At 41.7% G+C, this 144,179-nt stretch overlaps 1 protein-coding gene across 1 annotated transcript; it reads left to right on the top strand.

Annotated features, from left to right (window-relative positions):
- The first annotated feature begins 79,527 nt into the window (after positions 1 to 79,527).
- AXR4 (alpha/beta-Hydrolases superfamily protein) lies at positions 79,528 to 140,041 on the top strand. The gene is made up of 2 exons (XM_087667162.1): positions 79,528 to 80,818; positions 139,524 to 140,041. The coding sequence occupies exons 1-2, from the start codon at positions 79,616 to 79,618 to the stop codon at positions 139,827 to 139,829; spliced, it is 1,509 nt and encodes a 502-aa protein (XP_087523288.1). The 5' UTR covers positions 79,528 to 79,615; the 3' UTR covers positions 139,830 to 140,041.
- The last annotated feature ends 4,138 nt before the right edge of the window (positions 140,042 to 144,179 follow it).

The raw sequence follows: 144,179 nt of genomic DNA, 5'->3' as shown, positions 1-144,179 counted from the left end.
AATCAAGGCAGAAAAAATGGAAGAGCACTATCTACAACATGAAGTAGGGCCGACCTGAAGATCTTGTGTTAGAGACCACTGCTGATGAATGGAGTTCCAGCGAGGATTGGCAATCTATGAGAGAGGGAGAGTCTTCTAATGAGGAGGAAGAAAGCTCTCTAGAAGTGATGGGGATTACATCGAAAGGGCCTTCTAGTAGTGAAATTCCGCATCAACTTCCAAAGGTCGAGAGGGAGGGGTTAGAAAAAATGTTGGCTAAGGATCTATCAGCTGAGGAGAAGGCAACCTACATGGAAATGGTGATAAAATACTCTGCACTTTTTATTTCTGATTATGAACACATCATAGGTGTGACGGCACAACAACATCACACTAATCTAAAAGATAAAGCAAAGCCACTAGTGTAGCGACTACGACGGTTGGGAGTAGTTCAAAAAAATGCTCTACTCACTGAGGTGCAATGACATTTGAAGGCAGGCTTCATCTGTCCAGTATGGGACTGAGAGTGGGTTTCACTTGTAGTGGTGACACCCAAGAAGAATGGAAAATGGGGGATTTGTGTGGACTACAAGTCGTTAAATGCTATAATAAAGAGAGATCACTTCCCTCTTCCCTTTCAGGATGAAATACTCAACGAGGTGGTCCGGCATGAGAGATACACTGTTTGTGATGGGTATTCAAGTTATTTCCAGATCCGAATAGCTGAGGAGGATCAACAGAAGACCACCTTCATTACGCCTTCAAGGTGTTTTGCTTACAAGGTAATGCCATTTGGATTAACAAATGCCCAAGCTACCTTCAAGCGATTCATGAATTATGTCTTCCAGCCATATTTTGGTAAGTCCATCAGGGCCTTTATTGATGATTTTTGTATTTTTAGTTTTAAGGTTCTACATCTAGAAAAGGTGGATGAACGTTTCAACTGGCTTGCACAAATTTGGGGGCAGCTAAACCATTAAAAGTGTCGCATTGGCGAAATCAGTGTAACTTTGTTAGGGCATGTCGTAAGTGAGAGGCGCATTGAAATGGATATTTTTTAAATCATGTGGATGATTGGGCATGGAGTTCATTTTAGAGAGCATATTTCTGCTAGGTCACTTTGCATGAAATTGATAGTGGGAGGAAAATTATCAAAAGAGTATTGGTAGGTGTTATGAAGGACATTAAGATGATTATTAAGTTTCTTCTAAAGCTTCAAAGGTAGAATTCCAAGACAAATTCTTGATGTGTTCTCACTTATTTATCAAAGGTAGACAAGGTTGGTACATGTTGAGACTATCAATGTTGAAGGTTTGACACTTAACAAGTTTTAGAGTGGCAAAGTGCTCATAATGTTTGTAAAAAAGGATGTACTGGTGGACAAGTATGAGTCAAGCATACAGCATGGATGCAAATCTATAGGAGTATCGATCTTCTCAAATGAAGCTAGTTGTGTACTTTTCAAACATAGATTTTGGAAGAAATTGAAGATTTGTGGCCTGGACTACACCAAATTATATGGGAATGAAGATTTATTTATTGGTAAGGTTCGTTAGAGGAACTATTTGAAATAAAAAATTGATCACTCATTAGATTTACTCAGCATCCAGGGTGGCAACAATCACTTTCAAGGGGAGATGACATGTTGCAGCATGGAAGTTCATCATGGTGGTTAGGAGTTTCCTGCATGAGTATTTCAATTTTAGGGGCGGATCCCTCGAGATAAGCTAATAAGTTGTACTAGCATTGAGGTTCATGTCGATGCTGTCTTGAAGGATGCAATGTTGCTTGAAAAGATGGTAGAGGCTTGGAAGAAGATCACAACCAAGGAGATCAAGGAGGGGAAAGTTATGGTTATTTGAAAATCTATTGAGCTATTTGGGGTAGACCTGAGATCGCGAAAGCGCCTAGGTGCTCAATGATGGATAGTGGGATTTTAATCTCTATAGTATGAGGTTCATGAAGGTGCTATTTATGAGACACAGTTGATGGGACATTGTCAGAATGGTAAGAAGATTGTCATGAATATGATGAGTCGAAGGGAATTTTTGCTATTATCATGGTTTTCAGAAAGCTGGGTATTTGTACGAACTACTTAGGAGGCAGCTATGGTCGAGGAAGCTACATTGATGATGTGTTTGAAGGAGGCCATGTCTTATTAGCTATTTTTTCGAGATTCGATTCATATGAAAAAATGAAGCACACTGATATATTCAACGATTTTGGGATGGTTAGTTGGAGTATAGAGCTGGTGAAGTTCATCGAGTGCAAATTAGACCATTGCAGCAGCATCATACTTGATAGGAGTTGGTAGCATTCACTAAAGTAAGATAACTTGAAAGCAGCTTAGATGGAGTGAGGATGATGACTAAGGAGAATCAAAAGTCCAAAAATATTTTCAAGGCCTTAAGGTTTTTAAGTTTTGATAAAAGGAGTGATTAGTTTTTTAAAGGCCATTAAGAAAAGATAAAGGCTTAAAAAGCCTAAGGCTTTTAGAAAAGCGAAAAGCCAAATGTCAAAAGAATAAGAGCCATATGGATGTCAAGAAAACTATATAAGAAGAGGAGAATGGAGAGTTAGGGACCTTCCCCTTGAATGAGAATTTGATGTGTTGTAAGAGGAGGGTCACATGCGAGAGGATACTCTTGACATGCTAATTTGGAAGATGAAGAATTTGGACTTTGTGGTGCAGAGTGTCGCCTCAAGACTGTCAAGGTACGAGAATATAATTCACTTGATTTTGTCATCGAATTGTTTGTGTTTCTGAAATTTGTGTTGGAGTGATGCTCTACCTGTATTTGGGTTTTAAATTGTTTTCAGCTACGAGAGGCATTGTATATTGTTTTGTTTTTGTGTGTGGTGATTGTCAGAATATTTAAATTTTTTGTGTTGTGTTGTACATTCGACAAAGTCAATTTCCCCAATGGTGTCACGGCATGTAGGGCTGAAGGTCACCACAAGGGTTTGGCAAGAGAAGAATGTATGGGGGTTCAAGAGCTTTTACTCCGGAGATGGTAGAGATAAGAGAAGGGTTGAAGGTTTCAACCCAAGTTCTTGAAGATAAGAGACAACAGGATGTAGATTCAGGGAGAGGAGTAGATGGAAGAGAAGGGGTTCGAAGAAATTGAAGACATAGAAGAATACTCCCAAAAATAAATAGAAAATGAAGAAGAATACTAACAGAGATGAAGCCTGTTAGTTTCTTTCAGCATTATGAGAAAGTATAACTTCAATAGACAAAAATGTGTACAAAATAATACCTTCCTCTATGCTGCTCAGAAGAAGCCTCATGATGCGGACCTTGTTGTCACTTGGAAAAATAATGATGATAAGGATCAGGCCATTATCAAAGTGGAGCTAGACAATAGTTATATCCAGCATGTGGATAACTGTGAGACTTCACAGGATGCTTGGAAGATACTTGACACCTTGTTCGGTGCACAATCTAAATCATCAAAGTATGGTCTCTTGAATATGAATATGCTTATGCAGGTACAACAACAACAACAGGTGATGCAAGCTTCTGCTCAAACGGAATGTGTTGTGATGAATTCTTTGCAAGTAGTTGAGTGTGAGGTAAAGTTATTCAATGGTAGAAATGTATTTGTATATGTACATATCTATGCTCAGAAGATGGAATTCTTTGGGGTGGCTCAATCTACATGGAGCTAGTATTTTGTATATGTTACTGTTCATGAACTGAAAGCATGGATTACTGAATTATACTTGTAGGATGGTGATTGGGTAGCCTTCAAGAAGACACTTAGAGAAGAATTTTACATTGAGGACACTAGTTTGATTACGCCTAAGAATTTTTAGGATTGGGTTTTACAACCCAAGAAGGGTCTTGTGGCTACAGAATTGCTAAGAGAATTTGAAAGTCAATTTGAGCAGTTGGATCTTGCAGAACAACAAGCTCTTGCAAGTTAGAAAACTAAATTGTTTCTACAGGCAACTGATCCCAAGCTTCAAGAGAAGCTTGATGATTTGCTGGAGGATTAGACTATTGAGATAGGTCTGAAAACAGAGTGGAGACATGTCAAGGAAGTTGTTACTGCACTTGTGAAGAAACATAGAAGAAGAGAAAGACTGCATGTCTCTAGCTTGCCCACTATCCAATAAGCCACCTACTTCTATGGCTAACCCTATGGATGTACCTGCTATTGTTCCATGTGTTAGGAAAGATGTCTTAGATGAATTGGTCAAAGGCATGCGAGATCTTCAATTGAAGGTTGCAAAATTTGATGAAAAAGGGCAAGAGGATAGGGGACGTGCAGTAGTCCCTAAGCTAGGAAAAAGATGTATGTGGTGTGATAGTTTACAGCATGAGAGAAAGGATTATGCTGCCTATCAAGAGGCCTTGGCACGACAGCTCATCTTTTGGAAAGATGGCAAGATCCATGCACAAGAAATGGGATTTCCTCTTGCTTTGAATTTTGGAAAGGGAGGTATGCAGAAGTTGTTGGAAGATTTGGTTGTCTGAAATGCTTATGCGGTGGTACATGCTTCTACTTTTGGTCTACAGTTGGATAGAATGCATGGCCAAGTGATGGTTGGTCTAAAGGCTGAAATATGGACACATACTTTAGAAGCAGCTAAAATTAGAAACATCATTAATAGTGAAATGTCTCATGCAAGGCAAGACTTTCATGGCATAACAGGTTGGGAATCATGGGTAGATACATATTCAGTGTATGCATATTTAGCAAAGGTATAAAACACGGATGTACTTGTGGAAGAAAAATAAAAAAGAGATGAAGATATTGTAGGGACATCTAAAAGAAGAACAAGAACCCCTAAAGCTACAAATCAGCCACCTCCCAATCATATTATGGAAGAGGTCAGTCAAGAGAAAAAATAGGATAACAAACTCCAAGGGTTCACTATATATATATATTCTCTATATAATGTGCGTTCATGGTCTATTTATAAATATCCTAATCTGTGGATTTTTCTTGAATAAAACACAACCCTTTTCTATTCAATCTGTAAGTAACTCCTTTATATGACACCCTTCTATATGTAAAATTTTTATAAAAATTGTATTTTAAAAATCCCTTATTTTGAACTCACATTATATATACATATATTCATGAGTGACCCCCTCGAGATAACAAACAAGAGGGCAAACATCCATGATATAAGTTGCAGTTTGACATTGAGACAGCCACTGATCTTAAGAAGGTTCTTGAAGAACGGATCCTAAACAGTCGGGTGGAATTCATCTTGGAGAGGTGCTTGGCATTGCCAAGTGAGAATTTCATGATGGAATCATTAACATAATTAAGAGGAAGGATGAGTTTCTTGGTGATACCACTAGTGCATTGCTACAATTTCAAGAGAAAACTTGTTTATTGGGTATTATGGCTGAATATGAGCATGAAGTAAGTACAGGATTGTCTATGCAAGATGCTACTAATCAGTGGATAGCATGTGGAAAAGAGAAAAAACTGACTAAAAATGCAATCTTATAGCAATATGCATGGTGGAGTAAGACAGATGCAACAATATGGAGAAGAGACTCTGGGATTTATTCCTCAAAGTCACTACACAAGAAATCATTAGGCTAGAGGTACCACTGAAACAGTAGTGAAAATAGGGGAGCGTGAAACTCCTTGTGTTGCTTTACTTGACCATGTGTCTAAGATAAATGTCATTGAGAGTGGATTGTATGAAAATGGTGCATGGCCTATAGATACTGATCATGGTTGGTATATGAGGGGGCTGCAAATAATTATTGGAGAGACCTTTATGCTGCATGTCCTAATGTAAAAGTGACAATTGGTGATGTACAAGAAGGGCAACACTTCTTTGTGCAAGATAATTCCTCATATGCAGTGACTTTGGGGCAGCCCTATATTACAGGAGTGCGGGAAAGTAAACAAAGGTGCTTGATGATGGTTCTACTTATGCATGAGTTAGAAGCAAGGATGGGAGGAAAGCAGTCCAATTTCTTACTATTTGTGTTAATCATCCTAGAAATCGAGATACGCTTCGAGAGTCTCCTTTGGCTTCTAATGCAAGGGAATTCAAAGACCTAGATTTTCATTAAGCATTGCTGTAATGCGGGACTACAATAGTGTTGTTCAGAGGGTGTACTCGCCTCTTGATGAAATGAAGAATTTATTTCCTATTGGTTATTCTCAATTTACAACAAATAGTTCATGTTGGTTTAAGCCTATGGAATCTATGTGCAAGGCTAAACGCATATCTATGAAACAGGCTACTAAGGAACTGAGAGCATTGGGGTTGCTAGCTAAAAATGATGGCATTTCAAGCATCTTTTATGGGATGAATATTAAGGACACTATGGCTCAAATTTCAGCAACTATACATACAAAAAATGAGGCTGAAAATAGAATGTTGTCAGTATGTTCTTTCGATATGTATGATGTTATAGCATTGTTTGCTCAACAGGAAGGATTGCAATGGGCTGAAGCACTTGTGGAGACATAAGATAGTTGAAAAAAAGGTGAAACCAATTGCTTTGCCACTTTCACCAAAGAGTGAAGGTATGTATGAAAAAATGTTAAGGCAGCCAAGGTTACGGGATCCTAAAGATATAGGTCATCAGTTTACATCTGAAACATTACAGGAATTGAAAGTTGATGCAGAAGAGTTTGTTTTTCCTGCTGAGAGAGACTCTTTTATGCGGATGCTGGCTAGGCATGAAAAGGCATTTACATTTCAATCAAGCGAAATAGGTTGTGTGGATCCAAATGTTGTCTCTCCTATGGTCATATTTATTTTGCCACATGTACCATGGAACTTGAGGCCTATTCCAGTGCCTAAAGCTTACTTGCCAAAGCTTATGGATTTGCTAAATGAAAAGATTCATATGAAGATCTTGGACTCTTCTTTAGCCCTGTACTCAAATTGTTGGTTTACTATGCCCAAAAGAAATGGGACTTTGAGATTTATTCAAGACATGGAACCGGTCAATAAAGTGACCATAAGAAATGTGGGTGTAGGTCATGTGGTTGATGAATTTGTAGAGGCTTTTGCAAGCAAAGCGATCTATTCTTTGGGTGATCTTTACTCGGGTTATGATAAGTTTCAACTTGCAATTGAAAGCCGGGATATCACAACCATGAAGACTCCCTTGGGGTTAGTACAGAGGTGTACTCTCCCACAGGGTGCAACAAAGTCAGTGGTACACATGAAAAATTTTGGTTCCGTTTGCTGAGACAACCGCATTCAAGCCTTGAGTGCTTGCACGCTTCAAATCGAGCATTAACAGTAAGGATTTTCCCCCGAATCGGTGCTTGAGATAGGTAGGAAGTGAGGGGGTTGAAGATGGTATTCGATCTCCTTGGGAAGTATGTTTTTTTCTTTTTGAGATTTATGTTGTGAGATGGAGTAGTGTAGATATTTACTTTGTGATTTGGATGCATTAGAGTAGGAGAAAACAAAGAAAAACAAAGAAAATAAGCACTAGGGTTTACTATTGCAAAACAGGGCAAAAATAGGGCAAGAATAGTGCAAAAGTGATAAAAAACTTGCTGGTGATGCCTAAGATCGGCGAGCCATTGGGGGCATCAATACCATACCCAGGAAGGGGTATAAGGGCCAAAAGTGGCAAGAAAGGCCACATTGTGCATTGCAGGGTTTCAGGAGAGCAAGAGAGAAGAGGAAAGCTTGGTGAGGGGATCCGCTCCAATCTTGGCATCAGAGAGATATTTGGCTAGCCCAGGTAATTCTACACCTTCTCCTACAATAGTAGGATAGTTCTAGAGCTGCTCGACAAGGGGGAAGGCCTCCAGCACCCTGCACGACGAATTTCGTGAGAGTCAGTGAAAAGACGTGCGGCGCTCGCGCGTCCGAGTAATGACGAATCTGGTCTGAGGCCCAGAATCGGCCCTCGGACTGCTCGACTCGACCCACTTGGCCCACTACCACTCGGACACCCACATTTGGGCCATCCGAATCGAGCACTCAGACTACCTTAGAGTTCAGCCTCGGCCCACTCGGCCACCTGACCCAGCTTGGCCCACTTGGCCCTCGGACACCCGGGTTCAGACCGGCTGAATTGTGCATTCGGACAGCTACGTACGGCCCTTCCCACTTGGCCCTTGGACGTGCCAAATTGGGCACTCGGACGCTGCAATTCGGATCAGTTAGGCCAAGTGTGCAGTTTCACCAACTTTTCAAAAAACTTTACTTGACCCAGCCAACACTCAGTAGCACGAACTGTCGGAAGCCCTTAGAACACTTAGAACTTAATTCTGGCACACTGGATTGACTCCTTAGCAATTGGCCAAATAAACGACCACTGGATTGATTGCGTTTGTAACAGTTTAGGAGCACTATTTGCATTGTTTGCTCAAGGAACTAAAGATGGAAAGATAATTAATGCTTCAGGTTGAAGGCCTGAAGGGAGAGGTAGCATCAATTACCCTCGACTATCTGCCTGACCCTAACCAAGGGGGTTGTTCGCACCACCGGGAACGTGGACCGAACCTGCTGCAAGAGGTCTCTTCGTTGGGCACTACTTGGAGCAGGAGGACGCCTGGGTGCCAGGGGGGCTCTGGCTGTAAATCCCTTGCCTTTCGAGCCCTGCACAAGAGGCCAACGTAATTCTGGATTGGATCTCAAGGCCCGCATACTAGTCTACGGGCGAAATCTTGGATTAGTAATCCTTGTGGATTGCTGGATAGCCTTCGAGCAGATTATGGATTAGCCTACGGACTGGATTATATGGATGTATTCCAAAGATAAATAAGATAACCTGTTGAAAAGGAACTTGTTTGATATTGTTTTTCTATGTCACGTGCGAAGATTATGTGAAGGAACCGGTGTCTAACTAGCTAATTAAGGAAGCTGCTTGATGCATGTCCAACTAAATGTGGTAGGTAATTAGACAACTAAAGCAACCTTGAGGAAAGTGCGGTGGATGTGGTCATGGGCTTGTCCTACGGATGGGTGGTCCCAGTTGGCCGGAACCTTTTCTCAAACGAAATGGACAGCAGGGATCTTCTTCTCGAAGGAAATGAACAACAATGCGCTGACCTAGAGTTTAGGTTACTAGAATCCCGATTTATGCTGTTTTAGGGGAACGGAATGGGGCTATGCCTTATGGGCAGAGAGGTCGAGCTTTGCATCCCTCTCGTTTCCCATTCTCCTTGAACCAAGTGCAGCATGAATCGGCTTTGACCCTAACGTTTCTGCATAAAGTAGTTTGCCTTGGGTTCGACGCTAGTTGCTCTCTAGGAAGTTGACCACAAGAGGAAACCCTGATTCAGGTCGGTCCTAAGTGGGAAAGGCCCGAATACTTCCGCTATGTGGTAGACTCGGGAAGACCTAGATCGCAAACCTCGTATCATTCCATGGGAGTGCCAGGCGGAGCTTTCTAGACCCTCTTTCCGATGGGCTGCTAAGACGTGTCCTGCAAGTGAATAGGCGGACACGTTACACATCAGTTACCCCCCACTGTCTGCTTGACCCTAACCAAGGGGGTTCTTAGCGGCGCCGAGTAGGTACCATTGTATATATAATAGAGAGTCTACTTTACCTTACTTGACTATCTTGAAGGTACCTCAACTATATTGATATTTCAAGGGTGTGGAATCTTGTCTCTACAAATCCCCTAGGCTTTGTCACTAGGATCCATATCACCCTAGTAACTTGAGAGAAACCTACTAGTGGAAGGAGTTGTTCATCCTCAATGAAACCCCTTCAACTCAACCAAGGGTTCGTTGGTCACTATCTTGGGCTCACAACAGTTTAAGAGCCTCTACTCTTATGATTAGCTCACAACCAAGGGTTCATTTGTCCCTTCCTTGGGCTAACATTGCTTTAGGAGCCTCTATTCTTATGACTAGCTCCTCATGGGCAAGAATCCGGGGAGTGAGATGATCACAAGGCTTGGAGAGGAAATGGCGTCACCCACTTTTGGGTAAGACTCATCAAGGTATCGCCGAAGTGAAATCAAAGTCTTTGACATCATGGCCTTATGGACCTATAAAGCCTATCTATCCCTCGTTGTGGACATTAAAGAGCCCCCAATGCTACTAAAAAAAAGAGTGCACCTAACCAAGCTAAAGATCTCATATGTAGATCTTGCCTTTAACCTTTAAAGGTACCCAACACATAGAAAGTCAAGGAGTATGACCTTCATCATGCTTTGATTTTCACTTGAGCTTCAATAGCCACATATTCTTGTCAACAAGCAAAAACAAGACCGAGACAAGATAACCATACTTGAGAAGGTGACATCCTCAAGACATAAGCAATAAGAAACATTATGAGCTTAGAGCTATAGGGGACTTGAACCATAATAACTATGCCTAAAACATGACAAGAGAGCGAGAGGATCTTATCAAGAATATTGAAACTAGACCACCTGAAACTATTGCCATGCACCCATAAGAGATCTTTTTCACACATGAACATCCTTGGGTCCTGATCAAAGAGAGCACTTATGGATGGGGAGTCTACTAATGAGAGTTGCAAACAAGTCCCACACCCTTGTGGCTTAGGCTTATGCAAATATTGGAGGCCTAATAGTGAGCAATGATCCTTGCAAAACACTTAATAGGAACATTAATAACCTAGAATAGAGACTCTCTTAAGGTGTAGAACCATTATTCTCAAAGTTGCATCCCTCATGCTTGGTTAGTGTGCAAATTCTTTTGACCATACACCCATCAAACCCTATATCTTTCAAACATCACCAACACCTACATCCTGCCACTTCTAGGTCATTCACCTAGAAGTGAATGACCTAGATTCTACCACTTCTAGATCATTCACCTAGGAACTTAGGGTTGGTCCTTTGGTTCCCAACATGTGGAAGTAAGTGACAACACTTTCTCTCTTAACCAAACCTTGAGGTGCCAACCTTAGAGGCATCAATTTGAAGTTCATGGGGACTGAAAGATCCAAGCATTCAAAAATAGTGCTAGGGTGAACCCTTGAGCCTAGCACAAGGTTGAGATTTGTGAGCATCAATTACTATTTCCCACTTGTGCACTCCATGGCTGCATTGAAACACCATCTCTTAGGGCCCATGGAATTCATACTACTGACATTGAAGGATCTCTAGTAGGAAATAGATCCCTCTTGAGTTTGGCATAAGGGAACTCATGTGCACCCTCAAATGTGATGCCTTGCTAAGGATTTCAATTGGGAGTCATAGTGCATTGAATAGCTTTTCTAGGGGCCGTACAAGTAGTTGCATACCAACATGCAATCTTAAGACCTTAGCATGGAGACAACTTGAGTGGAGATGCTAGTTAAATTGTAACAATCAAACCTTGGCACCTTGCACAATAAGACCATCGAGTAGTTATACCTAGAAAAACAATCAACTATAAAAGGACCGTGATCTTGCCCTAATTAGCCTATGAAAATATTCACAAGTCATTGACTGATTGAAAAGGGAATTAATAGATTGTGTAGTGTGTGAATGCACCAATTGTGGTTTAATGCTTGTTTGCACACATCACATTTGGATTGGAAAGTAAACAACTTGCTTGAGCATCATCACCATGGAAGTGATTGCATTGTACTGGTTCACATGAATTGTGGAAAAATAAAAAGCCTAATTGAGGATAGTGCCCTTGCACTCACTTGCATGAGTTGGTAAAAAGATTGATTCCTTTAAAAAAAAATCAAACACATTGAGAGCTGAAAAGATGAGTGGGTTATCTTTTACCCACCCAACCTCCAATCCTCACTAAGAGAGCTAAAGAAGGGCACCACCTAGCTAAAGGGAGGATGGGCTAGGACATCCCTTTCCTCAAAGAGAATGGAAAGAACCAAAACACAAATTCACAAGAGAGAATTTTTAGCCCATCTTAAGGGAAATGAAGATGATAGAAGGTTAAGAGAGGTGATGGCTCCAAATTTTCTCCCATGAACATATATATAACATGAGGAAATAAGGATTCCCCACAAATAGAGCATATGAAAAGTCTTAATAAGTTTAAGTATGAATGTAGAGGGAGAATTAGAAGAGAGTACATATGATCTGGACACCATATGATCTAGACGTTATCGTGAGGCTATGCGGGCACAGTGTGAAAAACTATGGAGTGGATCATCATTCGACTTCTTTATTGATGTAGAGAGTCAATGTGATCTGAGTCATTAGTGCTAGTGTTTCTGGCATAGATGGTTCAAAATTATTATATTTTTGGATAAATATTATTTATTGTAAATATCCAAAAAAGCTAAGAAAGCTTCTAGATTAGGATGACATGCAAAAAGCAAGTTGCTTTTTCAGCCAATTATGAGATTTTTCATAAAAAAGACAAAGAGGCGAAATCGTGTGTGTCGCGATCGTTGTTGATAGACTGAAAACTGCACTTTGAACTGGAAGAGGAAGGAGTGATTTGGGAGATCCCTAGCTAGGCGTCTTGGTGTTTTATCCCCCTTTCGAAGCCAATGGAGCCATCAGATTTGGGTTCCGAGCAGCAGAGAAGGAGCTATTATTTTGATGCACGTTTTGTTCTACAAAGAAGCTCCGAGAGAACTAATGCCTAGAGATTGCTTCTGAGTAGTGCAAGGATTCCAGGTTCTTTAAATACATATTGATTTGATTCATTGTGCTTTGTCTTTGTCGTGTTTACCTCTTGTGAATTCTTCGTCTTCTCTTCTATCTCCTATCTCTACTTCCTTCTATTTTAGATCCCCAGTGGATTGACCTTTCGACAAAAACCCCTATGACATTGGTGAACCTGACATGAAAGGTCGTCAGAACAAGGCAAGACAAGATGGGAGAACCTTCAAACACAATCTCCAGTGATGTTCTGCAATAGTTGGTGCAAAATATGAATACGGTTATGCAGGTGCAACAAATAAATCATGAATGGCAGTCGTCGGACTGAAATCAGCCGATTGAGCGCGTTTGCTAGCACGTCTACATTTCAGTACAGACGCAGGGATAGATGCGAAGCTATGTTTGCTATCATTGCGTCTGCGGCCACGTCTCAGAGTGCGTGTATTCTGCATTTGAGACGCGAGAATACATGCGCTCTGCATAGAAGAAGCTTTGATTTCAGAGTCACGTCTCCAAGCGCGTGTATCCTGCATGTACTGAGACGCGGGAATACACACGCCCTGCCCAGAAGCTTTCACTTCAGAGTCACGTCTCCAGATGCGTGTATTCTGCATTCCACATGCGAGAATACATGCGCACTAGAAGCATTGACTCAAGAATCGCATCTGATAGCGCGTCTATACTGCATCTTAGATGCGGATATACAAGCGCTCTGACCAGAGGATTGACTTTAGGGATGCGTCTAAGAGTGCATCTATCCTGCATTTTAGACGCAGTTATACACGTGCCAGCCAGCTATGACAAAAAATAATTTTTTATTTCTAGAATTGTACGAATTTGTCTTTTTCCTGTGTTTTTTTTGTAGATGTTGCATCCTGGTTTATCTGGCAATGAGCCGGATTTGGATCGCATGAATGATACATTGGGCTTGTTCTGCAGAGCGGTCAATGCATTTCTTGGAGGTTTTCCTAGTAAGGAAGACTTAATGGGAGAGATGACCAGACACCTTGACCGATCTCCCACAACAGACGAGGTGTTCAACGTCATGTCTGGAATACCTCTGACGTCTTTGCTTGGCACTACTTCCCAAACACCAAGTGTCCAAACTCTAATTGCAGGTACTCCATGTGCAGCACCTATACATGCATCGGCTGAAGCACAAGCGTCAGCCGACGCACATGCATTTGCAGAAGCACGTGCATCCAGCGAGGCAGAGGGTAGTCGACAGAGAGGGAGGAGGGAGAGTCGAGGGGGAGGACGAGGCTTGTGTGGGGGTTGCCTAGGAGATGGCGAGCAAACACCCTCACCAAAAGATCACGTAGAGGAGCCAGTATGCCAGTACTATAGAGTTACAGATACTAGTGGCGTCTTCCATGATGATGAAGGAAGGGATGTAATGGCGTACATGAGGAGCGTCGTGCATGCGACGTATAAAGATTGTTTTGTTTACTTCAAGAATCAAAAAAGCAGCTTGTGGCAGGAGGTGTTGAGGAAAATCCATAGGAGGTACCCAAATCCTGAGGGTCGGCGATTCTTGGATGATTGGGGACGCACAAAAGTGAGGGATTTGCTTCACAGCAAAAGATCCCACCTCATGACATGCGCCATGGAGTCCCTATAGAGACAGGAGGAGGGGCGTGGAGCCTATAGCCAACCACCTATGTGCCACCGCATAGAGTGGAAGAAAGCCAAGAAGAAAGCAGCAAAGAAAATGAAGAGTCGCCAGCATATAGAGACGCGACGCATCCAAATGGAAACCATGGGATCGTCACATTACGGATTCGGCGGCAGAGAGTTGTGGGAGGCAGAGTTTGTAAGTATATTTTGATTTCTAGTTTTTTAAAATTTATATTTCTTTCAATTCTTTATATAATTTTTTCTAATACATTGTGTCTCATAATTGTTTGTATATATGATAATTGTTTTGCAGACTACTATCGTTGGTAGGATACCTACTCCTAAAGAGGTAGGTTACCATCGAGGCCATAACCGCGCAGCCACATGGCTTCACTTCTATGAGGAGGGTCTCATCACTGAGGACCAATACAACCGGGCTATGAGGATTCGACAGCCAGAGGAGGTATGTTTTTCTTTCTTTCCTATTAAAAGTATAGCTAATTATAATTTTTTCTCCACCATGTATACGTAAGCAACCTTGATCTTTTGTGTGTGTAGGCGAACCCCGATGTGGAGTATAGTGAGGAGGGGGATAGCGATGCTAGTAGCCATGGTGGTGCTAGCGAAAATGTTTCTTCTTTAGATTCGTAGAGGAGCACCATACCTCCTCTATGGCCTTGTTTTCTTGTATATCTATTATCCATCTTTGAGCCTACTGCTTGCGGCCATGCTTTAGATCCTAAGCACTTAAACTCCCTATCTAAATGCTTTTTATCTATAATGAATACATGGACTTTTGTTTTCAATTCTCATGCTTTCAGATCCATTGTGTTTTCCCCAAATGCTCTCTGGTTTTTTTTTCCAGTTCTGTTTTGCATGTCTATCTGCTCGTCTAAATTGCAGAAAACGCGTGTTTATAAGCACGTCTAAAATGTAGAGTACACGCGCTCATATACGCGCTACATAATTCAAATTTTTAAAAAAAAAATTAAAAATTGAGATTTTTTGTTTTGCGTTCGCGTTTATGGGCGCTTGTAAAAGCGCGTCTATGGGCGTGTCTATATGCCCGTCTAATTTGCCATGTAGACGCGTTGGTAGACGCACAAAATAAATTAAATAAATAACAATTTTGGTTTTTTCATGCGCGTGTATTCACGCGTGTATATGCGCGTCTATTATGTGTCTATTTTTGCGTGTAAATTTCTTCATACATGAGACTATAGACGCGAGTTTGTAGACGCGCAAATAGACGGGCGGATAGACGCGCCCGTAATATTTTCTCTCGATTCAAAAATCGCGTCTAAAAGTGCATCTAAGAGGCCTTTTTGTTGTAGTGTAAGCCAAACTGAATTGATATCTACTTCAATAACGCATTCAAACTGACATTACTCCATCCATAAATTGTTTGCAAGTTATCTCGAGGGACACACGAAGAACGGAGTATGTACAATCTTCATACAACGGAGTAGATGATGCTATGTATAGTTGGTCATCTGGCTTAGTCGAGTGATCTTCTCCCCAAACCGGTTGCGAAAATAGATCGTGCACCATGTTGTCCAAAATCTCATCCTCTACAACTTGATGGGGCAGTTCATGAGGGCTACTATCATGGTCGTCAGTCTTCACTCTTCTTGAAGACTCTGCCTCCTTGCGTCGACGTTTTGTAGTCTCTCGACACCCGGGAGGGAGCATTTGAGGATGTGGCACCGCATCCTGCTCAACCACAAAAGGGAGTTACATGTACGTTGATATATATTTGAAACATAGACTAGCAATCTTAGTGTTAAAAACAATGAATATCGGTGATTTTTCTCGGTCCCATTCTCCATACATGCTGAGGTGTGACATTGCTACTCAACCTGCTCAAAAAATACACCCTTAACAACGATCACACATACATTTAATTTTTCGTTGTAGCCATGCATCTCGATTATGAAGACGTAATGTTTCATTCTCACTTGAGGATGTGCTCATTGACTCATCAGTATGCACCATACTAGGTGATGACGATGATATGATTAAACCTAATTCATGACAACATCAAATTTGTTATTAATATGTTTACATAAAAACTTCAAGGCGTGTTAATTATTCTAAGATATTCAATTTTAAATACACAAAACTTATCATAAATACATAAAAATTTATGATAAAAACTTACTATCAAAACTTATCTTAAATACAAAAACTAAATATGATAAAAATGCAAGTACGCTAAATACATGTCTATGCCTGCGTCTACTTGCGCGTCTAAATACACGTCTACTAGTGCATTTACGTAAAATTAGACACGCATATACACGCAAAAATAGACGCAAACATCAAAATTCAAAAGATACAAGTGATTTCTTTTCAAACTGCACCTTTCCTGCATTTTTTACGTGTTCTAGAGCTCGAGTTCAGCCGATATACAGTCTACCTCCACTAGTCTCTTCATGACTCACCTCCTCATGACTGACCTCTTCTTTCACTTCAAAGAGATAAGAAGGGAAAGAAGACAGCTAAAGAGAAGAAAGCCAAGGAGAGGAAGAAAGAGAGAACAAAAGAGAGGAGAACAAGAGGAACAAGAGACAAAGAGAGGAGACAACAAGCAGCAAGCATCAAGGGAGAACAACTCACCAAGGAGAGGAAGAAGGGGAAGGAAATAGCGCCACCACCTGTCCACACCAAAGACCCAAGGTGAGTCCTCTCTCTCTCTCTCTCTTTGTCTCTCTCTCTCTCTCTCCCTCCCTCCTTCTCTCTCTCTTTCTGTATCAGGATCTTTCTTTCTATGAATTTGAAGTTTTTTATCACAAAAAAATCATGGTGATCGTCAGCCTGAGAGCGGTCGACTTAGCGCATCTGACAGCGCGTGTAGATTCCAGAGCAGATGCAGATATAGACGTGCAGCTCTGTTTGCTATTATCACGTCTGCAGTCGCGTCTCTAAGCATGTCTATTATGAATGATAGACGCGAGTATACACGCGCCCTGCTCAGTTTTTTCCATGGTGGTACCGTATCTCTGAGCGTGTCTATTTTGCATACTAGACGTCTGAATACACGTGCTCTGCTCAGAAAACAAAGGCTTTGACTTCGGGGAAGCATCTGAGAGCGTGACTATTCTGCATCTCAGACGTGAATATACACGCGCCAGCTCTGATAAAAAAACAAGTTTTTATTTTTGGAATTGTATAAACATGTTACACAATAGTACAGTTTACACAATATTGCAGTTTAGTAAATTTGTCTTATTCTTGTGTTTTGTTTGCAGATCTCGCATCCTGGTTCATCTAGCAATGACCCAGATTTGGAGTGTATGAATGATACATTGGTCTTGTTCAACAGAGGGGTCAATGCTTTTTTTGGAGGTATTCCTAGTAAGGAAGACTTCATGGGAGACATGACTAGACACCTTGGCCACTCTCCCACAGCAGACGAGGTGTTCAACGTCATGTCTGGAACGACTCTGACATCTTTACCTGGCACTGCTTCCCAAACACCAAATGTCCAAACCCCAATTGCACGTACTCCACGTGCAGCGGCTGTACATGCATCGGCTGAAGCACAAGCGTCAGGCGATGCACGTGCATTTGCGGAATCACGTGCATCCAGCGAGACAGAGGAGGATAGTCGACAGAGAGGGAGGAGGGAGAGTCGAGGAGGAGGATGAGGCTTGTGTGGGGTTTGCCTAGGAGGTGGCGAGCGATCACCCTCACCAGAAGATCACGTAGAGGAGTCTATACGCCAGTACTATAGAGTTATAAATAATGGTGACATCTTCCATGATGATGAAGGGATGTAATGGCATACATGAGGAGCATCGTGCATGCGACGTATAAAGATTTTTTGTTTTACTTCAAGAATCAGAAAAGCGGCTTGTGGCAGGAGGTGCTGAGAGTTGAGAGAGAGAGAGAGTACGAGAGAGATACACAAGACATGCTCCCAAAGAATGATTCATATTGATGTAGAGTTAGTATATATAGGTGAGACCCAAGTCAAGTGAGAGATGATATATATAGATGTAACATCCCCACTCAAACAAAGGTCTTTGGCTGCGAGTGAAAAAAAACCCTTGGGTAGAACAAGGGAAAAACCCGAGCCCCTACACATACCTACGATATAAAAATGATTTACTATAAAGTTTTCTTGAATACAATGATACATGCCTCAATCAGTGAGACAAGAACTTGGAACAATATCAAGTGCATGTCTTAATGAACTAAAGGGAGCTTCACTAAGAGCTTTTGTGAAGATGTCTGCAACCATCTGATCACTGGGACAATGCTCCACCATAATGGAACATTTCTTGACTTCATGTCGAATATAATGATCATGAATAGCAATATGCTTTGATTTACTATGTTGTATATAGTCTTTGGTAAGACTTATAGCACTTTGGTTATCACATCGAAGAGGTGTACTAGATGATGAAGGATGTCCCAAATCTGCAAGTAGTTGTCGAAGCCAAACTAGCTCGCGAGCTGCTAATGATGCAGCAACATATTCGGCCTCAGTTGTAGAAACCGCAACACATCGTTGTTTCTTACTGGACCAAGAAACCAAACATCCATTTACAAAGAAACAATTCCCACTTGTAGATCGCATGGATAAGTGTGAACTTGCCCAATCAACATTTGTATATCCAATAAGGTGAAGAGAAGTTGAAGAAGATAAAGAAGAATCCTCTCGACGACGATAAATAAGACCAAATTCCTTAGTACCCTTGAGGTACTTAAGAATACGTTTTGCAGCACTCCAATGAATAGTGGAAGGGGAAGAAAGATACTGTCCCAAAAAGTTAGCTACAAATAAAATATCTGGTCTTGTGTTTAAACCAATAAATTGAAGACAACCAACAAGATTAGCAAAAGGTTGATGAATGGCTGATTCTTCATTGCGTGTTGTAGATGTACCCTTGGTAGAGCTCGAAAGAATGGGAGTGTTGGCAGAGTGTGCATTTGTCAACCCAAACTTCTTAACAATATCATTAATAAACTTTGTCTGGCGAAGAAGAAGAATGCCTTTTTGTCGGTGTCGTTGAACTTGAATACCCAAACAAGAATGTATCTCACCAAAATCCACCATTTCAAATGCAGTCGATAAAAGCTTCTTCATAGCATCCAAGAAAGCAATATTATTTGACACAAGAATAGTATCATCAACATATAGAGCAAGAATAATAAAACATTTGTCCTCCCTTTTGATGTAAAGATTTGGGTCAGCAAAACATGCAACAAAACCTTTATATGTGAGAAACTAATCAATCTTAACATACCAAGCACGAGAGGCTTGCTTCAATCCATATAATGCACGATGAAGCTGGCATACAAGATGCTCCTTTCCTGCAATCATAAAACCTTCAGGTTGCTCCATATAGATTTCTTCTTCAAGATCTCCATTGAGAAAAGCCGTTTTAACATCCATTTGGTAAATTTCTAGATCAAATAGTTTTGCAAAAGCCAAAATCATACGAACAGTTGTGGAGTGCACAACGGGAGAAAATGTTTCTTGATAATCTACTCCTGCAATCTGCGAGTAACCTTTTGCAACAAGTTGTGCTTTGAACTTATCAAACGAGCCATCAGCTTTGGTCTTGGTTTTATAAACCCATTTATATTTGATAGGAACACGATTTGGGGGGAGTTCAGTAAGAATCCATGTACCTTTGGATATTAAAGAATCGTACTCAGCTTGCATAGCTTCTTGCCATTGATCCCTTTGAGACGAATTGATAGCTTCCATATACGATATTGGATTCTCTTGGACAGACATAGCATCATCAAAGACATCATATTCAATAGAATAGAATCCATGCTCTATCTCAATACGAAGATCGACATAGATCTTCAAATTTTCATTAATCTTCTTTGGAGGTGAAGGAGGTTTATGATCATCAAAATTAGTAGACTCACAAAGCAAGTAAGGAAATGCACTAAGCAAAGACTGTGTATAATCTAAAACATCTGACGACCATGTGCCACTCATAATCTTCTCATCAAATATAGCATCACGACTAATGATAACCTTTTGAGTAGAAGGATCATAAAATTTTTAACCTTTGGAATGATCTGAATAACCAACAAAAATAACCTTCAAACCTAGAGGATCCAACTTATGTCGAGTGTCCTTGGGCACATGAATATAAGCAATGCAACCAAATGCGTGAAAGTGAGAGACTGAAGGTGTCTTCCCTGTCCAGATTGTTATAGGAATTTTACTAGCAGGTGTAGTAGTTGGAAGATGATTTTGAATAAAAACGGCTGTTAGAAGTGCTTCAGTCCAAAACTTTCGAGACAAACCAGAGTGTATAAGCATGCAACGTATAGCATTAAGAATAGTGCGATTTTTGCGCTCAGCAACACCATTTTGTTGAGGAGAATAAGGAACTGTAAACTCATGATGAATACCTTGATCCTTACAGAAGTCATCAAATAGATTGGATACATATTCACCGCCATTGTCACTGCGAAGCGTCTTTATAGAGAATCCAGTTTGAAGCTCCATACTTATCTTGTATTGTTTAAATATAGATTATGTCGAAGAAGATAGACATGTGTGTACCGTGAGAAATCATCAATGAAAGTTATAAAATATCGATATTGAGACTTTGAAAAGGACCGCAAATATCGGTATGAACCAAATACAAGAGAGCACAGGAATGTGATGAAGTAGAAGTGCAAAGAATTCAATCAAGTATAAACAATGAAACAACTTATCTTCCTTGTTGTTGCTACGCATCCATAGCTCTGATACCAAGTTGAGAGAGAGAGAGAGTACGAGAGAGATACACAAGACATGCTCCCAAAGAATGATTCATATTGATATAGAGTTAGTATATATAGGTGAGACCCAAGTCAAGTGAGAGATGATATATATAGATGCAACACTGAGGGCAGTCCATAGGAGGTACCCAAATCTTGAGGGTCAGCGATTCTCTCGGATGATTGGGGACGCACAAAAGTGAGGGATTTGCTTCACAACAAAAGATCCCACCTCATGACACGCGCTAGGGAGTCACTGCGGAGAGAAGAGGAGGGGCGTGGAGCCTATAGCCAACCACCTATGTGCCACCGCATAGAGTGGAAGAAAGCCAAGAAGAAAGCAACAGAGAAAGTGAAGAGTCGCCAGCACGCAGAGGCGCGACGCATCCAAATGGAAACTATGGGATCGTCGCATTACGGATCCGGCGGCAGAGAGTCGTGGGAGGTAGAGTTTATAAGTATATTTTGATTTCTAGTTTTTTAAAATTTATATTTTTAAAAATTATTTATATAATTTATTCTAATACATTGTGTCTCATAATTATTTGTATATCATAATTGTTTTGCAGACTACTATCGTTGGTAGGATACCTACTCCTAGAGAGGTAGGTTACCATCGAGACCATAGCCGCGCAGCCACATGGCTTCACTTCTATGAGGACGGTCTCATCACTGAGGAGCAATACAACCGCGCTATGAGGATTCGACAGCTAGAGGAGGTATGTTTTTCTTACTTTCCTATAAATTATAACTTTTTCTTTGCAATTGTACGTAAGCAACCTTCATCTTTTGTGTGTGTAGGTGAACCCCGATGTGGAGCATAGCAAGGAGGGGGATAGCAACGCTAGTAGCCATGGTGGTGCTTAGCAAAAATGTTTCTTCTTTAGATTCGTAGAGGAGCACCATACCTCCTCTATGGCCTACTGCTTGCGGCCACGCTTTAGGTCGCAAGCACTTAAACTCCCCATATAAATGCATTTTATATATAATGAATACATGGATTTTTGTTTTCAATTCTCGTGTCTTCAGATCCATTGTGTTTTTCCCAAATACACAATTTAATGTATGGGAGGGGGAAAAAAACTAGAGAGCATGTGGTTGCATGCTCTCTGGTTTTTTTTCCAATTTTGTGCTTCGCGTCTATTTGAGCGTCTATATTGCAGAAAATGCGCGTCTATAATCACGTCTAAAATGCAGAGTACACGCACCCATAGACGCGCTATATAATTCAAATTAATAAAAATAAATTAAATATCTTTTTAAAAAAAATGAGATTTTTGGTTTTGTGGTGTAACGTGTCCCATAGTATCATCCAGGACACGTCTTAGCAGTCCATCGAAAAGGATGTCTAGAAAGCTCCACCCGGCACTCCCATGGAATGTTACGGGTTTTGCGATCTAGTTCTTCCCACGTTTGAACTCTTCTCTACTAATGCCCTTCTCCCAAGGTCGAAGACTCCATGTGAGAATAGATTCTTCAATTGGCATAATTGGTTGTTGTCCATACATAAGTTCATCTGGCATATATGTGGGAGCTTTCGCTCAACCGCCAAGACTATTGGACCGCTTATTGTTTCAAGCGTTCCAAGTGGAGCACTAATGGCTACCTCTCACATAGCCGATGCGCCATCCATACTTACGACTGTAGTGAGCTTACCTCCATGCCAATCGAGTTACCTCCTCGTTTCCCATTCTCCTTGAACCAAGTGCAGCGTGAATCCGCTTCGGACCTGGCGTTTCTGCGTAAAGTAGTTCGCTCGGGTCTGACGCTAGTTGCTGTTAGCTAATGACCCATTAGGAAAACCCTAATTCTGGTCGATCCTAAGTGGGAACGGCCAGGATACTTCCGCTATGTGGCAAACGCGGGAAGAACTAGATCGCAAAACCCGTAACATTCCATGGGAGTGGCGGGTGGAGCTTTCTAGACATCCTTTCCGATGGACTGCTAAGACGTGTCCTGGATGATACTATGGGACACGTTACACCACAAAACCAAAAATCTCTTTTTTTTTAAAAGATATTTAATTTATTTTTATTAATTTAAATTATATAGCGCGTCTATGGGTGCGTGTACTCTGCATTTTAGACGCGAGTATAGACGCGCATTTTCTGCAATATAGACGCTCAAATAGACGCGAAGCACAAAATTGGAAAAAAAACCAGAGAGCATGCAACCACATGCTCTCTGGTTTTTTTCCCCCTCCCATACATTAAATTGTGTATTTGGGAAAAACACAATGGATCTGAAGACACGAGAATTGAAAACAAAAATCCATGTATTCATTATATATAAAATGCATTTACATGGGAAGTTTAAGTGCTTGCGACCTAAAGCGTGGCCGCAAGCAGTAGGCCATAGAGGAGGTATGGTGCTCCTCTACGAATCTGAAGAAGAAACATTTTTGCTAAGCACCACCATCGCTACTAGCGTTGCTATCCCCCTCCTTGCTATGCTCCACATCGGGGTTCACCTACACACACAAAAGATGAAGGTTGCTTACGTACAATTGCAAAGAAAAAGTTATAATTTATAGGAAAGTAAGAAAAACATACCTCCTCTAGCTGTCGAATCCTCATAGCGCGGTTGTATTGCTCCTCAGTGATGAGACCGTCCTCATAGAAGTGAAGCCATGTGGCTGCGCGGCTATGGTCTCGATGGTAACCTACCTCTCTAGGAGTAGGTATCCTACCAACGATAGTAGTCTGCAAAACAATTATGATATACAAATAATTATGAGACACAATGTATTAGAACAAATTATATAAATAATTTTTAAAAATATAAATTTTAAAAAACTAGAAATCAAAATATACTTACAAACTCTACCTCCCACGACTCTCTGCCGCCGGATCCGTAATGCGACGATCCCATAGTTTCCATTTGGATGCGTCGCGCCTCTGCGTGCTGGCGACTCTTCACTTTCTCTGCTGCTTTCTTCTTGGCTTTTTTCCACTCTATGCGGTGGCACATAGGTGGTTGGCTATAGGCTCCACGCCCCTCCTCTTCTCTCCGCAGTGACTCCCTAGCGCGTGTCATGAGGTGGGATCTTTTGTTGTGAAGCAAATCCCTCACTTTTGTGCGTCCCCAATCATCTGAGAGAATCGCTGACCCTCAAGATTTGGGTACCTCCTATGGACTGCCCTCAGTGTTGCATCTATATATATCATCTCTCACTTGACTTGGGTCTCACCTATATATACTAACTCTACATCAATATGAATCATTCTTTGGGAGCATGTCTTGTGTATCTCTCTCGTACTCTCTCTCTCTCTCAACTTGGTATCGAGCTATGGATGCGTAGCAACAACAAGGAAGATAAGTTGTTTCATTGTTTATACTTGATTGAATTCTTTGCACTTCTACTTCATCACATTCCTGTGCTCTCTTGTATTTGGTTCATACCGATATTTGCAGTCCTTTTCAAAGTCTCAATATCGATATTTTATAACTTTCATTGATGATTTCTCACGGTACACACATGTCTACCTTCTTCGACATAATCTATATTTAAACAATACAAGATAAGTATGGAGCTTCAAACTGGATTCTCTATAAAGACGCTTCGCAGTGACAATGGCGGTGAATATGTATCCAATCTATTTGATGACTTCTGTAAGGATCAAGGTATTCATCATGAGTTTACAGTTCCTTATTCTCCTCAACAAAATGGTGTTGCTGAGCGCAAAAATCGCACTATTCTTAATGCTATACGTTGCATGCTTATACACTCTGGTTTGTCTCGAAAGTTTTGGACTGAAGCACTTCTAACAGCCATTTTTATTCAAAATCATCTTCCAACTACTACACCTGCTAGTAAAATTCCTATAACAATATGGACAGGGAAGACACCTTCAGTCTCTCACTTTCACGCATTTGGCTGCATTGCTTATATTCATGTGCCCAAGAACACTCGACATAAGTTGGATCCTCTAGGTTTGAAGGTTATTTTTGTTGGTTATTCAGATCATTCCAAAGGTTAAAAATTTTATGATCCTTCTACTCAAAAGGTTATCATTAGTCGTGATGCTATATTTGATGAGAAGATTATGAGTGGCACATGGTCGTCAGATGTTTTAGATTATACACAGTCTTTGCTTAGTGCATTTCCTTACTTGCTTTGTGAGTCTACTAATTTTGATGATCATAAACCTCCTTCACCTCCAAAGAAGATTAATGAAAATTTGAAGATCTATGTCGATCTTCGTATTGAGATAGAGCATGGATTCTATTCTATTGAATATGATGTCTTTGATGATGCTATGTCTGTCCAAGAGAATCCAATATCGTATATGGAAGCTATCAATTCGTCTCAAAGGGATCAATGGTAAGAAGCTATGCAAGCTGAGTACGATTCTTTAATATCCAAAGGTACATGGATTCTTACTGAACTCCCCCCAAATCGTGTTCCTATCAAATATAAATGGGTTTATAAAACCAAGACCAAAGCTGATGGCTCGTTTGATAAGTTCAAAGCACAACTTGTTGCAAAAGGTTACTCGCAGATTGTAGGAGTAGATTATCAAGAAACATTTTCTCCCGTTGTGCACTCCACAACTGTTCGTATGATTTTGGCTTTTGCAAAACTATTTGATCTAGAAATTCACCAAATGGATGTTAAAACGGCTTTTCTCAATGGAGATCTTGAAGAAGAAATCTATATGGAGCAACCTGAAGGTTTTATGATTGCAGGAAAGGAGCATCTTGTATGCCAGCTTCATCGTGCATTATATGGATTGAAGCAAGCCTCTCGTGCTTGGTATATTAAGATTGATTAGTTTCTCACATATAAAGGTTTTGTTGCATGTTTTGCTGACCCAAATCTTTACATCAAAAGGGAGGACAAATGTTTTATTATTCTTGCTCTATATGTTGATGATACTATTCTTGTGTCAAATAATATTGCTTTCTTGGATGCTATGAAGAAGCTTTTATCGACTGCATTTGAAATGGTGGATTTTGGTGAGATACATTCTTGTTTGGGTATTCAAGTTCAACGACACCGACAAAAAGGCATTCTTCTTCTTCGCCAGACAAAGTTTATTAATGATATTGTTAAGAAGTTTGGGTTGACAAATGCGCACTCTGCCAACACTCCCATTCTTTCGAGCTCTACCAAGGGTACATCTACAACACGCAATGAAGAATCAGCCATTCATCAACCTTTTGCTAATCTTGTTGGTTGTCTTCAATTTATTGGTTTAAACACAAGACCAAATATTTTATTTGTAGCTAACTTTTTGGGACAGTATCTTTCTTCCCCTTCCACTATTCATTGGAGTGCTGCCAAAAGGTATTCTTAAGTACCTCAAGGGTACTAAGGAATTTGGTCTTATTTATCGTCGTCGAGAGGATTCTTCTTTATCTTCTTCAACTTCTCTTCACCTTATTGGATATACAAATGTTGATTGGGCAAGTTCACACTTATCCATGCGATCTACAAGTGGGAATTGTTTCTTTGTAAATGGATGTTTGGTTTCTTGGTCCAGCAAGAAACAACGATGTGTTGCGGTTTCTACAACTGAGGCCGAATATGTTGCTGCATCATTAGCAGCTCGCGAGCTAGTTTGGCTTCGACAACTACTTGCAGATTTGGGACATCCTTCATCATCTAGTACACCTCTTCGATGTGATAACCAAAGTGCTATAAGTCTTACCAAAGACTATATACAACATAGTAAATCAAAGCATATTGCTATTCATTATCATTATATTCGACATGAAGTCAAGAAAGGTTCCATTATGGTGGAGCATTGTCCCAGTGATCAGATGGTTGTAGACATCTTCAAAAAAGCTCTTAGTGAAGCTCGCTTTAGTTCATTAAGACATGCACTTGATATTGTTCCAAGTTCTTGTCTCACTGATTGAGGCATGTATCATTGTATTCAAGAAAACTTTATAGTAAATCATTTTTGTATCGTAGGTATGTGTAGGGGCTCGGGTTTTTCCCTTGTTCTACCCAAGGGTTTTTTTTCACTCGCAGCCAAAGACCTTTGTTTGAGTGGGGATGTTACATCTATATATATCATCTCTCACTTGACTTGGGTCTCACCTATATATACTAACTCTACATCAATATGAATCATTCTTTGGGAGCATGTCTTGTGTACATCAATATAGCTCTAGAACGCGTAAAAAATGCAGGAAAGGCGCAGTTTGAAAAGAAATCACTTGTATCTTTTGAATTTTGATGTTTGCGTCTATTTTTGCGTGTATATGCGTGTCTAATTTTACGTAAATGCACTAGTAGACGTGTATTTAGACGCGCAAGTAGACGCAGGCATAGACATGTATTTAGCGCACTTGTATTTTTATCATATTTAGTTTTTGTATTTAAGATAAGTTTTGATAGTAAGTTTTTATCATAAATTTTTATGTATTTATGATAAGTTTTGTGTATTTAAAATTGAATATCTTAGAATAATTAACACGCCTTGAAGTTTTTATGTAAACATATTAATAACAAATTTGATGTTGTCATGAATTAGGTTTAATCATATCGTCGTCATCACCTAGTATGGTGCATACTGATGAGTCAATGAGCACATCCTCAAGTGAGAATGAAACATTACGTCTTCATAATCGAGATGCATGGCTACAACGAAAAATTAAATATATGTGTGATCGTTGTTAAGGGTGTATTTTTTGAGCAGATTGAGTAGCAATGTCACACCTCAGCATGTATGGAGAATGGGACCGAGAAAAATCACCGATATTCATTGTTTTTAACACTAAGATTGCTAGTCTATGTTTCAAATATATATCAACGTACATGTAACTCCCTTTTGTGGTTGAGCAGGATGCGGTGCCACATCCTCAAATGCTCCCTCCCAGGTGTCGAGAGACTACAAAACGTCGACGCAAGGAGGCAAAGTCTTCAAGAAGAGTGAAGACTGACGACCATGATAGTAGCCCTCATGAAATGCCCCATCAAGTTGTAGAGGATGAGATTTTGGACAACATGGTGCACGATCTATTTTCGCAACCGGTTTGGGGAGAAGGTCACTCGACTAAGCCAGATGACCAACTATACATAGTGTCATCTACTCCGTTGTATGAAGATTGTACATACTCCGTTCTTCGTGTGTCCCTCGAGATAACTTGCAAACAATTTATGGATGGAGTAATGTCAGTTTGAATGCGTTATTGAAGTAGATATCAATTCAGTTTGGCTTACACTACAACAAAAAGGCCTCTTAGATGCACTTTTAGACGCGATTTTTGAATCGAGAGAAAATCTTACGGGCGCGTCTATCCGCCCGTCTATTTGCGCGTCTACAAACTCGCGTCTATAGTCTCATGTATAAAGAAATTTACACGCAAAAATAGACACATAATAGATGCGCATATACACGCGTGAATACACGCGCATGAAAAAACCAAAATTGTTATTTATTTAATTTATTTTGTGCGTCTACCAATGCGTCTACATGGCAAATTAGACGGGCATATAGACACGCCCATAGACGCGCTTTTACAAGCGCCCATAAACGCGAACGCAAAACAAAAAATCTCATTTTTTTAAAATATATATATATTTTTTTAAATTTGAATTATGTAGCGCGTATATGAGCGCGTGTACTCTACATTTTAGACGTGCTTATAAACGCATGTTTTCTGCAATTTAGACACGCAGATAGACATGCAAAACAGAACTGGAAAAAAAAAACCAGAGAGCATTTGGGAAAAACACAATGGATCTGAAAGCATGAGAATTGAAAACAAAAGTCCATGTATTCATTATAGATAAAAAGCATTTAGATAGGGAGTTTAAGTGCTTAGGATCTAAAGCATGGCCGCAAGCAGTAGGCTCAAAGATGGATAATAGATATACAAGAAAACAAGGCCATAGAGGAGGTATGGTGCTCCTCTACGAATCTAAAGAAGAAACATTTTTGCTAGCACCACCATGGCTACTAGCGTCGCTATCCCCCTCCTCGCTATACTCCACATCGGGGTTCGCCTACACACACAAAAGATCAAGGTTGCTTACGTACACATGGTGGAGAAAAAATTATAATTAGCTATACTTTTAATAGGAAAGAAAGAAAAACATACCTCCTCTGGCTGTCGAATCCTCATAGCCGGGTTGTATTGGTCCTCAGTGATGAGACCCTCCTCATAGAAGTGAAGCCATGTGGCTGCGCGGTTATGGCCTCGATGGTAACCTACCTCTTTAGGAGTAGGTATCCTACCAACGATAGTAGTCTGCAAAACAATTATCATATATACAAACAATTTTGAGACACAATGTATTAGAAAAAATTATATAAAGAATTGAAAGAAATATAAATTTTAAAAAACTAGAAATCAAAATATACTTACAAACTCTGCCTCCCACAACTCTCTGCCGCCGAATGCGTAATGTGACGATCCCATGGTTTCCATTTGGATGCGTCGCGCCTCTATATGCTGGCGACTCTTCACTTTCTCTGTTGCTTTCTTCTTGGCTTTCTTCCACTCTATGCGGTGGCACATAGGTGGTTGGCTATAGGCTCCATGCCCCTCCTCCTGTCTCTACAGGGACTCCATGGCGCATGTCATGAGGTGGGATCTTTTGCTATGAAGCAAATCCCTCACTTTTGTGCGTCCCCAATCATCCAAGAATCGCTGACCCTCAGGATTTGGGTACCTCCTATGGATTTCCCTCAACACCTCCTACCACAAGCTGCTTTTTTGATTCTTGAAGTAAACAAAACAATCTTTATACGTCGCATACACGACACTCCTCATGTACGCCATTACATCCCTTCCTTCATCATCATGGAAGATGCCACTAGTATCTGTAACTCTATAGTACTGGCATACTGGCTCCTCTACGTGATCTTTTGGTGAGGGTGTTTGCTCGCCATCTCCTAGGCAACCCCCACACAAGCCTCGTCCTCCCCCTCGACTCTCCCTCCTCCCTCTCTGTCGACTACCCTCTGCCTCGCTGGATGCACGTGCTTCTGCAAATGCACGTGCGTCGGCTGACGCTTGTGCTTCAGCCGATGCATGTATAGGTGCTGCACGTGGAGTATCTGCAATTAGAGTTTGGACATTTGGTGTTTGGGAAGTAGTGCCAAGCAAAGACGTCAAAGGCATTCCAGACATGACGTTGAACACCTCGTCTGCTGTGGGAGAGCGGTCAAGGTGTCTGGTCATCTCTCCCATTAAGTCTTCCTTACTAGGAAAACCTCCAAGAAATGCATTGACCCCTCTACAGAACAAGCCCAATGTATCATTCATGCAATCCAAATCCGGCTCATTGCCAGATAAACCAGGATGCAACATCTACAAAAAAAACACAGGAAAAAGACAAATTCGTACAATTCTAGAAATAAAAATTTATTTTTTGTCATAGCTGGCTAGCGCGTGTATAACTGCGTCTAAAATGCAGGATAGATGCGCTCTCAGACGCATCCCTAAAGTCAATCCTCTGGTCAGAGCGCGTGTATATCCGCATCTGAGATGCAGTATAGACGCGCTATCAGATGCGATTCTTGAGTCAATGCTTCTAGTGCGCATGTATTCTCGCATGTGGAATGCAGAATACACGCATCTGGAGACGCAACTCTGAAGTGAAAGCTTCTGGGCAGGGCGCGTGTATTCCCGCGTCTCAGTACATGCAGGATACACGCGCTTGGAGACGCGACTCTGAAGTCAAAGCTTCTACTATGCAGAGCGCGTGTATTCTCGCGTCTCAGATGCAGAATACACGCACTCTGAGACGTGGCTGCAGACGCAATGATAGCAAACATAGCTTCGCATCTATCCCTGCGTCTGTACTGAAATGTAGACGCGCTAGCAAACGCGCTCAATCGGCTGATTTCAGTCCGACGACTACCATTCATGATTTATTTGTTGCACCTGCATAACCGTATTCATATTTTGCACCAACTATTGCAGAACATCACTGGAGATTGTGTTTGAAGGTTCTCCCATCTTGTCTTGCCTTGTTCGGACGACCTTTCATGTCAGGTTCACCAATGTCATAGGGGTTTTTGTCGAAAGGTCAATCCACTGGGGATCTAAGATAGAAGGAAGTAGAGATAGGAGATAGAAGAGAAGACGAAGAATTCACAAGAGGTAAACACGACAAAGACAAAGCACAATGAATCAAATCAATATGTATTTAAAGAACCTAGAATCCTTGCATTACTCAGAAGCAATCTCTAGGCATTAGTTCTCTCGGAGCTTCTTTGTAGAACAAAACGTGCATCAAAATAATAGCTCCTTCTCTGCTACTTGGAACCCAAATCTGATGGCTCCATTGGCTTCGAAAGGGGGATAAAACGCCAAGACACCTAGCCAGGGATCTCCCAGATCACTCCTTCCTCTTCCAGTTCAAAGTGCAGTTTTCAGTCTATCAACAGCGATCGCGACACACACGATTTCGCCTCTTTGTCTTTTTTATGAAAAATCTTATAATTGGCTGAAAAAGCAACTTGCTTTTTGCATGTCATCCTAATCTAGAAGCTTTCTTAGCTTTTTTGGATATTTACAATAAATAATATTTATCCAAAAATATAATAATTTTGAACCATCTATGCCAGAAACACTAGCACTAATGACTCAGATCACATTGACTCTCTACATCAATAAAGAAGTCGAATGATGATCCACTCCATAGTTTTTCACACTGTGCCCGCATAGCCACACGACAACGTCTAGATCATATGGTGTCCAGATCATATGTACTCTCTTCTAATTCTCCCTCTACATTCATACTTAAACTTATTAAGACTTGTCATATGCTCTATTTGTGGGGAATCCTTATTTCCTCATGTTATATATATGTTCATGGGAGAAAATTTGGAGCCATCACCTCTCTTAACCTTCTATCATCTTCATTCCCTTAAGATGGGCTAAAAATTCTCTCTTGTGAATTTGTGTTTTGGTTCTTTCCATTCTCTTTGAGGAAAGGGATGTCCTAGCCCATCCTCCCTTCAGCTAGGTGGTGCCCTTCTTTAGCTCTCTTAGTGAGGATTGGAGGTTGGGTGGGTAAAAGATAACCCACTCATCTTTTCAGCTCTCAATGTGTTTGATTTTTTTTTAAAGCAATCAATCTTTTTACCAACTCATGCAAGTGAGTGCAAGGGCACTATCCTCAATTAGGCTTTTTATTTTTCCACAATTCATGTGAACCAGTACAATGCAATCACTTCCGTGGTGATGATGCTCAAGCAAGTTGTTTACTTTCCAATCCAAATGTGATGTGTGAAAACAAGCATTAAACCACAATTGGTGCATTCACACACTACACAATCTATTAATTCCCTTTTCAATCAGTCAATGACTTGTGAATACTTTCATAGGCTAATTAGGGCAAGATCACGGTCCTTTTATAGTTGATTGTTTTTCTAGGTATAACTACTCGATGGTCTTATTGTGCAAGGTGCCAAGGTTTGATTGTTACAATTTAACTAGCATCTCCACTCAAGTTGTCTCCATGCTAAGGTCTTAAGATTGCATGTTGGTATGCAACTACTTGTACGGCCCCTAGAAAAGCTATTCAATGCACTATGACTCCCAATTGAAATCCTTAGCAAGGCATCACATTTGAGGGTGCACATGAGTTCCCTTATGCCAAACTCAAGAGGGATCTATTTCCTACTAGAGATCCTTCAATGTCAATAGTATGAATTCCATGGGCCCTATGAGATGGTGTTTCAATGCAGCCATGGAGTGCACAAGTGGGAAATAGTAATTGATGCTCACAAATCTCAACCTTGTGCTAGGCTCAAGGGTTCCCCCTAGCACTATTTTTGAATGCTTGGATCTTGCAGTCCCCATGAACTTCAAGTTGATGCCTCTAAGGTTGGCACCTCAAGGTTTGGTTAAGAGAGAAAGTGTTGTCACTTACTTCCACATGTTGGGAACCAAAGGACCAACCCTAAGTTCCTAGGTGAATGATCTAGAAGTGGTAGAATCTAGGTCATTCACTTCTAGGTGAATGACCTAGAAGTGGCAGGATGTAGGTGTTGGTGATGTTTGAAAGATATAGGGTTTGATGGGTGTATGGTCAAAAGAATTTGCACACTAACCAAGCATAAGGGATGCAACTTTGAGAATAATGGTTCTACACCTTAAGAGAGTCTCTATTCTAGGTTATTAATGTTCCTCTTAAGTGTTTTGCAAGGATCATTGCTCACTATTAGGCCTCCAATATATGCATAAGCCTAAGCCACAAGGGTGTGGGACTTGTTTGCAACTCTCATTAGTAGACTCCCCATCCATAAGTGCTCTCTTTGATCAGGACCCAAGGATGTTCATGTGTGAAAAAGATCTCTTATGGGTGCATGGCAATAGTTTCAGGTGGTCTAGTTTCAATATTCTTGATAAGATCCTCTCGCTCTCTTGTCATGTTTTAGGCATAGTTATTATGGTTCAAGTCCCCTATAGCTCTAAGCTCATAATGTTTCTTATTGCTTATGTCTTGAGGATGTCACCTTCTCAAGTATGGTTATCTTGTCTCGGTCTTGTTTTTGCTTGTTGACAAGAATATGTGGCTATTGAAGCTCAAGTGAAAATCAAAGCATGATGAAGGTCATACTTCTTGACTTTCTATGTGTTGGGTACCTTTAAAGGTTAAAGGCAAGATCTACATATGAGATCTTTAGCTTGGTTAGGTGCACTCTTTTTTTTAGTAGCATTGGGGGCTCTTTAATGTCCACAACGAGGGATAGATAGGCTTTATAGGTCCATAAGGCCATGATGTCAAAGACTTTGATTTCACTTGGGCGATACCTTGATGAGTCTTACCCAAAAGTGGGTAACGCCATTTCCTCTCCAAGCCTTGTGATCATCTCACTCCCCGGATTCTTGCCCATGAGGAGCTAGTCATAAGAATAGAGGCTCCTAAAGCAATGTTAGCCCAAGGAAGGGACAAATGAACCCTTGGTTGTGAGCTAATCATAAGAGTAGAGGCTCTTAAAGTGTTGTGAGCCCAAGATAGTGACCAACGAACCCTTGGTTGAGTTGAAGGGGTTTTATTGAGGATGAACAACTCCTTCCACTAGTAGGTTTCTCTCAAGTTACTAGGGTGATATGGATCCTAGTGACAAAGCCTAGGGGATTTGTAGAGACAAGATTCCACACCCTTGAAATATCAATATAGTTGAGGTACCTTCAAGATAGTCAAGTAAGGTAAAGTAGACTCTCTATTATATATACAATGGTACCTACTCGGCGCCGCTAACAACCCCCTTGGTTAGGGTCAAGCAGACAGTGGGGGGTAACTGATGTGTAACGTGTCCGCCTATTCACTTGCAGGACACGTCTTAGCAGCCCATCGAAAAGAGGGTCTAGAAAGCTCCGCCTGGCACTCCCATGGAATGATAGGAGGTTTGCGATCTAGGTCTTCCCGAGTCTACCACATACCGGAAGTATTCGGGCCGTTCCCATTTAGGACCGACCTGAATCAGGGTTTCCTCTTGTGGTCAACTTCCTAGAGAGCAACTAGCGTCGAACCCAAGGAAAACTACTTTATGCAGAAACGTTAGGGTCAAAGCCGATTCATGCTGCACTTGGTTCAAGGAGAATGGGAAACGAGAGGGATGCAAAGCTCGACCTCTCTGCCCATAAGGCATAGCCCCATTCCGTTCCCCTAAAACAGCATAAATCGGGATTCTAGTAACCTAAACTCTAGGTCAGCGCATTGTTGTTCATTTCCTTCGAGAAGAAGATCCCTGCTGTCCATTTCGTTTGAGAAAAGGTTCCGGCCAACTGGGACCACCCATCCGTAGGACAAACCCATGACCACATCCACCGCACTTTCCTCAAGGTTGCTTTAGTTGTCTAATTACCTACCACATTTAGTTGGACATGCATCAAGCAGCTTCCTTAATTAGCTAGTTAGACACCGGTTCCTTCACATAATCTTCGCACTTGACATAGAAAAACAATATCAAACAAGTTCCTTTTCAACAGGTTATCTTATTTATCTTTGGAATACATCCATATAATCCAGTCTGTAGGGTAATCCATAATCTACTCAAAGGCTATCCAGCAATCCACAAGGATTACTAATCCAAGATTTCGCCCGTAGACTAGTATGCGGGCCTCGAGATCCAATCCCGAATTATGTTGGCCTCTTGTGCAGGGCTCGAAAGGCAAGGGATTTACAGCCAGAGCCCCCCTGGCACCCAGGCGTCCTCCTGCTCCAAGTAGTGCCCAACGGAGAGACCTCTTGCGGCAGGTTCGGTCCACGTTCCCGGTGTGGCGAACAACCCCCTTGGTTAGGGTCAGGCAGATAGTCGGGGGTAACTGATGCTACCTCTCCCTTCAGGCCTTCAACCTGAAGCATTAATTATCTTTCCATCTTTAGTTCCTTGAGTAAACAATGCAAATAGTGCTCCTAAACTGTTACAAACACAATCAATCCAGTGGTCGTTTATTTGGCCAATTGCTAAGGAGTGAATCCATATCTCTGAATGCATCCAGCATTCGATTCGAGATCAATTGCAACTTGGCAAGATCCCCAAGGGTTTGTTTGTTACCCTTATATCCTTGGGTTAGGGTCATACCCTATCAACCCAAATTAACCAACACCTTAGGTTTCATAAGTTAACAGTAAATCCTCGTGACCATGTGGCCCTAACTTGATTGATCCTTTGCTTACCAAGCAATACATAACTTCCCTTAACTTGGCAAATCAGCCCAAGAAAGGTGATGTAGCAGGATGACTACTCACCCTCTTGCAAGTTAGACTTGCGCTAAAACCTGCCAACCTCGTTCCAAGGAGTGGCAAATCTCTCTTATGATTAAACCACAAGGCCGCGCGATGTTGCAACTTGTTGCACAAGTATCGCACCTAATTCATGGGATCATTTCACCCATTGAACGGCATTTCCTGGTCAAGGAATTTTGTTTAGACAAGACACAGGGTTTGGGGTGTCTTCTTACCAACCCAACCTTAATTGTACTAGGCGTTCGATCCTAGGGTTTCCAAACTCAATCCAAGTTTTAGCATTAGGTCGAACGATCCTTAGGGTAGAAACCCTAGATCGTGGTTTGCATGAACGCCCAATTGACCGAACATTCCGTGAATGTGGGTAGGACCTTAGGGTTTGAGGGTTTTGACTTGGCATTCCAAGTGCGATATTAGGCACTTCCAACATGCCAAGCCCTAGCTAGTACTTGAGGTATTTATCGTATCGACCAGCTATGCCTATACGAATCCTTAACGGTTATAATATCACAAATGATTTGGGTAAAATTGATCTACTTGACTTGCGACAAGGACGTTCCTTTCCTAGAGGTGCTAAGCTTGATCTAAAGGTGTGAATAATTTCAAGACGTCACAATACAAGTAACTTGCGATTCATTACTTCCACGCACCATAAGGTTTGCAATAACCCTATCTTTTCTTGCTAAATTCAAAACGCACGATAATTTGAAGAATAACTTTCATAGGACCTACTAGGACTTACATCAAAGAATCATGCCTACAGCCTTTTGTCTAGGCAATTGAGTTTCATGCTTTGATAAGCCATGCAATCCTTTCTAAATGCAACTCGATGAAATGAAATTTACGCATGACGAATATGCAACATGCAACCCTTTCCTAACTACAACGTAGTTAATGAAGTTCATGCAGAGTGAATATTATAGGACTAGTGTTGATTTATTCCATTTTACAAGCATATGCCACATGCAAATCCATAGATTCATTTTCATGCTCTGCAATTCCTTTTCGGATAACATCCTACAGGCGTTAATGGCTTTTCCTCATGCAAATCATAACAAGGAAGATATTGCCTAAAATGCGACATACGCTTATTCTTTCCATGTCCAGTCAAAAATGCACTTGACAATTTCAACCCTTTGCCCTAAGCAATAGGCATTTAGACTCATTACTAAGGAAATGCACCAAAATAGCAACATGCAGCTAATCTCCTAAGACTGACAACTCTGGAAATGCAAACAATCCAATTGCATGATACGCACCAATCCCTATCTATCGTTTAAAGAGGTAATTTATCAAATGTACTTTTATTACTACCACATGAATTAATGATAAGCATAAATTGCATTCTCCCTATGAAATTAAGCATGTTCAAAGCATTTCTTATATGTAGGATTAAATTCAAAAAACCTGGGCTTGTGGATCCGTGGTGATGTCCAAGTGTAAGTTCGGGGAGGAACCTCCCGCGGGTGTGCCTTGTGTCTTCTGGGAACCATCGTTATGCAACATACTTTTGTTGTAGTGGCTTCCCTCGAGTTATATGCACGTACCAAAGACTTACATTCTATGAATTTTCTCTCCTACATGGGATCAGGCCCTTGGAAGCTTGGATCTTGAACCCCCGGAATGAGATGTATGCACAGGGCCTAAGGAGGCTGGGATTTTTTCCCTCGAGGTCAATCCGTGTGCACAAGGCCTTAAGCATTGCCTTTAGAAGCTTCCAAGAAGCTTTTAGGAAGCTTCTACTTCCCAGGAACCACGTGAGGAAAAAGGTAATGATTGAGGGGGGCGGAAAATTAATGATGATAGGGGGGTTTATGGTGACAAGGCAGAGTATTGGTGGTGGTGGTATGGTAGCGCAGCGGTAGCAATGGCAGTTGGCGACTTCCACAATGGGCGTTCTTCAGGCAGGCAGTAGCAACAACTTCTTCCTCCCCCTCTGATCGTGCAGCGTGGCAGCAGTTCGTCTGATCCTCCCTCTTCATATCCCCCACTAAGGGGTGTTTTTATAGCCTTGGGAGGGGGGGGAAGGAAAGCTCCACCACGTGGGTTATGCATGGCTCCCCCCCCCTCATGCAACCCACACCACTCTACCTAGGCCATTCCTCCCCACACTCCCTCTCCTCTAGCCATGCATCGGCTGGGGGAAGGGATAATTTAAAAAAAAATTCCTAATTTTTAAATGCTCTCCATTTTTCCACTTCAAAAAGGGTGTTTCCCTGCGGCTATGCGGTCTTGAACCCCTGGCCTCAATTGCTCAATGCGGAGGCCTCATTTTTGCGTGTGTGGGGTACGGATTTAAGTTGCCGATAATTATGCTATGAAAGATAACCTTGCACGGCATGCGGGGAGTCAAGTTCAACAATATTTTTGAGCAGAAATATTAAATTCTCTCCCCCTCGGATGAATCGAGATGTCCTCATCTCGAGAAGAACTGGGGGTATTGTTGGTTGAGAGTACTTTCATCTATCCAAGTGGCATCCTCATCGGGATAATCTTTCCACTGGACGAGACATTCTCTCAAGGTTCTGGATCTCAATTGTCTCTCCCTAACATCTAAGATCTTGTCATATGGTAGCTCAAGGACTCCTTGGCTAGGCATTACAACTTGTTGATCATCAAGTACATGGCTAGGATTAGGTACATACTTCTTCAGTAGGCTGATGTGGAATACATTATGAACATTTAGGTTCTCAAGGAGTTGCAGTCTATAAGCATTGGGTCCTAGGCACTTGAGGATCTTGTAGGGTCCACAATACCTTGGACTTAGCTTCTTGCAATCTCCTAACGATAGGGAACTCTTCTTTGGGCGTACGCGAATGAAGACCATGTCTCCTTCCTCGAAGGTTCTATCTTGACATTTCAAATCCGCGTATGCCTTCTGTCTGTCCTTGGCGGCTTGGATTTCCTGTCTTATTGACTTCATTTGGTCATCCATATCTTCCAGCATCTGCCTTGAAGCTTCAACCCTCAAGGTTGGATCCGAGAAGTTTAAAGGACTTTGACAGGCGTGCCCATACAATGCTTGAAAAGGGGTCATCTGAATGCTTTGTTGGTAAGAAGCATTGTAGGCAAACTCACCCAGGGGCAAGTATTGAATCCACCTTTTTGGTTCACGGTAGCAGTGTGCCCTTAGTATATTCTCGATGACTTGGTTGACTTGTTCCGTTTGACCATCGGTTTGGGGATGGTAAGCTGTACTAAAACAAAGTTGAGTCCCAATGGCTTCAAAGATAGCTCTGCAGAAGTGTGATGTGAAGAGAGAATCACGATCACTAATGATTCTTCTGGGCAACCTGTGTAGCTTGAATATCTCCTTGATGAACAACCTTGCAATATCTGAGGCTTTATAGTTTGTCTTAACAGGAATTTGGTGTGCAACCTTAGTAAGCATATCAACCACAACCATAATGGAGTTGTATCCTCCCTGAACTTGGGGTAGGCCAACAACAAAGTCCATACTGATGAATTCCCATTTCATTTGGGGAATGTCAAGTGATTGCAACTTTCCTGGCATTTTGACATGTTCGGCTTTAATATGTTGACAAGACAAACACTCAGTGACATATTTGAGAACGTCACCCTTAAGACTCTCCCAATAGTAGCTCTTCCTGACTGCATTGAGGGTCTTGGCATAGCCAGGATGTCCTGAGAAAGGGGAATCATGAGCTTCCCAAAGTATATTTTGCTTGACTGATTGGCTTGTCGGTATACATAATCTTGTTCTATAGTAGACAAGTCCACTATTGATAGAGAATTCTTGATACTTAGCCAGTAGCTTCGGGTCTTGATCCTTGATAGGGATCTCCCTTAGCATCTTTTGATAGGTTGGATCATGGCATGCTTCTTCTCTAGCTAGCTCAAGTGTTGGATTGTTTGGCATGGATGCCTTTGTGGCTAGAGATCTAGCTATTGATGGATTTTGCAAGATTAAGGAATGCCTTGCGACTAAGTGCATCGGCAACTACATTCTCCTTTCCAGGCCGGTATTTGATTTCAAAATCATACTCCTCCAGCACTTCAATCCACTGACGTTGCCTCATGTTGAGTTCATTCTGGGTAAAGATCCACTTGATACTTTTATGATCCGTCACTAGGGTAAACTTGTTACCCAGTAGGTAGTGTCTCCAAACCTTGAGAACATGGATGACAGCTAACAGCTCTAGATCGTGTGTGGCATAATTCTTCTCATGACTCTTAAACTTCCTTGAAGAGTATGCATAGAATGACCTTCTTGCATAAGCACACATCCTAAGGCAAGTGTGCTAGCATCAGTTACTACTTCTAACTCCTTACTGAGGTCCGAAAGTTTTAGGATAGGTGCGGATACCAAACTTTTCTTTAATCTATCAAAGCTAGATTGTTTGGTAGTTGACCATACAATCGATGTTTGCTTCTTCAGTAGATCCGTTAGAGGTGCTGCAATCAAAGCATAGTTTTTGATAAAGGCCCTATACCATCCTGTCAATCCAAGAAACTTGTGTATTTCTTTGACAGTTGTTGGTATTGGCCATTCTAGAACATCTCTGACTTTGGTCGGATCCACTGAGATTCCTTCCGCTGACACGATGAATCTTAGATATTCAATCTGACGTTTGAAGAATGCACACTTCTTCATCTTGGCATAAAGTTTATGTGCCCTCATTGTCTCAAGGACAATCCAAAGCTCGGGTTCATGATCTTCTTCCTGTTTGGAGTAGACTAAGGTATCGTCAAAGAAGACGAGTACAAAGTCATCAGCATATGGCCTAGAGATATCCTGCATTAACCTATTGAGGGTGGAAGGTGCATTTCTCAGCCTGAAGGACATGACCCTGAATTTGACCGAAGTCAAATTCCACATTACATTACATGTCCACTTCAACTTTTAGCCAAGTGACCAAATCACTTTACTTCTTTATCAATATACAAGGTCAGGACAGACATTGATATAAAGAAGTCTTATTTCATTCATATGGGCATAGCCCTTTCGAATACAATATTTCTGGGGAAGATGAAACAAGCTTATACATTAATTTGAGGAGAATAAGATGTTGCATCCAGCTACTGGAACTGAGTAATAGTATGAATTGGGGTCATCGATTTTTAGGAATCGATAGGTCATTGGAAGATTAGGGTATCTTTTCCTTTGATATCCGTTCTTCTCATGCCGTCCCAATACCTTAATCCTGTCGGCAGGGATTACTCGAGTCACTTGTACATATATGCATTCTGCTTGACCCTTTGACCTCTGACATGTATAGTTGCGTTTGTGTGAGCCTCAACAAAGACGAACAACTTCACGATCTTTAAGTCCTCCATCCACTTGATTCTCTTTAGGTTGGTTCGAAGGTACGCAAACCGGTGGGCATCTATGTAATAGATTCTTGAATCACACGTCCATCTCAGTTCCACATACAGAGCGATGGATTGTAGATGTTGTCTAGGATGTTCATCATATCAATCCTTCATCAATAATCCAAGGCATGCATCGCCGTCATAAACATGACCTGGAACACCATGAACCTGTTCCATGCTTCATGTCTCTGCAAGACAGAATCGATAAGTAAGGAAATGTTCTTAACAACAACATTTGCTTTACTTCTTCTTATTAAGTTTTCTTATAAAGACAGATCCTTCGTTGGTTCGCTCTGATACCAACTGCAATGTGTCCGCCTGTTTGCTTGCAGGACACGTCTTAGCAGCCCATCGGAAAAAGGGTCTAGAAGGCTCCACCCGGTAATCCCATGAAATGATACGGGGTTTGCAATCTAGGTCTTTCTGAGTCTGCCACATAGTAGAAGTATTCGGGCCATTCCCACTTAGGACCAACCTAAATCAGGGTTTCCTCTTGTGGTAAAATTCTTAGAGAGCAACTAGCGTCGGAACCCCAGGCGAACTACTTTACGCAGAACCGTTAGGGTCGGATTCATGCTACACTTAGTTCAAGGAGAATGGTAAATGAGAGGGATGCAAAGCTTGACCTCTCTGCCCATAAGGCATAGTCCCATTCCGATCCCCTAAAACAGCATAAATCGGGATTCTAGTAACCTAAACTCTAGGTCAATGCCCTTGCTATTCATTTCCTTCGAGAAGAAGATCCATGTTGTCCATTTCATTTGAGAAAAGTTCCCGGCCAAACGGGACCACCCATCCGTAGGACGGACCCATGACCACATCCACCGCACTTTCCTCAGGGTTGCTTTAGTTGTCTAATTACCTACCACATTTAGTTGGACATGCATCAAGCAGCTTTCTTACTTATCCAATTAGACACCGGTTCCTTCACGTAATCATAGTACTTGATATAGAAAAACAATGTCAAACAAGTTTCTTTTCAATAGGTTATCTTATTTATCTTTGGAATATATCCATATAATCTAGCCGTAGGCTAATCCGTAATCCGCCCGAAGGCTATCCAGCAATCCACAAGGATTACTAATCCAAGATTCCGCCCGTAGACTAGTACGCGGGCCTCAAGATCCAATCCCGAATTACGTTGGCCTCTTGTGCAGGGCCCGGAAGGCAAGGGATTTATGGCTAGAGCCCCCCTAGCACCCAAGTGTCCTCCTGCTCCAAGTAGTGCCCAACAGAGACATCTCGTGGCAGGTTCAGTCCACGTTCCCGGCACGGTGAACAACCCCCTTGGTTAGGGTTAGGCAGACAGTCGGGGGTAATTGATGCTACCTCTTCCTTCAGGCCTTCAACCTGAACCATTAATTATCTTTCCATCTTTAGTTCCTTGAGCAAACAATGCAAACAGTGCTCCTAAACTGTTACAAACACAATCAATCTAGTGGTCGTTTATTTGGCCAACTGCTAAGGAGTGAATCCTTATCTCTGAATGCATCCAGCATTCGATCCGAGATCAATTGCAACTTGGCAAGATCCCCAAGGGTTTGTTTGTTACCCTTATATCCTTGGGTTGGGGTCATACCCTATCAACCCAAATTAACCAACACCTTAGGTTTCATAAATTAATAGTAAATTCTGGCGACCATGTCGCCCTAACTGGATTGATCCTTTGCTTACCAAGCAATACATAACTTCCCTTAACTTGGAAAATCAGCCCAAGAAAGGTGATGTAGCAGGATGACTACTCATCCTCTTGCAAGTTAGACTTGCGCTAGAACTTGCCAACCTCGTTCCAAGGAGTGGAAAATCTCTCTTGTGATTAAACCACAAGGCCGTGCAACGTTGCAACTTCTTGCACAAGTGTCACACCTAACTCATGGGATCATTTCACCCATTGAACGGCATTTCCTGGTCAAGGAATTTTGTTTAGACAAGACACAGGGTTTGGGGTGTCTTCTTACCAACCCAACCTTAATTGTACTAGGCGTTCGATCCTAGGGTTTCCAAACTCAATCCGAGTTTTAGCATTAGGTCGAACGATCCTTAGGGTAGAAACCCTAGATCGTGGTTTGCATGAACGCCCAATTGACCGAACATTCCGTGAATGTGGGTAGGACCTTAGGGTTTGAGGGTTTTGACTTGGCATTCCAAGTGCGATATTAGGCACTTCCAACATGCCAAGCCCTAGCTAGTACTTGAGGTATTTATCGTATCGACCAGCTATGCCTATACGAATCCTTAACGGTTATAATATCACAAACGATTTGGGTAAAATTGATCTACTTGACTTGCGACAAGGATGAGCCTTTCCTAGAGATGCTAAGCTTGATCTAAAGGTGTGAATAATTTCAAGACGTCACAATACATGTAAACCTGCGATTCATTATTTCCACGCACCATAAGGTTTGCAATAACCCTATCTTTTCTTGCTAAAGTCAAAACGCATGATAATTTGAAGAATAACTTTCATAGGACCTACTAGGACTTACATCAAAGAATCATGCCTATAGCCTTTTGTCTAGGCAATTGAGTTTCATGCTTTGATAAGCCATGCAATCTTTTCTAAATAGAACTCGATGAAATGAAATTTACGCAGGATGAATATGCAATATGCAACCCTTTCCTAACTACAACGTAGTTAATGAAGTTCATGCAAAGTGAATATTGTAGGACTAGTGTTGACTTATTCCATTTTACAAGCATATGCCACATGCAAATCCATAGATTCATTTTCGTGCTCTGCAATTCCTTTTCAGATAACATCCTATGGGCGTTAACGACTTTTCCTCATGTGAATCATTACAAGGAAGATATTGCCTAAAATGTGATATACGCTTATTCTTTCCATGTCCAGTCAAAAATGCACTTAACTTGCTCCTACATATAAGAAATGAGGCATACGGTGGGTAGCGACGCTCCACAAGGAAAAAAAACAGGCCGAAACCGAGAGCGGCTTTATTTCGCATTTTTTCATTTTGTGTTTTGAGAGCGAGAGCGAGAGAGAAAGCGACCGTCGTGAGAGAAGGAGAGCAAGAAGACTTGCCGCCGCCGCCGCCACTGTTGTTCGCAAAGGAGAGGAGGAGCCTTCATCGGGAAGAGGAGCCACCCCACAGTCGCCATATATCATCAGTGAGTCTCCCTCTCTCCTTCTTTTGCTTGTTTAAGGTTTAAATCACTTTCTCTTTTGCTTGTTTAGGAGAGTAAATGAGAGAGAAAGACGGAGATAGAGGGAGAGAAAGAGAAAGAGAAAGAGAAAGAGAGGGAGAGGGAGAGGGAGAGGGAGAGGGAGAGGGAGAGGGAGAGGGAGAGGGAGGGGGAGGAAATGAGAGAGGGAGAGAAAGAGAAAGAGAGGGAGAGGGAGAGGGAGAGGGAGAGGGAGGGGGAGGAAATGAGAGAGGGAGAGAAAGAGAAAGAGAGGGAGAGGGAGAGGGAGAGGGAGAGGGAGAGGGAGAGGGAGAGAAAGAGAAAGAGAAAGAGAAAGAGAGGGAGAGGGAGAGGAAGGGGGAAGAAATGAGAGAGGGAGAGAAAGAGAAAGAGAGGGAGAGGGAGAGGGAGAGGGAGAGGGAGGGAGAGTGCATTCTCTCTCTCCCTCTTGCTTTTGCTTTTGGAGAGTGTTAGGATATATTGTGAGAGGGAGAGGAAATGAGAGAGAGGGAGAGGGAGAGGGAGAGGGAGAGGGAGGAAATGAGAGAGGGAGAGAAAGAGAAAGAGAGGGAGAGGGAGAGGGAGGGAGAGTGCATTCTCTCTTTCCCTCTCGCTTTTGCTTTTGGAGAGTGTTAGGATATATTGTGAGAGGGAGAGGAAATGAGAGAGAAAGAGAGGGAGAGAGAGAGAAAGAGAGGGAGAGGGAGGGAGAGAGAGAGAGAGAGAGAGAGAGAGAGAAAGAGAAAGAGAAAGAGAAAGCGAAAGAGAGGGAGAGGGAGAGGGAGAGGGAGAGGGAGGGGGAGGATGTGCTTTACCGGTATGCAATGTGCTTTACCATGGGCCACGTACATTGGTGACTCTTTAAGATGGCTTAAAATTGGTCATATCCTTCATAATGTCCAAGTAGGGGATCTAATTGTGATATGCATAATTCCTTGTTTTTGTATTAACTTTATAGGCATAACAAATTAGTAATCATGCCAACTAGTCAACGGAAGGACTAAAAGAAAATGATCCCCTAGCTAATGGTCATTATGGTATAACTTCATCAAAATGAACCCAAAAGTATTGCCATGGAAGAAGAATCCCTTAAGTTGAGCATAGAATATTTTCTTCAAAGGTTATCACTATGAGTATAATTGATTGGAACAAATTTTATAACTATGGTACACACACACACACCCCCACACAGGCTAGGCACAAATATTTTTACTATTTGATATTGTCTTTGACATGGTAACCTTGTATTACATTGTTGCATTTGATGTCTTCCAATCATTACAATAAAAGTTGATAAATTTCATAGATGGCATTAATTTTTATACATGGACCTAGGACAAAAAAGCCACATTACTAAGATGCTTTTTGTTGAGATTGATTTATTATTAGACTAAGAGATCCTCAATGATACTCATAAATTTTGTTGACTAGGATTACTTATACTCAAAGCCCTCTAGTGCAGTTGTATAAGTAATCCTTCTAGTAGAGCCCCTCTAAGATACTCAAAGTACATAACCTAGAGAACGTAGCTAGGTATATAAGGTATAATGGCCATACAAGAAGACACCTCAATAATTGACTGATCACCACTAAATCCCAAAGAAGAATCGTGTTCCATCCCCTTCAACTTTATATTCACCTCGCGAAGAACTTGCAACTTGACATACATCTCCATAAAGCTATCCATTTGAACCTCGTTTTCCGACTACATAATTGGTGCATTCACACACTACACAATCTATTAATTCCCTTTTCAATCAGTCAATGACTTGTGAATACTTTCATAGGCTAATTAGGGCAAGATCACGGTCCTTTTATAGTTGATTGTTTTTCTAGGTATAACTACTCGATGGTCTTATTGTGCAAGGTGCCAAGGTTTGATTGTTACAATTTAACTAGCATCTCCACTCAAGTTGTCTCCATGCTAAGGTCTTAAGATTGCATGTTGGTATGCAACTACTTGTACGGCCCCTAGAAAAGCTATTCAATGCACTATGACTCCCAATTGAAATCCTTAGCAAGGCATCACATTTGAGGGTGCACATGAGTTCCCTTATGCCAAACTCAAGAGGGATCTATTTCCTACTAGAGATCCTTCAATGTCAATAGTATGAATTCCATGGGCCCTATGAGATGGTGTTTCAATGCAGCCATGGAGTGCACAAGTGGGAAATAGTAATTGATGCTCACAAATCTCAACCTTGTGCTAGGCTCAAGGGTTCACCCTAGCACTATTTTTGAATGCTTGGATCTTGCAGTCCCCATGAACTTCAAGTTGATGCCTCTAAGGTTGGCACCTCAAGGTTTGGTTAAGAGAGAAAGTGTTGTCACTTACTTCCACATGTTGGGAACCAAAGGACCAACCCTAAGTTCCTAGGTGAATGATCTAGAAGTGGTAGAATCTAGGTCATTCACTTCTAGGTGAATGACCTAGAAGTGGCAGGATGTAGGTGTTGGTGATGTTTGAAAGATATAGGGTTTGATGGGTGTATGGTCAAAAGAATTTGCACACTAACCAAGCATGAGGGATGCAACTTTGAGAATAATGGTTCTACACCTTAAGAGAGTCTCTATTCTAGGTTATTAATGTTCCTCTTAAGTGTTTTGCAAGGATCATTGCTCACTACTAGGCCTCCACTATATGCATAAGCCTAAGCCACAAGGGTGTGGGACTTGTTTGCAACTCTCATTAGTAGACTCCCCATCCATAAGTGCTCTCCTTGATCAGGACCCAAGGATGTTCATGTGTGAAAAAGATCTCTTATGGGTGCATGGCAATAGTTTCAGGTGGTCTAGTTTCAATATTCTTGATAAGATCCTCTCGCTCTCTTGTCATGTTTTAGGCATAGTTATTATGGTTCAAGTCCCCTATAGCTCTAAGCTCATAATGTTTCTTATTGCTTATGTCTTGAGGATGTCACCTTCTCAAGTATGGTTATCTTGTCTCAGTCTTGTTTTTGCTTGTTGACAAGAATATGTGGCTATTGAAGCTCAAGTGAAAATCAAAGCATGATGAAGGTCATACTCCTTGACTTTCTATGTGTTGGGTACCTTTAAAGGTTAAAGGCAAGATCTACATATGAGATCTTTAGCTTGGTTAGGTGCACTCTTTTTTTTAGTAGCATTGGGGGCTCTTTAATGTCCACAACGAGGGATAGATAGGCTTTATAGATCCACAAGGCCATGATGTCAAAGACTTTGATTTCACTTGGGCGATACCTTGATGAGTCTTACCCAAAAGTGGGTGACACCATTTCCTCTCCAAGCCTTGTGATCATCTCACTCCCCGGATTCTTGCCCATGAGGAGCTAGTCATAAGAATAGAGGCCCTTAAAGCAATGTTAGCCCAAGGAAGGGACAAATGAACCCTTGGTTGTGAGCTAATCATAAGAGTAGAGGCTCTTAAAGTGTTGTGAGCCCAAGATAGTGACCAATGAACCCTTGGTTGAGTTGAAGGGGTTTTATTGAGGACAAACAACTCCTTCCACTAGTAGGTTTCTCTCAAGTTACTAGGGTGATATGGATCCTAGTGACAAAGCCTAGGGGATTTGTAGAGACAAGATTCCACACCCTTGAAATATCAATATAGTTGAGGTACCTTCAAAATAGTCAAGTAAGGTAAAGTAGACTCTCTATGATATATACAATGGGAACTAAGCTATTTTAATAGGTACCAAGGATGAAGGCAGATTTTCTTTAAATCCAATGAGATTTTCAATAAGCTTCAAGGAATTTGGTATTTTTTGGATTTCTATGAATTGAATATATTACCTTCATTTGATTTTTACTATTCTATTGGCACTCACAATTTCAAAAATGCATTTCATCTTCCACTTTCATTTTCAAGCAACATAAGGTAGATCACACTCTACTAATTTATTCAAAAACAAGGACTTGACGAAAGAGAAACATGATACCACTACCTAAACCTAGCTACATGTGTCAACATAGTTTAAGCTACTTTCTTTCTTACCTCCTCCTCTATATATACATGTCAACATAGTTTAAATTTCTTTATTTTTACCTTCTCTCTATATGTACATGTTTCTATACAAGGATATCCATTATCCCTTTCACTTCATTATCAAACCCCCATCCCACTTGACTAAAGCTTTGATCATATCACTTTGATGGATTTTATAGTGTATCCACAACCATGCCTACAAAAGAGCATGCATTCACATGTCCAAACATATCTAGATATACAATCATAGCCACACATGTGCACCAAATACCACAACATGCACATGCAAAGCATAAAGTAACCTTGCAATAGCATGAGTGATTCCCTCTTTGCTCATAGAAAATGTGGAGCAAGCAAGGTCCTTGTGAGCTTCACAAGCCCATAACCCTACAATGTGCAATTTGAAAACATAAGCTCTTTGAAAAAGAGAGCAAGTGTACGAGGACCATTAGGTATCACTCTATTCCTTCCATAGTAGTAGGTTTTGTGGCATTGCTCATTCACCCAAGATTTGTGGACTAAGATTAGATGATCAACCTCAAAACATCATTTTTGAAGATAATGGTGCTTTGGACGTATCATTGTAAGCTATGGGATATCATCAAAGCCATCATAATCAAAACTCTATGGGGTAATAGAAATAGGGTAATAGTGAAGAAGGAAGCTAGAATCAAGAATGACATACTTTTCAGTAGATTTTTGAGGGATATCCTTATGGTTTTGTGGTCTCTTGGGAAAAAGGGATAGGGGTACAAGATTGGCTATAATCTACTTATAGAAAGGTCTCTAACTTAAAAACTTTTGGTACTCGATCATCACTGCATCATTTAGATGTGATTATAAATACCTCGTTGATATCATATTCTTTTGTACTAAAAGAAATGTGTCACTCTATTGGCTCCATTGCCTACAAATGGCCCACCTTGCACCTAGATGAGTAGAAGCCCTAGTTGGTTTGAACCAACCCTTAAGAAATCTCCTCACACATGAGGTACCATGGTGAAAAGCAAGTGAACCTTTTCATATGTGGTGTTGACATGGAAGCAAAGATTCTCTCACCTTCCTAAATCTATGGGGAAAATATGTGTTAAAGGGTCATATCACTATAACACTAGATGTTCAAGACACAACTCAATCTCATTTTTCTTTTCTAAGAAAGTTATTTATTCATAGCCAAAAACTATGAGCTTCATGTGTACCCAAATGGCTAATTGAGAACCATGTTATGCCTAGGACTCAAACTTGACCTAGCGTGATAATGATTAGCAAGGTTACACTACCATGCCTTAAAAATTTAATTTGCATCAAACTAGTAGGTAATCAGGAAAAACTTGTTAACGCTCTCTCTCTCTCTCTCTCTCTCTCTCTCTCTCTCTCTCTCTCTCTCTCTCTCTCTCTCTCTCTCTCTCTCTCTCTCTCTCTCTCTCTCTCTCTCTCTCTCTCTCTCTCTCTCTCTCTCTCTCTCTCTCTCTCTCTCTCTCTCTCTCTCTCTCTCTCTCTCTCTCTCTCTCTCTCTCTCTCTCTCTCTCTCTCATGCCTTGTAGTCATCGCACATAATGCATCACTGCAATATTGTTTCTCTATGTGTTTATAGAAGCAATCAATATATATATATATATATATAATCATAAAACCATCTTACCTTTCCAAATTTTCTTCTCAGCTCAATACAGAACCTCCATTTGATAGATTACATCACATGGACAGTCATTCCCCCTTATCTCTCAACTCTAGTGACTCTTCCAATGACATAGCTATGTAATCAATTGATGTCTATTCTTGGGCAAGCCTTGCTGACAATGTTGTCTATTCTTGGGCAAGCTTGAGATATATGCATCCAAAATGCTAACTCCTTGGAAGATGAAGAAAGAGACGATGACAATGCCTTTGTTTTGCAACAACCATCTTCTCAGACAAGAGGATAGCCCCAAGTTAGATGAGTAGAAGGATAAAATGGCCAAGGTTTCTTATCCATTCCAAATGGTAGCTTGATGTACACCATGGTTGCTACACGTCTAGATATTGCCAATGTGATGGGAGTTGTTACTAAGTGTATGGAAAACCCTAGCAAGAAGCATTGGGAGGCAATAAAGAGTATCATGAGATACTTCAACATCACTAGGTCTATGTGCATATGCTTGGAAAAGAAGGATGGTGGAGATGGAGATTAGTGTGAAGCAATGGAAATATTAGGCAATGTAGATGTCTCAATATATGTGCTAGATGAATTATTAGCAAAGGCGGAAGCTACATGTGACGACATACTAGGACCGAGACTTAGAAAACATGGTTTGTGACTATAGAAGGGCCATAGGTTTTTGCTCTTTGAAAGGAGGATGAAGGAAATTTGATAGGCCTTGGTCAAAATAGTAATAGACTTGTAGGGTATACAAAGCGATCGAAGCAAGAGAAAAATCCACAAATGCACTAGTGCTGTGATTTTTGGGGAGCCTTTGAGGCATAAGTGGAAGGTGGACATTGCTAGATTGTCCTATTGGAGATGATGGGCAAACAAGATGGGATAGGAGACCTATATATAGGAAATTTCATGAGAGAACTTTCGAAGCCGCTAAAGGCTTCATCAAGATCTTGTGACAAAGGCACCACATTTGCAAAGTTAATGTTTTGGGATTGGGAGATTTGCTCCATTTGGAAGGAACAACATGGCACTTCTATGTTTGAGAACCTTGCCCCTTGGGGAGATCTTTGACAAAAGACAAGTGTAGACATAAATATATTCATATTTAGTAAAATAACATTACATTGCCATTCAATTGTACTTATTTTTTAACCTTTGGATTAAAGAAAGTTATTTATGAAAAATTAAGTAATTATGCATAATGATTCTTGGAGAGAAACGTCACCTCGTGTATTATGTAAAGTGCAACCTAAATCTAGTGAAAGGATTTACAACTACTAAGAAATATAAAAAGGATAATATGCACACATTACAAGAATTGTAAGAAAAATTATGAGTAAGCTCATAAATAAGTACTAATAAAAAAACTTGAGATCCACTCCATTCACATTGAGTCAATAAGTGAAAAATAAAAGCCTTCACAATTTTAAACAAAATCTTTATGTCAATGAACAACATTGAAAATTGTTACTTATATCTAATGAATTTTTTAGTTAACACCATACATATATGCACGTAATAAGGAAAGAACTTAAGAACACATCTTGCAGATATATTTGAAAGCAAGTTTGTAAAGTAGCAAAGCAATGTTGTTGATGAAGGTGTTTAAACAATTCACTAAGAAAATTTCTACAACTTGATCAACCCTAGTCCAAAACATATATGTTGTGACTTCGATCAACTTCATGTTGCAGAAATTAGAAATGATGCATGCAAAAGTTGTTGGGGGAACCCTATGTGCTAAGACATGCTATACTGGAAGACAATTTAAAATGTAGGGAAAGTTAATAAAATACAATTTAAAACTTAGAAGAATTAGGTGCTAGCGAAAAAAACCATTAAAATGAGGGAAAGTTAATAAAACACGATCTAAAACTTAACAGAATGAGGTATAGTACAAAAAACCACCATTTGTAGAAATCATGGGACTAGGAGAAAGAAGTATGAATAGTAAACCTTTTTTTATTCATGATGCATCATTTGCACTATACCTTGCTCAAAATGTCATGCAATGAACTAATGCATGATGCATCATTCTGATTTCATTTCCTTTACATTAAAAATGCTATTTACATAAGAAACAAAATCACATGTCATATTTGCAATGTCACTAATTGACATGCACTATTATTTGGTGAATGCATTCAAAAAAAGCACGCAGCAATGCAATGGAGAAGAGGCATTCAGTTATTATTAGAAAGCCGTCAAGGGCCACGTATGATTGTACTTCTTGAAAGACAACCTTATGTAGGCGGGCTAGGCAAGGGCTTCCAGGGGGATGGATCCCTTAATGTGTACATAATTCATGCCATGAAATCCATAATTCACAATCATATACATTTCCTTTCTCTAACCATAGTTTTTACAAGTAGGTCCCCTCACAACTAGTGGACAATTTTATATATATATATATATATATGAATGCTTTCTAAACATTAAATCTATAATGAATATACCTAATTTAGTCTACCTCAATCAAGATGTATACCTCTTCTCCTCCTCTTCCTCCCTATATCAGTGGCACCACAATTATTCCTCTAGACGTGTTGTAGGATAGCCCACGTGCTAGACAATTACTCCATGGTCTCTCCCACACAATCTCTCTCTCTCTCTCTCTCTCTCTCTCTCTCTCTCTCTCTCTCTCTCTCTCTCTCTCTCTCTCTCTCTCTCTCTCTCTCTCTCTCTCTCTCTCTCTCTCTCTCTCTCTCTCTCTCTCTCTCTCTCTCTCTGTGTGTGTGTGTGTGTGTGTGTGTGTGTGTGTGTGTGTGTTGTTAGGACCAAAAATGGCCTTGGTACTAGCTCTAGGGCTCTAACTGGGCCTCTTATGCTCACAAACCACCCTCATGGCCTCATGGCGGAGAGCATTTGGAGGGTATATACTAATCTAAATAAATCACGTGTTTGTATCAGTTTTTGTAGTCCAACAATTTTTTCCATCCCAACTCTAATAGATGGAGTATCCCACACATACATGTGACTAAGACCTTGTTGCACATACATATAGAGCACCCCCCAGCCAATTGTTGTGGCTCCTCCAGCTCTCCTACGCCTCAAGAATTGGCCCCATGATGCACTCTCAAACATGAAACACAATCATAACATTTTCTGCTCTTTTTTCAAGCTACATGTTCCAATATATATATATATATATATATATATTCCTCACTTAAACAATCCCCCAAAGAAAATTGTACTATCCTATAGCTAAGGGATTCTCACGCTCTCATCATTGGTCAATAGTTTTAGCAACCAATTGCAATGCATCCAAGAGGCTTCATCTTTCTTGACACCATATATAAGAATGCAAATGCAAGGTGTAATGCCATATAGTGCTCAAACAAATTAACCACAAATTAGCCAGTGTGCCGTCTGAAAAAAATATTCTTTCAATGATTTTCCTTTCTAACATCTTACTGCCTTACTTAGAAACAACGCCAGACAAATCCATGCTACTATCCCTTTAAACTTAAATAAATCAAGTCCTATATATCATGATATACATGGAAACGAAAATTTAATTAATACTTAACTTTCTATAATCCCTTTCCCTCTACCATTTAGATTTGGTAATTGTGCACTGGTTTAAGAGGGTGTTTCATCCCATTTTTTTCATGTAAAAAAGAAATAAGCATACACGTTCACATAAAGATGGAGATAGGCTAAGGCAAATCCCATGCCCTATCAACACCATACATCCACACATATATACCTAATTTATGGTAATTTTTTACCCATGAAAACTATTTTTTTCAATCAAAAAATATATTTTTATAATTTTTTATCATTTATTCTAATATTAATAGTTGATTTTTCTAATTTTAAAATTTATAAAGCTTATGTGGAATGTGATTCAACATTATATTTAACATAACTCCATAGAAACACCATTTAAACCACTAAAACCCATGAAATTATCATTTTTCTATTAAATCCCGCATTGCGAGTTTTACGGTTTTAATTTCCATTACCTACATTACTTTAACTCATTGATTATTCTATAATTTTGAGCATATTCAAGTACATTCAACCATTTTTTATAATAAAAATGTAAGATAATTTTCACAACCCCTTTCCCTCTACCGTTTAGGTTTTGTAATCGTGCACTACTTTAAGAGGGCGTTTCATGTCATTTTTTCCATGTAAAAAAGCGATAAACATACACTTTTACATAAAGATTGAGATAAGTTGAGGCAAATCCCCATGCCCTATCTTCATCATACATCTACACACATATACCTAATTTATGGTAAATTTTTACACATAAAAGTTAATTTTTTCAATCAAGAAATTTATTTTTCATTATTTTTTATCATTTATTCTAATATTATTTATTATTTTTTCTAATTTTCACATTTATGAGGCTTATGTGGATTGTGATTCAGTATTATATTCAATATAATCCATAAGAATACCATTTGAACCATTAAAACCCATGAAATTCTCTTTCTTTTTTTACTAAATCCCACATTGCGAGTTTGTTACCTGAATTACTGAAACTCATTGGCTATTCTATAATTTTTCAACATATTCAAGCACATTCAACCATTTTTAATAAAATTTTATAATAAAAATGAAAGATTCATCATAAAGTTCAATAAAAAATCACTTATGATATAATCCACATATGCATCCCATCGTATTTCGAAAGTGAGAAGCCACTAATGCTCTTTTACAACCACTAACACCTTCTTTATACTTCCTTATTCCATTCCTTGCATCTCGTCATGAACCTGCACCCATTTCCCGTCATCCTCTTAGCCCATATGAATAGTGTTTATGGCGAGAGAGAAAGAGGAGAGAGAAAGACTACATTTCTATCTTTTCATAGAGTGCATCAAATCACACGTGTTCTAGAGTGATCTAAAGTAAATAATTGCACGAATCCATCGTGAAGAAGGAGGAGGCATGATTCAACCGGTGTCACGAATCTCCAAAAATAGCAAAAAAAAAGGGGCATAAAAAATTTTGTGCCCCCTTCCTCCTCACAACAGTTTTTTTGAGTTTTGCTTCTTCTAATCAACATTAGCCACTTAAACTTTAAAAAAACTAGTTCACTTCATTATCACACTATCTCACAAGTGGTTTCAATCCGATTGGAGGGACAAATGACCTCGGATTTGCGAAATGATTGGACAAGTGACTTTCTAGTATCGAAATCTATTGATGTGGCCTCTATCACTTGCTTTCTAGCTTTCGAATCAGGTGGTTGCTTCATAACACCAAACCTTGTGGCCATTAAACGGGGGGTCAAATAGACTCTGATTGACAAACAGACACTTGCATTTGAATCCCAACGTCAAAATACATCTAGAAAAACTCCAGGTACTTGATCTGTGATCAACACAATTTTTGCCAAAAACTCCTCTTTTATGGATCTCATGCCACTTTTGCGCTTTAAATTTGACTCTAAAATTCAGCTCTCACTCTCGCTCATGGTCACAAAGGTAGAAGGCCATTGGTGAGGTTCCTTTTTAGGAATCACTATTCATCCAAAAGATACTGGAGCCGCTTGACCATGGTAGTCAAGTGGCCTTTGCAAACTGAAGTAGCACTAAAAAATGTGCTACTCCATGTACCATGCCAAGAAGCTAAGTTTACAGGCCCAAATCCATGTGTTAGTGCCACACGTGGAGGTACTTTTTTTTTTATAATGCATGAATTTGTATTCAATATACAAGTAAATACAACATCATCTAGATGTTGCAAGCTCTAGGCCAAAAGACTTAGCTTCTTGTAGAAGAGCTCATACACCCAAAGTTTACCCCTAAGGGGGGTCTAAAACAACAAGTATGTCCTACTTGATGAGCTAAGGAAAAATACCCCCAATCAAAGGATTTGCTTCTATCAATTATTTATGTACTATTTGACTTAGTAGGCCACTTTCCTTTATATTGTATCTTATCTATACCTTGTGTATATTGCATTGTGTGAGAAAGGAGAAGAAGAAATTGGCAAGAAAATGTTCTGGCTTCCATCTCTCTTCTTGAGTTCTTGAGTGAGCTCCCTCTTTGTGTGTATAGTATGTGTCTGGCAGCATGCATTATCTCAAGCAAGTCTCCCCACCACATGATTCATGACATTGTATTAAAGATGCACCATTGATAGAGGCTAGTTTTGGAGGCTAAAGTGAAGGAGAAGAAGAAAGAATTTGAGCAAGCAAGCAATAGATAAGAAGCTCTCACATTCTCCCACTCTTTCTCTTGGATAGTGCTTATGGAGGCACTAGAAGTAGGGCTAAGCAAAAGTCTCATATTGTTATGACATTTGGTGTGTGAGAAGAGTACTATATAATATGCAAACCAAGCCCTTTAAGGCTTGTCCACTGCTTTTTTGGCCATCTGAGGCCATTTCAAGCCCGTTTTAGATTTGCAAGATTGCGAAAAGCAATTTCAAGGTATACTGTGATTTCAGTTGTGTCGATCAAAAGTGGATGCATAAGTTACAAATTTCAAATTATAAGTTCTAAGCTATTTACCAAGAAGCAAATACAAGTTTTATTTGTAAACAAGTTGCAAATTACATATACTATTGAGTCGTCATAGTGAAAAAACGTTGCTTAGTGTATTACTGTGCACTTGTTGTAAAACATTATAAAAGACTTGCTTGTTATTTTATTTTAATTTTACGATAATGGCAAAGAACAATGGAAACCCCATCATTGTCTTATTGGAAAATGCCTCTTTAGGTTTATTTCAAGCGAAGAAAATGAGCCAAAGTTGAGTGATCCTACAACTATAGAGACAAATTGAAGGCATGGAAAGAGTGGAATGCAAAAGAAAAAAATGTGATGTATTGGCTATCTAAAGATATCATTGATAACACTATGCTTGGGCATATTAGAAATGCAAAAAGCTCACATATAGCATGGACCACTTTTAAAAACATGTTTTCTATGAATACAAAGGCACGAAAGATCTATCTCAAGTAGGAGCCGAATACTTTAACGAAAGGGAAATGGTTGTCAATGAGTGTGTTTTGAAGGTGAGGAGCATTGCAAATGCTTTAGCAATAGTTGATACAATGGCTACTGATGATGACTTGGTATCATCTACTTTGGGTGACCTTAATAATGAAAATCCTTGGAAATCATTTGTTACATTTGTGTATGTATGAAAGCTATTTCTAAATTTTGATGAGTTGGTCTCTCTCATGATAACTAAAGAGATCGACTTGCATGACAAATTATTTAGAAGAAGTGTGAATAGATTCAAGCATTTTACTCAAGTGTGACATAACATATTCTCTTCAAGAGACCATGGTATGGGGCATGTTGGTGATAATCAGCAAAATAAGTTAAATCAATAGTTTGGTGATATATAGGTTCCATGAGGCTGTGGAAACTTTAGAGGCAGGGGGAGCTCTAGAGGAGGAGGTGGATGGTAGAATAGACATTCTAGCAATTTTGGTATTATTTGTCATTACTGTGGTAAAACATGTCATATTGTATCCCCTTGTTATGCTAAGAATAATGATATCCACAGTGGTAAATTGCAGCAAGGACACTATGAATCTTCGAGTGTATGTTTGTAATGTAGCATATGATGAATGAATTATAAGAAAGAGGACCTATGATGATGTTAAGTATGTTGATTCAAGTGCATCTAATCATATGACAAACCGTGCTAAATGGTTTAAAGAGATGTTAAATCTAGGTTATGTATAGACGGATGATGATTCATGCCACTTAATTTTACACATTGAAAAAGTTACATTGCCCTTGTATGATGGTTAGAAAAAAATTCTATTAGATGTTTTACATGCGCCATCAATCACAAAGAATTTAGTGTTTGTTGGTCATATAATAGAGTGAGAGCTATAAGTTAGATTTGATGCAATAGACCATTTTCTAGAAGATTTTAATGATAAGTACAGGTTGGTCGTGAAAGGAAGTAGAGTTGATCATATATTTACTTTAGATACTAGAATTCCTACGATGAATGCTATTATACATGCTAAAGGCAAAGGAGTGGTTGCAAAAATTGAAATATGGCACAAACGTATTAGACATGCAAATGTGCAAACGCTGAAATTAATATAGTTGGAATGACCCCCAAAGAATGCTTTATAGATAAGAAGCCCAATATATCACGTTTGAAAATGTTTGGTTGTATTTCAAATGTTCATGTGCTAGATGAGCTATGAAAGAAGCTTGATCCAAAGGCAAAAAAATGTATTTTCATTGGATACTCTTTAGAGTAGAAAGGGTATTGCTATTATAATCCTGTCACAAGTGAGTTCAGAGTAAGCAAGGATGTTACTTTTGATGAGATGAGCAATTGATATGCATCTAGTGGTGATGTATTGGCTAGTGATGATGATGATGATGATGATGATGATAGTTATGTGTAGAAAGAAAAGCAAGAACCACAAAGTCTTAGTGGACCAGAAACATCATCTGGTACTACATCTATAGTTAGTCCTTGGTCCAAGAGACTAAGAAACAATCCCACATCTTCAACTGCATCTATTACTATTGCAAGTAAAGACAAAAGGAAAGAAAAAAGTGTGAGATAGTAATGATGCATCTACTAGTCATTTGGTGTTTGATGGAGATTCCTGTGATTTAGAGAGGTTGAATGATGAGCTTGGTATCCCTTCAATTAGGATACCAAGTGTTTAGAGAGTATATGGTAATGTAAAGGCTCTACTAAGTGATCCAGTGGTTTGTTCTTGTGTTCTATGGCTAATGAAAGATTTGGTTTTGAAGGTTATGCAACTCATCAACATGCTTATATAGTAAAGGTGGTTGAGACTATTGAGCCCACTTGTTTTGAGGATGTTGTTGGTCATGCTCATTGGGATGTAATAATGGATGAGGAGATGGTTGCATTAGAGGTCAACAAGACTTGGGATCTAGTCCCATTGCCTAAGGGTAAGAAAGCTATTGATTGTAAGTCTGCAAAATTAAGTATAATGCAAATGGTTCTATTAGCAAATATAAGGCTAGGCTAGTTGCAAAAGGCTATGCTCAAATATACGATATAGATTATGAAGAAACATTCAATCCCTTTGCTAAGATGGCAATTGTTAGATATGTGATTACTTTAGCAACAACCAAAGGTTAGAGTTTGTAGCAAATGGATGTAAACAATACATTCTTACATGGTGAATTGAAGAAGAGGTGTATATAGAGTAGCCAACACATTATGAGAATTTAGAGTATTCCATATATGTGTGCAAGTTAAAGAAGGTGCTCTATGGGTTAAAGCAAGCACCTAGAGCATGGTCTAACAAGATTAGATAGTATATTATCAATATTGGCTTTTATGTTTCTACTATTGATCACTCACTTTATGTGAGAAAGGGAGATGCAGGTTTGGCCATCATAATCATCTATGTGGATGACTTGATTACTATAAGTGACTATGATAGTGGGATTGCTAAAGTTAAGGATCTTTTGAAGAAGAAGTTTGAGATAAATGATTTGGGTGAGCTGAAATAATTTATTGATATTGAAGTGATTAGATGTGATAATTGTATATGGTTTTCCTAAAGGAAATATGGCTTGGATATGTTGTCCAAGTATGGTATGATAGTGTGTAAGCCTCTTTCAATGCCATTGGAGTAAAATGTGAAGTTGAGTACTAATGCTAGGATGAGATAGAAGACCCTACTATGTTTAGTAGGATAGTAGAGAGTTTGATTTACATGACTATCACAAGGCTATATTTGAGCTATGTCATTAGCTTTATCAATTAGTTTATGAAAATGTCTAAAAAGCCTCGTTTGGATGCGATTAGATGCATATTGATGTATGTGAAGTCCACTTTGCATTATGGACTTTTTTATAAGGCATGTAAGGACATACATGTGTTTGGATACACATATGCAGATTGGGCTAGTAGTATGTTTGACAGAAGATCTACCAATGGATGCATTTTTTCCCTTGGTAGTATAGTAGTTACATGGAGCAGCAAAAAGTAACCTACAATTGCTTTATTGAGTACAAAGGCTAAGTAAAAAGGTGCTACTATGGCAGCATGTGAGGTGGTATGGTTGCATAAGTTAATGAAAAATTTGGATGTGCAAGTAGATGGTTGAGTTGTCATTCATTATGACGACATGAATAGCATACAATTGGCTAGGAACCCTGTGTTCCATGCTAGGATAAAACATATTGAAGTGCATTACCACTCTGTGAGAGAGAAGGTACTTGCAGGTGAGATCAACATGGTATACGTCACTATACATGATTAAATAGCTGACATCTTTATGAAGGCATTGGATGCAGAGAAGCTTCAAAAGTTTTGAAGCTTACTTGGAGTTGTAGAGATGTGATTGAGCTTGAGGGGAAGTGGTAAGATGGCAAGCTCAACATGTGCAGACATTGATGTTAGATTGCTTGGTTAGATGGGTCTGCACATCTATACTTAGCACATCGGTGGTCTTTATGACTCTTATATGGCCATTGACTTATTGTTTATATTGTGTTTGGTTTGTTACACCTATCTATAACTAGCATAGTTATAGAGCTAATAGATTAGTATATTTTGTTATGCACTGTTTGACTTAGTAGGCCAATTTCCTTCATGTTATACCTTATCTATACTTTGTGTGCATTGTATCGTGTGAGAAAGAAGAAGAAGAAGAAAAAGAAGAAACCAGCAAGAAAATGTTTTGGCCTCCATCTCTCTTCTTATGTTCTTGAGTGAGCTTCCTCTTATGTGTATATGGTGTGTATTTGGCACAATATCTCAAGCAAGTGCCCCCACCACGTGATTTGTGACAAATCATTGATGACATGATCACATTCTTAACAATCCTCATCAGAATAGATATAAGGAAGCATGGTGGGTACTCCAAGCTCTTGTTTTGTCCTAAAATTTAGTAAGGAACCACTAAAATTGTTGGGAGAGGGACACCCTCATCTCAATCAGTGCCCATATGAATCTCACTAGCTTATCATGCTTCATGACTTGGAAACTATTGGGTGTAAAGGTGCCTCCGCCTAGCCACCCGTGTATTACTACAGTGGCAGTACCCACACATGCACACTGTAGGCCGCGGGTGCCCATCACTGTCACTGTATTCTTTATTCTTTCAGTGACATATGAATAAAGGGAAGGAGAATCACACATTGTGACTATTGGAGTTCCCACGTTGTGAGTGTCTCTCTCTCTCTTGCTCTTGCTCTCCCATGCAAGCTTCGATCCTTCTCGCCTTTCAACTAGTATTAGAGCATGGTTGCTTGAGCATTTTGAGCTTGGTTCGTGACTCCTTCAGCATTCATTTGAATCCCTACACCATTGGTTCTCACTCTTGGCAGCCATATCCGACTCCTTCAAGCTCCGATCACTTCTTGGCTTTTTGAGCACCTCCCCGACCCATTTAGGCACCCTTAGGCATTCCTTCAGAGATATTGAAGCATTCTTTTGAGTGTTTATTTTAGTTTGTAAGGTACAATAGGAAGGGGTAGCCATAGCTCCAACCATTGGAGCTCCCCCATTTCATATCTTGGCTCTTGCATGATTAGGCTTGACAAGGATTTGTGTAGGCCTTCTTTAGGCCCTACTTGAGCCCCCCTTCCACCCCATTAATGCCATGTGCACCAGCAACATACCCAATAATATCAGCCCTGTTTGGGCCAGCTTGAAGACCTGTAAAAATTAGTTTTTTACTTTAGCCCTCCCCTGTCACTCATTGGCAGCTTGAAAACACTTCATTTGACAGTTGGGAACACCCCCTTGATGCTCGGCATTGGTAGTTTATCATTGGCATTGATTTATGGACTGATTGACCTCAGTCCAGGACTGTTTTTCATAGTTAACAGGTAGCCACAAACAATATTATATCAGCACTTTATATTTATGCTTGGATAGCATTGGCCATTTGATGCTCGGTTGGTCCAGAATGGTCCCCGAATGTTAGGGGAATGTATACCTATTGATTGGCCATCATTTGGAGTTGATTTAGAGGCATAAAATACTCAGTTTTACTCAATAAATCATTGTTGTACACTCCAAGGCTGAAGCTTATTTAGTCACTTTATGCTTTGCCTATTGGTCTCACGGGTGCTTCTCGAGTGTTTCATATGACTATTGGGATGCAAATGAAGGCAGGAAAATGCTTTGGATGATTCTGGAATGTAATTTGAGCCTTGTTTGATCTCCATATTGGTTGGTGTTTACTTGACATTGGTGTACATTGGCATGCTTTGTGATAGAGGTTATACCTATGGTTTATGTATGACCCGTTTGTACATGCTTGATGCTTGCGTTACCTACACATGCTAGTTGTATTGTTTGGACTTGAATGCTACTGGAGCTTCATTTGGGCTTGACATTGGATATTTTGGAGCTTATTTTGGTCTTGCTTTGGCTTGTCAGAGATTGATTGGGATTGTCTTCATGACATTGGATACTTGACCACTCATATGCTCTGGATGTCTTAGTGATGTATAACATGTTGTACTATCTTTTCTAATTCTTTTTCTCTCCTTAATGGGGTTGATTCGCCTTTAAGTGGGAGGTTTTGGGGGTAAAGGCATCTCCGCCTAGCCGCCTGTGTATTACTACACTGACAATACTTGTGCCTGCACATTGCAGGCAGCTGGCGCCCCCATCATTATCACTTTATTCTTTATTCTTTTAGTGATAGATGAATAAAGGAAAGGCTACTCACATATTATGACTGTTGGAGTTTCGACATTGTGAGTCTCACTCTCTAAGGGAGCATGGGTGGGTACTCCAAGCTCTTGTTTTGTCCTAAAATCTAGTAAGGAACAACTAAAATCATTGGGGGAGAGAGACCCCCATCCCAATCAATGCCCCTATGTATCACACTAGCTTACCATGCTTCATGACTCGAAAGCCAAGTTGGAGAATCCACTAGTTTAACTCTCTCCAAGAGAGGAAGAATAATTCCATCTTAGTTTGATTGATATTCGAAGCCAAGAGGAGTGACAACTCTAAATAGATCTCCAAAAGGTGATCCATTGATTCCTTTGTATTCCTAGGGCATTCCCCTGAGAAGACAAATAGAGGCTTGAATTCTTCTCGAATGAGTAGCATGGTACCACCTCTATCCTCGATCACTACACAATGAAAGACAACATAGCCATCAACTTGAAAGGTGTGACAACCAATTGGGTCAATCTTGATCTCTTGTAAAGCAAGAAAACAAGGCTTATGTTTCCTAATTAGACCATGGGTGACCTATTTCCTAAGATTAGAAGAAAAGCCTCTAACATTCAAGGAGCAAAGTTTCAATTTCAAAGATGAGGGCTCTTTTCAACACACTTAATTTGGTTCATCCAACATCTCACGTCCATTGATAGGAGCATAATAGTTCTAGTCGACCAGAGGATTCCTAGTAAGCTTCTTGAGGGAGGGTCCCTTGTTGCTATTCTTGGTACTCCCTTACTCAAGGGTCTCAGGTTCATGTTTTCTTTATTATATTGTTTGCCATTCATGTTGGCATCCTTGCTAGTCTAAATCTCTCCCTTGGATGCAGAGGCTATCACAATTGATTTGGGGTTCTTTCCATTGGGCTTGGTTGAGGTTTCTACATTTGCACGAGTATCATTCTTTGAGGTCTTCTACAACTCCTTCGATTTTGTATGGCTCCTCTCATTTGGCTTCTCAATAGCAAATTCAACGCATGATCCGCCTCTTGCTCACTTGCCTTGATAGGGTAGTTGCGTGCAAAGTGCCCATTAGCTTTGTAGTGGTAGTGAGTATTAGGAAAGGTGGAGAATTGGACACTAAAGATGAGTTCCATTTTGTCAGGTACCTATAGTTGCATGAATTATGGCAGCTCATTTCTTCTATCTCAAAGATTACAAGCCTAACCGGTTGGCTTGAGAAGGCCCTACGAAGTGGCAAGCATGGGAGAACATGGGACTCTACTTAAAGAGTTGCAATTGTTGATGTTTTGTCAACAAGCCACAAGGGAAGATCAATAAACTCGATCTAGATAGGGCACTCACATGGGCAAGTACCCTTCAGGCAAGAAGGAGATTGACTAGGGAAGGGTGTAAACTAGGTTGCCTTTGAAGTTGATGGTTGAGGCAAATACCCAATCACACTTGGTCTTTGAGCCTAGAAGCACCATGTAGGAGGACACCCCCATAGAATAGAGATAAATACCTATTGCCATGAGCAATGCATATTGCTGATGAACCCTATCTAGAGACAGAGATGTTGTTGCCTTGTGAACTCGCACACCTTCTTGCACTTTGGCCTTGCAACATGCATTATGTGTCTCTTGATCTGCTCTTAGGGCTTTTCAAGCTCAACCATGTCAATCTCGCTATTCTTGAGAGCATGCTTGAAGTCTAGAGTGTTTGCCTGTTGCATTGTAGAGGTCTCCTTAGCTCGTCGTCATTTGTTAGGTTGCACACATGTTTGATTGCCACATATTTTAGATATTGTGTATGAACACATCGCTCATGCCATATCAAGTCATAACATCCTATTTGTGGATTTAAGCACCACACACACATACACACATTTAGAGAGAGAGAGAGAGAGAGAGAGAGAGAGAGAGAGATAGAGTTATGTTAATTGAAGGGTTATAACTTGCACGTGCACTCACACGTGGACGTACTTGACTCCATCGACTCCATCAAGGCGTGGCTTGTCTCTAAGGCTGGTTACACACCAAATGGCAGATGCCCACTTTGCAAGTATTAACTGATCAAAGTATTTATTTAGGGGTTGGGTGTCTGTAATTATTTACACACCAGAGAGGACATGACTTGTTGTTTACCTACTAAATAGGTGAACTCCCTGCCCACTTTTGGTCAAAGTCTCTCTTGCCTAGTTTGTAAAGTGATAGACACCCTGGGTGTACTTTTTGCTTTTGCAACCAATCATAAAATTCTAAACCGTTATATGCTATTTTTCACTTTTTTGTAAAATGTGTCCTTTGGTGTGTAAAACTTTTGAGGCTATGTCCATATCTAGTTTCATATGTTATATGCCCACACTTTGGAGAGGGGTTGGGTGTCCGTCATTTGGTTTAGAACCAGCTTGAGGGTGGGTTTAGACCCGGCAGACAAAGGGGCGTCCCAAATGAAGATGGCCAATCAAATTTCAGCATGGACAACTGAATGTTCATACACATGGTGGAAGGCCAAAAAATTTAGGGGCTCTTTTTGACACGTCAAGGCCAAGTGTTTGCTCCTCTCTTCCAGCTTGCCTAGCATGAATACTTCTCCTTCGAGCCATGCCTTCTCTTTGGTGCCTTCCATCTTGCCTATGCAGCAAAAGCTTCAAGACTGCCATTGCAGTTCTTGAGCTCTCTCTCTCTCCGCTATATATACATGCTGCTTCAATCACATCATCAAACTCTTGAGCTCAATCTACAGGTACTCTCTCTCTCTCTGTGGCACAGTGATGTCGGGTGCATCTCTCCCTCTCTCCCCAGTGGCATGTAATCTTCATTGAAAATCGTGTTCGTCTCTTTTCTTTTTCGTAATAGTTGGGTGCATCTCTCTCTCTCTCTCTCTCTCTCTCTCTCTCTCTCTCTCTCTCTCTCTCTCTCTCTCTCTCTCTCTCTCTCTCTCTCTCTCTCTCTCTCTCTCAATATGTGCACAATTTGACCGGAATTTGCTTGATTTCTCTCTCTCTGAATTAGATGCATTATTTATCTGAATCGGTGCATCTCTCTCTCTCTCCACTCCCAAAGAGGCATGCAATCTGCATTGAACTAAAAAATTGGGTGTATCTGTGTCTCTCGGTGCATTGGAGCAATAAATCAAGTCTAGACATTGGATTTGTGTTGAAATTGGCCTAATTTTCATTTTTTGCCATCATGCGAGCTTTTATCAAGCCTCTATTACGTCGAAGCATCTGCTCATCTCGCTTCACTTGGCATCACTACTTAGCCAAAGGGATCACTCGGGTACATTCAAAAGAAAAGAAATTACTAGCCATTGCAGTTCTTGAGCTCTCTCTCTCTCTCCGCTATATATATGTGCTACTTCGATCACATCATCAAACTCTCGTTGAGCTTCAATCTACAGGTATCTCTCTCTCTCTCTCTCTCTCTCTCTCTCTCTCTCTCTCTCTCTCTCTCTCTCTCTCTCTCTCTCTCTCTCTCTCTCTCTCTCTCTCTCTCTCTCTCTCTCTCTCTCTGTTGGGGTAAAGGCGCCTCTGCCGTGCTGCCCCGTGTATTACTACACTAACAATACCCGCCACTGCACACTGCAGGTGGCGGGCGCCCGTCACGTCACTTTATTCTTTACATTCATTTTAGTGACTAGTAAATAAAGGAAGGCCCGGTCACACATTGTGACTGTTGGAGTTCCCATTTCTTGTCTCTCTCTTTCTTGCTCTTGCTCTCCCGCCATAGCTCGCATGCAAGCTTTGATCCTTCTCACCTTTCACCTGGTATCAGAGCTTGGCTTCCTCTTGCTTGAGCTTGACTCGGTGCTTCTCTACCTTCGTATCGACTCCCTTCACGCATTGGATCTCCATCCCGGCAACCATATCCGATCTCCCCGAGCTCCCGTCACTCCCCGACTTCCCGAGCACCTTCCCGGCCTATTGAGGCACCTTCAAGGCATTGGTACTGAGGTATTTGATCATTCTTTTAGGGTTTTATTTCAGTCTATAGGTTGCAAACAGCAAGGGCAGCCATGGCTTCAAACCCTTGAAGCTTATTCCCCTCATATTGTGCCTTACACTTATCAAGGCTCAAAGAGGCTTGTCATAGGCCTTTGATAGGCCCTTCTTGAGCCCCCCATTACCCCCTTTCAGCCCATATGGAGCAGCAGCAAGTTCAGCACCAACAGGGCAGATTGCGCCATTTTTTCCAGGCTGTTAGCACTCGTCTACTTCAGCTCCACACTTGGCCATTGCTTCTTGCTCTCTACCTTGATCAAGAGGACTATTAGACTTCATGTTTGATGTCATTCAAGCTTTGGGCATTGGTCTTGATCATTTGGGGCTGATTTCTTCAGATTTGGGACTGTCATAAACTGTCATGACAGGCTGAAAACAGGGCAGCACCATTGGCATTAGCATTTGTTGCTTACACTCCATTCTGGTTGTGCTATTTGATGCCCGTATGTGGTCTATTTGATGCCCGAATGCCTTGGGAATGTATGCACATGATTATGCCATGATTTTGGCCTGAAATATTGGCTGATTTGGGACTGTCATTTACTATTATATAGTGTTGGAAACAGGGCAGCCACACTTGGCATTGGCATTTGATGCTTATACTCTACTCCGGTTACCTTGTTTGATGCCCGTATGCGGCCTACATGATGCCTAATGCCTTGGGAATGTATGCACATGATTATGCCATGATTTTGACCAGAAATATTGGCTGAAATTTCTCAGTTTTGACAGTCAAACTTGGCTGTAATAACAGTGGGCTGAAGGTACTTTGGATGCTTTGTAACTTACCTATTGATACCGGATGTATGCTTTGGGATTTGCCATCATGTATCTAACATTTGGGGATGACTTTGAGCTCATGTTTGAATCTATGGAATGTATTTGAGCTATGCATAAGCTCCATCTTGGTTGGTATTCACTAGCATTTGGACCGACTTGGCATGCTCTTGGACGGCTTATGCCTCATGTCTATGCTTGACAGTTAGGCTTCATACATAGTTTGAGCTCATGTTTGAATCTATGGAATGTATTTGAGCTACGCATAAGCTCCGTCTTGGTTGGTATTCACTGGTATTTGGACCGACTTGGCATGCTCTTGGACGGCTTATGCCTCATGTCTATGCTTGACAATTAGGCTTCATACATAGTTTGAGCTCATGTTTGAATCTATGGAATGTATTTGAGCTACGCATAAGCTCCGTCTTGGTTGGTATTCACTGGCATTTGGACCGACTTGGCATGCTCTTGGACGGCTTATGCCTCATGTCTATGCTTGACAGTTAGGCTTCATACATTACATGCTTTGGTTCGTGATATATGCCGCTTGGTTCGTCTATGCTTTACCGACATTGGGAGCTTTGCCTTGGATGTATTTGAGCATTTCCGACTCAGTTTGATCATTTACTTGGTTGCTTCCATCAGTTGCTTCATGTATGTCATGCTCTTGGGATGCGTATGATGCATTGACTTGGCCACTTGTCACTGGTACTTTGTCTTGGGTTGCTTGATCCCTTGAGCTCGTTTGTACGCCTTTTGTGCTAGTGGGAGCATCTTGCATCCTTACTTGACCTTGAGCAGGGATTACATGCTATTGGAGCAGTTACATGTATTAGAGCAGTCTATGTCATTGAGCAGTTACAGATGTATTGAGACTTTGGGATTATACTCCGACAATTGGATGTTGCATTGAGTATATGTCTTGGTTCACATGATGCTTATGAGTTGAGTCTCAGTTTTGGATCCGCTTTCCTTTGAGCAGACACCTATTTGTGTCAGGTTTTGGCAGTTGCAGGTACATTTTGCCTGGATTGTCTGGGGGTGTGCCTCTTACTGGCACATGCTATTTGACATCTCTCGGTGTTATGCTCGTGTATTTTCACTGTCATTTGGCTTTGCTTTGTCCTCTTTATGCCGGCTTTGGACCTAGCATTGTTTAGTTGACATTAGATCCAGTTTTGGGACAGTTTGCTCTCATTATTGCAGTTCTGAAATTTATTACAGCAAGCATTTATTGGTGGACTGAGCAGTATTTTTATGCTAAAATATCTTGATTTGGTGTATTGCACCTAGTACTAAATGGGCAGCATTTTTTGGCACACTTTTCTCGCCATTTGGAGCTCATTTCAGTGGATTTTGGGCACTTTCTGCAGTAAAACAACAAGCAGTTTTAGACTGTCTGTGCATTTCCAGCTTGCATTATGGCATCCTCTTTGACTAATAATGCCATATTTAACATCACGAAGTTGGATGGTACCAAGTACTCTTATTGGAAGAGTCAAATTTGGCAGGTCTTGGTGCAGAAATCTCAGATTAAGCCACTTCGGTTGAGCTAGGAGCAGCCTGAAACTATGGACAATGACGACTGGCTTGAACTTGATGAGCTATGCAAGTCCACGATTGTATTGTCTCTCACTGACAGGTACATTATAATGTATTTGAGGAAGCACAGAGTGCATGGGATCTATGGAATAAGATCAAGAATCTTTATGATAAGAAAAGTCTGGCGAGTCAGATGTACTGGTTGAAGCAGCTTATGGATCTGCGCATGAAGGATAATGCGACTATGTCTGCTCACTTGAGCTAGTTCCATGCTATACTAAAGAACCTGACTTCGCAGGATATCACCTTTGAAGAGGAAGTAACTCCTCTTTTCTTGCTTGGGACTCTGAATGAGTCATGGGATGTATTCCGCACTGCCCTATGTGCCTTTAGTGCTACTCTGAAACTGAATGATGTTGAGAGTGCTCTTCTGCAGGAAAAGGTTCATCGCAAAAACTTGGATGCCTCTCGTGTTTCACATGCTTTGACAGTTAGAGGCAGGAATGACAGGAATGATCGTGGTCATGGCCGTGGCCGTGACTTGCAGAAGGGTCGGTCTAAATCTCGTGGAAAGTCACGTAGTAAGTCGCGTGGGTGCAACGCTAATGTCACTTGTCATCATTGTGGGAAAAAGGGCCATATCAAACCACAGTGTCATGAGTTGCGCAATGAGAAGCGCAAGGATAAGGGGAAAGAGAAAGTGTAGGAGAAGTCCTCTGATCGCAGCATAGTACCTGCGAAGTCCAGCGTCAAGATTGAAGAAATTAATGTCACGTAGACCGAGGATTCCGATTGTAGTGATGAGTTCATACTTGCAGCTAGTTCTTCTGATGCCTCACACTTGACTAAGACACCTAGTATATATGCACAGTGCTGGTTATTGGATTCATGTGCATCCTTCCATGTGACACCTTACCGTGAGTGGTTTCACTCTTACCGTACTGTATCTGGATCAGTCAGATTTGGAGATGACAGGTCTCTTGATATTGTGGGCTGTGGAGATATTTAGTTACAGTTTTCCACTGGCAGTTCCTTTTTGCTCAGGGATGTACGTCATGTACCTGCGCTTAGCACAGTCTTATGTCTGCAGGATAGTTGGATGATGCAGGGTTTCATGTCTGTTTTGGGGATTCTGCCTGGAAGATTACCAGAGGCAGACTTGTGCTTGCTAGAGGCGCCAAGGCTGGCAACCTCTATCCTCTTGTTGTATCTGGGTCTTCTGTAGACCATGTTTTGGTAGTGGGCTCTATCCCACATGTATCACTTTGGCATGCCCGTTTGGGGCGTATGTCTTTGAAGGGAATGAAAATGTTATCTGGTTTGCAGTATCTTCCGCCTTTGGACTATGCATGTTTTGACTCGTGTGATCATTGTCTTTATGGTAAGCAGAATAGGTCTACGCATAAGAAATCGGGTAGACCATGCATGAGTGAGCCCTTGGCTTTGGTGCATTCAGATGTTTGTGGGCCCATGCCGTGTATGTCTATGGGTGGTGCGAAGTACTTTGTTACCTTCATTGATGATTTTTCTAGGAAAGTGTGGGCTTATCCCATAAAGCAAAAGTCCGATGTCTTGGCAGTCTTTCAGCGTTGGCTTGCTCTTGTTGAGAACCAGACTGGGTATAGGCTGAAATGCCTTAGGATTGACAATGGGGGAGAATATGTCTCACGTGCTTTTGAGCAGTTTTGTGATGACAGGGGTATTAACCGTCAGTTGACCACCCCTTACACCCCCGCCCATAATGGTTTGGCTGAGCGCATGAACAGGACTATTCAAGAGCGTGTCCACTCTATGCTTAGCCATGCAGGCCTACTACAGAGCTTTTGGGCTGAGGCAGTTAGTACGGCAGTACATGTCATAAACCGATCGCCTTCTAGTGGATTGGATTTCCAGGTTGCATAGGAAGTTTGGGCTGGTAAGCCACCCTCTTATGCGCATCTCTGTGTCTTTGGATGTGAGGCATTCTGCCATGTGCCCAAGGACAAGAGGAGTAAGTTGGATCCAAAGAGCATTAAATGCATCTTTCTTGGTTACGATGATTCAGGAGAGATGGGCTATCGCCTATGGGATCCGCAAGCGTGGAAAATAGTACGCAGCCATGATGTAGTCTTCCATGAAGACAAGATGCACAGGCAGCCTGAGAAGGTGGTTGAGATCCGCAGAGTGATCTTTCAGGAGGAGCCTAGAGCTCCTACACAGCCAGTTGGACAGCCTACAGCTGCAACAGATGGTCATGGTCAGGGTGTTGGACAGGCAGCTGGGCAGGCAGCAGAGCCTACAGTGAGACGGTTTGCTAGAGACAGACGTCCACCTGATAGATTTCAGCCCTCTATGCATTATGTTTTGGTTACAGATGTAGGAGAGCCTTTCACTTATGATGAGGCTATGCGCAGGGGTGACAGTCACTCCTGGGAGAGGGCTATGCAGTCTGAGATTGACTCCTTGCATAAAAATGAGACTTGGGATTTGGTTGCCTTGCCTAAGGGCAAGAAGGCTTTGCCATGCAAGTGGGTGTACAAGCTGAAAAGTACCCCTGGACACCCCAAGCCGGCATACAAGGCTAGATTGGTAGGAAAGGGTTTTAAGCAAGAGCATGGTGTAGACTTTGATGAGATCTTTTCTCCTGTGGTTAAGATGACCACCCTGCGCTTGGTCTTGGCTTTGGTTGCTCAACTTGACTTAGATTTATATCAGATGGATGTCAAGACGGCTTTCTTACATGGGGACTTGCATGATGAGATCTATATGGAGCAGCCTAAGGGCTTTGCAGAATCTGGTAGGGAGCACCTAGTGTGCAAGTTGAAGAAAGGCCTTTATGGCTTGAAGCAGGCACCTAGGGAATGGCATCATAAGTTTGATGCCTTTATGCAGTCACAGGGCTACAGTAGGAGTGCTATGGATCTATGCCTTTACACGAAGAAAGCCAGTGATGGTTCATTGCTTATTTTGGTACTCTATGTGGATGATATGCTGATAGCAGGGAAAGCTCATGATGAGCTAGATGCTCTTAAATCTCAGCTAAAGAAGAGCTTTGAGATGAAGGATTTGGGACATGCCTCTCACATCCTTGGTATGCGCATTAGACGCGACAGGCATCAGGGACTCCTCTACTTGTCACAGAGGGAGTATATTCATAAAGTCCTTGAGCGCTTTCGCATGCAGGACGTAAAGCCTATTGGCTGTCCATTGCCTTCTTATGTGAAGATATCACAGGCCGATTGTCCGCAGACAGATGAGCAGAGGGCCGAGATGGCGCAGATCCCTTATGCTTCAGTCATGGGCAGTTTGATGTATGCCATGATAGCCACTCGTCCAGATATTGCCTTTGCAGTTGGTGTTGTGGCACGCTATATGGCTACACCTAGCAGGAAACATTGGGATGTCGTGAAGGGTATCATGAGGTACCTGAAGGGCACAACAGATATGTGTATTTGCTATGGCAGCCAGGATACAGGGGTCGTGGGGTACACTGACTTCGATTATGCAGGACATGCAGATAGTAGGAAGTCCACTTCTGGCTATGTATTCACCTATGCTAGAGGTGCTGTCTCTTGGATGTCCAGGGTTCAGAAGTGTATGGCTTTGTCTACCACTGAGGTCGAGTATGTTGCAGCCACTGAGGCTTGCAAGGAGGCCGTATGGCTAGGCCGTCTAGTTTGCTGACCTTGGGATTGATGCTATACCTACACTGCATTCGGATTCTATGAGTGCCATTCAGTTGGCTAAGAATCCGGTCTTCCATGCGAAGATGAAACACATTGAGGTGAGGTATCACTTCATACGTGGTGTCGTGGAGGACAAGTCTATTGACCTTATCAAGATCTCCATTGACGAGAATCCTGCAGATTTGCTCACGAAAAGCCTCACTACTGAGCACTTTGCCTTCCTCAGGAGATTAATGGGCATTGGATGAGATGTTGCCTTTCCTCATCCCTTGTACCTATGTACAGTTGTACTGTCTTTTTCTTTTCTTTTCTCTCTCACTGGGGCAGATTCGCCTTTAAGTGGGAGGTTGTTGTGGTAAAGGCGACTCTGCTGTGCCGCCCCATGTATTACTACACTGACAGTACCCGCCACTGCACACTACAGGTGGCGGGTGCCCGTCACGTCACTTTATTTTTTACATTCATTTTAGTGACTAGTAAATAAAGGAAGGCCCGGTCACACATTGTGACTGTTGGAGTTCCCATTTCTTGTCTCTCTCTTTCTTGCTCTTGCTCTCCCGCCATAGCTCGCGTGCAAGCTTTGATCCTTCTCACCTTTCACTCTCTCTGTGGCATAGTGATGTTGGGTGCATCTCTCCCTCTCTCCCCAGTGGCATGTAATCTTCATTGAAAATCGTGTTCGTCTCTTTTCTTTTTCATAATAGTTAGGTGCATCTCTCTCTCTCTCTCTCTGTGTAGCACAATTTGCATTACTATAATCTGTTCTCTCTCTCTCTCTCTCTCTCTCTCTCTCTCTCTCTCTCTCTCTCTCTCTCTCTCAATATGTGCACAATTTGACCAGAATTTTCTTGATTTCTCTCTCTCTGAATTAGGTGCATTATCTATCTGAATCAGTACATCTCTCTCTCTCTCTCTCTCTCCACTCCCAAAGAAGCATGCAATCTGTATTGAACTAAAAAATTGGGTGTATCTATGTCTCTAGGTGCATTGGATCAATAAATCAAGTCTAGACATTGGATTTGTGTTGAAATTGGCCTAATTTTTGTCCTTTGCCATCATGAGAGCTTTTATCATGCCTCCGCTATGTCGAAGCACCTGCTCATCTCGCTTCACTTGGCATCACTGCTTAGCCAAAGGGATCACTCGAGTACGTACAAAAGAAAAGAAATTAGTAGAATCCATGCTATCTTTTTGCATGCAAAAGCTGATTTGGATCATTTGTAAAAAGAAAAGAATTTAGTAGAAGTTTACCAGAGGCATAGGTCAGTTTGTGTAGTGAAAGTTTGCTTCTGACATGCAGCTTCTTCTCAAGCTGAAAGATGTTTGCTTTAGCTACCATGTGAGGGTGAATTCAACGCTTGTACGGCACGGGGGCTCAAGACACTAAGGATGTAATAGGCCTGGTGATACCAGAGCCGGGCCTATTCGAAGAATATATTGATCATCAAAGGAGGAGTCGTAACTCCTAGCTTGTATCACTACTCGGATCAGTACATCCTCTAATGGTAGTAAATGAAATATATGTGAAGTTATCTATGAGAGAGGGCCCTGCATCACCTCTTTGGCAACCATTGCTGGGGTCGCATGGCTGGAGCCTGAACCTAGAACTATAGATGAGGAAGACTCATCGATAAAGTTCTCACCCTTTGTCATTGGTAGTGTTGTGTCACACTAATTTTCCTTAAAATTTGTAAAAGTACTGCTTTTAGTACCGAGCCTTGGTTTGTAGACGGGTATTAGAACTCAATTTTGTAGCAAAACATTATTTAATTTGCAACGTTCATTGGTGCACATCAAAACTCAATTTTCATTTGTTGTAGCCTTCACACATGTGGTAGAAAGTGTGTGGAGTAGGATAATATAAAAAAACAAAGTTAGGTACAATTTTGCTATTCTTTTCTCTATATATTTGTGAATGTCTATCTATAATCAAATGATTGTCTTATTTTGTAGGCTTGCAGCAATGGCTTTCCGCCAATACACACAAGACTCTCAAGATGACATTGTCATGGAATCATAGCCACAAATCTCTTTGGATAGCCAAATCTCAAGTCCTTCAGGTTTACTCCTAAACGCATTGTATTATTTGCAGCATCTTCCACAAATGGGTATGCAATTCGGAATGCCTCCACATGGGTTTAGTGCTATGCTTAATGACAGCTCCTATTCTGAACACTTGCATTACACAACACCTCAAACTACCAATATGCAAGGGGTTCAACCCTTCTCTACCCAAGGCCAGAATCTGGACCATCACAAGGCAAGTGTGAAATTACCTCAACGACCTCCAAACTCTTGGGGAACAAAGAAGCGTGTAGTGGCACCCAATAATGTGTCACTTACCCTTCCTCTCCCTAAGAAGAGCAAGACTAAGGGAAAGAAAGCCATGACCAATGACATAGACAATGAGGAGGATGGAGAAGAAAAAAAGAACAACTTTTGGAAGGATTTTTGGGTTGAGCAGCTAGTTCATGCTCGTGGTAGTATGAATGACCAGTTCAACAAGCCTAAAAAACAAGGTGTTGATCTTTGGGGCAAAATTGCCACACAGTTGGCTTCCATGTATTCTGATTTTGATAAGGACAGTGAGTCTTGCAGGAAGAAGTGGACCCGTGTGTATCAACAATACAAGCAAGATAAAGCACATAACACAATCTTAGGCAATGATAGGAAGATAACATGTAACTGGTATGATGTAGTGGATGAGTACATGCATGGCCGAGCTCATGTCACATGCATTAGCCATGCTTCTTCCACCCAAGAAAACTTGAATGTAAAGGGAGAAGCATCCCCAGGGAATGTTGAAGGTAGTACATCTATAGAAAATGCACAAAAGATATTGGGATCTAATCGCACACGTCGCAAGCCCACCGTTGATGACTATTTATCTACAACGGTTAACACTGGATGAGAGCTGGTCTCACAACTAAAAGATTCATCTGAGCGACGAGATGCAATAGAATCCCACAAACTCGATATATTTCAAGCCATGCATGGTATCATGGTGGCATTTCTAGAGCTAGCTAAGAAGCCTACTTGGTGTAGTAATATTGAATTGTAATGGGAGTTTGAAGATTAATTTTAATCTCATGTTGTTGTTCCAATCTCAACACTGTAAAATGTCTCTATATGTGTCTTCAAAAATGCATATGTTGGTTTCAAAAGTATACTACCTTAAAATGTGTATCTTCAAATTTGTCTTTTAGGATTAGCAAGTTTTGATTAGATTTTGTATATGCATAGTCTATGACATGTAGTAGAGAGATGGCTTTGTATTGTGCTTGGGTGATATCTGTTATGATGCTAGCCATGCTAGATTGTATATCGGAGGAAGTTGATGATATTGCAAAGGCATGGCTTTATGAGGCAAAAGTTGTTTCCAAGATGATGAAGGCAAAGACCCTAAATCATTGTGGAGGTCACCTTACTCGACGATGTTGGGCTTATTCACACGCCAAAATTTTTATCAAGCCACTTTAATGGGATCACACACAGCCCAAATGTTCAAGAAAGGCCTTCGTGTAGCAGGGATACATTCCACTATCTTTATGGCAAGTTGTCTGTTGTGTTTGGGAGGCAAAACACTCACATGAGACAAGCCATACCACTTCAAACCCGTATTTGCATAGCTTTGCATAGGTTGGCAAGTGGAACTTTGCTCGAAGTTCTTGCAGATCTCTATGGATGTGGGAAAGGTACAGCATGTCACATAGTGCTACAATTTTGTGCAGCATTGGTAGCATTAGGATTGAAGGATACATATATATGTTAGCCAACACCGTTTCGAATGCAAAAGCTTTCCGAACAATTTGAAGCTATCAGAGGCATTCCCTTTGTGATTGGTGCCATTGATGGAACACATATCCCCATCATAGCACCTAAGGACAATGCAGCAGACTATTATAACAGAAAAGGTTTTCACTCTATTTTGTTACAATTGACAGTTGCACTTGATTGCACTGCTTGGGACTATGATGTAGGTTGGTGCGGGTCCATACATGACTCTGTGAACTTTGGCAACAGTGCACTTGGGATCCAATGCAACAAAGGTGACCTTGGCAAGTATTGCTTAGTAGGTGATTGTGCATACACAACAAAACCATACATGCTAGTTCCTTTTAAAGGAAGAAAGGAAGGCTTGTCTAAGATGAAGTATTATTGGAATTTCATCCAGTCCAGTACAGGGATGGCCGTTGAGAGGGATTTTGGAATGCTGAAGGCAAGGTTTCGGATTCTCCTAAAATGCATAGACATGGATCTGCTTAATGTTCCCGACATTGTCACTGCATGTCTTGTGTTGCATACTACACGGTGACACCTTTGACATGGATTGGGCAAGGGATGCTAAAACAACCCTCAGGCAATCAGTAAACCTTGAGGTAGGGACCACAAGGACATCAACATCCACCTTATTTGAAGTTCGTGCAGTTCTACCAATGTCAGAAGCAGAGGTGGTCAATCGAGCACAAATTGAAGCGGATGATGTAGAGACCAACAATAAGGGTAGAGGTACTGAACGCAGGGACAATTTGGCTCGAGTAATGTATAAGGAGCATTGTCGTAGAAACATCCAAATGGTTTTTGGTGATAGTGAAGATGAGCATCTAGGTGAAGACGAGTAATCTACAATGTAAATCTACATATTCAGATTCAACTTTGTACAAATCTGCTTAGCAATTTTTAAAAATATTCTCTGAAATTTATACTCAAAAGTTACTTTTCTATATACTCTGTTACATGTTCATTTCTGTTCTTTTCTGTGTACTCTGTTATTCTGATCAAAATTAATGGTATATCAGTAGCAAATTTTGCAGTGTAGTAATGTCTCCCTTCTATTTTGAAGGGTATATAGTCCATAACACAACAACACTTTTGTTATATGGGACTCCTGCATTTGCTTGTGCTGCTATTCTTATTTCTCTAGCCAAGAGATGCATGGTAAAATTTGGAAATCAGGAGTAGAGATAGATCTTTTTCTGAGCTGATCAACTGGTGGAGATTGTTAAGGTGCTAAAAATGCATTTTCATGGTTTTAGATGACTTTAGTTTAGGGTGGTAGCTTTCTCTTAGCTGTTCATTAAATCTTACTCCCACAGATACTTCTTTGGATATTCAAGACTATTTGCTCATTTGCCTTGTTTATTTGTTGTTGCTGGAAGGGGTGGGCATTGTTGCTTAGATAATGGATCTATTTGTGTTTTTCAAGACCACCTGAGGCAGTTGATTTGGTGTCTAGAGTGTTCCAGTATTCTCCCAGCAATGTAGTAAGATCTCTGTTTTTAATCTTATAGTCCTATGTAATAATATTTTCCTATTCAAGGTACTGAGCATTATGTTTAATCTTTAATGTGAACAAGAAAAGTGGCTTAATCTGCAACTGCAATCGTTACTTTACTATGTCTTAATTTGTAACTCCAATATTTACTTTACCATCATACGAGTTCATTCTATTCTCAATTGTGTACCAGCTTGAAGCATGTGCGCATCCTTTCTTTGATGAACTTCGCGATCCAAATACTTGACTGCCATCTGGAAGACCACTTCCTCCTCTATTTAATTTTAAACTTCCAGGTTTGTATAAGAGTAAGTTCTCCTACCTTATAGACACATCATTCCATATAAATGTGACTGATAGTTTTTTTGGCTGTTAAAACAATAGAGTTGAAAGGTGCAACTCCAGAACTACTCCAGAAACTTATACCTGAGCATGCTGGAAAGCAAAGCCAATGATATCTTTTACTTTTGTTGGGTACAGTGCATGCAAACAACATTGATTCTGTACCACTTTTCAAAGAGTTTGCTCTAGAGCAACTCAGAGCAGCAACTAATGGTTTCAGCAATGAAAACATTGTGTCGGAAGGAGGTGAAAGGGCACCAAATGTGGTTTATAAAGGTCAGTTGGAGAATAATCGCTGGATTGCAGTGAAAAGATTTCCTAAGGTGGCATGGCCTGATCCAATACAATTCGCAGTGAGTTTATATTTCTCAACCTCCAACCTGTAGTTTGCAATCAACTATCTCTTCTCCTTTCTCTTCTGCCAGTTAATTGATTCTGTCCCTGTAGCAAATATCTGGGCTGCATTTTGTGTTTCAAAATATGCCAGAGACAGTAATGGGAAACCCCTTATGGCAGTTTATAAAGTTTCAGAAACAAAACTAGTGAACCGTTTTATGTCAGTCTTCAAAGTGTTGGGAACAGAACATCTTATGTTTCTCCATTGCAACTGAGTCCGTAGCTATCAAATAGACCTTTGAATTGGCCAGTTCATCTTTGAAAGGTGCAACCCCAGAACCTTATACCTGAGTAGGCTGGAAAGCAAAGCTAGTGTTCGTCTATGCTCCAAAATTACAAGGTGCAATGAAATGGATGGGATTCAGGAATGGGGAACCTTTGGGTAGTGGCATGAAATACCTCCATAGCCTAATAGTGGTGATCCTTTTGTAGAGCAAGTGCTTTACGTTAGTGTAGCTTACTAGTATAGCTTTTACACATATATGAAGCTAGGTGATCCCTATATATGCAGGAGATGTTTAAGATAACATGCTGCTTGGATAATGTCATCTCCCATTCTTGAATGCATGAAAAAAGGGACTGCAGTTGTAAATGTCTTATAGGTCTCTCATTTTGTGTGGTTTTTCATGGTGGCAACTATCAGATTCCATGCATGTTGCAGGCTCATAGGCCATAATGCCAAATCAAGTGAGGCCTCCACAAGAAGAAATCAACCTCAGTTCTCCTTTGTGGGTTCTAGTTGTCTAGTAACTAGGGGAACTTGCTATACAATTGCTGCTTTGTCATAGTTGGATTCTTGTTATTGTGCTTAGAACTAATCAACTTTGTAATATAAGATAATCACTTGGACTTCTGTGGCTTATGGTTGATTTTTGTTAGTATCTTCTGACTGGCCATTTTATATGAATGCCTAATTGTGAATTCTGTCATTCAATAGCCTCCAGATCTGGCAGCTCATACCTCTTGTTGATAAGAGCTCAAAAATTCTGTCATTCAATAGTCTCCAAGTCTGTCAACTTAAGAGAAAGAACAAACTTCGTTTGGATGCCTTCTTACATTTCTAAAGAATGTCCCAACAGGAGGCGAGCAAAAAATAGTGGGAGCAAGTGCAGGCCCTGTGAGTTGTGGTAGACAGCAACGGAGCGATCACTGCCATCTTCTTTCGCTCCTTTCGTTCCTTTCCTTCTTCCCCCAAGCTCCTTTCGCTCCTTTCCTTGACCATCACTAATGTGAATGAGAGGGCGGACAACTCTTGGGAAATCCTTGTGGCTTGGTGGAAAAGGGGATTTTTCACCCTTTTGTCCACCGTGCAAGTGTGAACCGGGCTTGAGATAGTATAGTCTATGACAACTGCGAGTGTCATTTACCTCGTCAAAGCTAGCGAGTTTTAAGTTGCCCGTTTGGAGCACTTTTCAAAAAGATTGCAAGTTAAAATGGGTGGATCTCTTCATGTAAGAAGTGAATAATGGGGTCTGGAGAAGTAGCTCAAGCAGGAAAGGGTGGCAATGATCAGGGTCAGCAGCAGCAGCAGCAGGAGACATCTAAACCGAAGAAGCAGCAGAATCACAGCCATGGCTCCGAGCAGAGCGAGCAGAAAGGGATCAGGCAAAGCACCACAGTGTTTGTGTTTTGGGCCTACTTTGTGGCTCTTGTCGCCTTGCTTACTCTGCTCTTCGTATTCATGTCCTCATTGCTGTCTCCGGTAGATGAGCAGGCGGAGCATTTTGCCATGCCCGCGGCCGTCCGGCAGCACTTGGCCCGAGGCAAGCTCCTCAAGATCGAGTTTGGACACGATCGGCGTCCTATAAAGGTCTTCGCGAGGGAAGAAGGCCCTCTAGACAACACTGCAGAGTGTGTAGTACTTCTACATGGCTTAGGATCAAGCTCTTTTATGTATCAGAACATCCTTCCTGAGTTGGCCTCCCAGGGATTGCACGTGATTGCCATGGATTTTCCAGGGGCTGGACTCTCAGAGAAGCCTTCAAGAGGTTCTTGGGGCTTCTTTGACAGATTTAGAGAAATCTATGGTGAAATTTCTGAAAAGGGGATCTTTTGGAGGTTTGAGGAGCTTTTTGAAACAGGGGCCTTTCCGGATTATCAAACTGTGAATGGTGTGAATAAAGTTGGGGAACTGAACTATAATGGTGAAGATCTTGCAGATAGTCTGTCTCAAGTATTGAGCTTGTTGGTGGCAAAGCCTGTGCATATTGTGGCACATGACACAAGTGTAGAGGCTGGCTTGACTTGGGCTACTCAGAATCCAACCAGAGTTCGCAGCATAACTATCATTGATGCTCTGCCAAGCAGTCCAAGCTTTCCCGTTGGGATTCTTGCTGTGCCAGGGCTTGGATCCATGATAACCTGGTCTCCCTTTTTGTTTAGAATGGTTCTTCAAACTTGTTGTGTAAGGAGTCCCACAGATGCTGAAATTGAATCCTATGCCTTTCTTCTGGGGAGGAACGATGGGAGGAGGTCAACAATACTGACTTGGAAAGGAATGAATACAACTTTCAATGTGGCTTTTCACATGGAGGGTCTTGGAGGACTACCTCAACACATAATGTGGTCAGAAGGTGCAGGCCAGCATTGGCACACTATTGGTAAAATGCTTGCATCAGATGTACGTAATGCATCATTCTCCCAACACAGTGGCAGTCGTTGGCTTGAGGTAAAGCATTTTTCTCCTTTTCAAATTCCATTATTGATAATATGATCATGTTGAAGTCTCGGTTGCTTTTCAAGGAAAATCCAACTCAGCTATTATTAATACGAACAACTTTCATGATTCTAGGGATCTTGGTACTGCAACACTAAACATGCTACAAATACTAGGCAAAATGGTAGTTCAACTCTGTGAGGCAAATGTATGCATCACTCTATGCCCATTCACCACAGTAGGGATCTTGATACAACTTGTGAGCTGCAGCTTGCATATACATGTTTAGGAGAGAAATAGAGCCAAACTCTCCTGTCCGAGAGCTTTTCACTCTGTCTCCCATCTGCCTTGAATACTCCCCACCTTGATCAAGCCACAAACACTCCAGCTCGGCTTGATTTGTGTGCATCCCAACATGCCAGTAGACTCACTTTTTGCTGCTGCTGGAAACTTGGCATGAATAGAAGATGTGATTGCTGATTGCCATGTTGCATTAGCATGATGACCTCCCCAAGTTGCCTTCAGCCCGTTTTCTGCAGCAAACAACAATGCTCAGCCAACATAAAAAACAGCCTGACATTTTCCCAATCGTCAAAAGAGACGTCCTTTCATTAATATCCTTCAATTAATTAACTCAGTCCAACTTTAATAAAGCCATGCCATCAAAACTTTAAAAGGTTACCTTGTTAAATTGGGCCAACCTACTTGTGAGAGTGTGGAGCGGAAAGGAAAGTGAACACAAAGAGAATATAGAAGAAGGAGATTGAATGAAATGCAAGGGAGAGAAGGAACAAACTGATTGATGGCTGAAGGATGCAAGGTTGCAACAATCAGCCCAAATATGTAGCATTGATTGTTAGTGTGGGTGCTAGATGCTAGTAGGTGGATGAGAGAAGAATGAGGAGGGCTGGTTGAATGATGATCACAATGGGTGAATGAATGAGGTAGGTACGTTGCCTATAAATAGGTAAAATGAGGCCACAATTGGTATACAAGTGGTCAAGCCCAAAATGTGTGCACCTATGAAAGCTAGTTCAATTGACCAAAATGGTCATAATAAATGAAATGTCAGAGCTTCTATTGCCCTCTTCTAACTCAAATTGAGGCTCACAAGTGGGAGATAACTGTACAAGACACGTCTACTAGCATTGCTACCCACAATATTTTTGTGGTTGCACATGTCTCACCTTTTGTGCACTTATTCTCTTGCATGATCTTTCTCCTGCGCACTTCCATGATCCTTCTCATACACGCTCCCTTGATTGTGTCATCTGCCTCGTTTGTTCCATTGCCTACGAGTGTATGGGCATGTGTATATGGGCAATGCCTAGGTGCATTACATTCTTCCCCACTAGAATTGTGGTTGTTCCCAGTAGCACAGCCTCTTGGTATATTCGAAGCAAAGGCAAAGAGTCATCACCAAACTAAAACTCATTCAATCATAATACCTTGTGGATTGGGTAACCTTGAAACTTGAGAAAATAATGGAGCTCCTTCCTTCATGTGTCTATCTTGTATCTATGAAGCAATACTAGCACCAATAACTCTTGAAGCCTATCCACATCCTGTAACTTTGGTTCCTCTTGAGTTGGGTTCGTAGTAAGAATAGGTCCATGATACTTTGCAAGATTACTCACATGGAATTAGATGCATCTTCCAATTAGAGGGTATTTGCAATTGAAAAGTCACATAAATGAGCTTTTTAACAATGCAGAAAGGTCTCTTCTTCCCAGCTATTAGCTTAGGTGAAAACTCCCCAAACTACTTCAAACGTTGCTTTTTGATCTTGCGATAGTATCATTGATCTATCTAAAAGATCAACTCACGCCGATGCTTGTCAAACTCCCTTTGCTGCTATTGTGGTTGTTTAATATTTTCTTGAACTTCCTTTGACATGCCACGAGGATGTGAAATTTTATTGCTTTGCTTAGTATTTGATTAAAAGTTAATCAAATGTGCTAATGTGACTTGCACATGTGAGGTGTAAGTTAATTATTTCAATGTGGAACTTAGGACCCTAAAATATAAGTTGATGCCAAGTTATGTTTGATAGATACTAGGTGGTATTTGGTGTTAGATTTTGGTCTAGATCAATCTATTGGCCACTAATGTTAGTGGCAACATTAGAGACTAGTAGGCATTGATTAATTAATGAATGTTGATCTAAGGACTAGTAACTGCTTAATGATACTTGGAAGACAAATTGGCCTAGCCAATTTAATTATGGGTTAATGGAATTATTTTTAAAGCACTAGAATAATTATTAAGTTAATTTAATATTCTGAACATTAATTTAATAAGTTGGATAATGTTAGAAAGTGAGATTACAAGGTTGCCACTTAGTAAAACTTGCCCATGCAAGTGGAAAAAACGTTTTTGGGAGTTATGGAAGTCTATTCTAGCTATTGTGAGAGAGAAGGAGGTTGTTAGAGAGCAAGGAGATGTTGCTGATGTGATTTGTGTCCACTAGAGACCAGTCCTATAGCATGTGACAGCAGTTTGGAGCCCTCCAGGTGCAGTTCACAACAACCCAAGGTCCTTTCAGTACAGGCGATAGTATACAAGAGGGGTGATAGCCTTTTTGGTGGTTCTAAACTGTAGATGATAGCTTTCGTGGTTGTTTGAGTAGAATAACAGCAGTTTTTTAGCGTTTCTCGCGATGAAATTTTGAAATTTCTCTCTCTATAGGATATCCTCTTAGTCTATAGTTTTCTCTTAAGTTATCTTAGCAAAAGCTAGCCATTTGAGTCATCAAAGGTGGAGATATCAGAGAATCTCAGCTCTAAACCCTAAATTAGGGTTTGATAGCAATCTTGAGACGTGTACTCAGAATTAAGGGCCTAGGCCTTGAATTCTATTGGTTGAAATCAAATAATTTTAGGGAGATTTAAGAGGTCAACTAGCCCATATAAGATTTGGGGCTTAATTTGTCTCTCATAGAGTAGGGTGAAGGCCAATCCCCAAGCAAACCAAGGGGCAAATTGAAACCGGCCTGTTCACTGGGAAGGGCGGTAGTGTACAACCAAAATAAATAAATGCTTTCACTCAATTTAACAGTCGCCCACTTTACCTGAACTTAAAGACACAGAATCAAGAAGAAGTACAGGAAGCTAGAATGCTCCTGTTGCCACACAGACACCCTGTTGGCCCCTAAGTTAGGCGCCCCTTGCGGTATTTCTTTATTTTTTAAAAAAGAGAGAGTACAATGGGCTGTCTTTCACCTATTCTGGGTGAAATTTGGCAGCATAACAGTACAATTACTGACCCAAAACAAGTTAACCAGGAGGGGAAACTCTGCCCAAGTCTGAAATTTCTGGTTGGAGTGCAGAATTGACCATTTCAATCTGCTGTAATTACTGGTTCAGACCTGTTCTGAAACCTATTTTCAACTCATACTGTTCCCTGTACTGTTCAGCTCGCCGTAGTTATTGGTTCAGACCTGTTCTGACACCTGTTCTCAGCTTATTTTGTTCCCTGCACTGTCCTGCATCATCTGGGCCAAATGCCCCTTGATTCTGGCATCAATTGGGCTCTGAAATAGCCTCTGAACAGTCCAAAATCAGTTCTGGTTTAGTGCTGTTTCAGGCACTTGCTTAGTGAGGTTACCACCCTCACCTGTTCCTGCTTGTGGGTAGCAAACAACTGCTCCTGTTCCTGGAGAAAGGAGGTTCTTGCCTCATGCAAAATCAGCATATTCCACACAGCTGTACCTGAATCAGAAGAAAGGCCCTTGATTCTGCAGCATAACCATACTGTCAGGGAGAGAAAGAGAGAGTAGAGAGTAGGCTCAGCCCTTTGTGCATCATAGACAGGGTAGATCAGCTCTCAAGAGCTCTCTATCTGCAGCAATCCTTCTGTCCCTTTCACAAATGAGCCCCCAACCATCAAAAAACTGCACGCCAGCCCTCTTTTGAAGAGGTAAGTACACACATGTGTGCCAAGTGGCAGCACTGTAAGATATTTCCCATTCCAGCCTTCCAGTCTGAAATTCTCCATCTTCGGTGCGAAATTTGACCTCGGCACAGACCAGAAGATTGATCCTTGTGCAAAAATGAAGATAATGACGCGAACAGATTCTGAGGTCCAAAAATAGTAGCTCCCTAAATTTTAGGAGTTGCTTCCAATGCATCCCACTAGTTTTCTGACCATCTTTGCAGACTACGGCTACATCCAAATTTGCAATGTAGCTCAACTGAAAGTGAATTTTCACTGATGACCCCACATGGACTAATCTCTTGAAGATTTGCCCATCTTCACTTTGAACTAGTCTCTTTCAGGCTAGTTCTTCAACACACTTGTCCATATATACTTTCACAAGTCTCTTCCAGGCTTGTCAATCTACAGTACCATCAGTCTCTTCCAGACTTGTACTGGACCTTAATTGTCCAGTCTTGACTCACTAGACATTCTTGTCCGATTCACATACTGGCCATGCAACTCAGGCGTTTTGTAAACGCCCTGAACAACGTAGTATGCTTAACAATTATGATATTCGCTTGTTTTCGAGATTTAATATAAAAGAGAATGAACGTTTAAAGCTGAAAATGAAAATTACTCACAAAATTATAGCCATGAAAATGTAAAAGTAATAGAGACAAAATTGAGGGTTGAAGATGGGCAACCCCCCCTCGAAGGAATGTATTTCTGCTCAACCCAAGTTCCTTAGGGAAGAGCTCAATTACAATCAACCTGAGAGTGAGGAGAAGTAATTCTCACTCTCACAAGATCATGCAAAGATGTACAAACACACATGCATTATCTATTATGCAATGATAAGAACTGATTTCTTTACAGTATGAGAGAAGAAAGAGGGGAAATCAGCCTTTCTCTATCATTGATCAGCAGTACATGGATAGGGCTTGCTTCTTTTTGCTAAAATGGAAGAAAGAGCTCGAGAAGGAGGTGCTGTAATGAATTTACAGGCTTGCTGTCCTGTAAAACAGCAGTGATAGAAGAGGGAATATGGAGGAATTTGATAATGGAGAAGTGGGGGGATGATGATGGGGATGGATGGGGCCAGTTTCTGGCTATTTGTGGGTGCTGTACATGAGTTTACAGCAAAGAAAAATGATGCTGAATGAAGAAAAACGAGCTCTTATTTATAGGAGAGGGAAGAGCTAGTACAAAAGGGAAAAGTGGAGTAGCACAAGACAAGTGTCCAGCCACATGTCATGAGATGTGACAAGTGGTAGGACTCTTGGAAACTTGTGTGACAAGTGTCTTGACACTTGTCTCTTCTCTATGGCCTTCCTTTTTGGGCTGAATACTGTCAAGAATAGAAACAACCAAATTTAGTAAGCACAGTCAGAGTACAGAATTTACTATTTTTAGAATGACATCCCTATTTTTTAGGACTAGCATTTTTAGGCTAATTTGAGGCTCCTAAAATTTAGGGACCCCCCAATATGGGTGTCATATGAAAGCTTTTTCCATGTACATCGCAAAAACGGTATCAGAATCTTCATGTGACTTTCTTATGCAAAGAAATGTGCATTTCAAGCTTTCAGCCCACACATGCACATTGTACAAGCATTTCATGATCATGCCATCTTGTTGATTGTAACTGTCTGTTTTGGCGGATCTAGCCCACACTTCAAGGCATCAATCCTTTCTGTGTGCGAGTCTAACCCTGACATGCGTGAGTTCTGGTCACAGGCGCCCAATCGGCCATATAGGTGGAAGTGTGAACTATCTTTTCTCTAACCCACCGCGTGGGTCCACCATAACCTGTGACCACTCATCAGCGGCCAGCTCCAATGCACTTTTCTTTATATCTAATTAGTGCAAAGGAATCAAATTTAATAAATCATTATATAGACAAATTAATGAAAAAGGATACAAATTCTGTTTCTATAGAGTTGTGACACGTTTAGATTCCAAGAGGGATCCTTCCAAAAAGAAAAACCAAATAAAATAATAATAAGGAAATCAGCAAAAAGATAATAGTTGTCACAGTCTTGTGACACAAATTGGTTTGAAGACTTGCTGGTTAGTTCTGATAGCAAGAGGCACTTGAATTTGTGGAGAAGATCAAAGAATCTCAATTGCACTCCATCCATTTGTAATAAAAGCTAAAGAAATACCGCAAGGGGCACCAATTTTGGTTCTAACAGCTTGTTCATTATCCAATATTAAAGTAGTAAAGTGTGCATTTTCAGTTTATGTGAATTTTGTACTTGCTATAATTGTTGATTAATGAGGTCATTAGCACCTCTCTCCAAGGAGGAATGTAAGTATTAAGGTTCCATCGTCGGATACCATCAACTTCCTTGAATTGGTGGACTCGTGGCATCTAAATGAAAGTAATCTTTGCTTTAGTGCTGAAATTGTGTTCAGCTGAGCATTTACAACAAGAATGTCTTTAAATAGTGAGATTGAATCAAGTAGTGATAATGTTTTTTACTTTGAAAATTCACATGATGAAGGGGAAATGCAATGCCTGATCTTGGACAAGGTACATAACATGGGCAACAAGCTGATAACATTGGTTTAGACCAAAATGTGGGTCCTTCTAGGTCTCTTGAAGTTGATGACCCTAGCAAGAGGAAGAGGAATTGGATGATTGGTTTAAAGATCAGTTGAGAACAACAATTGCTTGTGGAAATTTCAGCATTTAATGCATTAAAGGATAAAATGAATTCGGATCCCGTGCTTGTATTACATGATATTAGAAAGTCATTTGTTGCGCAGTGTGTTGATTCAATATATAACCAAGGTATCAGAGGCTTGGAATGTATGGAAGAGTCAATATGAAATGCAAAATCAAACAAGGATTTAGAACTTGGAGAATCAACTAGCGGTAGAGAAGTTTGCTAAAGGAGAGACAAGTGAAGCATTTATCACTCGGGTTAGGAATCTAGGTGACTAAATGGCTGGCGCTAGGATACAAAAGACTAGTAAGGAGCTACCTTGGAGGTGTCTTCGGATTTGTCCACCAAAGTTGATGGATTGGTAATTGTCCTAAACACTTAGGTGAGACCCTAAGCTTTGACATTTGAGGAATTTTGTGCATTATTAATGGAGGAGTTGAGGCTTAAAGCTAAAGAAGGTAGTAGCAGTGGAGATGTTGCATTTTCCATCAATGCGAAAGGGAAAGGTGGTTCCTCTACCAACAGTGACAAAAAAAAGAAGGGTGGTAAAAAAAGTTTCAAGGAGCGTGCTTCTATTGGAAGAAGAAAGAACATGCAATTATAGATTGTTGTGTTAAGAAGGCAAATGAGAATAATGGCACCATGAAGACTAAAGGGAAGGAGACAACCAATACGGTTGAAACAGAGTTGGAGTTCTTCATGGCGACCATTGAGGAAGTGTGTTCCTTGGCGCAAGAAATATCTACTACTGACTCATGGGTATTGGATAGTGGTGCCTCTTGTCACATGACCAACAAGCAAGGTCTATATAGTTCTATGAAGCCTTTGCAAGAATCCATCACCGTGATGGTTGGAAATGATGAAAAATGACCTGTTGAGGGCACATGTACTATTTTGTTTGTTATTGCAAATAGTGAACTAAAAATTCTTTCAAATGTGTTGTATGTTCCAGAGATTAAGAGAAATATGCTATCAGTTGTTTCTATAAAATAAATCTTGGCCGAGTTGAGGCTCACTAAGATAGATGTAAAAATGATTCACAATGCTGGCAAAGCTATTGGCAAAGGAGAAAGACAGAATAACTTGTACGAGCTAAGTGCTCTTATAACACCGCTGGTGTGGGTACAAGTAAAACTTTGGCATGAACGATTTGGTCACATTGGTTTTGCAGTGTCAAAGGAGATGCATAAGCAAGGTATTTGCTCTCCTACTTGCAGCAACTGAAATAAAGGAGCCAGTAGACTTGGAAGAAGCACTTGTTGATCCAGTATGGAGAGTAGCTATGTAAGCTGAGTACGACAGCATAATGAAGAATGATATTTGGGAGCTAGTGGATTGGCTAGAAAAAAAGAAGGATTATTGACACTCAGTGGGTCTGGAAGGTAAAGTACAAGGCTGTGGCAGCTTAGAAAAGTACAAAGCTAGACTAGTTGAATAGGGAATTTTACAGATTGAAGGCTTTGATTTTCAAGAATCATTTACTCCAATTGCTAGAATGACTACAATTCGCATAGTACTTGCAGTGGCCTCTCATTAGAAGTGGCTAGTTTACCAAATGAATGTTAAATCAACATTTTTGAATGGTGACCTCAAGGAGGAGGTATACGTGGCTGAGTCACTCGGGTTTGAGGTCTCCCATTTTGAGAACAAAGTTTGTAAGCTGAAGAAGACATTATATGGGCTGAAACAAGCCCTTAGAGCATGGTATTAACAGATAGATAAATCCTTTTTAGGCTTGAATTTCCAAAGATCTGCCTCAGATGCTGACTTGTATGTTTATAGGGATGGTGAAAAGTCTGTAGTGATTGTTCTATATGTGGATGAGCTTCTTATTACAAGTGACTATGAAGATATGATCCATTAGACTCGAAAGGCTTTGAGTGGCTTAGCCACGTATACCTCAAGGAGGAGGTATACGTGGTTGAGCCACTTGGGTTTGAGGTCTCCCATTCTGAGAACAAAGTTTGTAAACTGAAGAAGGCATTGTATGGGCTGAAACAAGTCCTTAGAGCATGGTATTAACAGATAGATAAATCCTTTTTAGGCTTGAATTTCCAAAGATCTGCCTCACATGCTGACTTGTATGTTTATAGGGATGGTGAAAAGTCTGTAGTGATTGTTCTATATATGGATGACCTTCTTATTACAAGTGACTATGAAGATATGATCCATTAGACTCGAAAGGCTTTGAGCTTTGAGTTTGAAATGATAGACTTGGGCTTGTTGTACTATTGTTTAGGGATTGAAGTCTGGTAAGTGCTTGACAAAATCTTCATCTCTCAAAAGAAGTATGCATGGGAGATCTTAAAAGCATTTGACATGATTGAGTGTAAGGAGATAGTTACACCTATGGAGGTCAATGTGAAGTTATCCGTTGAGGATACATCAACACTAGTATAGGAGGTTGGTTAGTAGCCTCATCTACTTGTGTAACACCAGACTAGATATCAATTTTGCTGTTGATGCTTTGAGTAGGTTCTGAAACAAACCTCGAGAAAGTCATTGGAAAGCTGGGATGTAGGTGCTCAAATATTTGAAGGAAACTATTGACTATGGTATCACATACAGTTTCGGAAGTGCTCTTATGGGAAACCGTGACTTAGATTGAATAGGTGACAATGATTCCAAGAAATTAGTTTTTAGATATTGTTTTTCATTAGGTTCAGGAATATTCTCTTAGATCAGTAAAAAGCAACCAACTGTGGCATTGTCTTCTACCATCGAAGTAGAGTACAAGGCAGCTTGCTTTGCTGTATGTGAAGCAGTATGGTTAAGGAGGATCCTATGGCATATGGGAGTACAGGATGAAGATCCAACAGTGCTAAGATGTGACAATCGGAGTTGTAACGCCATTGCGAAAAATCTAGTTTTTCATGCACGCACCAAACACATTGAGATGATTCAATATCACTGTGTGTGTGACTTGATCGGGGATGGGATAGTAGAGGTGGTTCAACGGGGGAGAATGGACGAGATATCTTCACCAAAGCTCTTACGAAGGATCTCCTTTGAATTCATCTTCACAAACTGTGCATTAGGCTTAGAATGTAGTTCACCTATGGGTGGACATTGAAGGGGGGTGTTAGATATGCTCAATGCCTCACCAACAATAGTGCGCAATGTTGTGTTGACTATGATGCCTTGTGGAAATTCATGTGCAGTACTTTGCTTTTGATGCATCTAGTAGTGCAATTAGGTAATCTTGAGCTCATCAACTAATGGATGGAGGTAGGCATCCATGTTCTTGACTTTGTAGCGCACAAGAATGATAAAGCTAAGGATTAGGTGCTACTTCTTCGTAGAAAGTCATGTCGGGATGTTGTAGTTAACAAGAACTATATGCCACACACTGTAAGAAGTTGATCACATACCAGATGGATTCATTGCAAGGATTTTAAGGGGGAGGGCTATCATGAGGACATGTATTTTTGCAAGCCTCACTTAACATGTGGATTAATTTTTAATCACATGTTTAAATAAATGTTGCACATGTGAGGTGCAACTGAGGTTAGTGCAAATTAATGAGCTCGGGACTTGAGGAAATCAATAGATGTCAAAGGAAAAAGTTATGGTTAATGATGATGCTACTGAGTTGTGCAGAGCATGGGGCAAAATTAGGGATCAGCATGCATTGATTTTCTTTGATAATGGTGCACGAGCCAACTTTATCTTTGTTGACATGGCTGCTTGTCTAGGCATCAGAGGGGATGAGATGGGACCCATGGGGGAAGTTGGAATGGCATGTAAAGGCCATGCAGAGCCTGTCACACCGCTCATTGGAAAGCTTCAGTTGCACATACAAGGATATGTGGATATCGAAGAGTTCTTCATTGCTTCACTTGAGGGTTGTGATGCATTGCTTGGTATGCCATGGTGTCACCATATGCATGCAATGATTGATTGTCGTGCAAAAAAGATCACTATTTAGCATAAGGGAAAGGTACTCACACTTGATGTAAAGTTGAAAGGTGAATCTGTCCCTGTTGTATCTGCAGTTGCCATTTCTAAAGTAATGAAAAATCATATTTCAACGTACTTGGTTTTTACTAAGGATAAAGATGATAGTGAGAATGTTGGGAACATGTCTAAGTTTTTTTGAAAATGTATGCTGATTGCTTCTCTTAGTCACTTTCTAGGGCAGCTACCGCCTGAAAGGCCAGAAGATCATGGCATAGATCTTATCCCTGGGAGTAGCCCACCTAATAAGCCACCCTATAGAGTCAGTGCAGCCCAATAGGAGGAGATTATGACTCAAGTAAATGAGCTATTAGAAAAAGGGTTGATTCAGCCCAGCTCATCTCCTTTTTATTCTCCAGTGCTTTTGGTGTAGAAGAAGGATGGTTCATGGTATATGTTATTGATTATTGTGCTGTGAACAAGATCACAATAAAGAATCGCTTTCTGATTCCTCGGATCAATGATGTTATGGATAGATTGCAAGGAGCAGCCATATTTAGTCGTATAGATTTGAAAAGTGGGTATCATCAGATACGCATTAGCCCAGAAGATGTGCCTAAGATAACTTTTAGGACATCTTTTGGATTGTATGAGTTTCTTGTTATGCCTTTTGGACTTACGAATGCTCCTGCCACTTTGAATCGGATGATGGATTGTATCTTCAGGCCACATAGAGGATTTGTAGGCACTTTCTTTGATGACATGATTGTCTATTCAAAAAACGAGTTGGAGCATAGAAAACACTTGGATATTGTGTTCAATGAACTGCGTGACCATGGGATGGTTATTAATCACAAGGAAAGTGAATTCTTCTTGCATGAAATCCACTTTTTGGGGTATATTGCATTGGTTGATAGTATTTGCATGGACCCTGCAAAGTTTGAAGCAATAGGATCATGGCCACCTTGCAGAAATGTGCATGAGATCCGCAGCTTCTTGGGTTTATATTCTTACTACAGGAAGTATGTACGTGGATTTGCTGAAATTGCATCTCCATTGCATGCCTTGCAGAAGAAGGACGTGTCATTTAGATGGACAGCAGTGGAAATTTCAGCCTTTGAAAAGTTGAAGGAAAAGATGACTTCAGATCCTGTGCTTATGTTGCCCGATCTAAGGAAGTCATTCATAGTTCAATGTGATGCATGTGGTAACAACATTGGGGCTTTTCTTATGCACGACGGTCGAGTTGGGGCTTATGAGAGCAGAATTCTCCACGGTGCAAAAAAGAATTTGCAGGTCTATGAGAAAGAGCTCTTGGCTGTAATTCATGCACTGTCTATGTGGAAACATTATTTGTTGGGGGACTGATTTTATAGTACAGACAGACCATCAAACTTTGAGGTACTTTCTGACGCAAACAAAGTTATTAGAGAAGCATATGAGATGAACAAATTTTCTCTCTATGTTTCATTTTCAGACTGTACATATTGATGGTAAAAAGAATGTTGTGACTGATGCACTGTCATGTTAGCCACAAATTTCAGTTATCAGCATGGTTTATCACATTGAGTTGGATGCCATGAAAGAGCAATATGTTGCTGATTCGGACTTTGCTAATGTTTATGATCAGCTTTGCAATGGCCAAAGGCATGAACACTTTATGCTAAGAGATGGATTTCTGATGATGCATGGATGACTATGTGTCACAAAGCAGTTAAGGCCTAGAGTTATCATTGAAAGTCTTGTTCCTCCGTATACAGGACACAGAGGTGTTGATGCCAGGGTCGAGGTAGTGAAGCATTTCTTTTATTGGCCAGCTTTGAGGCATGATGTAGAACAGTTTGTTAAGACATGCATCGTATGCTAGAAAGTAAAGCATGGTAGGCAAAAGATGCCGGGTTTATTGCAACCCTTGTCTATTTCAAATAGGCCTTGGCAGAGCATTGCAATGGACTTTATTTTTTAGCTTTCTAAGACACCTACACGGAATGATGGGATATGGACTGTCATTTGTAGCTTTAGCAAACAATTCCATTTCATTCCGGTGAGGAAGAAAATAAAGGTTGATCATATGGCACGATTATTTTTGCAACACATCTTTAAGTATCATGGTATGTTAGAGTTGATCATTAGTGATTGAGACCCCCGGATGACCAGTTTATTTTAGAAGGGCTTGTTTGAGAATATGGGTACCACGCTGAAATTCTCATCATCCTTCCATCTGCAGAGACAGAGGGTCAGTCTGAGGAAGCAAATTTCACAGTGTTAGATCTTTTGAGGTGCTATGTTTCAGACCACAAGACACAGTGGGAGCAATATTTGCCCTTGGTTGAGTTTGCTTACAACAACATAGTGCATAGTTCTACGGGAAAAGCTCCGTTTGAGGTGGTTGAGGGTGGCAAGAAGGTACCATCTATTTTGCAAACTAAGGATAAGATATTTGAGGCTGATCGTTACGTGGAAAACTTGGATGTAGCCTATGCAAAGATAAAATATGCACTTCAGAGATCGCAAGAAAAGCAAAAGAGGGCAGTTGATCACCATAGATGTGCTTTGCAGTTTGCTTACAACAACACTGTGCATAGTTCTACGGGAAAAGCTCCGTTTGAGGTGGTTGAGGGTGGCAAAAATGTATCACCTATTCTGCAAACTAAGGATAAGATCTTTAAGAGTGATCGTTATGTGGAAAACTTGAATGTAGCGTATGCAAAGATAAAATATGCACTTCAGAGATCGCAAGAAAAGCAAAAGAGGGCAGTTGATTGCCATAGATGTGCTTTGCAGTTTGCAGAGGGTGGTTATGTATTGCTGCGTTTTGAAAAGGCAAGGCTGAAAAAGATGCAAGGAAGAGAAAGATTGTATTTGAAGTTGAGTATAAGATACTTTGGGCCGTTCCAGGTATTGGAGAAGATCAGCGATGTGGCATATCGGCTGAAATTACCTCCACATTGGCAGATACATAATGCCTTTCATGTCAATTTGTTGAGGTCTTTTCATGATGATGTGCGAGAGGATATGTGTGCTGAAATTCAGTGTGAGGTTGAGGAGCTAGATGAGATTTTGGTTCCTGAGCAGATTTTGGCACATAAGGAAAGAAAGGTCAAAGGTAAAGTTTCCAGGAGATACTTGGTGAAATTTCAGAATTATTCACCAATGGATGCCAAATGCATGGAAGAGGATGACTTGGCAGACCATCCTTAGTTGTTGTAGCTTTACCTAGATGCTTTTTAGTTAGAGCCGACTTTAGTTCGGGCTCTTATCAGGTTCAACAGAGTAAGGATTCGGAGTATTGCCTGATGCTTAAGGGGGAGGTAGCACTTTCACTCCTTCAGTTATGGATAGCTCTCGTATGTAGTGGATTTGGGATGCATTCAACATGCATCCAAGGTATTGCGGTGATAGTATGTTTGCCATGAGATCACTACTTAGTGTACTAGTCACTGTGAGATATATGCAGATGAGTATGAGTTTCATCCGGGCACTGGAACTATACTTTCGCGTCAGCTTATGATTAGTTTAGCATGAATTTTGCCTCAATTTTGAGACAAAAAATTCTGATTAGTTTCAGCTCAGTTTTTGATCAGCTTGAGAACCATTTATGGTCACTTTTTGGATCAGTTGTGCATCAGTTTTTGCATTGATTGCTAGTCAATTTTTACAATGAGTTTGTGATAAGTTTGGGGTCACATTTGCAACAGTTTGTGATCAGTTCTCAGATCAGCAGGTGATCAGTTTATGATTAGATTTTGCTCAGTTTTCAATGGTTTACATCTAGTTCCATAGACAACAATGTGTTATGATGCCATTGATGTTTTAGCCATGGTTTATGCTTGGTTTTCGCTATATTATGGTTTGGTTTTGCTAGATGAGTTAAGCTCATGAGAAATGGACATGCCACATGATAATTTGGCAATGTTTTGGAGATTCTTTGTGAGTTTTATGTTATGTTATGTTGGATGGTAATTTTCAACATATGTTAGGCATATGGAATGGTTGAACAACAGTGTGCAATGTTGTGTTAACTATGATGCTCTATGGAAATTCTAGTGTAGTATTTTCCTTTTGATGCATTTGGCAGTGCAGTCGAGGACGATTGCAAGGATTTCAAGGAGAAGGGCTGTCATGAGGACATGTATTTTTAAAACTTCACTTAACATATGGATTAATTTTTAATCACATGATTAAGTAAATGTTGCACATGTGAGGTGCAAGTGGGTTAAAGTTAATTTATGAGCTCGAGACCCGAAGAAATCACAGGATGTCAAAGGCAAAAGTTGCTATAGTTATACCGTACAGGTACTTGGTGGTATTTGGTGCCAGTTGTTGGCCTAGGTCATCCATTTGGCCATAAGTGTTAGTTGGTGATACTAGAGAAGTGATGTTTAATGGTACCTAATGCCAATCTGATGGTCAAAGATGGCGCAGAGACACTCGGGAACGGAAGTTGCCTAGCCAATTTAATTATTGGCTAGTCAGATTATTTATCAAGGCACCGAAATAAATTATTAGATTAATTTTCAGTATTTGAAGGCTGAAAATTAATATTTGATTATGAAAAATGTTGGAAAAACCATTTGGGAAGGTTGCCAATTGTCAAAAATGCCCATGCAAGACTGAAAAATGTCTTTAGCGGCTGGAGAGAGGTATTTTTATAAATTCAGCTTGCAAGAGACAGAGAGGCTGCTGGTTTGATTTGCAGCCATTGGAGGACCTTTTGAGGCAGCCAGGGGCAGAAGAAGACCAATCAACAACAGGAGACAGCATTTGCAGGCTGTTGAGGTAGGGCAATAGCAGTAAATGGCTGATTTTCTTCAATTCTTTGCATCTACATGCTGTTGTGGCAGGGCAGCAATTGCATTTAACTGATTTTCAGTCATTCTTTGTGACAAAACTCTGAATTTTTTCTCTCTAGAGCTTTCCCTTTCATCTCCCAGCCATTTCACAGCCTTGCTCCGAAGATCTCTGCATTTGGACCCTTGGAGGTTGAGAAATTGCAAATTTCTCAGCTGAAATTAGGGTTTAGCAACAGCCTTGGAAAGCGTGCCAAAAATTGGAAGCTCCAAGACTTAGATTCAACAAGACTGAAGGTGAATATCAGCTGAATTCAGGTGGAGGACTAGCCAACCATTGAATTTGGGGCATTTCCATCGTCTATGAAGTGGGTGAAGGCCAATTGAGTGCCCGAATCAAGGGGAAAAATAGATTGAAGACTTGCTGGTCACTTTAGACAACAAGAGGAGTTGAAATACTGAAAGGGATTGTGAAAATTCCATTGTAAAATAACTTTTTCTTCAATAAAGCTAAAGAAATACCAAAAGGGGTGCCTAGTTTGGGCCCAATCGGCTGTGCATTGTCCAAGATTAGTAGGTAAATTTGTATTTTCAGATTTGCATTTCTGTTTGCTGCTGTAATTAAGTTGTAATCAGGGATTTACCACCCTATCCGAGGAGGAAGGCTGGTTTAATATGCTATGGTTGCTACACATCTTGACATTGCATTTGCTGTGGGAGTGGTTAGTAGATACATGGCATATCTTGGCAAAAAGCATTGGGAAGCAGTGAAGGGTATCATGAGATACTTTAAGAGCACAAAGGATTTGTGTATTTGCTTTGGTAAGTAGAAGTTATCTGTTGTTGGCTTCACGCATGTAGATTATGCTGGTCATCCTGATTATAGGAAGTCTACTTCAAGATATGTGTTCACGTTCACATGTGGAGTAGTCTCTTGGATATTGAGAGTGCAAAAGTGTGTTGCTCTACATAGGCAGAGTATTGGTTACTATTGAGGCATGCAAAGAGGCTTTATGGCTTTCACGCGTGGTGAGAGGGCTTGGTATTACAGAGGTTCCTATTCTCCATTGTGAGAGTTAGAGTGCTCTCATGCTAGCATGGAATCCTGTGTTTTACGCAAAGACAAAGCACATACAGGTGAAGTATCATTTTATTAGGGATGTATTTGATAGCAAGAGCATTGAGCTTGTCAAGTTATATATAGATGATAACCTTGCAGACCTTCTCACGAAGGGTTTTTCAGCAGAGCGGTTTGCTCATTGCTGCGAGATGATGGGGGTTGGATAGTATATGTATATTTCAGCTTTGTGCATATATAGACTTAGCTGATTCTTTTCTCTACCTTTATGCACGTTGTTGCAACGCATAGGGTTGAAGGTCACCACAGGGGTTTGGCAAGAGAAAAATGTATGGGGGTTCAAGAGCTTAGACTTTGGAGATGGTAGAGATAAGAGAAGGGTTGAAGGTTTCAAGCCAAGTTCTTGAAGATAAGAGATAACAGGGTGTAGGTAGATTCAAGGAGAGGAGTAGACGGAAGAGAAGGGGTTCGAAAAGATTGAAGATGTAGAAGAATACTCTAAAAAAGAATTAGAAAAAATAGAAGAATACTAAGAGAGATGAAGCCTGTCAGTTTCTTTTAGCATTATGAGAAAATATAACTCTAATAGACAAAAACGTGTACAAAATAATACCTTCCTCTATGCTGCTCAGATCGCCAATTTGATGCTTCCAATGGCTCCGAAAGGGGGGTTAAATAGCAGGACACCTGGTCAGAATCCTGCTAGATCACTCCTTCTTCATTTCCCACTTTCGGAGTGCTGTTCACTGCCTGAAAACAACGATCGCACATCGCGCGATTTCACTAATATATTTTTTTTACATAAAATCCTCTCAAATTGGTTGAAAGCTACATGCTTTCTTTTACATGTCCTCCTAATTTAGAAGTTATCTATAGTTTTATGGATTTTTACAAGAGATAATATCTAGAATATCAAAAATTGATTAAAAACTTGTCCAAAAAAATCTAATATTTTGAACCATGGACACTAATACTAATGTCTAGAGTGGCATTGGCTCTCTAAAAAGGAAGTCACACTCTAGATTTTTTTACATGGTGTGCGCGTAGCGGCACGACAACGTTGCCTTTACGTGGGAGGTTGTTGGGAATAAAGGCTCACTGTGCCTTTTACAGTATTTGGGTGTGAACGCATCCTTACACTCTTGTATTTTATATATTATCCAAACCTAAAGTGGTACACCTGTCATTGTACCAAATACTGATTGTGTCGTGCACTCACTCCTTCAACTCACTCTTGTTTCTGCACTTAGTTTGCATTGTACTTTGTCTCGATCCTAGCAAGTACTTTCATCTTACATGTGAAACACTAGGATTTTTGGGTTGATATTCTCTCTCACGCTCCTCTTTTTTCAACCCTTTTTGGGTCTGAGAGGGGGTGTTGAGAAACCACATCATTGAATATAGTTTCCCTCCTCCATTCCTATTTTTGGTTTCCATTTATAGCTCCAAAAAGGCTTTCTAGGTGCCTCTTGAGAGAGTTGGGTGTTTGAAATAGAGAAAGAGAGAGAGTGAATACAAAATAGTGAGCAAGAGTGGGCAGCAGTCCCACACTCAAAAGATGGAAGTGCTAGAACGATAGAATGAAAGTACAGTAGGTCTTAAGTAAGTTAGACCTATCCCTAACTCAAGTATAGTTAATTTAACTCGAGAGTCTAGCGTCACTACTTTTTATGTCCTAGACACACTATACTTTGATATTTTAATAAGTATCCACACCACACAAATTACATTGGACATTGCTCATAATTGACCAATTTTAGCATCCTCCTAGACACACTATACTTTGATACTTTAATAAGTATCCACACCACACAAATTACATTGGGCATTGCTCATAATTGACCAATTCTAACATCCTCCTGTAGTGCCAATGTGATGATGTGCAAGGAATGAATCAATCACCAAAATGTAGTAAGTTCAAGGATTTTTGAAATTCCTCAAACTTTTCATGTGATAGTGCCTTGGTGAAAATATCTGCAACATTATCTTGTGTGGGGGATGTAGATCATGCAAATCTCAATCTCTCTTTGACATAGTGATAATGTATCTCAATGTGTTTCGTATAAGCATGAAACATTGCATTTCGTGCTATTGCAATAGCACTTTGATTATTAGAAAGAATAGGAGTGGGTCCCTCCAAATGAACATGAAGATTAACCAATACATGGCTCAACCAAACACATTCAATTGTTGCTGTGAAAGTTGTCATATACTTAGCTTCGCAAGATGAGGTAGCCATAATAGGTTGCTTCTTGCTTAGCCAAGAAATGCATAATTGGCTTAGAAAGAAACAATGTCCACTAGTAGATTGCCTTGTATCATAATCACAAGTCCAATTTGAATCAAGGTAAGCATGCATATGCAAGTCTTTCCCTTGGAAAATAGCAAACCATATGACCGCGTTTCTTGCAAATAGCGAAAAAATGCACTTAACAACTTGTCAATGTAGTGTCGTTGGACAGTACATGTATATGCTCACTTGTGATACTACATATTGTATGTCAGGTGTAACCAACCTTCCTTCTCGGATAGGGTGGTAAATATCTTGATTAAACACTAATTATAGTAAGAAAAAATTTCACATAAACTGAACATGCACATTTTAATACTTTTAATCTTGGACATTGGACACCCTGTTGGCCCCAAGATTGGCACCCCTTGCGGTATTTCTTTATCTTATACTGAGATTCTTTGATCTCCTTTGCTAATCCAAGTGTCTCTTGTTGTCAACACTGACCAACAAGCCTCCAAATTGTAATTGCTCACTTGTGATACTACATATTGTATGTCAAGTGTAACCAGCCTTTCTCCGATAGGGGAGGTAAATAACCTGATTAAGCACTAATTACAACAATAAATAAAATTCACATAAAGTGAAAATGTATATTTTAACACTTTAATCTTGGACATTGGATACCTTGTTGGCCCCAAGATTGGCACTCCTTGTGGTATTTCTTTATCTTATATTGAGATCCTTTGATCTTCTTTGCTAATCCAAGTGCCTTTTGCTGTCAAGACTGACCAGTGAGCATCCAAACCAATTTGCCCTTTGGTTTGCTTGGGGATTGGTCTTTACCCTACTCCTTGAAAGACAAATTTAGCCCGAAATTTGATATTGGTTGGTTGGCCTTTTGAATCTCTTTGAAATTCCTTAATTTCAGGTGTTGGAATTCAAGTCCTAGGCCCTCAATTTTGAGCACGCATCCCAAGGCGGATGCCAAAATCCTAATTTCTACTGTAGATTAGCCTTCACAGTAGAGATTGATTGAAATCTCTTCCTCTAATGGCTCAAATTGTTAGCAAATGCTGAGATAACTTGAGAGATGGTTGGGGGATGAGAGAGAATGCTATAGAGAGAAATTTCAAAGTTTCATGGTGAGAAACACTTAAAAACTGCTGTTGCCTTGCTCAAATAGCCATGGAAGCCGTCACCTACAGCTTAGGACCACCAAAAAGATTGCTGCCTCCTTCTGTATGCTGTTACTTGCACCGCAAGGACCTTGGGCTGCTATCATTTGCTCTTGGAGGGATCCAAGCTGTTGTCACATGTTGTAGGACTGATCCTTGGTGGCTGTAAATCACATCAGTAGCCTCTCCTTGCTCTCTAATAGCCTCCTTCTCTCTTATAATGGCTGAAATAGACTTCCACTAGCTCGTAAAAACATTTTTTTGCCAAGTGACAGCCTTCTAATTCCATTTTCTAGCATTATCTAACTTATTAACTTAGTTTTCAGAATATTAATTTTAAAAATTAATTTGATAATTATTCTAGTGCTCAAAAAAATAATTTCACCAGCCAATAATTAAATTGGCTAGGCCAATTTGTATTCTAAGTGTTCCTCAAGGAATTATTAGCCCTTAGACCACATTAATTAATTAAATAATTCCTAGTCTCTAATGTCACCATGAACATTAGTGGCCAATAAATTGGTCTAAGCCAAAATCTGATACCGGTTACCACCTAGTACGTTTCAGGCATAACTTCAACTTTTGCCTTTGGCACCAAGTACATCCTCGAGGTCCTTGGCTTGTTACCATGAAATAATTGCCATCTGCATCACATGTGCTAAACAACCTTGCACATTTGATTGATATCTTAATCAAATGTTATTGGCAAGATTAGAGTATCTCGAAATTTCATATCCTAGTGATATCACGACGGGTGTTGCACAAATAGATGAGACAATCCACAACTTGGCTATAAATATCAACATCTAATAGATCACTGCCATCATGCATTGAAAGCTTAAGCGTGTTTCCAAGATGTGCTCATAGGTTTACAATCTTGCATGCTAAACCTTACTAGCAATATCTGGACATACTGTGACTGAGACATAACAATATCATGCTGATTTTGGGTGAATTGAATCCCCCAAAAAATATGAATAAGCCCCATATTTGACATATCAAAAGTAAATTGCAATTGAGCTTGGAAATATGCAAATTTTCTCTCATTTGGTCTTGTGACCAGCACATCATCTATGTAAAGAATAATAATGATCAAATTCCCCCTTTCTTCTTGAAGTAGAGGGTGTGTTCAATTGGGCTATTTTGGAACCCTTGTGCGGTAAAGAATATATCTATCTTGGAGTACCAAGCACACAGAGCTTGTTTTAAGCCACAAGGCTTTATTTAGCTTGCAAATCTTGCGCTCTTGGCCTTGCATAACAAAGCTTCGAGGTTGTGCAATGTATACATCTTCCAAATGTGCATTCAGAAATGTTGACTTTATATCCAATCGATGTACATCTCAGCTGAAATGTGCAGCCATAGCAATCACACATCTAATGGTGGTCATCCTGGCTGTAGGAGCAAATGTCTCCTTATAGTCAATGTCCTTTTTCTGAGCATATCCCTCCACAACAAGTCTTGCCTTGTATTTGTCAATAGATCCATCAGGTTTTCTTTTTAGCTTGTAAACCCAATGTGTACCAATGGCCTTTTTACCAGAAGGCAAGTCAACAAGATTCTAGGTGTTATTCTGCTCAATATAGCGCATTTCATCACTCATGGTTTGCATCCAATGCACATCCTGTCGTACATCCTCAAAACATGTAGGCTCATCTATTGATTGATTGATTGATTGATTTTGAGAGAGAGAGAGAGAGAGAGAGAGAGAGAGAGAGAGAGAGAGAGAGATCATTCTTTGTTGAATCCAGTGGTGGAGAAGTGTAGCAGCAGGTTGCCAGCAGATTTTGGCCATTTCCAGCTAGTTGTGACCAGTTCTGGAGCAGGTGACAGCAGCCCGGGGGTCCTTTCAGCTGGGTGACAACCTTGGACAGCAAGTGACAGCTACTCTGGGCTTCTCTCATTGCTGGTGGCAGTCCTTGTGGCTGTCAGGACAGGGCAGCAGCTGTTTTTGGCTGAAATCAGGCCACTTCTCACAAAGAATTTCTGAGTTTTTTCTCTCCTCAGCATTCGCTCTCATTCTCTAGCCATTTCCTAGCCTTGCTCCGAATATCTCAGCATTCTAATCCCTAGAGGTTGAGAAATTGTATTTTTCTCTATTGTAAACCCTAATTTACAGCAGGAATTAGGGTTTGACAGCAACCTCGGGAAGTGTGCCAAGAGATTGAAGTCTTAAGGCTTGAATTTTCAGGGCTGAGAATTAATCCTTCGCAAGATTCAAGCGAGGGGCTATGAGAATGTGCAAGGGAAGAGAAACACGAACACAGAGAGAAGTAGAAAGAGAGAGAGATGAAGTAGAAGATGAGGGAAGAATACTGCATTGACTGAAGAAGAATGTTGATACAATGATGATGGATTGGTCAATCCTTGCATGTAGCCCAAAGTGTTAGTGAGGTCACCAGATTAGGCTGATGACGATGGTAGCACCAAGCACGGAGAGTCGGAATGTCGGAGTGTGCACCTGCAAGGGAAAGATTGAAGATTGAAAAGTGTGTATGTCTACCAAGTGGGGGATGCAGCCATAAATAGCAAGAGTATCAAAAAATTGGTTGATTTGATCTAGGAGAGGCCATAAACGTTGGTTGACTAGCAATGAATGTTGGTCGCATAGAAAGGAATGCCAAAAAAATAGGGGACACCCTTGGCCTAGGAATGCACACAAGAAGCTGAGAAATAAAAAAAATACACCTAAACTGCTAGAGCTCCTATGTCTACATGAGGCTCTGACAGGAGCTCACAATCAGGAGATGATCCATGATCCACTCTCGAACGTAGTGGTACTGAACCTCGATGTGCTTTGTGCAAGCATGAAACACAGGGTTCTTGGCCAGAGCTAGAGCACTTTGGTTGTCCACACGTAGCTCCGTAGGTCTTGGCTGAGGAAAGCTGATCTTTGCCAATATGTGGCGAAGCCAAATTGCCTCCATAGCTGTAAAACGTAATGCACGATACTCTGCCTTTGTAGAAGAAAGGACCATAGTAGACTGCTTTTTGCTATTCCATGAGATAACTCCCAATCCAAGGGAGAAGGCATAATTGGTAGTGGACCTCCGTGAATCCACTTCATGTGCCCAATCAAACTTACTCCAACCAGAGAGAGTAACCCCCTTTTTGTACATGATTGTGTAGGGTTGAGTCCCCTACAAATAACTAAGAATGTGCAAGGCCATGCTCCAATTCTTGAGTAGGAATCGTAATGAAAGAAGACAACAGAGCCATAACAAAGGAAATATCCTGTCCAGTGTAAATATGCCAGATGAGGGAGCCAACAAGACACCTGTAATGGGTGGCATCTGTAAGGGGAACTCCAGCTGCCAAAAGCTTGGACTCTGGGTCCATGGGAAATAAAATAGGCCGATAATCGGCCATACTAAACTCTGAGAGAAGCTCAAAAATATTATTGTGTTGTGAAACAAAGATGCCTTGTGCCATGTAATAAATCTCGAAGCCAAGGAAGAAGTGAAGGATCCCTAGATCTGTCATATCAAACTCCTGTCACAAAATCTTCCAAGTATGATTAACCTCCTAAGTATGGCTCTGCGTAATGATGAGATCATCCATATACAAGATGAGCAAAATACACCTGCCACCCTCAACTTGAAAGTATAGGTTGGGGTCATGAGCGGATTGATAGAAGCTACTCTGAAGAATGAAGCGATTGATCCTCTGGTACCAAGCTTTGAGAGCTTGTTTTAGGCCATAGAGAGCCTTCCGCAATCTGTAGACACGGTCCTTCTTCCCTTGCATAAGAAAACTAGGAGATTGTGAAACATAAATCTCCTCCTCAAGGATACCATTCAAGACAGTAGACTTTACGTCCATCTAATAAACAGGCTAACAGTGGTGGACTACAAGAGCCAAAATAACTTGAATAGTAGACTTTTGAGTTGTAGGTGCAAAAATCTTAAAATAGTCCAACCCTACCCTCTGAGAAAAACCCTTGGCAAGAAGCCTAGCTTTGTGCTTGTCCAAGGAACCATCTGTAAGGTACTTGGTCTTAAAGATCCACTTTACACCTATCACCTTTCGCTTCGGGGGACGCGGAACCAACTCCCAAGTCTAATTACACTCGATGGAATTGAGCTCCTCTTGCATAGCGTGATGCCAAATGGAGCTTTTGAGTGTTATGGTCTTTTGAACATTGATGCTATTCGAAGGGCTTCTCGGAGAAAGATGGTGGAGGGACTTCTCGATTATCCTCCTATTCACAGTTTATGCCCTAGCTATTTGAGGGGCAAGAAACATAGGCAGCCACGTCCATAGATTGTCACTAGGAGTAAGATTTTGACACCTATTGCTCGGATGTCTACTGTTCGAGCTATCTTGGCTGTAGTAGCCCACTAATGTTGGCCTATTTATCAGCTTTCTCGAGGAGGAGATTTATGTTTCATAGCCTTTGGGTTTTCGTATGCAGAGGAAGGAGGACCTTATCTATAGATTGTGGAAGGCTCTCTGTGGCTTGAAGCAGGCTTCTAGAGCTTGGTACTAGAGGATTGATTGATTCTTTCTACAGAGTGGTTTCCATTGATCAGCTCATGACTCCAACCTATACTACAAGGTTGAAGGTGATAGGTGTGTTTTGCTTATATTGTATGTGGATGATCTTATTCTCACAGGCAACTATACTCAAGGTTGATCGGACTCAGGAGATTTTGAGACAGGAGTTTAACATCACGGATCTTGTGATTCTCCACTTCTTCCTTGGATTGGAGATCTATTAGATGGCACATGGCATCTTTATTTTCCAACACAAGTACATCTTCGAGCTTCTTTCAGAATTTGGTATGTTTCATGAGGACATGTATTTTTGGAACCTCACTTAATATGTGGATTAATTTTTAATCACATGGTTAAGTAAATGTTGCACATGTGAGGTGTAATTGGGGTTAGAGTAAATTTACGAGCTTGGAACTTGAGAAAATCATGAGATGTCAAAGGCAAAAGTTGCTATAAGTTATGCTGTACAGATACTTGGTGGTATTTAGTGCCAATTATTGGCCTAGGTCATTCATTTGGCCATAAGTGTTAGTTGATGACACTAGAGAAGTGGCGTTTACCTAATGTCAATTTGATGGTCAAAGATGGCATAGAGACACTCAGGAATGATAGTTGCCTAGCCAGTTTAATTATTAGCAAATCTGATTATTTTTCTGGGCAACGAAATAATTATTAGATTAATTTTCAGTATTTAAAGATCGAAAATTAATATTTAATAGGCTGAATAATATTGAAAATGGGATTAGAAGGATGCAATTTGGCAAAACTTGCCAATACAAGTGGAAAAAACGTTTTTAGGGACTGGTGGAGTCTATTTCAACCATTGTGAGAGAGAATGAGGCTATTAGAGAGCAAGGAGAGGTTGCTCATGTGATTTACAGTCACCAGGGATCCATCCTACAGCATGTGACGGTAGTTTGGGGTCCTCCAGGAGCAGGTAATAGTAGCCCAAGGTCCTTTCGGTGCAGCTGATGGCATATAGAATGGGATAGTAGTTTGTTTGGTGGTCCTAAGCTGTGAGAGCTTCCATGGTTGTTTGACGGGGCAGCAACAGTAAATGACAAATTTTCTTCAGTTCTTTGTGAAGAAAGTTTGAATTTTCTCTTTTCTCAGCATTCTCTGTCATCTCCGAGCCTTTCTATAGCCTTGCTACAAAGATTACATCATTGAGATCACTTAAGAGGTTGAGAAATTTTGGATTTCTTTGCTGTAAACCCTAATTTGCAAAAAGAAATTAGGGTTTAGTAGCTGTTGGAGCTCATTTGGATGCATCAGAAGTTTGAGCGGAGTGAGCGTGAGAGTGCGACGACTGGTGAGAGTGAAAGAGGGAGAGTGAAGTACGATTAGATTTGAGTGTACCCACAAATGTGTGTTGGTACACAATGAATAAAATGTATTTATACTTAGGGCACGGCACGTAAGGGTGCATTCACATGTACACCTAAATAATGTGCGTAAACTATACACGGTGTCGCACGGGATTCGTGTGGGGGTTCGTGAAAGTCGCTCGCCGCAGGGACCCTTTGAGATGAGAGAAAAACTTAACGAAATAAAACTTATTCATAAGAATTTTGAATGAGGAAAACAAATTCTTGATTTGAAAATATAGGCAAAATACAGGTTCATAGATTTCAAACTGAGAGAGAAGAGAAGAAGATGAGATGCCATGATTTGTGGAAAGATCTTCAAGGAAGGCAAGGAGCATCAAGCTCGACTCAAGTCAATCTTCATAGCAACTGGTGATGATGGAAACTTTGATGTAGGCGAGGGGCTTAAAGCTCATTCTTAAGCCTTCTCTCCAAAATTCGATGACGGTCTTCTAAGAAGGCGAGGGAAACAAGCTCAACCTCTAGCCTCTCTCCCTTGATTTGATGATGACCCTCATTCTCTCCTTGTCCTCCCTTTTATAGTTTTTTTCCACTCCCTTTCACTCATAAAAGCTTAAGGCATTTAGGTTTAAAGCTTATGCTTTTTTATTGCTTTTCACTATTTTCGTTTTTTTTGCCCTATGCTTGTCTGCAACTTGTTTGGATCATAACTTCATCATATGAACTTTGAATATAGTTATCCAGGTACTCAAAACGATCGGAATGCATCTGATCGACAAGGCAACATGGACAGAATTACGAAAATCCAAAAAAACAGTCAAAAATATCAATTTTCGTAAATTGCATTATTTTTCTTAATCTTTTGTCTTGGACGACTTATTCCCTTCAAAATAAGTCACAGTATATGTTTGGATCCATCTAAAGTGGGAATTAAGTCATCTAAACATGATAGTAGAGATTTCAGGTTGTAAACCAGTCCTGCTTCCTTTGTGTGCTTTGAAGTTCACACAAACTAGAGCTTCTGAGATTCAAGATAGGTTTGTTCATATACCAACCGTCCTTGGCCTAATGTTTTTGTAGTTGCACACACTTTCAGCACACATGTCCTCTTTTTTCTTCAAGAAATACTCGCTGATGATGTAAAACTTACGACCTTTTCCTTTGATCCTTGAGTTTTCAAAACGGAAACTTTCATATAAATCTGTTTTTCCATGCAATGTGCCTTATCAAGAATATGCTTTGGAAGAGAATTTCGTGCCTAAACGTTCATGCGGTTTACAAATTAAAATCTATGCAATGCAATCAATCAAACAATGGTTTGACACAAAATTTATGAATGCATTGAAGAAATTGTGCCTAGCCTAACTACAGGTGCTCGTGCGTCATGCAAATGCAAACAAAGAGACACAAACAACGGAAAATAAATTCTTAATGACACTGACTAATGTGTTCAAATTCTTGGCAAAAAACTCCTCTCTCAAATTTGTAGTGGTGGATGCGCAGCATCACGACATCCGCCGCCTCCAAACCTGCACATCCTCTGGCATGTGCCAATTTGTTTACCACTTGTAACATTGTTTCCACTAGGATCATATGTGAAATCATTTGGATAATATGACAAGTAGGAAAGTTGACATAGGTTATCACAATATCCTCCTGGATCATATGGAGTTTATTTTCTTTGGTTACAAGTTTGAATTGCATCGCCTTTTCATTTTTTCACCCTATCCATTCGGTCAAGTATGGTAAGCAGACGAAAAAAAGTTTATTACATTCAGCCAAAAAAAGCTTTATCATGGTAGGGGCCATATTCTTCATTAGGGATTATGATCCGGAACAAAACAAAGAAAACATTATTGCTATACAATTCTTCTAATTTTCAAATACTGCTAATTTAACATTTTTTAGTTAATGAATAACTTCTTGAAATCGATTGGAATGTCAAATCAAAGTAGGTATGTCTTCGTAGATCATCTATGCATTCAATGGCTTGTCGTAGATCATCACAGCATCCAGATCTTGTTTGGTTGGTTGATCATCAGATCATCCCGTGACTCCAATCTTATTCATATTCATCTCCATAAATTGCATAAACATTGACAAATCATCAACACTGTCCAAAGGTAATCTGACCTTCTGGCTTCTTTGCTACAAGCTACAAATTTCAGTCCTTCTTGTAAATATCCTGGTAAACACAAATTTTGCTGTGTATAAATAACATCCAACTCTTTTGACCGATAAAAATATTTTTTAGACTGCATATAAACAACCCAACAGTGAGGCTCAAAGCTTACTTCAGATGTAATTCCTGTTTGCTATTGTAAATTGGCACTCTGTAAATCTTTTTGTTGAAATATTTCAGCAAAGAACACTGTTTGCTAAGAACTCTCAGTACCCAAATTTTCTTGTAGCATGAAATTAGCAATTTCACAATTCATTGCCAGAGAATTGACCCGTAAGACATATGATAACTCTTGATTTTCAGTTTTCAGCAATGCTGAAAAATCCTCCATTGTGAATACCTTGGTAAACACAAATTTTGCCGTGTATAAACAACACCCAACTCTTTTGACAAATAAAAATCTTTTTCAGATTGCATATAAACAACCCAACAGTGAGGCTCATAGCTTAATTTAGATGTAATTCCTATTTGCTACTGTAAATCGGCACTTTGTAAATCTTTTTGTTGAAATATTTCAGCAAAGGACACTGTTTGCTAAGAATTCTCAGCACCCAAATTTTCTTTAGCATGAAATTAGCAATTTCACAATTCATTGCCAAAGAATTGATTTGTAAGACATATGATAACTCTTGATTTTCAGTTTTCAGCAATGCTGAAAGAACCTCCATAGTGTCCGAGCATAATAGCTTGTCATAAATACCATCTGTAACCTCCTCCTCCTCCTCACTCTTCTTCAAGTCCATAGTCATCTGAATGCTAGAAAGCAGCTTGAATTTAGGTTGCTTTTTCAGTTTCGGATCCCTTGTCTTTGAGGCTTTTTGATCTTCTTGTATTTTTGGCTTCTTAACATCAGCCATACTCTGCTTTGGTTCTGAAGAAGAAGGTTGAGAAATTGGATCATCATCTCTTTTTCTCTTCTCCTCAACAAGCACTTCGACTCCTTGAGAATTCGCCATCTTGGAAGAATTTGCAGGGGTAGATAAAGTTGGGACTGAAACTTGAGTTGGTTTCTGCTCTCTTTTAGTCATCTTGTTTTGTAAGTCTTTTAAGTTCTTTAAAATCTCCTTCATCATATCTTCAACAGCCGGGTTTGCAGATGGTTTGACAACCACAACAGGAATAGGTATAGGCTGTTAGCAGTCATGTTTGTCATGCCTTGTCATCTCCTGCCTGTGAGCCTCAGTCTGAGTCAGATGAGGACTTTAGGAGCTCTGACTTGTCTATCACTTGTTTTGACGGAGGAGGTAGCTCATTCTAGAGCACTCAGTTTATTGCATTTCAGTGCATTTTCTCCTCCAGTCGGGATTTTATGTGCATTTCCCGGGGCAGTTTCTGCATTCTTCAGCCTGCCTCACCTGCCGGACATTGTGCACCCTTTCCGGGATTTTTCTGAGCATTCCTGGCATTTTTACCAGCATTAAATGCTGGTCGGATCAGCATTAAATGCTGGTCGGACATATTTATGGCCTCAAATTTCAGGTCGGCCAGTTTTTGGGTTTTTTGGCTATTTATAGCCATTTCCCACTTAGCAGTTAGTTGTATTATCATCTTCCCTTCTTCTTTGGCAGGTGCACACTCCGACTTCGTCATCTTCCTCCGTCTTCAGTGCTACCGTCATCATCAGCCTGATCTGGTGCCCTCACTGACGCTTCGGGCTGCGTGCAGGGGCTGATCATTCCACAGTTTTGTATTCAGCATTCATTACAGTCAGTGCAGATTTTCTTCCTTCATTTTCTGCTCTCTCTCTCTCCTCTGTGTTCGTGTTCTTCTTCCATTGCGCACTCTCACATGGTATCATCGCCTGACTGAGAGCACGGAGGACCTAACCTTGTCAAGAGATACCTCACCCCTCTTCTCCTGCTGTCGCCTCATCTCCAATTGCCCAGGCGGCCCCTCCAGGTGGCCATTCTTCTTGCGTTTGCTGCAGACGACTACTCCCGAGGCTGCCACGTCATCAAACGACCCCTCCTGCTTGCGTTTACCATCAGGTGGCCCCTCCTTCAGCTGGGCGACACTGTTAGCCTGCTCTTATTTAGTCTCAGTCTGTCATCTCTTGGTTGTGAGCTCCTGTCAGAGTCTGACAGGAGACAGAGGAGCTCTGTCAGTGTGTTTTTAGGCTGCTTTAGTCAGCATGCAGCCCTGGGCATTTTACAGCCCAGATCTGGGCTGTTTTTGGGGTGACTGCCCATTATTTTGGGCAGTCGGACCAGTTCTGGTCAGTCGGACCAGAACTGGCCAGTCGGACCAGATCTGGCCATAGTCGGCCAGATCTGGCCAGGTCGGCCAGTTTAGCTGGTCGGCCAGTTTTCTGGCTGGGGGCTATTTATAGCTGCCCCCCCAGTCAGTCCAGCATTCATGCTCTGCAGGTTCAGCACTGCTCCCTCCGTCTCCGTCTCCGGCATTGGTGCTGCCTCTGCTTCCAGTCTGTCCTGGTTCCCTCACTGACGCTCCGGGCTGCGTGCAGGGACTGTTCTGTCCATTCCAGTGTATTCAGCATTCATCTCAGTCAGTGCAGATTTTCTTCCTTCATTCTCTGCTTCCTCTCTCCTCTCCTCTGTGTTCGTGTTCTTCTTTCGCTGCGCACTCTCACATGGTATCATCGCCTGATTGAGAGCACGGAGGATGAGAGAAATACCTTACTGCTGCTGCCCACAGTTCCACAACAGCCAGGCGATTCCCTCAGGCGGCTGCCAACAGGTCCATCCCAGCCAGGCGACTGCATCAGAAGGCTGTACAACCTGCGTTTGCTGTACACAGGGGCTGCCACGTCATCCAGTGACGCAGCAACCCTGCGTTTGCTGCCCGGCGACCTCTTCTGCTGCAGGGCGACCCTCCTCCAGCTTGCGTTTTGCTGTTTTGCAGGTCGCTTCTACCCCGGCTGCTTCTATCCTGCAGGCGACCTCTGTCTGGGCAAGTTCCCGGTGCTGGTGGTCTCGATTCTGGTGTTCGACATCAGATCTATTTGCGTTTTGCAGATCCAGGTGTTTGTAGGCCTTCTCTGCCTGCATCTTGGTGGTTGGTGACCACAGTGTTGGTCCTATTTCGTCAGCGGCACAACTTTATTTGGTATTTTTCAGGCTTTGAAGACTCAGAGGATGAGCTTCTTTCTCATCATTCCTCTGAGCGGAGGCGGGACTATCGTGAAGTTCGACATCGGGATGACCCTCCTCGCACTCGTCCTTCTTCAGTCCATGCATCTCAGAGGGTTCCATCTAATGGGAAGGTTTCTTCAGTGAAGACTGCATCAACCGTGCGGATGCCTTCCTTGATTCCCTCTATCCAGGTGCCGATTCTCCCTTCCTTTCCGAAGGAAGACAAGTTGGATGGTTCCAACTATTCCCTATGGTCATGCAAGGTGGCTTGCATCCTTGATACCTTTGATCTGTGGGATCTTGTTTCTTCGCCCATCGACCGACCCCCCGTGGATTCGTCCGATGGCACCTCTATGGACCGTGTAGCCTTATGGGATAGGCTCTACTCTCGAGCCCGTTCCTTTCTTTTTATGAGTCTCCATGATTCTGTTCTTGTACATGTTCACAGGTTAAAGACCGCGGCGGAAGTATGGACAAAGCTTGCGTCTTTGTATCAGCACAAGACATTTGCCCACAAGATTTCCCTGGAGAAGAAGTTGCGGATGCTCAGTCTTGATGGTTCTTCTTCCATGAAGGAGCACATCACGAAGATGGAGGATATGCGAGGCGAGCTCGCCTCTCTTAGTCGTCTGATATCGTCTGAGGATATGGCGATGATTCTGTTGACTCAGCTGCCATCACCCCGTTATGATGTCTTCTACACCAGCCTCATCACTACGAGAACCCGTGAGACTCTCCTATGGGAGGAGCTTTCCCCGCTTGTCTTGGAGCATGACGAGCGACTCAAAGAGGTGGGAGCCAGTGGCTCCACCAAGGCATTTATGGCTGCCATAGGTGGTGGCAAGAAGAAGAAACAAAAGAAGGAGAAGTCCAAGGACAAGAAGGAGGAAGATAAGAAGGATGCGAAGGAGAAGAAGCCCAAGTGTCCCCATTGTGGGAAGGGCACTCATCCCGAGGAGAAGTGTTGGTAGGAGTATCCCCATTTGAAGCCTAAGGAGAAGGACTCGAAGGCGGCCCCAGCCACAATAGAATCTGCGTTTGTGCATCTCTTTGTTGAGGAAGACACTGCCCTAGCTTCTACCACACAGGAGAAGCCTTGGCTCGTCGACAGTGGAGCATCTTCACATATGACCTTCCGTCAGGATTGGCTTCAGGATCTTCGTTCCAGAGGGGGTACAGTCACCATTGGTGACAATTCTACAGTTCCTGTTCATGGAGTGGGGACTTTATCTATGTTTTTAGACAGGCGGTCTTCCTCCGCCAAAGTGCTCTATGTGCCTGATTTGGGTTTTAACCTATTATTTGTGCATGGTCTTACTCAGTTAGGTACCCGTGTCATTTTTACTCAGGATGCAGTCACAGTGGAGGATGCTTCTACAGGTGATGCCCTTTGGACAAGTACACAGGAGGGTGGGCTTTATACGCTCACAGCCTTGGCTGCGCGGACTTCCCATGAGCTTGGGCTGCTCTGGCATGCTCGGTATGGTCATTTGAACCTTGATTCTCTTCGCCGGGCTTCTAGGAGGAAGATGGTGGAGGGACTTCCTGATTTCCCTCCTCTTCACACTTTGTGCCCTAGCTGCTTGAGGGGCAAGCAGCACAGGCAGCCTCACCCGCAGGTTGCTTCTAGGAGGGCTACTTCACCGCTTGAGTTGGTTCATACCGACCTTTGCGGACCTATGGGCACGGCCTCCCTTGGGAAGGCCAAGTATTTGATGCTGATTGTGGACGACTTTAGTCGTTATGTGTGGCCTTATTTCTTGGAGTATAAGAGCGAGGCGTACTTCCGTTTCTGTGAGTGGCAGGTGTTTGTGGAGACCCAAACAACTTCCAAAGTCCGTGGTGTTCGAGCTGATCACGGTGGAGAGTTCACTTCTCACCTTTTCTCTCAGTTTTGCAGGGATCATGGTATTCGGGTGGAGTATTCCCATCCGAACACACCATCAGAGAATGGTGTGGTGGAGCATGCGAATCGGACCATGATTGAGATGGCCCGATCTATGCTGGAGCATAGGAGTCTTCCTCATTTCCTTTGGGGTGAGGTGGTGGCTACAGCGGTGCATATACGCAACCGCTCTCCGACTTCGGCATTACAGGACATGACTCCATATGAGGCTTTCTTTGGAAAGAAGCCTTCCGTGTCCCATTTTCGCATCTTTGGGTGCGATGCTTTTGTCCATGTGGACAAGAAGAAGAGGAAGACGAAGTTCGACTCTAAGTCGAGAAAGCTTATCTTCGTTGGTTATAGTACGACCACGAAGGGATATCGGCTCTACGACCCGACGACGCGGCAGGTTGAGGTGAGCAGGGATGTGATCTTTGATGAGGCTTCGGCCTCTGAGGATCCGATTGATGGTTCTATTTCCGATGTTTCTTCATCATCGACGGACCCCCCCCCCCCCCCCCCCCCCCCACCTTCTCTCCCTTCACTTCCTTCCAGGATCACCCTTAGCACCCCCCCTATTCCTCCTCCTCCTTCGGCTTCCCTTACCCCTTTGGTGGATGTGCCTTCGTCTTCTACGAGCTCGTCTACCGCCTCTTCGGGATCTTCACGGGATATACAGCCTTCTTTAGATGCGGAGGATTTACCTTCACTCGGTGAGGGGGAGTCCCTCTCCGATTTGGGTGCTTTACAGGTTCCGGAGACCCCCCGGTCTCCCTCACAGAAGGAGTCTCTCAGGATTCCTTTATGGTATCGCCGGCTCATGCAGGATTCAGGTGTTACTCACTTTCCTGCTTCTTCTACAGGTCCTCGTCGATCAGCCCGTTTACAGGCCCAGCGGGACAGTTCACTATGTGTGAACTATGCTCTTATGTCACAGATTCTTCAGGATTCCGAGCCTTCCACTGTGGAGGAGGCTCTTGCACAGGATATCTGGAGACAGGCTATGCAGGCCGAGCTCGACTCCATCGAGCGAAACCATACGTGGGAACTTGTTCCGCGTCCCGCGAAACGGAAGGTGATTGGTGTGAAATGGGTCTTTAAGACCAAATATCTTGCAGATGGCTCCTTGGACAAGCATAAAGCTAGGCTTGTTGCCAAGGGTTTTGCCCAGCGTGCAGGGTTGGATTACTTTGAGACTTTTGCTCCTACAGCCAGGATGTCCACCATCCGAGTGCTTTTGGCTCTTGCTGCTCACCACCGTTGGCCTGTCTATCAGATGGACGTCAAGTCTGCTTTTTTGAATGGCGTTCTTGAGGAGGAGATTTATGTTTCACAGCCTCCTGGTTTTCTTGTGCAGGGGAAGGAGGATCATGTCTACAGGCTGCGAAAGGCTCTTTATGGCCTAAAGCAGGCTCCTCGTGCTTGGTACCAGCGGATTGACCGCTTCTTTCTACAGAGTGGCTTTGCGCGCTCCGCTTATGATCCCAACCTCTACTTACGGGTTGTGGATTCTCTTTCGGTGTTCCTCATCTTGTATGTGGATGATCTTATTATTACAGGGAGCGACACTCAGCAGGTGGAGCATACACGGTCCATTCTACAGCAGGAGTTTGACATGACGGATCTAGGGATCCTTCACTTCTTTCTAGGTCTGGAGATCTATCAGATGGCACAGGGCATTTTTATCTCGCAGCACAGGTACATCTCCGAGCTTCTTTCGGAGTTTGATATGGCTGAGTGTCGGCCTATCTCATGCCCTATGGACCCTGAGTCCAAGCTTTTGACAGTTGGAGTTCCTCTTACCGATCCCACCCGTTACAGGTGCCCTGTCGGCTCTCTTATCTGGCTACTTCACACTCGGCCGGATATCTCCTTTGTGGTGGCTTTATTGTCTTCCTTTATGCAGACTCCTACCCAGGATCACTGGCAGGCGGCCTTGCGGGTTCTTCGCTATTTGCAGGGGACTCGATCCTTTGGGATCATGTATGGAGATGGGATTACCCTTTCTGGATGGAGTGATTCTGATTGGGCAGGTGATGTGGATTCGCGCCGATCCAGTACAGGTTATGCTTTCACTCTTGGATCTGGTGCTGTCTCTTGGAGCAGCAAGAAGCAGCCTACTGTGGCACTTTCTTCTACAGAGGCTGAGTATCGGGCCCTATGTTCGACCGCTATGGAGGCAGTTTGGCTCCGTCGCTTACTCGCGGAGATTGGCTTTTCCCAGACGGGACCTACGGAGCTGCGCGTGGATAACCAGAGTGCTCTTGCTCTGGCCAAGAACCCGGTGTTTCATGCTCGTACGAAGCACATTGAGGTTCAGTATCACTATGTTCGAGAGCGGATCGTGGATTCGGAGCTGGTGGTGGTCTATTGTCCTACGGCGGCCAATGCAGCTGATCTCTTTACGAAGCCTTTGCCTCAGGCTTCTTTGCTTCATCACATGCGGTTCTTGGGTCTTCAGACTCTCCCAGGAGTTGAGAGGGGGTGTTAGCCTGCTCTTATTTAGTCTCAGTCTGTCATCTCCTGGTTGTGAGCTCCTGTCAGAGTCTGACAGGAGACAGAGGAGCTCTGTCAGTGTGTTTTTAGGCTGCTTTAGTCAGCATGCAGCCCTGGGCATTTTACAGCCCAGATCTGGGCTGTTTTTGGGGTGACTGCCCATTATTTTGGGCAGTCGGACCAGTTCTGGTCAGTCGGACCAGAACTGGCCAGTCGGACCAGATCTGGCCATAGTCGGCCAGATCTGGCCAGGTCGGCCAGTTTAGCTGGTCGGCCAGTTTTCTGGCTGGGGGCTATTTATAGCTGCCCCCCCAGTCAGTCCAGCATTCATGCTCTGCAGGTTCAGCACTGCTCCCTCCGTCTCCATCTCCGGCATTGGTGCTGCCTCTGCTTCCAGTCTGTCCTGGTTCCCTCACTGACGCTCCGGGCTGCGTGCAGGGACTGTTCTGTCCATTCCAGTGTATTCAGCATTCATCTCAGTTAGTGCAGATTTTCTTCCTTCATTCTCTGCTTCCTCTCTCCTCTCCTCTGTGTTCGTGTTCTTCTTTCGCTGCGCACTCTCACAGACACATCATCAGGCTGCGTTTTGCAGATCTGGTGGTTGTTTCCACTCCTGGTGGCTCATCTCCTGCTGGCGACTCACTCCCAGGCTGCGTTTTGGTGCTGGCGGCTTCTGTTCTGGTGATCTTCATCAGCTACCTTTGTGTTTTGCAGCTCCAGGTGTTTGTAGGCTATCACAGCTTGCGTCTTGGTGGTTGGTGACTCTACTGCTGGTCCTACTTCGGCTTCGGCACAGTTTTCTTTGGTGTTTGGTGTTTTGCAGATTGGAAGATGTATTCTCATCAGTTTACAGGCTTTGATGACTCGGATGACGAGCTTTTGTCTCAACACTCATCTGAACGGAGGCGTGATTTCTATCACGAGGACCGTCGTCCGGAGTCTATTCCTCTTTTCCGTCCCCCTTCTATTCATGTATCTCGGCGATTCCCTTCCAGTGGGCCGAAGATGCAGCCTTTGGTACCCCCTGTACAGGTACCCGTACTTCCTCAGCTGCCCAAAGAGGACCGGTTGGATGGCTCCAACTTTTCTCTATGGTCCTGCAAGGTGGAGTGTATCTTGGACTCCTTCGATCTTTGGGAGCTTGTTTCTGTTCCTATTCCTCGGCCTCAGGTGGATCCCGCAGATGGGACATCTATGGATCGTGTAGCATTATGGGATCGGCTCAATTCTAGAGCCAGATCTTTCCTCTTTCTGAGTTTGCAGGATTCTGTCCTTGTTCATGTTCACAGGTTGAAGACTGCAGCAGACGTGTGGAGAAAGCTTGCGTCTCTCTACCATCAGAAGACGTTTGCCCACCGGATATCTCTTGAAAAGAAGTTGCGGATGCTCACTATTGATGATAGTCCTTCCCTGAAGGACCACATCAACAGATTACAGGATATGAGGGATGAGCTTGCATCCCTCGGTCGGACGATATCTTCTGAAGACATGGCTATGATTCTTTTGACTCAGCTACCATCGCCTCGGTTTGATGTCTTCTACACCAGCCTTCTTACATCGAGGACCCGTGAGAAGCTTCTATGGGAGGAGCTATCCCCGCTTGTCTTGGAGCATGACGAGCGACTCAGAGAGGTCAGTGCTAGTGGATCCGACTCCACTAGAGCCTTTGTTGCAAGTTCGGGAGGACAGAAGAAGAAGAAGAAGTCAAAGGCTACGAAGAAGGACAGTTCTTCAGGCTCTGACTCAGATTCGGAGAGACCGAAGTGCCCACACTGTGGGAAAGGGACACATCCCGAGGAGAAATGCTGGAAGAAGTACCCTCACCTTCGTCCGGGAGCGAAGGGTGGATCTACATTGGAGCCTTCTTCTACCTCTACACCAGCTGTTACCCATGAGTCAGTGTTCCTTCATATCCATGCTTTGGAGGAGGATCCTTCTTCCATGGCTGCAGTGTCTTCTGCGCAGCCTTGGTTAGTGGACAGTGGTGCTTCGAGTCATATGACTCCCCGAGGCGGCTTTACAGGCTCCATTCCCCTTCTTTGATGCAGGGTCCTCCGAGGCAGTCTATTGCTACACCCGTTCCCGCTTGTGCACCTTCTATTCCACAGGTTCCTTTCCATCCCCCACCTTCTCCTCCGGTGGTTCCCTCGTACCCCCCATCCCTTTCAGAGGGGGACGATCTCGGTGATGCGGCTGTGGATTCCGTGGCCCCTAGTGTTTTAGAGGGGGATTCCCAGGATCGTGAGGAGCTCCTTCAGCAGCAGTCTACATCGACTGACTTCATCGACCTTGGCATTCCTCTTGCCACCCCAGGATCCGTTTCTCCCTTGGCCTTCTGCCACATCCAGGATCTGAGAGGGGGTTTTAGCAGTCATGGTTGTCATGCCTTGTCATCTCTTGCCTGTGAGCCTCAGTCTGAGTTAGATGAGGACTTTAGGAGCTCTGACTTGTCTATCACTTGTTTTGACGGAGGAGGTAGCTCATTCTAGAGCACTCAGTTTATTGCATTTCAGTGCATTTTCTCCTCCAGTCGGGATTGTATGTGCATTTCCCGGGGTAGTTTCTGCATTCTTCAGCCTGCCTCACCTGCCAGACATTGTCCACCCTTTCCGGGATTTTTCTGAGCATTCCTGGCATTTTTACCAGCATTAAATGCTGGTCGGATCAGCATTAAATGCTGGTCGGACATATTTATGGCCTCAAATTTCAGGTCGGCTAGTTTTTGGGTTTTTTGGCTATTTATAGCCATTTCCCACTTGGCAGTTAGTTGTATTATCATCTTCCCTCCTTCTTTGGCAGGTGCACACTCCGACTTCGTCATCTTCCTCCGTCTTTGGTGCTGCCATCATCATCAGCCTGATCTGGTGCCCTCACTGACGCTTCGGGCTGCGTGCAGGGGCTGATCAGTCCACAGTTTTGTATTCAGCATTCATTACAGTCAGTGCAGATTTTCTTCCTTCATTTTCTGTTGTCTCTCTCTCCTCCTCTGTGTTCGTGTTCTTCTTCCGTTGCGCACTCTCACATAGGCATACACATAGGCAAAGACAGGATGAGAAATAGGAGAAGTAGAGGATGGAGCAAGATGAGAAGTAGAAGAGATCGTGGTAGGTGATGACATTGTTGGAGGTGATTGGATGCCATTCTGCAAGCAAGCCTTCCATCTCCACCTCTTTGTAAGTGTAGAAACCGCATCAATAGCATCTTGCCAATCAGTCTTCAATCCCATAAGCTGCATACGGTCTTCAAGAAGCTCTTCCAACTCATCCTAAAGCGTAGGATTAGCCGCCTGCAAGAATAACTCCACTTTCTTCGGGTTTAGAGCTCTTTGCTCTAATGCATCCAACTGGTTGTATCGCTCTTCAAACTCCCACAATAACTTGGAAGCAACAAGTCCTTCGTTGGGCTGATAGACCCACTCTTTGAATGTCTTCCGCGTAGCAATACCATAATCGTCCCGAAAATATTCGTCTTTGAGGGCTTTCTTGAAAAGATTCTAGTTTGAGTCTTGCACAAACAAATCGGTCACTCTAACTCGCAAAGCAGGCGTGACAAGCCATAGGAAAAAGTTATTCCAATTGGACGGAACTCCGAAGAAACGCATCTGGCTTTCGAAGGCTTTAAGATAGGCTGAAACATTCTGGCCATCAAATAATTTGTGCTCACTAACCACAGCCTTGATCGCTTTGGTTGCACCATGCGTATGCTCTTGTTCTTGATGCAACATTCGTTGTTGATCCAATTGTTGCTGATGTAATTGCTGTTGCTGCTACATAAATAATTGCATCTGCTGATTTTGTATCATTATGACTAAAAAAAGAGTTTGCAATAAAGTCTTCATCTCATTGGTCGAAAAAGTAGTCGATAATGAAGGTGGATTATTCGAGGAGTCTTCCATCTCGATGATCAGAAGCGACGCTTTCATGTCGGGTTCACTAGATGTCGCATGGGATTCGCGCGGGGGTTTGTGAAAGTTGCTCGCCGCACGACTTCGAGATGAGAGAAGAACTCAATGAAATAAAACTTATTCAGAAGAATTTTGAATGAGGAAAATAAATTCTTGATTTAAAAATATAGGCAAAATACAAGATCATAGATTTCGAACTGAGAGAGAAGAGAAGAAGGTGAGATGTCATGATTTGTGGAAAGATCTTCAAGGAAGGCGAGAAGCATCAAGCTCGACTTAAGCCAATCTTCATAGAGACTCGCGATCATGGAAACTTCGATGTAGGCGAGGGGCTTAAAGCTCATCCTCAAGCCTTCTCTCCAAAATTCGATGACAGTCTTTGAAGAAGGCGAGGGATACAAGCTCAACCTCAAGCCTCTCTCCCTTGATTTGATGATGGTCCTCCTTCTCTCCTTATCCTCCCTTTTATAGTTTTTCTCCACTCCCTTTCATTCATAAAAGTTGAAGGCGTTTAGCTTTAAAGCTTATGTTTTTTTACTGCTTTTTACTATTTTCGTTTTTTTTGCCCTATACTTGTCTGCAACTTGTTTGGATCATAACTTCATCATATGAACTCTGAATCTAGTCATCCAGGTACTTAAAACGATCGGAATACATTTGATCGATAAGGTAGCGTGGACAGAATTGCCAAAATCCAAAAAATTAGGCAAAAATATCGATTTTCATAAATTGTATTATTTTTCTCTATCTTTTGTCTTGGACGACTTATTCCTTCAAAATAAGTCATAGTATATATTTGGATCCATCTAAAGTGGGAATTAAGTCATCTAAACATGATACTAGAGATTTCAGACTATTCTAGTAAACTAGTCCTGGTTCCTTTGTGTGCTTTGAAATTCACATGAACTGGAGTTTTTGAGATCTAAGATAGGCTTGTTCTTGTACCAACTTTCTTGGCCTAATGTTCTTGTAGTTGCACACTCTTTCAGCATACATGTCCTCTTTTTCTTCAAGAAATACTCGCTCACGATGTAAAACTTACAACCTTTCCCTTTGATCCTTGAGTCTTTAAAACGGAAACCTTCATATGAATCAGTTTTTCCATGCAATGTGCCCTATCAAGCATATTCTTTGGAAGAGAATTTCGTGCCTAAACGTTCATGTGGTTTGCAAATTAAAATCTATGCAATGCAATCAATCAAACGATGCTTTCACACAAAATTTATGAATGCATTGAAGAAATTGTGCCTAGCCTAACTATAGGTGCTCGTGCGTCATGCAAATGCAAACAATAAGACACACACAACGGAAAATAAATTCTTAACGATGCTGACTAATATGTTAAAGTTCTTGGCGAAAAACTCCTCCCTTCTTAGATTCGCAGTGGTAGACGCACAACATCACGACAAGGGAAGGTTAAAGGGGCCTTTATCCCAACAACCTCCCACTTAAAGGTCCAAGGTGAACTTCTAACCAACTCCCCACTAGTTGTATGCAATGCTTGTGCTAAGCTTTGCTTAGACTTTTAGTGAGAACATCTGTAGGGTTGTCTTGTGTTTTGATCTTGGTCAATGTGATTTGACCATCTTCTAGAATCTCTTTGATGAAGTGATATTGCACATCTATATGCTTTGTGTGTGAATGATTCATGGCATTTTTAGCCAGATACACAGCACTCTAGCTATGACATCGCAAAACTGCAGTACCCATAGACATGTCGAAATCCTTTGTAAGTCTGCTCAACCATATAGCTTCCTTAGAAGCTTCAGTAGCTGATATGTAATCAGCTTCAGTGGTACTTAGTGCAATGATGTTCTGCAACGTGGAACACCAAGAAACAGCCCCATTAGCAACTGTGAAGACATACCTGCTGGTGGACCTACGAGTGTCCAAGTCACTTGCCATGTCTGCATCACAATAACCCTGCAAACTAAGTGCACCCTACCCATAGCAAATACACTTTCTTTGTGTACCCTTTAGGTATCAAAGTATACACTTGATAGTCTTCTAATGTGTTTTGCCAAGATTTGACATAAACATGCTAACAACTCCCACTGCATGAGCAATGTCTGGACGAGTAGCAACCATAGCATATATAAGAGAGTCACAAGCTGATGTATAAGGAACTCCCTTCATAGCATTTGCTTCCACGTCATCTTTTGGGCTGTTAGCCATGTTAAAAATGTACTTTTCTTGAGATAAAAACAACAATTTCTGCATTCTATCTCTGCAAATCCTCATGCCCAAAATATGCTATGCATTTTCCAAATCTTTCGTGGAGAAAGTTGATTTCAGCTGATTTTTTAGAGCATCCAAGCTAGTCTTTCTTTTCTCAGCTAGCAATATATCATCCACATACAAAACAAGTATGATGGGGCTGCCATCTGCATCCTTTTTCAAGTACAAGCAATGATATGCATACCAAGTAAATTGAGCTGTCAATCTCACTGAAAGATCTAGAGATTGTGAATATTGGTGAGCAAAATGAAGGTAATTCTGGTATGCTTGACCAGCAGTAGTCCAGTCCCCTGGAATTATTGGCCAGTTTATCTGTGGTCCCGTGAGAGAATCAGTCGAGCTTCATCCTCTTTTTCTCGAAATTTGCTGATCAAATCCTTTGTACTCATTAACCAATTGAGGGGTTAAGAAATAGAAGTGACAGGAGATGGAAGTGGAATAAGTAAAAGAGGATGAAGAGATGGGTAGGCAAAATCATAAAAGGAGGAATAGGCTAAAGGAGTGGCTGAAAATTTAAGTGAATCAGTTAGAAAAGGTGTCAATTGATAAGCAAGAAAAGTAGAATGTATATGAATAGATGGAGAAGGGCATGGTGGAGAAGAAGAAAAGACTCGATCTTTGATGAAAGAACAATAGGTAAATATAGGAATTTGAGGAAAACCTTGAGGTTGATTTCCTCATCAATGTCACCATGCAAGAAAGTTGTTTTTACATCCATTTGATACAGCTGTTAAGTCCCATACAACAGTGAGAGCAAAAAACACATGTAGAGTGGTCATCTTCACAACAGGTGAGAAGACCCCTTGGAAGTCAATCCCTTCCTTTTGTGCATACCCTTTGGCAACCAGTCTTGCCTTGTACTTGGGTTTCCCATGAGTTGTCTTTACTTTGTACACCTATTTGTTTGGAAGAGGCTTCTTTCCTTTGGGCAACGACACAAGATCCCAAGTATCATTTGTATTTAGAGATTTATTCTCTTTTTGCATAGCTAGCTTCCTACTTACTATTGAACTCACATGACTTGGCCTCTTTGTATGTAAGCGGCTCACCCTTATTTGTAAGTATCACATAATGCAAGGAGGGGTCAAACCTATGTGGTTGCCGTCTTTTGTGTGTAGACCTGCGTACCCAATCATCAACATTTTCAGGAATTGGGTCTACATCTGGAGGTATATTATTTTTAGCATTTATTGGCTGTTGTAAGCCATTTTCAGCATACCGTTCATGCTGTACAGCACCTTCATTTTCATTCCGAGCACTTGGATTTTCATAATCAGCAAGTCTATCTTGCTGTCCATGACCTCCTTATGCTCCTATTTGCTATACATCATCATCTAGCTCAAAAATAACCGGTTGATCATCAGTTTCAGCTTGTGTGGTACAACACCATGAGGCTCATTTTTTGAAGTAATAGGTGGTTGCAAACTTTGAAATTTGACATTTTTCATATCTTCATTAGAAGGCTAAAGTATCTTTCAGCAATTTTGCCTCATCAAACACAACATTACGATTGTGGATAATTTTCTTGGAGTGAGGTAACCACACTCTGTAGCCGAATTCACCTTGGATTTTGGGTCAAGTTTGTTCCTCAGCTCATCTCTAACATGCACAAAAGCGTCACAACCAAATATCCGTAAATGGGTCATATGAGGCCGATTTGCCAGACCAAACCTTCTCAGGGATGCCATTATTTAAGGACCTGTTCAGAGAGTGGTTGCAAATGTGAATTGCGGTTTCGAGTGCCTCTCCCCAAAATTCATGAGGGAGATTAGCAGTGGACAGCATGCACCGCACTCTTTCACATAAAGTCCTATTATATCTTTCAGCCACCCCATTTGAAGAAGGGATGTAAGGGGCTGTAAGCTCCCTCTTAATTCCATGCAAATCACAAAAGGACTTGAATTCAGTTGATGTGAACTCATCCCCATTATCAGTTCTCAAGCATTTCAGCTTTTTACTTGTCTGAGTGGTCACGAATGCATGAAAAGTTTTAAAAACAGCAAACACTTCACTTTTCTTTTTCAACAGGTATACCCAAATCTTTTTGAAGCATTCATCAATAAAGGAGACAATATGTAGCATCACCCAACGATTTCATGGGCATACTACATATATCAGAATGCACTAAGTCCAAGACATTGGACCTACGAGAGACACCAGAGTAAAAGGAATCTTTTATTTGCTTTCCAAACTGACACTCATTACAAAAGTCAAGTTTAGAGTATTTTCCATTAACCCTCTTCAGAGAGGTAAGGACATCAAGTCCTTTTTGGCTCATATGGCCTAATCTCTTATGCCGTAACTCCAAGTGCCTGCAAATTTCAGCAACTGCAAGAAACTTGCCATTCAAGGCTTTACAGTGCAAACAATACAAAGTGCCATAGTTATTTGGAACGGGGAACGGGACCCCCTAGAAGGGGGGGAATGACATGTCTTAAGTGCCCCAAATATGCCATGCACGACCAAGTTGCCCCAAAGAATGTCCCTCTGATTGCCCCAATACCCCTCAATGCTCCAAATTGACTCGAATATCCCAAAATTGACTCGATTATCCCCATAGCTCCAAATTGCTCTGAATTGTCCCAATTATCCTAGTTTTCCTTGAAATTAGACAATATAAATGGATGATTATCTTGGAATTGAGAATAGGCTGAAATTTGATTGTGATTTGCAAGATTTCATAATGCATCAAATTTGAAGTTTGCATGGACTCTTGATTGGCTTGTGGGTTGTCTTGACACTTTGAATATTCAATGAGAGAGAGAGAGAGAGAGAGAGAGAGAGAGAGAGAGAGAGAGAGAGAGAGAGAGAGAGAGAGAGAGAGAGAGAGAGAGAGAGAGAGAGAGAGAGAGAGAGAGAGAGAGAGAGAGAGAGAGAGAGAGAGAGAGAGAGAGAGAGAGAGAGAGAGAGAGAGAGAGAGAGAGAGAGAGAAGAGCTCGCGATGACGCCGCCTGCGTGCCCTGCCCTGCCGTCGACTGGTTGACCGTTGCGGCCCTGTTCGCCATCGCCTTTGCCTGCGGGACCTGCTCGTCGCGGCCCTGTTCGCTATCGCCATCGCCAGCGGGACCTGCTCGTCGCGGCCCTGTTCGCCATCGCCAGTCCGCCACTTGACGCCTGACGCCTGTTCGTCAGCATACCCGTCGCCTGACGCCTGACGCCTGTTTGTCAGCATTTCATGGCCGAATGTCCTGAAAGGCAACCGTCTTCGGAGGATACACAGGTTGTGCTGCCCAAGGATGACATGGTGCTTGATGCCACGCCCCAGGAAGCCCTTCAGTCTCCTCATGTCATGGATAAAGGCAAACAACAGGTCCTGAGTGTGGATTCCCGTCGCACTGACTGGATTGAGGCACGTCCCAAAAAAGGTAAAAAGTTGGATGCAGGCCTGGCGGATCTTGGGCCTACTGCTTCCCAGGATTCCGTGCGCACGTATACGCGCAGGAAAGAAATGGCCACTTCACAGCAGGCTGCGCGTCCTACGGCCCCGTCTGCCCCCCGTAATCAGTCTCCCAGGAGAGTCTATACCGACGGCCCCAAAGGCCCACCTGCTAAGCTGGCGTTTGATGCCAAAGGTAATGTTATTACACCCTGGGATTGGCGTTATCCCCGCCCCTCTCCCAAGGCAGTGGATTTCCCTTCTACCTCTAAAGCAGGTCGCCAGAATTCGTTTGCAGTATTGGCTGATTTTCTGGATGAGGGTCTCCTGGATGCTCTCACGGAAAAGGTGAAATCGAGGCAGCAGGCGCCTCGTTCCTGACTTCCTTCTTTGAGGATACATGAAGATAGCCACGTGGAATGTGCGAGGCATTTGCTCTCGCCACAAGCAACATGCCATGTGGACCGTCTTGCATGAGAACCAGTGGGATGTATTGTGTGCAGTTGAGCACAAAAGTCACGGAGAAGCAGGAAAAGTGATGGATTGTCATGGATTCCGTCTGTTTTATGCAGGGACCCATGCTACGCACTATTCGGGTGTGCTGATGATTGTCCATGAGAAATATCAGCCTGTCCTTGTTAAAAATGATATGCAGGGCCGCTTTCTGGTGATCGAAGTCTTATTTGAAGGAGAGATTTTATGGCTGTTGGGCCTCTATGCTCCGAATGATCCCGCATCCCGACGGGATCTTTGGTCCACTTTGCAGGGCTCCATGTCACTCGGCCGAAGGGGGTTTTTGATGGGAGATTTCAATATGTGTGTTGACTCTTCTCAGTCCACTTCAGGGCATTCGGTAATGGATACGCCGGAAAGCCGGGTGTGGAGTTCCTTTGCTTTGCACGTACTCAAGCAAGATCTTTGGTCGTGGCTTCACCCTTCTTTTTCAGGGTTTACTTTTCATTCCGCACAATATGCAACTACCTGGTCGCGACTGGACAGAATGTATATCATGCAGGGGGATGATTTTCTTTCCGAGATGCTGGAAATGAAGGTCTTGCAGCAATATGCGTTGTCGGACCATTTCCCCCTCCAGCTTGAGATGCGGGCACAATCCATTGCACCTTTTGTGCAATTGCTGGATAGGCTCCCTTTACGTTTCAACTCCTCTTATTTGAAGCATTCAATTTTCCAGGGCTATATGCAGCAGTTGATTGAGAGGTTCTTATTGGACTTCGCCTTTGAGGGCTTGCCTTCATTTGCACGGCTGCTCTCTAATGTGCAGCGGGTTGCTCGGCAGTATGGGATCCATCATTCCTCGCTTTGTCGCCGACGTCGACATGCAGCAGAAGACTTATTGGCTTTGGTCCGTTCCTTGCTTCTGGATTCCCCAGATGATGATTTTCTGCTGTCACTGGAGAGGCGTTTGGCCCATCTTATTCAAGTGTTTCAGTTGAAATCTTATCAACAGGCCAAGCTGCACAACTTGATTGACACATTGCAAGATAGTGCCTGCCAGTCTCATAAGTTCTTTCGCGCCTTGCATGCGTCTCCGGCTCGCGAAAATACGACCAGACTCCAGGATTCGGAAGGTCACATGGTCACTGATCCGCAGACCATTGTCACTATGTGCAGAAATTATTTTATGGAACTTCTTGGTTCTTCTTCCTCGCCTTCTAGCCAGGTTACGCATGCCCGCTCGGTCTTCTATCATTTGGTCCGCCAGCAGGTTCCAGTTGATATGCAAGCCACTTTGGAGGCGGATATTTGCGAGGAGGAGGTTATGGATGTTTTGTTGCACCTGCCGAAGGATAAAAGTCCTGGCTGGGATGGTCTCACTAATGAATTCTTTCAGACCTCGGCCACGCAGTTGGTGAAGCCATTGGTGGTCATGTTTCAGCAGGTTTGGGAAACAGGGGTCATGCCCTCCTCATGGAAAGAAGGCCTTATCAAACTAATTCCAAAGGTCCCTTCACCGTCAAAGCTGCACCACTGGCGTCCAATCTCTTTGATGGGCTCCATGTATAAAATCTACTCCAAAGTGCTGGTGAATCGGCTTCACAAGCACCTTCCAGCTATTGTGCATCCTCTCCAATATGGTTTCATTAAGGGCCGCAACATTCTGCATAATATCTTAAATGTGCAAATGGCTATTGACTATGCGCGGCACTCCGGTCAGGAAGTGGTATTGATTCAATTGGACTTGGAAAAGGCGTTTGATTATGTGGACTGGTCTTTCATTGCAGATCTCATGTCTGCTATGGGCTTTGGTACCCGGATGTCCCGATTGATCTACACCATTAGTGCTGCGGCTTCCTCCAGAGTTATGCTCAATGGTGTGGTTACAGAGCCATTTCTCCTTGCACGCTCGGTCAGACAGGGTTGTCCTTTGAGTCCTCTTTTCTTTGCCCTGGCGACTCACCCGGTCCTTTCAATGTTATCCTCCATGGCAGCCTCTGCTCAGCTGGCCGGACTGTCTCTTCCGTTGGGTCAGCACTTCGTTAGCCAATCTTTGGCTGATGACACCTTTATGATTTTGCAGGCGGACAGGGACAACATTCGAAGGGCATTAGATGTTTGGACACTCTTTGGTCAGGCCTCTGGGCTTCGCATCAATGCCTTTAAGTCAGCCATTCTCAGTTGTACGGAGCCTGATTTACAGTCATTAGGCTGGCAAGGCCAGGTGGTTTCCCGTGGCTCCATTGTCAGGCATCTTGGATACCCATTGGGGGTGGATGTACGGCCAAAAGACCTATTGGAGTGGATTTCACAAAAACTGGCGGCAAAGTTTATGTATTGGAAGTCGCAAGCGTGGCCATTCCATGTCCGCCTCAAAGTGGCCCAGACAATCATGCTACCGATGCTAACGTATTTCCTGCCTTTGTTGCCATGGACGCCTACTACTTTGAAGGCTCTCACTCATCCCATCCGTTTCATGCTATGGAAGAAGGATTCACTGCAGGCAGGCATTTCGTGGATTTCATGGTCACATGCATGTACCCCTAAGTGCATGGGTGGTGGAGCTATTTTGGATGCAGAAACTCATATGCTAGCTCTCCGTTGGTCCCTTTTTCGCGCCATGTGTGTGGATCATCACCCGTGGACCATCATAGCCCGTTATTTTCTTGAGGACAGCGGGCTCCGCCATGGTAACACACGGCTTCGGGCCTCCTGGTGGCATGTCCTTAATGCTGACTCTCGTTTTTCCAGTCCCTCTTCCGCTTTGTTACTGCACTTGGTCGGCTCTTGGAAAGTGGTGCTCCAAAAGGCCCGCTGGCACCCAGCAGGGGACCGCTTGCAGACTAACTCCTTTCAGCTGGAATTGTTGGCAGTATCGAGACTCCTTTCATGGGAAGATAAACATCAGCTCAGACCAAGATTTAACCGCATGGCCCGTTTAGGTGTGACGTCGGTTGCGGATGCTACCCTTGCCACTCGCAATGTCCTCGTATTGTTTCGGACTGCTAGGCGACTCTTCAAGATCCCGCGTGGATACCATGATTTATGGCAAAAGCTTTCGTCGGAGCTTCAGGGTAGGCAACCCTTTCCTGCCCTGGCTGTGGATCGCCCTTGGCAGGACTGGGACCTTGCAGGCCGGCTGAGTCTGGAAAAGGCCTCTACTAATCGGGTGTATCATCTTCTCATTCAAGATCACCAATGGCTGGGTGCGAAAGCTAATACTGTTTGGGGACTGCGGAAATCGCTGTCATGGTGGCAGACAACACTGATGGAGGGCTGGCTGAATAAGACACCTTTCAAATGCAAGGTCTTTCTTTGGCGGGTGATGATTGGTGGTCTTCCTCTGGCCTCGGCCCTTGCCAAGTGTCGCATCTCGAATGGCAACTGTTTCTTCTGTACCACACCGGCGGAATCGGCTCGACATCGTTTTCTCTCTTGCCCGCTCGCCAAGAATATCTGGTCACTCTTGTCGCACATTTGGCGCGCGGTGGTGGGGTTCTCTCTAACTCCTTTCGACTGGGTTTTTGTGCGCCCGAAGTATCCCACACCGCCACAGTTGCATGTGAAGATTTTATTTCACTTTTTCAGATACTGGGGATGCTGGCACATTTGGACCACGCGCAATGCTTTTCTCTTTGATTCGGCCTCTAATGTACCGCGACATATTGCCAGGCTTAAAGGGCTCTTGCATTGGCAGCTAGATCTCATCCGACACTCCGACTTGCTCCCTTGGGAGGATTTGCATCCGTGGCATATGGCAATTGCCTCTGGGTCGTTGCCATGATTGGTGTAACCTTTTTAGTGCATTACTACGGGGATTCCCCACACGTTGGCCTACGGCCCTCGTGTCTCTTGTAATCAGACAAAAGAGAGAGAGAAAGAGAGAGAGAACCGCTTCACATGATGGCTTTGTATCATCATGTACCTTGTAATCAAGTAATCTTGTATTTTTTTCGTAATTAATACAATTACCTTTTACGAAAGAGAGAGAGAGAGAGAGAGAGAGAGAGAGAGAGAGAGAGAGAGAGAGAGAGAGAGAGAGAGAGAGAGAGAGAGAGAGAGAGAGAGAGAGATTAGTATGTGCACGTTAGGCGATGGAGATAGGTGAACATGTGGTAGGAGTGTGATACAAGCAAAAAGAAAAAACGTGAAAAAATGTAAATTTTTGGTCAATACGCCTGAATGGCCGTTCCAAATAGGGAACAGCCTTGGAAACATCAGGGAACGTTTTGTGGTGGTTTCACCTCTTCCAAGGGTCTGGAACGCGTTAGGCCATTCCTATAGGCCGGAACGGCCGTTCCCTGTTTCTATGCAAAGTGCCCTTCTTGGTTCCTTTTACAATCAGCATGTAAATTTTTGGTCAATAGGCCTGAATGGCCGTTCCAAATAGGGAACAGCCTTGGAAACGTCAGGGAACGTTTTGTGGCGGTTTCACCTCTTCCAAGGGTCTGGAACGCGTTAGGCCATTCCTACAGGCCAGAACGGCCGTTCCATGTTTCTATGCAAAGTGCCCTTCTTGGTTCCTTTTGCAATCAGCATGAAACCCTTTTTCACTTTTCACAAACCACCACCAAACAGTGTAGTGTAACCATGCAAGTCAAGCTGACCAACAAATAGTAAACTCTTTTTAATGCCAGACACATATCTGACATCTTTCAACACAAGCTCTTGCCCATTGTCTAAAGACTAGTGTACAGTGCCAATCCCATCAATGCTGCAAGCATGGTTATTTCCAAGATACACCTTTCCATAACTGCATGCATTGAACAAAGCAAAATACTCCAAGCAAGGAGTTACATGGAAAGAGGCACCAGAGTCTACAATCCAAGTCTGAGTGACACTAGTTACATGGAAAGAGACACCAGAGTCTACAATCCAAGTCTGAGTGACACTATCATCAACTGACAAAAGTGCATCAATCATATCAGCCTTGGCAATTTTCATATCTTGCATGTGACATACAAGGGCATCATAATCAGCAGCACATAATACATCAGCCTTTGTATTTGAAAGCTCCTCTATGACCACACTAGAGGCCACATTGGCCTTTTCTTTGCCTTTGGTTGCCTCAGATGCATCTGTCTTATCCTCCTTTTTATCTCTTGCATTCTTCTTTCTCTCTTGTTCCTTCTTGTAATACCTGCAATCAGGTTTCTTGTGCCCCTTCCGACCACAGTGATATCAAGTAATGCCACTCTTTCCCTTTCCTTTGCTCTTGCTCCAGTTTCTTTGTCCTGCATTTGCATTTTTCTTTTCAGCCCTGCCTCTTACATTATTAGCTGAGTTGCTGCCTTCCCCACTAGACATACGTCTAATTTCTTCATTCAAGATTGAACCTCTCACTCCATCATATGAGAGATTGGGGTTATTGTTGAGTGAAACCACCAAGGTCTCCCAAGAGTCAGGCAGTATCACGATAAACAAGATTGCCCTTAACTTATCATCAAAGTCCAAATTTGCATCTTTGAGCTGATTTAAAATCCTTGTAAATGCACTCAAGTGCTCAGTTGCAGGCTTTGACTCATCTAGTCGCATATTCACTAGCGCATTAAATGCACTTGATTAACATGTGTGGTGATTTCATAGGTAGTTTTCAACTTCTCCCATATTGCATAACCTGTATCTAAACCCTTAATGTCAGTCAAGATGTCATTAGTGACACCCATCTTAATGTAAGCCATAGCCTTTTTATTTACTCCGGCCTAATTTGCATTAGACACAATTCTCTTGCAAAGCATCCTCACAATATTTAGGAACAATATGCCTTGCATACGGTCTTTCCAAAGGTCAAAGCCATGACCATCAAACTGTTTGATTTCCATCAAACTCTTGATATCTGAATTGGAAGAAGTTGCAGCCATTTTATCACGAACACAAGAGTAAATGCACCTGAATTGCAAAAGCACAAGCTGAACAAAAAAACACACTACTTTTCTTCTTCAAACAGTAATAAATCTCTGCTGTTTGTACATGAACTAGCCACCACATGGGCAAAAATGCAGAAATTTACCAAATTCTGCACAAACCCCCAAAATTTCAGGTCCAAAATTGCATAAATATCAGCCAATCTGACCCAGTTGAGCAAAATTTTATAAATACATCAAAAACCCCAATTTTTTGGGATCCAATGTCAAAAAATTTTACTCAAAGGAGCAAATTTTTGATAAATTTGGTAAAATCCCCAATTTAATTGAGGTCACCACATGCAATGTTTGCAATTTCTGACCTAAGTGTCACTGCCAGGCATGGACTAGATTAAATTCGGGAAAAGCCCCAAATTTTTGGACTTGAATTTGCACAAATCTGAGATTTGTGTCTCCAGTGCGCGAACCCCCATTAAGAGAAGGAATTTCCAAAGAGATTTGAAAAGAAAATAAAGATTTTTGATTTAAAAAAAAAGGAATGACAGGTCCGTTGACTCGTCAAGTAGATTGTGTGACGGGATTGGCGGCATTCTATCGCATGGTACTCATCAGCTGCCGCGCCTCGTTAGCTCTGCGTTGTGCTGTGTCGTCTGGTTTGCCATGTCTTGCGCTTGGAGCCCAACACGTTGCTTGTTGTGCGCTCGGACTTCTATTCGTCACCATGCCATAAGTTGCTTGCCACTTGGTTGTTGCCTAGTCAGCTACCCGTTATGTTGGCCTTCACGTCGACTTGCGGCCGTCGCTTTCTAGACCTGCCAGTTGCAATTGTCACTTGGTTTCTTTGGCACCTAGTCAGCAGGACCCAAGTGGCCTTCTGCCTCAAGTTGCCTCCACGACCTGTCAGACGTGCCTTGGTCTCAGGAAGCGTGCAAAACCTTGGGCTCTGATACCAATTGTTGGAGATCAGTTGGATGCAGCAGAAGTTTGAGCAGAGTGAGCGTGAGAGTGTGACAATTGGTGAGAGTCAGAGAGGGAGAGTGAAGTACGATTAAATTTGAGTGTATCCACAAATGTGTGTTGGTACACAAATAATAAAATGTATTTATACTTAGAGCACGTAAAGGTGCATTCACATGTATAGCTAAATAATGTGCACGCACTATACATGGAAGGTTAAACGAGCCTTTATCCCAATAGCAGCAACCTCGGGAAGTGTGCCAGAAATGGGAAGCTCCAAGACTTGGATTCAATACGGTTGAATTTGTTTTCAGTCAAATTCAAGTGGAGGGACCAACAAATCAATGAATTCAGGGTATTTTCCATCTCTATCAAAGTGGGTGAAGGCCAATTGACTGCCTGGATCAAGGGGAAAATTTGATGGAAGACTTGCTGGTAATTTTGGACAGCAAGGGGAGTTGGAATATTGAAAGGGATTGGGGAAATCCCATTGTACATCAAATTCTTCTTTAATTAAGTTAAAGAAACATCGAAAGGGGCACCCGTTTTGCGGCTAACAGGGTGTCCATTGTTTAAGATTGTGAGTCTATTTGCATCTCTCAGTTTTGTAATAAATGTTGCTGGTGTAACTAAGTTGTAATCAGGGAATTACCACCCATCCACAGAAGGAAGGTTGGTTTCATGGTTCCATTGTCGGGATACCATCAAATCCATTGAATTGTTGGGCCCGTGGCACTTGATTGCAGCTTGGGACTATTGCATTAGTGCTGAAATTGCTCTCAGCAGTGTATTCCAGCAAGCATGTCTTCACATGGTGATATGGGATCAAGTGGAGAGGATGTATCACTCCTTGGTCAGTCACGTGGGGAAGGGGGAAATGCAATGATCGATGTTGGGCATGGTTCTCAGCATGGACAGCAAGCTGAAAATGTGGGAAATGACCCAATGTTGGCACTTCAATGCATAAAGAGGTTGATGAGCAGCAAGGGGCTGAAGAATTCGATGATAGCTTCAAGGATCGAATGTGTACAACAATAAAAATTTTTGCTGAATTGGCAAAGGATCCCAAGTTTTCTCGATTCGTGAATGCCCCAAGGAAGGACAATAAAGGCAAAGAGAGAAAAACACCTCCTACAGCTTTAGGACAACCATAAGAACCGAAGGAAATGCCTAAGCCTTCTTTGGAAGAGCCCAAAATGCTTGATGAGCATAAAGAGTTGGTACCCATGGGGCAGGAAGTACAAGTGCATGGCCAACTTGGTAGTGCCAATCCATGGGAACATGGGCAGTATGGTAATTATGCACATGCAAGCATGGGACAGTAAGAATACTTTGGTGGCACCATTTTTCATGCTATGGTTGGACATGCACTGCATACAGGAATGTATGGCTCAAATCCCTATGGTATGCAACAGCCAATGCATGGCTAACAACACCCAATGTATACGGGTAAGGCAAGTGGAATGCCTAATCCCATGTTGTGCAGCATAGGCATGATGCCTGGGGCACAAAGCGGGCCATATGGATATGTATTTGCACCCCCAAAGATTGTTGGAGCACAAGGATTTGGTGCTGGTCATGTAGAAGCATTTGATAGTGCTGGTTATCATGTAAATACAGCAAATGCACCCTTTTTGCAGTAGCCTATTTATATAAGATAACTTGATTCCCATAGGTTAGCTGAAGGACTATGATGAAGGTGGCAAAAGTGTGAAGTTTTTATTCAGCAGTTTGATACAACTTACTTTGGAGGATATGAAAGGTAGCTACATTTTGAAGGGAAATGCATTGCAGTGGTAGTCTACACTTCTTATTCAAGGGAAGTCACCTACCATTTGGGTCTAGTCCAAGCAAATGTTTGCTTCAAATTGATTGACAAGTACCTTTGAAGTAAACATTAAGACAACTTGGAATGAGTTGCATTCCAAAGATTGCAAGAACTTGGATCATTATAATAAGATGATTTGGGATGCATTGCTGTCAGTTACTTCTTATTGCATAGTACCCCTCCATGAGCAAGTGAAGTATATTTGTGGTTTGCCAAAGGGTATTCAGGATTTTTGCATTAAGTTCACCGTTTCCAGCATGTCTTGGCTTATAGAAATTGCTACTACAGCTGACATATTGTTGCATGGAAAGGATGCAAGTTTCCAAGATAGTGATGCCAAGCCACATGTCACTAAGGCCAAGGTTGAGAAAAAGGGTAAATCCGAAAATAAAGCTAAAAATCAAGGAAGATTTGAAAATAGGACTAGAAAGTGGAATAGATTGTAGAGAAAGAGTGGAAAGCATGGATGCAGCTTATCAGAACGTTAAGTATGCGCTTCAAAGATCTCAAGATAAGCAAAAGAGGGCAGTTGATTGTCATAGGCGTACTTTGCACTTTTGCAAAGGGCGATTATGTATTGTTACGTTTTGAAAAGGCACGGTTGAAAAAGTTCAAGGGCAAAGAGCGATTGTATCCAAAGCTGTCTATGAGATATTATAGACCATTTCAAGTGTTGGAGAGGATCAGTGATGCATGCTATAGGCTGAAATTGCCTCCATATTGGCGGATATACATTGCTTTTCATGCAAATTTGCTTAGGCCTTTTCATGGTGATGTGATAGAGAATGTATCTGCTGAAATTCAGCTTGAGGTTGAAGAGCTCAATGAAATATTGGTACTAGAGCAGATTTTGGCACACAAAGAGCAGCTTGGTGAAGTTTCACAATTATTCACCAATGGATGCCAAATGGATGGAGGAGGATGACTTGGCAAACCATCCTCAGTTGTTGCAGCTTTATCTTGATGCTTTCTAGTTAGAGCTGGGGCTTAATCAAGTTCGGCAGAGCAGGGGTCCAAAGTATTACGTGATGCTTGTGAGGGAGCTAGCACCTCCGCTTCTCAGTGATGGAAAGCTCTAGATGTAGTGGATCTATGTATTCAATATATATTTAGGGTATTGTAGTTGACAATATGTTTGCCAGGAGATAACTATTCAATATACTAGTCACTATGTTTGATATGCAGATGGGTATGGTTTTCACTGCAACTTTGACAGTGTACATTTGCATTGATTAATAATCATCGGGAAGTGATTAATGAATGCTGGTTTTTAGTGTATGATCATTAATATTGAGTGGTATTTGGTTGGTTTTGTGGACAAAACATATGTTATGATGCCATTGATGTTTTAGCCATGGTTTATGCTATGCTATGGTTTGGTTTTGCCAGATGAGTTGAGCTCATGAGAAAAAGACATGTCACATGATAATCTGGCAATGTTTTTGAGATTCTTTGTGAGTCTTATGTTATGTCATGTTGGCTTGTAATTTTCAGCATGTGTTGGGCATATTGAATGGTTGAGCAACATTCTCTCATCTCCTAGCCTTTCTATATCCTTGCTTCAAAGATTACAGCATTGAGATCACCAGAGGTTGAGAAATTTCAGATTTCTCTATTGCAACAGAAATTAGGGTTTAGTAGTAGCCTTGAGAAACATGCCAAAAATGAGAAGCTCAAAGACTTGGATTCAATAGGGTTGAAGCTGTTTTCAGTCAAATTTAAGTGAAGGGACCAACAGATCAATGAATTTGGGACATTTTCGATCTCTATCAAAGCCGTTGAAGGCGAATTGATAGCCCAAATTAAGGGGTAAATCGGATTCAAGACTTGCTGGTCATTTTGGACGGCAAGGGGTGATAGAATATCGAAAAGGATTTGGAAAATCCCATTGTACATCAATTTTTTCTTCAATTAAGTTAAAGAAACACCAAAAGGAGTGTCAGAAGTGGATGTGATGGAACTGTGTGGGAAATTGCTGTAATAGAGTGCTTATTGTACACGAGACAAAGAAAAGAGAAAGAGAAATAGAAGCATTGCAAAAGAAAAGAACGTTGCACAAGAAACAGAGAAGGAAAGAGATACTCAGGAAATGGAATCCATATACCAAGATATGAGACAATACAGAACCAATGTGAGTCGTTGGCTTTGAAGGCACCGGCACCTACTCCTCTCTCTCCAGTAGAACGAGTCAGGTGATGAATGATCATAATGAATGTGGAGAAGAAGCGTGAATAAACAGACAAAAATAATGCCATAAATCATGTCATGTCGGCCAACATTTAATGTCGTTGGCCAGCAATAAATGCTAAAATAGCCATCCTAAAATGCCTAAATAATCAGGATAATATCTTGGTGCTCTAGCCCATGAACCCTCTTTAAAGTTGAGCAATGCACCACATAGTGAGAAGATAGAAAAAAAATAATCAGATCCAGTCTGAAAATATTGTCACCTAGCCCTGCACAGGAGCAAACAGCCAAAACACAGCTGATCAGTAAAATGTAGGCAGCAGACACCAAAACACAGATTTGGAAGGGATAGAATAGGTTCGCAGCCTTGAAATAGATCCAAAAACCTGAAAACGAAAGTGGCTTTGTTGTCTTCTTTCATGAAGACTTTCACTCAAGAGCATTGGAGGGTGGCCTCACGTGTTCTTCGTTATTTACTGGGGACTTGATCCTATGGGATCATGTTTGGAGAGGGGATTACTCTCTTTGGTTGGAGGGATTTTGATTTGGTAGGTGATGTGGATTCCTGACGATCCATTATAAGTTATGCCTTCTCCCTTGGATCAAGAGCTATCTTGTGGAGTAGAAAGAAGCCGCCTCTTGTGGCCCTTTTTTCTTCAGAGGCAGAGTATCATGCATTATGTTCTACAGTTACGAAGGCGGTTTGGCTTCGCCACGTGTTGGTGGAGATTGGCTTTCCATGGCCTAGACCTACGGAGCTACGTGTGGAGTGCTCTAGCTTTGGCGAAGAATCCTGTGTTTCATGCTTACACGAAGCACATCAAGGCTCAATATCACTATGTTCGAGAGCGGTGCGTGGATTCTGAGCTAGTGGTGGCCTACCGTGCCACAGCAAACAATGCAATGGATCTCTTTACGAAGCCTTTACCCAAGGCTTCTATGTTTCCTCACATGAGCTTGTTGGGTCTTCAGACACTCCTAGGATCTGAAAGGGGGTGTTAGCTTGCCTATGTCAATCATGTTATTCTATGGTCTCTTGGTTGTGAGCTCCTATTAGAGTCTAATAGAGATACCTGAGCTTTGGCAATTTTAGGTGCATTTCCTTTAGTTGTCAGCTTTCTGTTTGCATTCCTAGGTGAGTTTTTTCTTTCCACAGTCCGCCTCTACTTGTCGGACATTGTGTTGCCATCCGTGATTTTTTTGTGGCCTTCCTCTATTTTCCTAGCATTTCTTTCAGTGTGACCAGCTTTTAGGGCATCTACTAGTGTAAGTCGGCTAGAGATTTGTCTTGTTGGCTATTTATAGCCTACCTCTCCCACTTGGCAGACACACTCTCTTCAGTCTTCAGTCCTTCATTTGTAGGTGCACACTCTGATACTCCGTGCTTGGTGCTGCCATTGCCATTAGCCGGATTTGGTGCCCTTACTAACGCTGTGGGCTGCGTGCATGGATTGATCAATCCATCCCCATTGTATCAGCATTCTTCTTTAGTTAGTGCAGTATTCTTTCTTCATCTTTTGCTTCTCTCTCTGTGTGTGTTTGTGTCTCTTCCGTTGTGCACTTTCACACACTTCATCATTCATCACTTGCAAATCCAATGCATGCCTTGTGGAGAGAGGGAGTCAATGCTCACGCAGCCACTGACTCACTATTGTATACGACTGTTTGGTGTTTGGTATATGGACTCCATTCCCCGAGCATATCTTTGAGTTCTCTTTTGTAGTGCTCTTGTGTTTACTCTTTCCTTTCTCTTTTGTCTTGCATTCAGCAGTTTATTTCAACATTCTTTCATGCTTCCATTGTTGCATCTGTTCCTTACACATGCATGCTGTGTTTCAGCAGTATTTAACGCTGAATCAGCTGAAGACCGAGTAGGCGATGTTTCTTGGACAGCCAAGCTGGAGGAGTCCTTTTGCTTTGCTAGCCTCTTGTGGCATTCGTCCATGTAATGGCCTGGCTTTTTATAGTAGTGGCAATTTTCCTTTTTTCCCCTTTGTTTGAATCTTGGGCAGCCTTTATTTTCAGTCTTAGGTTCATACATCCTGCAGCATGTTGGAAATACTCAGCTGTTTTCTTGTTTTTTAGTATATTCTCACTAGTCCTCCATACAATAGTCTATGCTCGTAGTCTAGCTGCCTAGATGGTTACAGGCGCATATATGCTTGTTCTTGGATAAGAATAGTTTAGCTGACAAATTGTCTAATAATTCTCAAAGTTGGTCAATGGAGTTTCACTGAAATTTTTCTGTGCTCTAATTAAGCCCAAGGCTAAGGATGATGTGGGTTTGTGTGGACAGAAGATTTTTTACCTCATTTGTAAACGCAAGGATGTTTGTGTAGTTTGTTTTCCTATCTGTGTAAGTACATTTGTCAACTTGCCAACTACAAATAGCCACTCTTAATGTTTTCTGTCTTATTTTTTTGTTAAAGATAGGCTGAGGCCTGTGATAGGGATTTGCCAGATATTCTTTTTCTTTTCCACCATGGTTCACCTCGATGATGATTCTGTTTCTGAACATTGGATTTAACTGGCCAGTTTGCTTTTGCATGTGGCTTACAGTAGCTTATCTGTTTCCCTTTTGTTTGATAATGTTGTGTATCATATCAAAATAGCAGGTATATGTTTCCCTTCGTTTTCTGAATCTAATTTATTCTGGATATGCAGAATGATAGCAACAAGGTTGTTAAAGATATCTATCAGTTTATCTCGTCTGTGCCTCCAGCAGAGCACATGGAACCAGATGAAGCTCTGCCCCAGCATATTCAAGAAATGTTTGACCAAATGTCACAAAACGACCAACAGGGTCATGGTCTTTATTCTTGCCAACATGGGCATGGGCATGGGCATGGTCACCATGGACACAATCATGGGGATGGGCATTATAGTCATGATCACAAACAAGGACATGACATGCACGATCAGGGCCTAGGTAGCATGGATGGCATGGGATTTGGTGGTTGGGCGTTTTGAATCATTGAAAAGGGAGAAAGTCCTTCACAACTGTACATTATGTGAGAACACGCCACGCTTGGTAACAGTTGTCAAAAACTTGAAAATATGGAGGGATGGAAATTAAGAAATCCCGTGTTTTAATGACTTACATGTATATGGTTGACAATGTAATGCTCATTTGTCATTTATATATGCCTAGTTAAGTCATGCTATTGTGTATTCATAACTTTGGAGCCTTACTTTTGTGACTCTTCTTAATTGGCTAGGTATCAAGCATTATCTTTATAACATATATTGGATAGTCATTTATTCTTCCCTTTCTAGCTACAATTTCTTAATTGGCTAGGTATCGTGTATCATCTTCTATAAGATATGTTGGACTTGGATATTTAATTATTCTTCCCTTTCTAGTTACGATTATTTTTGACTAGTTAGGTATCAAGAATTATCTTCTATTAGATATATATTGGATGTTTAATTATTCTTTACTTCCCAGTTATTATTGTTATATAAACGAGAGACTTTTAGAGCCTTAGATACGCCAGACATTCTGCTTGCACAGTGTTTGTTACTATAAAAACAGTAGTTTCGTTTGTGCACATTGTTTGATATATCTTTACATGGTTAAATATTTAATAATTCTTTAATGCTCAAGCATTAAACAATGAAATTACAAAACCAATGCATGCAACAACTTTTCTCAAGAGCCTGAAGGGTCAACAGAAAGGTGAACTCAGCTATTCCATGGCTTTGAGAATATAAACATGTTTGCATCTCGCCACAATTGAAGCTTACACATTTTAGTATAGACTTTTTCAAGCACATATGTAACCAAAAAGACATGGGAATAGAGCAAGCACAATATACACGATGCTAAGATTGCCACTCAATGCACATCGTAACTATCTCTATCATTCTTTGATGGAAATTAGCAAATGTTGCAAGTACGCTTGCAATAAAAAGATGGAGCTATTAAATTTTTCATGAATAAGATAGTTAATTGAGTGATAAGAAATTTTTTAAAAATATGTGGATTAAGATACCTCGAAGAATGCAATTCTGAATGCTATATGCAAAACAGACAAAGAGACGTTGAACCTTGGTGATGCATTGACTGATTTTTGGCTAGAAATGATAGAAGAAGCCAGATAGTGCAAGGTCTTATTTGATTTTGACAGATCATAGATTAACTCAAGCTTGCAGCCAAGCATTTGTGGAGTCACATGAGAAAAGTAATGCACCTATTATGAACTTGCTTACTAGGTTTGCATGTGAGCTCTACAGTGTCATTGGTATTGAAGATATGCTAAATAATGATGGGCATGTATACAAATCTTCATAGGAACGTATGCTCAACAATGATGAGGAATAGAGAAAACTTCAAAGTGAAAAATATTCTCTCTTAGATGTCAAATGGCAAGGGCAAGGACTTCAAGTAGGTAATCATGTTATTGTCTTCTTTGTGTTGGGAGGTCTAATATACTTGAAAATTGTCAAAATTTTTGTCTCATGGATTTCCTAATAGCACATATTGATAAGTGGAGAGACGAATTGTAAATGGAAGTAAGGTATGACTGTGGTGAGTGATTTCATGGCTAAAGTCTCACCCACATCCCAAAAACCGATGCAATATGCAGAATATATGGGCACAGGGGCAAGTTGGTTTTTTGTTGACCTAAGAAGCGAGTGGTGGGAATGGTGTGTGTTACTTAGACATCGTGCTGTCACGGTACCTGTCAAGCCTGTGTGCATGCCAAGCATGGTGGGGAAGCCGACTTTGTAGGGGAGCTGATGAAAGCCTTGAGGTCGTGTGGGGATGGAATATAGACAGAATCTTATGCCTCTCATGCAAAGGACAACGGACATGGTGTGTAGATTATTGCTCATGTCCTCACCAATGATGTGGTGAAGGTTAGCAGTACGAGTAAACAAACGCACATCCTCAATGCAAAGAAGTTCTTCAAGGTGGATATGGAGCTACCTTTGAAAAATCTGTGCCAGAGGTATTATGATTTCTCTACTATTGGGCTTTACCTCTACTTCATGGGTAGGTTCCTACTGAAGATGAGTTTTCTAGATGGGTGGTTTGTCAACACCTATCAAGTGCACGGTAGCCTGGTCTACTTCAAGTTTATTGGCTAGAGATTTTATCAAATCCTTGTTGGATCTTAGGCTGAGAGAAACTGGATGCTTGCTTGCTCTGTGGCCTATTGAGGCAATCTTGTCCATTGCCCTCCTTGGTCTGTGACCTTTTCCCCTGAGGATGTCTTGCTCTCAGAGTGCCCGGTTTGGGTATCCTTCCCCAACCTCCATGTTGTGTTAAAAAATGAAGTCAAGGTCATTGCCTCTACTCTGGGGAAAGTGTTATTTGTTCCTCCCCTTCCTGCAAACCCGTAAGGGAAGCGTAGGGTCTGCATCTTGTGGGATTAGAGGGTTGAATGCTCCAATGCTTGAAATCCATGATAAGAGAGGCATGAACATTGTCTGCGAAGTCCGGTTTTCTATTTTTCCTAACATGTGCTATGTCTATCACATCAATCTAGCCATTTTGCTGAGGGCTCTCCTCAGAAAGGGGGCAAGAAAGATGCGAAGGATGCTCAACAGAAAGCTCCAAAGAAACAAGCCCAAGCTGGCTCGCCTCAGTAGGCTGATAAGAAGGTGGACAGTAGGGAGATGACTCTTAACAAATCAACTATTAGTGTTGCAGAACAAAAGGGGGCTAAAGGGTTTCCCTCTGTGGTGGTGGTTGGCTCTGAGAGCTACAAAGACCTCATGCAAGGCAGAAGGGTCCTTCACCCCCTAGACTAACAGGGAGAGACAGATCAAATTTGAGAGAGGTGGAGGGACAGAGAACCAGAATGCTAACAAATTCCCATGGGCTGGGTACTCGATTGAAGAAGAAAAGGGAACTTGGAATGATTTGATGTCATCACTTGGTATGGTGGATGCTACTATCCTAGTATCTAGAAAGGGCAGTAAATGGGTCACTTGGCATAACAAGCATCTGGATGCGACATGGAGAGGGGCTTGACTTGATTGTTTTTACCTATCCCATGATGCTGAATGGGCTCCGTCGGATCTAAGGTACCATGTACTGGCTGAGTGCATGGATTCAGACCATACTCCTATCATTATGACTTTCAGGCTAATTTTCTCATGGATTCAGACCATACCCCTGTCATTATGACTTTCATGTTAATTTTCTCTGGAAGCCTTAATGAAAGTCCACCTCCTTTTTGTCTCAATGTCAGTTTCCTCTCTGATAAATCCTTTCTTGAGAATGTTAAGAAATTACCTACTTGTGACTCCACTCAGCTTTCTCCAACTAAGAGTTGGGACAGCCACAATACCGAAATCACTAAGTATTGCAAGAAGCATGGTAGGCAAGAAGGTAAAATGAAGAGAAGGTAGCTTGCTGTACCTGAGGAGTTTAGAGGAGAACTACTAGAGGCCTTGATGTCATACCCGGATGATCCCATATTACTTCATCTCCTCCAGGAGGTGAAAGGATTTATTAAGGTTCTTGAGTACTACAGGATTTCCAGTCTTAGGCTCCAATTGAGGGCGAATGTTTTGCTACTACAGGAGGCGCCTAGTTCAGCTTATCCAAGCTCTTTTTGCATGGTAAATAGAAGAAGGAAACCATTGCTTTGATAGAGGATGATGAGGATAATCGACACTTTGATGAAGCCTCAATCTCCGAGGCCTTCAAGAGGCATTTGCCGTCTATTGTTGGTGTGCCATTTATTCCCTCTTGCGATTGGGACTGAAGTATGGAGGAATTCCTTCAATATATGGACCGTTTTGTTGATCACGACTTAGCTTTATCTCTAGCAAGGCCCTTTATTGAGGAGGATCTATTCTTTATGGTCAAGTTGGTGGAAAATGGCCGTGCCCTAGGGGCTCACGGCTTTCCTTCTGAACTCTATCTTGAATTCAGAGTCTTTGGTAGCATGTCTAAGATAGCCAATGAAGGGATTATTAAATTGGTGCCTAAATCAATGGAAAGGATGAAGCTTGGCCACTAGAGGCTACTCACAATGCTAAATGTTCCATACAAAGTCATGGAAAAAGCTTTGGCATACATGATCAAGAGTGTTCTCAATCAGCATACATTGCAAGCAATATGGCTTCATTCATGGTAGACATATTCAAGATGCCATCCTCAATGTCATATTTGGCATTGACCATGCGCTAGAACGTAAAGATGACTATTTGCTCTTTACATGGATCTAGAAAAGGCTTATGATAGAGTTTGCTGGGAGTTTGTATTGGCTGTTCTTTAAAAGTTTGTGTTTGGCAACTAGTTCTGTCTTATGGTATGTGCCTTTCTCTCAAATGCTTGGTAACTAGCTTTGTCTTATGATA

Source organism: Lygodium microphyllum, chromosome 1 (assembly GCF_053477565.2).
Source record: "Lygodium microphyllum isolate KBCC chromosome 1, Lygodium_microphyllum_v1.1.10, whole genome shotgun sequence".
Lineage (NCBI taxonomy): Eukaryota > Viridiplantae > Streptophyta > Polypodiopsida > Schizaeales > Lygodiaceae > Lygodium > Lygodium microphyllum.
Note: the sequence above shows the minus strand (reverse complement) of the source record. Positions and strands in the feature narration are given on the sequence as shown.

Excerpts from the sequence above, each read along its gene's own strand:
- AXR4 (XM_087667162.1), top strand. The coding sequence starts at position 79,616 with ATGGGGTCTGGAGAAGTAGCTCAAGCAGGAAAGGGTGGCAATGATCAG. Across the intron at positions 80,819-139,523 it reads GTGGCAGTCGTTGGCTTGAG|AATGATAGCAACAAGGTTGT; the intron begins GTAAAGCATTTT and ends CTGGATATGCAG.